The sequence below is a fragment of the Atractosteus spatula genome, chromosome 1 (assembly GCF_055471065.1).
Source record: "Atractosteus spatula isolate fAtrSpa1 chromosome 1, fAtrSpa1.hap1, whole genome shotgun sequence".
Lineage (NCBI taxonomy): Eukaryota > Metazoa > Chordata > Actinopteri > Semionotiformes > Lepisosteidae > Atractosteus > Atractosteus spatula.
This window is the reverse complement of record NC_142706.1, coordinates 61,256,471-61,399,191: the sequence shown is the minus strand read 5'-3', so window position 1 is coordinate 61,399,191 and position 142,721 is coordinate 61,256,471. Positions and strand designations below refer to the sequence as shown.

Here is a 142,721-nt window from a genome sequence, read left to right as displayed (position 1 = left end):
TTTAAGAACCTGAAAAACCTTCAAATGAGATGAAACCTTTTATCCCACTTATTCATTTGGTTGTTAGTTCTTTAATGACTCACCTAGCCTAGGCTCTCACACAGCTTCTGGTTTTCATTGCAGCTGAGCTTTTTACTTCAATGAACCCTTCACAGTATGCCATGCTGTGCGATCAGATGCAAGGCTTTCCCAAATGTCGACAGAGATTCCTAGGCTTTTCATGGAGTTTTTTAGACTGTCCTTAAAGCGCATTTTGGGTCTCCCAACTGGGCGCTTTCCCTCTGCCAGGTCACTGTACAAGAGCTTCTTGGGAAGACGCTCGTCGTCCATGGGTAGAACATGTCTGGCCAACTGGCCTGATTCTTCTGCAGCAGGGTGTGAATGCTGTGCAGACCTGTGCGGGCGAGAACCTCTGTGTCAGGGATCTTATCACGCCACCATGTGGAAGTGATTCAATTGTCTGGCATGTCTGCTGTAGATGGTCTACATTTTGCATGCATAAAGCAACGCTGGAATTACTATAGCCTGGTAGACTTTCAGCTTTGTGATGAGACTAATACCTCTATGCTCAAAGACGTTGGCTTGCAACCTCCCAAACACACTGCTGGCCTTAAAAGTTCTGCAGTTTATTTCTCCATCTACTGTATGTTCACATGCCTGGATAGATTACTGCCCAGATAGGTGAAACTATCTACGATGTTGAGTGTCAATCCCTTCACTGTGATGCAGGGTTTCTGATAGGGGTTGGCTGGTACATCACTTCTGTCTTTTTTCTACTGACTGTGAGACTGACATTTTCGCATGCTGCAGAGAACCTGTCCATGCTGGCTTGCATGTCCTGCTTGCTGGCAGCATTGAGTGTGCAGTCATCGGCAAAGAGGAAGTCCCTGATGACTGTCTCCTTCACCTTGGTGACTGCCTGCAGGCGGCATTGGTTATACAGCTTCCCATCTGTCCTGTATCTGATGTGGATGCCTTCCTCATTGTTGCGAAAAGTGTCAGACAGCATGGCTGAGAACATCATGCTGAACAGTGTCGAGGCAAGCACACACCCCTGCTTTACTCCGTTTATCACAGAGAAGGCTTCTGAGATCTCACTATTATCCAGCACATGAGCCATCATGCCATCGTGAAACTGATGTGTAATGGTGATGAACTGGTCAGGACATCCGAACTTGGCCATTATCTTCCAGAGTCCGTCCCTACTGACGGTGTCGAAAGCCTTAGTCAGGCCCACGAAGATGGTGTACAAATCCCTGTTCTGTTCTTGACACTTTTCCTGAAGGTGTCTGCCCGCAAAGATCATGTCCACTGTATCACGCCCTGCGCGGAAGCCGCATTGACTCTCGGGGAGAAGATCTTTCTCGAGATGGTGGATGATTGCTGTTGCACCTTCCCACTCCTTGAGTGCCAATAGCTCCGTTCCAGGTCAGGTGGTCTGTGCCCACTCTCGCATTGAAGTCACCTAAGAGGATGAGTTTCTCAGACTTCGGGACCGCTGTGATGAGAGTGTACAATTCTTCATAGAACTTGTCTTTCACCGCTTCTGGGTTGGTCATAGTGGGGGTCATAGGCAGTGATAATTGTTGCACACTTGTTTTTACCAGAGGGAGTTGAAGTGTCATCAGTCGGGCACTGATACCCTTTGGAAGATTAGCGAGTTTTGGAACAATGTGGGACTTGACCGCAAAGCGAACACCTGCCTCCCAACGTTCCTCACTGCTGCATCCACTTCAGAAGAAGGTGTATCTACCGCTAAGTTCTGATAGTTGTCCCTCACCTGGTAGGCTTGTTTCACTTAGAGCTGCTATGTCTACATTGTACCAGGCAAGTTCTCTAGCGACCAGTGCTGCTCTTCTTTCTGGTATATCAGCCACTGCATTGTCACTGAGGGATAGGACTTTCCACGTACCGAGGGTGAGCGCCGTCACCTTTTGTTTCTTCGTCTTTGTAATTCAACCGCAATGAAGGGATTCCCTCCAGCTGCGGTAAGCTGGTCAGGTGAAGATGAAGCAAGCTATGTTTAGGGCACCTTTTCTAGCCCCTTCCCCAGGCTACGGAGGTGAACAGAGTGACCCTTAATAAGGCTGCTCAGGGGGCTGCCGAACTCTGCTGCTGCTTCGGTCCAATGAAAGAATACTCTATACCCTGAGCCGCCTGTGTGTGGGTTTGTGGCTGTAGCTTGAGCGTAATCCGCACATGCTGTTTCGTCACTCACCCATCGCCACAGGACTTTCTGGGTGACAATGCGTTGAAGTCGTGACTTGCGCTTGACTTTGATTATTGTGAGGAAGAGTTGCACAAAGTCTGCTTCACTCTCTCATCCCGGCCCATCTGGATCCAGTGGCAAGATGATGTCAAGACGGCTAGAGATGAACTAGGATGCAGGAGCTGCCGGAGGGTGACAAATATGCCAGCCGACCGCCTTTGGGGCCCCACTCTAGATTTTATGTAGGGGTTTATTCCCTTAGCCTTCAAGGCAGGGGTACTATCTCACCCGTAGCTGGGGGCTTGGTTTGTGAGCACCAGGGCGTGACCACACGTAGGTGGGCCTGCATGCCGCATGTCTGGGAGCCAAACCTCCTCCGAGTCTCTTGTAGTTCAGCCTGAGGCTGCAAAGTGCTCAGTTTCCAGGTGCTGCCACTAGAAGGCACTACACAGGGCTTGCTAGTGGAGAGGCTATGTACTGGCAGGGAAAGACTTACGCACTCTGCTTTCCTTTTTGCATTGTTGCTAGCCAGCAGTGAAAGCTGAAAACAAGAGATGACAAGCAACTACTCACTACGCAGTCACACTAGACGTGTAACACTAGCCATTGAAACACCCAATTGTGTGCTCTAGTGAAACAAAAACTACCCAGTGTGTGGGTTGCCAGAACTATGACTGGGAACCCCTGACTTATAGGAGTCAGCTTCAAGCATGTGACTAGGGACCTGTTTCCAGACTCTCAGTCTCAGTCCTGGTCTCCCTTCAGACACTCTACACCCTTGAACAGTCCCCTGAAACTCCTGTGGACACTATACCCCCTTGAACAGTCTCCTGAAACACTCTTGGTCATTGTACCCCCCTGAACAGTCACCTGAGTCTCCCTTGGTCACTCTACCCTCTTGAACTTTACCCCAGGTATTCCTTGGCCACTGTATCCCCCTTGAACAGTCCTCTGAATCCTTCTTGGTCACTGTATCCCCCTTGAACAGTCCTCTGAATCCTTCTTGGCCACTGTATCCCCCTTGAACAGTCCTCTGAATCCTTCTTGGTTACTGTATCCCCCTTGAACAGTCCCCTAAATCCTTCTTGGTCACTATTCCCCCTTGAATAGTCCCCTGAATCTCCCTTGGTCACTGTACCCCCTTGAACAGTCCCCTGAATCCTTGTTGGTCACTGTTCCCCCTTGAACAGTCCACTGAATCCTTCTTGGTTACTGTATCCCCCTTGAACAGTCCCCTAAATCCTTCTTGGTCACTGTACCCCCTTGAACAGTCCCCTAAATCCTTCTTGGTCACTATTCCCCCTTGAATAGTCCCCTGAATCTCCCTTGGTCACTGTACCCCCTTGAACAGTCCCCTGAATCCTTCTTGGTCACTGTACCCCCTTGAACTGTACTCCAAGTCTGCCTTGGTCACTGTATCCCCCTTGAACAGTCCCCTGAATCTCCCTTGGTCACTGTATCCCCCTTGAGCAGTCCCCTGAATCTCCTTTGGTCACTGTTCCCCCTTGAACAGTCCCCTGAATCTCCTTTGGTCACTGTTTCCCCTTGAGCAGTCCCCTGAATCTCCCTTGGTCACTGTTCCCCCTTGAATAGTCCCCTGAATCCTTCTTGGTCACTGTATCCCCCTTGAACAGTCCCCTGAGACACCTTTGGTCACTGTATCCCCCTTGAACAGTCCCCTGAATCTCCCTTGGTCACTGTATCACCCTTGAACAGTCCCCTGAGACACCTTTGGTCACTGTATTCCCTTGAACAATTGCCCAAGTCTTCCTTGGTCACTGTACCCTCTTGAACTGTACTCCAAGTCTTCCTTGGGTAACTCTACCCCCTTGATCAAGTCAGGTTCTCTGAGTCAACTCTATCAATGCCTGAAATATAGTTAATATTTTAACTGTATAAGCATGGGATTGTGGCTTTACAGAACCCCACTGTTATAATCAGGGATCCTTAATGGTGTGTATTTTCAACTGCCAAAGATGAATCAGGTGGGAGTAAACCTTTAAATGATGATGGTAAACTATGATGGCTCTCATTGTTCATTCATTCATGTGCAAAAAATATAATAAAACAAACAAAAACTACAGCTATAAATACAGTGGGAAAATACAAAGAAATACAATCTGAATAATTTTAAGAAATGGCAAACCTTTTCCGTACTTAAGAAATGCGCCACCTGCCGGTGAGTGCTCTGAGTTAAAACTACCCACTGACACTTCCAATTAATCTGCAACGGGGAATATCGTTGTAGCTTTGGGTTGAACGTTTATAGGACTGTAGCGCCACACATGCAAGTTTTGTACCCTCATTAATGATTTTTTTATATTGATTTAAACTTTTTTAAAATGACATTTTTCATTTTTGAATCTTTTAATATGCCTCATCAGTAGACATTGTCTACATTCAAATTGAATAGTGGAATGTTTTTTTACTGTCCACCCCAATTTTGGAAGCTGTGATTTGTTCATTCTTAGCTGTATGGCTATACTGTACAAGTAGAATAAGGAAGTGCAGACGGCTGCTCCGACATGCCCACCTGTGAGCTTCACAGTGCCCACCCCCCCAACATCACAACCAACCCGCAAGACAGCCCTGACCAGACAGCCCTGGCCAGCTTATACCTGCCTCTGCCACTGGAGGAATCCCAGTTACAACTAGCTGGTGAGACACGACTCGTGTTTGAGGCGGCAACATCTAAGTCACAGCCATAAACAGCACTTTTAAAGGCAAAAAAAAATCGGAAGTGCAAAACAGGTCATGGGTCACTATACTGAGATGGTTCAGAGCATGCTCAGAGATGACTGCTGATGACCTGTAAGATGCTATAGGGCTCCTGCAAATACATGCAATGAATCCTTCTAAAAATGTTTCTTTCTAGGGAGATGACCAAGTAGCAAACATTTCTTCAAAATATAATACGGACATTGAAACACAGGCTACCCCCTTGTTTCAGTATGGGACAGGGACAGAGAAAGTGTTCTGTTGATGCAAATACTGTGTCCTGGATGTGACATTTCAGGAACCTTTCTTTTGCTTCAGGCAGAAGACAGCACATCAAAACTACAGCCCATCAGACTGACCACACACACAGGTACTAAGGACCAAGCCAACTGGAAGACCACAGGGCCTTCTGGAGCAGCCCAGCTTACAGGTTCAGCACAAGGCACAGGTAAGCAAAAGCAATTCAGAGCCATAAAAAACACAAAGCAAGCTGCCCTTATGGTGGTACCCACATAGAGAGGAAAAACAGGATAATTCAATGAAAAGTGAAAAAAAGTAAAAGCATTATATTATACACACAACCAGTCCAGGAAAATACCCACTCCAGTGGGATCCAAGAGTCCTCAAACCAGGCAAGCTTCTTCTCTGAAGAGACTTCTCTGAACTCAGAAACCACAGCTGTGCTGATGCTCAGCCATGCAAGGCTGAAGGCAGACACAGACGAGAACCAGGAAGTGCCGACTGTAAGAGGCTCTTCACTGCACACAGGTGCTACTTCATGAAGCAAATCAACAAATCCCAGGACACAACTTCAGATCTTTCAAGAGGTCCTCCATCTGTAAGATACGGATGACAAAATCGCGAACTGGCCCAGGAGACACTTTTTTTGTAGCGCCTTTTGATTTGTGTTTGATTAACAATATCATTGGGAGTCCCTTTGAAGCACTCATTTGTAAACTTTATTATTGTTGTTCGTGGGCAAAGAGGCATTCACAGCCATGAAAAGACGACGCGAGCGCTGTTGCTTCTCTGCCCGAACACTGCTCCCTCACTGGCTACCTGTTCAGTTTGGAGCCACTGGCATATGCCAGTGACCTGTTAGACAAGGAACACACAATAGGAGCATGTGTTGATAACCTAGTGACAAATCTCACTCACAGCTGGAATGGCACCTTACCCACTAGGAATCTGGTCAGGCCGACTGATGATCACGGTCTGATGAAGGGCACAAGATTGTATTCAACCTGGGGGGTCATAGTGTGAAACGCAATTAAAAATGCCTAATTGGTAGGTTCACTGCAAGGTGCAATTGATGTCCCCTTGATGTAATGCCGAGGGATATATAAGGAAACTGGGTCTGGCCTAATGAGATTAACCAGGAGATTTGCCAGTTAATGGAAGCGAAGGTCTGGCCTGAACGAGTTTGTGTGTGTTTAACATGTGTTTTGTGGGGGCGCAAAGGGTAGGATTAAGCCTTGACAAGACGCACAGTACAGGGCGATTGTAATCATAGACTGCTTATCCGTTACGTTATGGCACTGCTTCTGAGGAGAGAAAACAACTGAAACAAAGGTGCTTTCCGCACTCCTCCCAGTCAGTCATTCCAGGCAACACAGAGACGCGCAGCTCTGTTCACAGGGCAGAGAGACACTGGCCGGACACTGACTTATATCCCCATGACTTCTGAAATGGATCCTATTTCTCAGTTTGCTAACCTCTGTCCTTTGCACCTCAGCAATAATGTGGATGTTATTAATGCACACAATGAGAGGGGTCCAGTAAAGAACTTCCAATTACAGGCTAGGGTTTTATTCTCTTATCTAGGTCACGTCCTTTTCTCTGATCCCACTGAACTGCAAAAAACGTTGCCAGAAACAAACCCCATGGAAAACATCCACACAGAGTAAAGAGATAGTCTTCATCAAATAAGTATATTTTATGTGATTCATGAGAAATGCAGAGTTCTAATTAGACTCATTTACTAGCTTTATCTGTTATACAAAGTATATGTATACATATACATATATACAAAGCATATATACATACAAAGTCCTGACATTGACTGTATAGTTTATATTTTAGAAATGTTATTTTCATGAATTACAAATTCTGTTTGAAATAATTTGCACATTTGGGGACAAAATGAAAACTAAGTTAAATTCAACCAATCTTTGGTGTTTGAACTCAACAGCTTTTCCTCAGCTTAAGGGTGAAAGGTGAAAGGTCCTTACACTTCAGCAGCCCCAGGTCAGGCGGCAGTTACGAGTATAATCAAAGCAAATATATCTGATAGAGTGTGAAATCCAATTTTGTAAATGAGTCCCTCCCGTTGATGACCTTAATTTCCTTGACCCTGCCGATCTCACAGCCAATGGAATTCTAAATACAGTTTAACCCAGAAAAGCTGAACAGAAACACCTGGGCAAGTTTTACTGTGCTTACAGATGGCAAAATCAGGGTCTTTATTTGATTGTAATGGATTATGAGCAAGTAAAGAGGTATAATCGTAATGAGACACACTATCTTTATTTTGGAGCACAACATTATGTTTGGACAGAGCTACAACTGATTTGCTGTTAACCCCTTTCTTAAAAAATGAGACTTTCCTTCTCCTACCTAATGTCCAGCCCTGTACACTACAATGAAGAAATCCTTTGATTTCTTTTGATAAATATTTGTACACATCAAAACCAGGAGCAAAGAGTGGTGTTTTTTAGGTTTGCCACAGTTGTGATGCATATTGTTGTGATTGTGCATCAGGAACATTCACTAGTGGCTTAACCCTAAGGGGATTTGGGGGCTGTGCTTGGCTAGCAAGGAGTTAGGAGGATTACCGTTTTAGTGGTGCTGAGCTCTCAGTGTGTCTCTAGGTCAGTGTGTCAGTATATCACTGAGTCACTGGGACTCACAAGGATCAAATCACTTTACCATCAGCAGCGTAAGTCCTAATTGTGCTTGAAAAAGTCACAAACCAGTGTAGCACCAGGAGAGACAGGGGAGGTGTGGTCTTGAGTAAGGAGTCTGCAAACAGCCAGGTTATTGTTTTCTGAAGGAAGTGCACAATTATCAGATTGTTTTAAAGATTCTTATTATGGGAAATCTGATCCTTTTTTCTATTCTCTCACAGAGATTCTGTACTTTTTATGGAAATAGGGCAGCTTTGCTGTACCATCAATATCAGTGTTTTTGTACCAATGCATGGCACAGATTCTGTCATATGGAATTTGGATGCATTGTGTCCCTTTAACATAGGTTCATGCTGTCCCTGTGATGTCATCCAAGACCCTACAGAAAGCTGCCTATAGCCCATAAACCAACTAGACACAGGTTTAGGGATGAAGGATGAGCGAATTCTGAAAAGTGCTTAAACTTCATTGTTTATTAGTTGAGACTGAAATTAAGAGTAAAGACAAAAAGGAGCAGTACATGTACTACTTGAAAGAGAAAATTTCTTTGAACCCATTGTTCAGAGCACTGACTCACTGCTGATAATAAGTCATAACAGTTACTGTAAAATAACTACAATTCAGGGTTTTGACCAAATGCTCTAACACAGAGCAAAATATTACAGCAATCACATTGTAATTCTGTGTATAAAATTATATATTGAACATGGAAGTTGAATGTAGCAATTGCATTATTACTGTTTCTGTTTAACATGCTTCTGGCCGGAAATCATTCATGACACAGGGGTAATGTCAATCTCTGTTGGCCACCATTAAATAAACCAATCGATACTCTCAGAAGCTCCTAGCCAAAACTTGATATACATTTCCCCAAGCTGTGTGGTGTTAAACACACAAACAAGCAAACCCTTATCTATCACAAGGGATTCTATGGGGTTATGTTTTGGAAAGAAAGACATCAAATTCTGGACAGCACTTCGGCACAAGCTTATGAACCGAAATCCAAGGGAATTAATGGAAAAAGTTTTTTTTTTCATCACTGCGGTGTATTTGCGTTGCAGTAAAAGGCGATAATTTTGCTGTCTCTATGTCGCTGTGACAGAGTTTTCTGTGAATCTGATAAGTTTATAAGAAAACGAGACCGAGGGACAGCTGACGTTGCACTTCAGAATGTAATTCAGCACACTGTGCAAGGGGCAGAATTGTACAAACAGCTGTGCTCTGGCAGGGCCTGTGTGCGACAGACCTCTCCAGATGTGATGCCGTGATGATCAGGTATCTTGGTGACACAGATAGTAATCGTGGTAGAGTATGCAACTTAATATCCTTACAAAAACAGCATGAAACAGTTCATCATCAATGGCAGACACTAAACGATGAAAGCACAACATTCCAAATGCTAAATGAAGAACTGCTCATTCTAAGGTCTAACATGAGCAGTTCCAAAATAAATCCAGGTAACACAGGAAAGTCATAGACAGTATGTGACATTGCATGTGTAGAGAAAAACTCACAAAAAGAATATTAGTAATAGAGATATGGGACTGGAAACAAGTGCTGTATTCAGAATCCCAAAATGTACAAGCAAAGTGAACCCAGTGGATGATATCATGCTCATCAGTGAATGAAAGCCTCAAAGTGGAAATTAAGAGCACTTACTTTCAGGCTGTGGATATGGGAGACACTTCTTTACACAGGGAGACTGGTGTCTGGGACAAATCACTCCTAGCTGTGTCGTTGAAGCTGATACCCTGGCATCTCTCAAGGAACACCTGGCAGAGATCCTTGGACCAAAGTTAAAACAAGCAAAGGTTGAGTCGGCTGACCCTCAGTTATTTGTGGTCCTTCTTTATGCTCACATGTTTTTAAAAAGAACCTTGAACAAGTCCAGAGTAAATACTGAAACCATATCTACAATGGTTCTGGGCAGTAAACTGCAACGCAAAAATGAAAGAGTGATGTAAGAACGGTCTGCGTGTCTCAAATGTACATGTAAAGTGTTCAAATCTATATTACCGTTAACAGGTGAGACAGGCCTAGTAAACTTCTACCCAAGTGAGGCAGGCCTGGTTAAATACTACCCAAGTGAGGCAGGCCTGGTTAAATACTGCAAAGGAACAAGTGAAGGTGGTGTGAAGTCGAGAGAGGTGAAGAGAGGTGTGAAGTCAAAACCTGCAAATAAAATCAGGGGATTAGAAGGAAACGAGTCTGTCGTTAAAGAAGTGGGAAGGTGTGATCCTCCTTTCAGGGTAATTTTGGTTTTGGACGTCTTTCTGCGGTAGGAGTCCCGAAACCCCTCTGTGAGAACGCAGACAGAGAGATCAGTGTGATCATGGCCGTTAGAGGTGAAATGAGAAACTACGGGCTTGGAGAGATCTTTAATCTTCACAGCCCTGACAGGTTCTCTGAAGCAGTCTCCCAGTCCCCTTCCTGTTTCCCCAATGTAGATGGCTGGGCATTGTCTGCAAGAGATGCAGTAACTAAGGTTGCTGGAGGTACAAGATGTCATCTGAGTGATAAGGAATTGTCCAGAGGGGCCTTGAATGAGCATGGTATTGGATATTATGTATATATAATTGGATATTATATATACATATAATGGCCAGTGGGCATATCCCCCTGCAACTTATAACTGGCAACCCACTGAAGCTCAGCAGGTGTGAGCCTGGCCAGTAACTAGATGAGTGACCTCCTGGGAAAACCTAAGGTTGCTGTTGGGGCCAGCAGAGGGTGCTCACCCTGTGGTCTCTGTGGGTCCTAATGCCCAGTTGCTGTTGTTGTTGTTGTTATTAGTAGGTCCTGGGGATAGAAAGGGTGTAAGGGTGGTAAGGAAGATCCAATGGGATGTGGTTGTGAGGCCAGGAGTTCCTAATTGAGCTGATGATCCGAGGGCTGTTTTTGGCTCGGAAGTGGGCCCTGTCAATAACATGGGTGGGGTGTCCTCTGTTGATGAAAAAAGAGTGCATTTTGAGGGCTTGGGGATTTGGGAATCTATGTTGTCACTGCAAAGTCGCCAGAGCCTGAAGAACTGTAAAAAAGGGAGAGACTTTTTATATGCGTGGAGTGAAATGAGCTGTACAGCAGATAGCTGAGTGAATCTCAGGGTTTGTAATAGACAGAAGCAGAGGGTTGCGGATGGTTAATGGATAGGGCTGTGTCTAGAAATGGAAGAGTAGTGGAAAGATAAGTTAAATACCTAGTTAAATACCGCCCAACTGAGGCACGCCTAGTTAAACACTATCCAAGTTAAATATTACTTGATTATGGCAGGCCAAGTTCAACACTACCCAAGTGAGATGGGCCTGCTTACATACTGCCCAAGTGAGGCAGGCCTAGTTAAAGTAGTTCAGGTGGGTAGCTGCGTCTGCATGCATAGGCTGCAAAGGAACAAGTAAAGGTTTATTCCATACTGAAAAGAGAAGAAAGGAAACGCAACGTTTCGGCTGTGGAGCCTTCTTTGGGTGTCACTCCCAAAGAAGGCTCCACAGCCAAAATGTTGTGTTTCCTTCAGGCCTAGTTAAATACTACTCAGGTTAAATCCTAGTCTTTCAGGTGGCTTTCCTTGTTAAGCTCGGGGTAACAATTATAGCAGGTGCTTTAGTGTCGAGGCTGTGCTCGTGAGTATCTGGAGGGCGAGACAGGAGTGGTGCCCAGCTATAAAGACTGCAGTTCTTCGTCTAACCAGAGCCATACATCCCTTCATGAATTTGAGATTATCCTTATCAAGAAATATCAGGGCAGCTTCTTGTGCCACCTGCCATGAGCTAATGCCAGGCAGCATTACCTAAATCAGCAGACTGCTGCTGTCTGGAACACCATGACTCACATGGACAAACACAGAGGACAGGCCAGCGCCTGAGGTCTAGAAAAGTACTAAACTGGGGGGTGCGAGGCGGGGGGGTCAATGAATGTTCAAGCACAAATGCTTGAACAAATGCAAAATATAACATGAAAAAACAGACGATAACAGCAGATAATAAAATCCCAAGTAAATTAAAAAAAGGTTTAAATAACTGTTGAACGAATCAATGAGTGCAATCCTTTTTAAATGATTGAATGATCCTGTTGGAAAGAACGGTGTAAGGAAAAACCTTAATAAACGAGTCCTTGTAAAAATAAACTAGCCTTTGGGAATATGTTGTACACCGTAATGACCTCTAAATGGGATATTTTAACAAAATTGTAACATTTGGCTAATCTTGTTAGCTGTTTTTTGTCTTTTAAATGCTTTAATTTCTTCTCTCTTCTAAAGCATGCTGCAAAAAGCATGCAATTTATTCAAAGAATACTAATTAATTTGGGTTCGGCAAAAAATCTTTTCTTAGCCATCAGTATAAACTACATATGCACAAATCGGTTTTTAAAACATTGGCACTTATACAGTTCCAGCTGTCATTAGCTCAAAAACACGAAAAAATCCATCAAGGCTTCTACCAGCCTTTTACTTACGGTAGTTAGAAAACATTGCATAAGTTTGCGCTGAGTGAAAAGTCCTAGAAGTTTTAAGGACTTTTGTTTGCAAACTCTGCTTATAAAAATAGTGGTAAGACGTGTCATTGTTTTACAACTGTCTTGATTCGGAGAGTTATTTTGCATTTCATATTCTGTTCCCTTTTTGCAATTTGATAGTGAAATCCTGTTTAAAACGAATGAAACCAACCTTCTCAGTATTTTTCCGACTTTATACGACCTTAAATATTGGAATTGTAGCTCTCAACATCGTATCCCGTTTCGCTGTTTAATGTTAAAGCGTTGAATTTTGGGGGGAAAAGCAATATTTTATTTTTTATATATAAAATAATTACAATTTCACGTATTAATGGTTGAGTTCAGTAAATAAACCGGTCGACAAGTAAACAAGGTGGGAAAATAAAAGCGCGGCTCATTCCTTTTTCAAAACACGAAGCAAAAAAGACCATATTCAGTAAATCTTTTTTTTTTAAAAGAAAACATGCGTAAAAGAAGACACGACACTCAAAACCAGGCAATATCAGTCTCAATAAAACCTGCGCCATTCGTTCAAGTAAACCAAAATATTATGGGATGCATACATTTAGTTCTGGCGTGTTGAGCTTTTCTATGTCATTAGACTAATTTATTAAAAACTCTTTTCCTGACCTTGTCTAAGTATCTTGTCACTCTCAGTGAGGAATAATAAAATACAATTAAACAATTACAGTATAGTGTTAATAATAATACTGACATTTGATATGATTTAAACTAATACTAAAAAACAGAAATGGACCACAACAAAGCACGATCGGTTTTGAGGAAGTGTCGATTCTGCACGCTGCTGAGTTGGGGGTTAACAGTTTTCCTTCGGTTTTGGGGAGTCCCTGAAAAGTTTCACGGGACCCACTCGTTTTTACCTCGTCAAAGAAAACTTCCGCCTGCTTCCTGCCCCGTACTCTCTTCTCCCTGAATATGTCTTTAAAACTAAATGACAGTCGTTTTTCTGTCGGTGGTAATTGTTGTCTTCCAGAGTAGCAGAACTACAACCGAACAGTTTTGGTTAAAAAAAACCAAACACATTTGATAACTGAATGTTGTCCAAATCGTCGCCCTAATGTATTAACAGGTGTGAATAGCGGAACAACGCCAACCTTAACGTTTTAAGACGTCCACATATAAACAGGATTTGGAAACGTAAAAAACAGGTAATTCATAAATAATATTAACCTAAGTGTTTCCTTATAAACATAAAAATCCTTTCCCTTTGTAAAACATTTAAGGAGACTGCCTTATCGTGTAATTTTTTTAAAATGACAAATCGAAAAGCATGTGCCTGTTCTTCTAATTAATAATTGTAATAACCTCATTCATCACCAGAATCCAGTTTTTCCCTCATTCAGCCGTTCAGTTTTATGCTGGATTAGGTGCCCCTTATTCCCTTTTGCCACAGATCAAGGCATTTGCATTAACAGTTGAATTAGACAGTAGATGCTGTTTGCTCACCAAACACAGACAGTCCATAAAGAGCACTTAAACTATTTGTTCAAGTAAACATGCCCTTTGTCTTTCAGACACTATCGATTTTGTTTCATGAAGAGAATAGCCCCTGCCTGACTGTTTCGGTCTAACAGCTGGCAAGGTAGCTGTTGTGTATCTTAATAGAGAGCCGTTTTTATATTATTTTAACTATTTTATTAACTACACAGATCACACCCTTACACCATATATTCCCGCCTTCTACTCTCTCGTTCTGTTGTCTCGCGATGTCTACTCACTATACTACATCCCTTCCTTTGTTATTTTTAAAGTCCATAACTATACCGTACAATTGTAACAATTCTATATCAACACACAGAAAACGGTTATTAACTATTACAACAAAATGTATGTAAAACCGTCCATTTCTATTCAACACCTTCAACTTTTTTTTCTTTTTTTTTACAACTATTTCTATGCGTACCAACTCAAATTTTAGTTCAATTTCTACTTAAGTCACTTCTAAATATCACCTCATTTCTAGCAGTCTAAGCAACATCTACATAGATAACACAAACAAAATAGGGCAATTTAACATTTGGAGAGCTATGCAACTCTTATATTTGTAAATATCTCTGTAACGAGCCGGTTTCCTGATAACCCTGCCACTTCTGGTTGTTACTTCACTTCTGGGCAAAGTTACTGGCTCTCCTACGGATGTACTCTCCACTGTCTGAGGACTCGGCACTTCCTGCACGTCAGAAAGTCCAGTATTCTCAGCATTTTCTGTTTCTGCAGATTCAAAATCAAGATCCAATGGAGGAGCGTGTCGAAGATGTTTTACATTTCTCATTATTTTTGAGCCATCTTCCACATTCACTAACTCAAAAGAGTTACAAGAGGTGTTTCTCAATAACACATAGCGAGTGTCTTTGAACTTGGCATCCAATTTACCGGTGTCTAGGCCAGCCACAAACACTACATCACCGACCTTGAAGTTGTGATCCCTTGCTCGATGTGTCTGGTCTGCACATAATTTCATTTTGTGTGCGTACTCCTCATGATGTCTATGGATATCTTTTGTCTTTTGAATGTCCCTCGGCTCTTCTTCTTTCTTTTCCACGTTTGGTAGTTTAGTCCGGATATCACATCCAAAGATATGATTAGCTGGGGTTTCTCCAGATGCCCTGTGAGGTGTTGATCTATAAGCCAGCAGAATCTTAGGGAGTTCCTCTCTCCATTTTTTTCCTTCTGTCACAGCTGCTCTCAAGGCCTTTTTCAGGTATCTGTGAAATCTTTCAATTTTGCCATTACTTCTCGGATAGTAAGGTGATGCACGGATGTGTTTAATTCCACAGTTAGTCAGAAATGATTCAAACAACTATCCTATGAATTGCCTGCCATTATCTGTTACTTCCTCTAGTGGATAACCAAATCGTGCAAAGATGTTCATCAGCTCTCTAATAACTGTGGCTGAAGATATGTCTGATACAACAACCGCCTCAGGGTAAGAGGTATAATAGTCTATGACAGTCAATATGTATTCATTCTGAATAGGACCTACCAGGTCAATGCCCAGTTTTGTCCAAGGCCTTGGTGGTAATTCAAGTGGTTGGAGAGGCTGATCCTCCTGCAATGGCTGATTCAACACACAAGTGGAACAATTCCTGACCAGTCTTTCAACATCACTGTCCATGTTGGGCCAGTAAAATTTGCTTCTCAGATACTGTTTTGTACGAACCACACCCTGATGTGTCTCATGTGCTATTTTCAATGCTTGTCTGATTTTTGTTTTCGGTAACACAATCCTCTGTCCTCTTAAAAGCAGTCCATCATATGTAGATAACTCCAACCTACACCTGTGGTATGGCTGCAGTTCTTCTGGAATTGGATTAGGCCACTGTCCTTTTTCCACTGTGGACATCAACAATTTCAATGTGTCATCTTCGTTTGTTGCTTGTTTAAGTTCCTCAAGTGTCAGTGCATGCAGTTCATAAGTGCTGATTGAAAGCACTCTATCAACATAGGTGTCTACATAACCAGTGTCTTCTGTGTCTGGTAAAGGGAGACGTGACAATGAGTCTGCGACATTGGTTTTCCCTACTATGTGTTCAATTTTGTAATCATATGGCGGTAATCTCAATCCAAGTCTTTGTATCCTGGGTGGTAACAATGTTGCCCTTTTGGGATTGAACATGTAAATGAGGGGTTTATGATCTGTTTGAAGTGTGAACTTGCCTCCCCATAAATATGTCCTAAAATGTTCCACTGCCCAAACACAACCCAAGGCTTCACGCTCTATTTGCGAGTAATGCCTTTCTGTTGGGGTAAGTGAGCGACTTGCATATGCCACTGGCTTGTTCTGTCCATCTTCTTGTCTTTGTAGCAATACTGCTCCAAGTCGTACAGGACTCGCGTCACTGATCACTACTGCTGGCGCATCTAGTTTGAAGTATGCCAGACACGGTTCAGTTACAAGTGCTCTTTTCAACTCGGCAAAGGCTTTCTCAGTTTCTGATGTCCATTCCCACTTCTGTCCTTTCCTCATTAGTTTTCTAAGGGGTTCTGATATATCTGCATAATTAGGAATGAATTTCATCAAAAATCCACAAGTGCCTAAGAACGAGTGCAAAAGTGCAACATTCTCAGGTCTCGGTGCACTGCAAACAGCTGCACCTTTTTCGGGTCTGGTTTTATTCCTTCTGCAGTGACCAAATGTCCCAGTATCTCGATCTCTTTCAGGCCAAAGATACACTTATCTTTATTTAAAGTTAAGCCTCTGTCTTGGAATCTTTGGAATACTTGCCTGAGCCTCTGTTCTAGTTGTTCTTCATTTTCCGCATGTACTACAACATCATCCATATACCATACAACACCTGGCATTGCACACAACATCTAATCCATAGCCTTCTGATAGGCCTCTGGGGCACTAGACAAGCCAAAAGGAACTCTTCTGAAACGGTAACAACCCCTGTGTGTGATGAAGGTAGTCAGGTGTCTTGATTCCGGGGCCAACTCAACTTGCCAGAACCCTTTTCGAGCATCTAACTTTGCAAAAACTTTGGCTCCTTGCACTGCTTGCAATATGCTGTCAACCGTTGGTCCTGGATGTCTCTCTCTGATAACTGCTTTATTCACTTCTCGCAGATCCACACACAGTCTCACTTCCTTGGTGTCTTTTTTAGGTATTATCAGAATATTTGAGATCCATTCTGCACCTTCATTCACGTCTTCAATAATTCCATCATCCAACATTTTATCTAACTCCTGTTTAACAGCTTCTATCATTGGATAGGGTACTCGTCTCAGACTTTGAGCTACTGGCGAAACTTTCTCATCTACTGTAACCTTGTGACTGTAACCCTTGATCTGTCCTAAACCTTTAAATAGAGACTCATATTCCTGTGCTAACCGCTTAAACCTCTCTGAAGACTGGTCAACCGCATTGACAGTGTATCCTACATTCAGAATCTGCAGATCAAAACATGCTTTTCTTCCCAACAACACTTCTACATTTCCTTCAATTACATAGACTTTGTCCTTTATTACATTTTTCTGCCATTTCAGCTGTGCCTCGAAGTAGCCAACACACTGAAGTGGACTAATTTGTGCATAGGCATAAAATTTCTTCTTAGTCTGCTGAAGTTTAGTTCTGTGTGCAAACACTTTCTTGAAAAGTTCTACTCCAATGAAGTTTCTTTGATTCCTGTATCAATCACCATTTTTATGTCTTGGCCATTTATTCGAACAGTTTCTTTACCTTCAGGGTCAATGGAATTAACACATTCATCTGAGTCTGGTTCTTGAACTGCTCGCAGTTTTGTCCCTTCCTTATTTGTATTAAGTTTCTTTTCCTGATGGGAACCGTCTTTCTTTCTACACACTCGTGCATAATGTCCTTTTTTCTTACAGTGTAGACATTTTGCTGTTCGCGCTCCGCATTCATCTGCTTTGTGCGTTGTTAGTCCGCACCTGTAACATTTAATGTCAGCCGTCCCCTGTTCTTCTATATCTCTAGCTTGACTGCGTCCGGCTGCTCGGCTTTTGTTTGTGAAGTTTGAGCGAGCGCCCCGTTCAGTGTTCCTTGTGAAGTAAACATGACTCTCTCTAGCTTTGTCACTGTGGTCAGAAAGCATTTTTGACTCGGCTTGAGCTGCTTCATGAATTCTAGCGACTGTAAGAGCTCTTTCTAAAGTCAGCCCTTCCTCCTGCAACAATGTATCACGCAGTCTCTTATGTGCACATTTTTCCACAAGTTGATCTCTTAACATGTCAGCTTCCAATACTCCAAAGTCACACGATTTAGCCAGTCCTCTTAGTGCATTCACAAAAGCATCAACAGATTCGTCCTGAGACTGAGTTCTCTGGCTAAATTTATGCCGTTCCAAAACCACATTTCTCCGCGGTGTAAAGTAAGCGTCTAAGGCAGCTACAGTCTGTTCATATGTAGCTTTTTCTCCAGGGAGGTTGGTGAAAATCCGCTGCACGGGCGCCCCGATACAGGGCAGTAATGTAGCCCGTCTCACGGCATCCGGAGCTTCTGTAGATCCACTGGCTATTTCAAAAAATCTGTACGACTCCATCCATATCTTGTATTCCGTATACAAATCCGGAGCTCCGAGGTTCAGTGGAAGTGGTGGAGAAAGCTGGGCATAAGCAAAACGTCTCGGCGCGGCGGCCATATCTTCCATGGCGTAAGCTAAACGAACAGTCCGAATATTCAAGAGTTCGTTTCAACCAGCAAGAGAACTAAAATCTGCAGTGTTCTGCTCGCTTTGAGTTCGTCAAACACTCATCTCTCGTCGCCATAAATGTTGTGTTTCTTATTAAACAGCCGTTCTTATATTATTTTAACTATTTTATTAACTACACAGATCACGCCCTTACACCATATATTCCCGCCTTCTACTCTCTCGTTCTGCTCTGTCTACTCACTATACTACAGTAGCAAAAGGCAATAGGGTAGACTGTATTTTCAACATCTTTTGGATGCAGAATTCATACAGTACAATGCTAAAGCAAATGGATTATTGAAAATGGCAGCAGTTTTTAATGACTTACTATATTTACCACACTTACCAAGTTTTAAAGCCAACGTTTGAAAAACATTTTGGCTACATGAATGTGGTGTTGGGCGACATGGTTGGACAGTGGTTTGTATTGTAAGGGGTGGGGACCCAGGTTCAGTTCCTGGAGTGATGTCTCTCCAAAAACATGCTCTCTCTGTGTTCACATGGGTTTCCTCTGGGTGCTCCAGTTTCCTCCCATAGACCAAAGACAGATTAATTGGCTTCTGGTAGAGCTGGCCCTGGTGTGAGTGTGTGTCTGTGTGTATCTGCCCTGTGATGGACTGGCATCCCATCCAAGGTGTACCCTGCCTTGCGCCTGTTGCCTGCTGGGATATGCTCCAGCTCCGCCGCGACCCTGTACTGGGTAAAGCGCTTAGAAAATGGATGGACGGAATGGGGTCCGCTATGCCTTCTTATCGTACCATATCTGACTTCACTAGATAGCAGGAAATAACCAAAGCCTTCAATCTGGAGAAAGTAAACTAAACCGCTCTGCTTTAAGTACTGTAAGTTTAGTAAGTTTACCAAAGACACAGTCCCCTTTCCAAGATATCGTTCTCAGTTGCTCATGTGCTGGGGATGGGCTTACAAGTGTGCCCAGACCACCTGATCTCTTTTATTTTCTAAATGAAATCCTGGGGCCCTGGTTCAGCTCCAGACTGGGGTGCCCTCCGTGTGGAGTCTGCACAGTGTGTGCCCACAGTGGGCACAGTGATAAGGCACTCCAAAAACAGGCCGGCCTACGTGAATCGATGTCTCTAGGTTGTCCTTGTGAGTGAGTGTGTGAGTGTGTTTGAGTTTGTGTCTGGGTGTGTGTGAGTGAGAGTCTGTGCACGCCCTGCAGTGGAGTGGCATCCCATCCAAGGTAGAGACCTGCCTCGCACCTGGAACCTCTGCAGTAGGCATTTGGGTTGCCGTGACCCTTGTCAGAAGTAAGTGGCTTTGTGATAATGGGCAGATGGGCTTTTAAAAGTGCAGGGTTGAGTTTATATTCAGCAATGTGTTCATGCTGTTGTTAAGCTATGATGCCACATTGTTTTTGTTTAATTCTCACTTTTAGTAAGGAGGCCTATTTACAGGTGTGGGGAACACACAACTGCTGGATTTGTAACTGGACACCTATTTGAAACTCCATTGGCGTTCTGTGGCTCAGTGTTAATGTACAGCTTTCAGCCAGGACTCCCAACACCTTATGCGACGTGAAAGAAGTCTTTATTTATTGGACAACCAAAACCATAGCACACTTTTGTTTTTGTGCAAAGGATGATCCTGGCAAGTAAAGTGCAGTGTGGCACAGAAGTGTTCGTCTTTAAGAGCGGTGTCGAAGCTGCCCGGCTGCTGTTTGACGTTCTCCTGCTGGGCCTGGCTTACTGCCAACTCATTAGAGCAGGAGGTCAAGGCGGATTATTTGTCTGTATGAACAGCGCGAGAGGGGATACAGACGTGCTACATTGCTGTAATGAAAGTACGTGCTTACGTGGAGTAAGTGCACTGTCACCCATGCCTGCATGACTAAGTACTTTCACTGTTTGATCAATAAAGAGAGCTCAGTGTTTGACCCACGGTGATAACCATATAGATTTACCCCTAGAGTTCAGGTGAGGGTCAGGGGTTTTCCCAGTGTCACTGCTGCAACAGACGAATATTTTTGCCGACTTTGATATTGGTCACATATGCTTTCAGAACCTGAGGCATGTCAAGGAAAAAGAAAAGCTATACCACACCACCGTCTAGGAAATTCAGAAGCCCAAGAGCTGAGCTAAACATCTTGAATTCATTATGTTCTGGAAGAAATATATATCTGAATACATGGATTAAATACTATGTTGCCCATCCTGTTAGACGCATTACAAATCATTCTTGTGCGTGGGCTGCTGTAAACACACTTCTGTTTTTCGTAATTTGTCTTGGTGTCTCTAAATCTTTACTGTGGGAAAATCCAGATGAATTTTGTTAATTTTTTTCCCTTATAAAAGAGAACAAATACATTACAGTCAAAAATATTTATTTGTTAAAAATAAAATTTTACAATATAATTATGATGTACAGTACGTAAGTCTTTTGCAGTTATAAAATTCAAAGCAGGTCAGAAAGAACCAAGGGTTGCAAATTCTTCATAAAAATACGAGAATATGGTCTTCCATCAAATTATTAGATCTCTTTGTTTTGAAGAAGAAAATAGCCATAAATTACTGAAACCTCTTGAGAATACACAAAAAATACATACTTGACCAAAAGGATAGTGGCATTCTTAAATTTTTTTAGTAAATAAAAATGTTTCCCCCTCATACTAACACAAAAACACAGTAAAATACTGCTATTGTAAAGCATATCTGAAAAAGTCCTATGTCCCCTGTGGACAAACCACCCACTGTGGATTGGTAGATGTGTTGGACTGGAAGCTTGCCCACAGTTTACGCAGAGGGCAAACTGAATTGTAAATCTACAAACAATTCAGGTTCCCACAACGAGTATTGCAAAAATCTCCTGCACATTTTTTTGTATTTATAGCTCTTGCTCTGAGACAGCCCCTTAAGAAGCACGGTTGGCAGATTTTTTCATTGTACTTCAATTGGAAAACATCCAGTTTGTACTTTAGCATGAATGAATTCATGTCCAAGTCTGGCTATACCAGTACTGCCTGCCTTCTTTGTTAGGAACACAAAGAGAACTTTACAACAGCAGAGGTGAGAACTGCTCCGAAGACGAGGTCTCCACGCTACACTTTGTGGTGGAGGTCCAGAAGTTTGGTCCTTCTGCGCAGTTAGAGCCCTCTGCATACTCCTATTCCAGGAAGATGCACATTCTAAACAGTTCTTTTCAGAATAGAAATATTTGATAGCAGATTGATGAACACTACTAACAATTTTTAATCGGCTGTACCTGGTTGCGGTATGGCACGACTCGGGGTGGCTGTTTCTCTTTATTGACAAAAACAATACTGATAAATAAAGTGCGCTTGCATTCATTTTTGGCTTGTCCTTGAAAACCCTGGCTGTTAAAAAACTATTCATGAATTTCTAGCAAGCTGTGTGAGAGAGTAATAGGCAGTACGTGAAAAAGAACTGCTTATTTCACACTTAAGCATGGACTCAATGGGCAAAAATTGTCGATTCAGCACTGTTCTGAAAGGAAATGAAATGTGTCCTCTCTACGTCAGTAACAAGTTTTACTGTCTTAGACTGGGTCGATACATTGTGAGGAAAGAACACTTGACCCTTCAAATCTTAATTTCCTGCCTGTCTTTGTAAGCTTGTGAGCTGGCCAGATGGGGGATAATCATTTATTATGGCTACATTCTGACTATGAGACCTAAACTAGCAGATTCAGATTGCCAGCAGGGCAAACAGTTTTTGGCAAAGGTCAGCCTGGCTCTGAAATGGAGACTGAAAGACTTTCAACGGACAAAACCCCAATGGACTGCCTCTCTTGCTTCTCTACACCTAGGTCAGGAAGTGCTTAAAAAACAAACCGAAACACACAGAAAAAAACACAGAACATGCAAAAAGGTGCAAGTTAACAGGAAGTGCTTGCTATTTTTTAAAGAGGCACTCCAGTAGGAGGTGCCGTTGGAGCCTTTCAGTCTCTAAAGCTTTGATTCTTGGTAACTTCACAGTCCCGCTAACACACATACACAACATTCCCCTTTGTTACTCCGTCACCAAGATTTATACACATCAAAGAGGGCAGCGGTGTGTTATTCTATCCACTGACCTTGTCCTGGGGTTAAAACCCAATTTTCCATGTCACTTATCTTTTGAAAGTTAAAATAAATAAGATTGCTTGTTGAAATCTGTTTATATGAGGCAATGGCTCCATGCTTCTTTAGGTGCAGACATTTCCCTAAGTCTGTCTTTATTATTTTGAATCACAAACATCCCGCACATCACTAGTCCCTCACTTCAATGTAGGACTTTTGCAATGTACCTGTTTTGTTTCTGAAAACCCTGTTGCTGCAGATGCACAGGAGAATTCACCGCACAACACCGCACGGCTTGGAAACGTTTCGCTTTTTCTCATTCCAGCAGCAAAATATCGACTTTTGGCTTTTATGCAGCATGAGGTGCCCTGGAGAAATCACTCAAGTTTACAGATGGCTCTCCCATAGTCAGTTGCCCTGTTTTGCTTTCAAGGTTTAGAGCAGCATTTTAAAAACCATCACCCGCTTTTAAAATGTTGCTTTATGTCTTCAGATCAAAAGGATTTCCAGCAGAACAGATCAAGAAAACTGTGAAAGAGGTAAAAAAAACACAGCATCTCTTTTAAATAGGCTTTCAGCATGTGATAATGAGGTCTCCTTACTGCTGTACGGCGGTGCTGAAATGGAACCTGCCTAAATGAGATGTGTGCTCCCCATCTGCCGTAGAAGACCACAATGGCTGATATTACCCCAAAAGTTCCCCTCATGGCAGATACAGACGTGCTTCTACCAAGCACCTATTGACTGTCATCCTCCAGGACCTTCACATTTCCTGAGGCTGTGGCAATAGCCAAATGTTTACACACGCTGTTGAGTAATACCACTGAGTTCATACCGGTGAGCCCTGTTGCCTAACTAAGGAGATGTGTAAATACAGTGCAGTGAGTATTAGAATAATTTTTCAAAAATCTATACTGGCCTTGGGGATTGTTTGTACACCCTGATGCTTAATTTCTAATCTTGCACTGTTGGTTGTGCCAAAACACTACAGAACAAAACACAAAAAAACATGGAGGCTGATGCACTAGTGATCCATCACTACTTGCTGGGATTACTAACCTCCTCCGACCAGCTTTGCCATTGAAGCGGCTCTCTGTCACTTGTGACCTCACTCAGATCCCTTGTTTTGGCTTACTGGCAGTCATCGAGGAACAAAAAGACTTTCTCACTGGATGACCAATTGGGAGACGCTTTGAATGTGTTCGATGAGGGACAGTCTTTTGGAAATGGTCTAGTCCTTTACTGCCATTTGGGACTCCCTTCCACCACCACCAATGTGTAGCCCCACCTAGATGATGTGATGGCAGCCAGAGTGCACCAGTCCGCTCACCATGCACCACACATCAAGAGGACCCACACACACAGCAGGGGGAGTGCTCCCTATTCGTCCCGCTAACACCTCCGAAGGAAGGAGAAAAGAAACTTAGAAGGAAAAACTGGAAGATACCTGAACTACTTTCAGGATGGCTTCTTTTTGTCACTGCAAGAGGGCTCTCGGTAAATGAAAGCTTCTGCCTATCTCTGTCCTACAGGAGCCAGCCTGACGTGATCTTGAGAGATTACTTATGAAAGTCTCTTCATGATCTTATCCCCCTCACCCCACCTGGGAGGGTGGGGACATGTTTGGCACGTGACAGAAGTGCACCCTTGCTCTGTGGAGAGGAAAGGTGTCTGATTAAATGTTGCACAAATCTGGCACCACTCTCCTCATTATTTTGCCCTCAAACTAGAGTATATGTCATCAAGAGTAACATTCACCCACGTTTTGACTAAAGAATCAATAATGGCTTTTCATGCATTTAAATTGCATGAGAAAGTCTTTTTCATTAGACCATGCAAAGCTGTTTTTTCGGTGCTGAAATACTGACTGAAAGGAGTTATCCCAGACTAGGAGCAAACATCTCAGAATTTTCCTCCAGGTCTTTCTTTCTTTTTGGATAGAGCACATAACGTGAGACGATATTGGAACCTGTTGAAGTTGGTCAATCCTGTCCTGTTTCAATACAGTCTCAGGCTACCTGGATATCTGGCTTTCACGCCTGCATGACCTATTACTCAAAATGGGGAAGAAGGCACATTGGGCTTTGGTTCGGTCTGGACCCATTGCCACCTTCCCACTCTCCTAGCTCCTACCTCGCTGTACGCCTGGTTTCAGGTTCGTTTCTCCATTGGCACGTCATGACTTTTGACTTCTGGTAAGGCCAAGCTTCACAAGGACAGCACATCAGCTGTGTCACCGGCGCGACACAGAGAGCTCCTGATATGTGAACACGTAAGCACCTTCCTAGATAAAGCTACCAGTCACTGGCTCACCTTGGAGAGCATGTGGGACAAGCAGGGCAATAGAGCATGTAGATAAGACCCCTTTGCTACCAATGTGGCAAAGGTTTGAAATGCTCACTTGTCCCTTTCAAAAACTGCGTCTCCATAGCTGAGAGACTTGCAACATCCCTCATTGAAAGGTCCGTTTGATTCCAGTATCCCCCCCCCCCCCCACTTTCGAATTGTAAATTTTCAAAGCTTTGTAATTTTCTGAATCACAGTTTCTTTCTTTCTGACCCTAGTTCTCTCGGAACTCAAAGCTACCCTTTTTCCTTGCTTCTGACATGTAACACGATTGCTCTGTAAAATAAGCCATGCCTGCTTTCAGTCTTCCCTCTCACATCTACAAAACATGTATGCTCATGTATGCTGTATGATGTACGGAGCTGAAAGACACAGGGAGAAAGCAACAGCTTGCCTCTGTGAGCCCGGTCTTGTCACCACAGCCCTCTGCAGTGCCTGCACTGGCTTTATTCTCTCTGTGGGAACCTGCCTTTATGTTTCCAGCCAATAATGTTTTAATGAGCAACCAAGTCCCAAAGTCTTGCGTACCTCCAAATCTGGGTGCCCCTGAATGAGCCCCACCACCTTTACACCCCCGGGGTACGATTTACTGTCTCTCTTCCTTTCCGTGAGCTGAAAACCGCACCTCGGCCACAGAGAAATATAAAAGTTCTAGATGTAACGAGCCCTTAAGCAAGACGTTGCAAAGACATGATGAAAGAACATCAGTCTTTGCATGGCTTTTTACCATGCATGTCGTTTTTTTAAAAAAAGAAGAAAGACAAAGTTTCAAAGCCTCTGCAAAGAGCCCCGCCTGGAATTCCCTCTGGCTTGTCCAGCGTCCCACAGGCATCCGGGCTGGAGGTGCCTGAAGATGAAGGGGACACAGCGCTGGACGCTCGGCTAGCTGTGGGAATGGGGGAGGCTGAAGGTTCGAGGGGGAGGGTGGAGCCCCACGGTTGCGTTTGCCCGCTCTCTGGCCTCGTCCGCCTGCTGGATGAGACGGGGCCACTATGTGCAGCCGCAGGACTCCACGATCATGTCGGGGATGTCCGTCTTGACGATGCTGTGCGTGGAGTCGAAGTAGACGATGGAGAGCGGGCGGCGCTGGATGGGCACGCAGCAGGAGTTGATGGCCGTGTGGATCCCGTTGGCCTTGAGCTGGTTGAACACGGTGGCGTGGAACGAGGAGGCGATGCCCGGCGCCCCCGCCAGGTGCTGCGGGCACTGCCCCATGCAGTAGTTCATGTGGTAGCCCTCGGGCGCGATGATCCAGTCCTGCCACTGGATGTCGCGGAACTTGATGTAGAAGTCCTTCTTGCAGCACAGGCTGACGTTGCTGCCGCAGCTCAGGGAGCGCCTGCGGATGGCGTGGCTCTCGTCCCGGAGCCTCACCTGCGCCACCAGGAAGGGCTGGTGGGAGGAGTTGCCCGGGCTGCCCAGCACCGCCAGCTCCTGGCACCCCTGGCACACCAGCTCCAGCCTCAGCCGCTTGTCGCCGCTGTCGAAGAAGGCCTGCGCGCCGCGCGTGACGGTGAAGGTGTGCCAGCTGCCCCACTTCACCTCGAACTGCTTCTGGCTCAGCAGCGTGCGGTTGGCGCCGGCGGGCCCCGCCGCGTAGACCTGCGCCGTCACCTTCCCCCGCGGCGCCTCCGCCGAGCGCACGTACAGCCACAGCGTGGACTGCAGGACCTGCAGGCTCTGGCCGCGCTCCTTGGAGAACTGGAAGGCCAGCCCGCCGCGCCCGGCCGCGCTGTCCGCGTGGTCTAAGGTCAGAGGGGAGGGAGAGAAGAGCCGTCAGGCGGGTTATTGACCTCGATTTCTCGAAAGCACGCCGGCCTCGCATCCCTCCATCCGTTTTCCAACCGCTTCACCCCGGCCGGGGCCCGGGGCCCATCCCGGCGATCAGTGGGTACAGTGGGCACAAAGCGGGGTACACCCTGGACAGCACGCCAGCCAATTGCAGGGCACACACAGGCACGAACACAGACGCGGTCGCGCCAGGGGCCGCATTCCCAGATGCCAGTCAACCTACCAGAAACCAGAGCACCTGGAGGAGACCCGGGTGAATGTTAGAAGAACATACAGACTCCACACAGACAGCACCCCAGGAACTGCTGCCAGGCGGCAATGCTCACTGCTCCGCCCCCAGCAGTACGACATCTGTGTTGTGTTGCAGTTTTCACACGATTACAATGTCAGCCGTGTGGTCCCTCACAAAGGGACACACACTCTTAAAAGCTTAAAGAACAGAAAGTCCTCAGTAGTGCCAAAACTGACCCCTTAAAGTTTCTTTCAAAATAAAAATCTGCAACTTCGTTGAGATAAAAAACGGTGAGGAACTTGCAGCTGGTAATGGCTTTTACACATAAGCCTTGTGATTCGGATGGCGGTGTATGAGTTTCCCCGACCGTCGCTTTTCACGGCATTGAGAAAACAATATGTATCGGTAGTAGGAGATTAGAAGAAGTAGTTTGAAATAATACAAAGCGAAAGAGAACACAACCGGTCGTATCAAGAAAGAGCCTGATAACGGTTTTTGAATGTTTTTTGTCGGTAGATCGTCACTGACGAAGCCGACTCTTCGGTCGGACTGACTGCTTCGATCTGCGCGCAAGCACACCGTCCAGTGTGTAAAAGGTCATCGCGTTTATGCGCTTCCGCATGTTTATGTGTTTATCATTTATTACAGTACGGTACAGTAAGCAGACCTTCCGGAACCCAGGCCGGCTGCAGCCTGGAAAAAAAACTGCTATACATCAAGGCTTAACCTAGTAACGACAGGGGACGGTTAATTAAACCATTAATAACACCAGGTCGACATGATCGCATTAAAAGAAATACAATTTCTGTTGAAACCGTGCACTTTTATTACCGTACGAGAGATATACTCGTCAGCTGACAGCCTTAAATTTAAGCTTTTCCTGGCAGAACCTTTCCTGGCTCTGAAGACTTTAATGAGCGTCTGTATTAAATTCGCCAATAAAAGGGACAGCGACAAGGAACTCGGAAAACCATAACGACTCACGGCTGTTCGGTAGGTGGCTAATGTTTCCGAACAGCTGTTAAAGTTGAGGCAATTCAAGAAAGGTACTGGACTCATTCGTTTAGTTTTTTTTAAATTAATTCCACTGCTTCGAACCGTGTCGTGGGGCTCCACATCCTGCAGGAGCCGTGGAGCAACAAAGCGCGCAGAAAACCCGCAGTACTGCCGTGTGGGATTCCTCCTGACGAAACTTTTGTGTGTGGGTGTGTCCTGACATCCGAGACGCATTAAAGACTTTTCTGCCACCGGTATCCACTCGCTTACAGGAAGGTGTCCTGTCGTGAACAGGGTCGCGCTGCCCAAGAGGCTTAGGGTGCGAGGAAGGACCGAGAGCCCAAGACTGCTCTCGACCCAGCAGGGACGTCCGATTACCGAAGGGCCACGGAGAATGACCAATCCTGGCACTCAAAGTCAAGCATGAAATTAACAGAAGTTAAGTGTCGGTTCCAAAAAAACGTACGTTGTAGTTAATTGCAGCCTTGTCCTGAGACTCGGTGATCCCAGTCACCGGGATACTTTTTCAAATTAATTATCCCTGTTCCTGGGCTTAATTGCCCCCCAAATCATCATTTGTTTCACGCTTTACGATTGATGGCTTGTCACTAATGTTATCTTAGCAAACAAAATGATCTATTAACATTATCGGCCTGACAGAGGACAACGGTATTAGACACAAATGTGACATTTCGAAAATTGTGCACGCTGTAGAATATTACACACCGTTAAGACTGCATTTAAGTCAATACTTACTAATAATCCACCCTATAAAAGATACGGCTCCGTAAACTGCAATTATGTGATATAATGAAGTTAAAGTTTGCTATAAACATTGGCGCCCTTGTTTAATTTACTCTAAGAAAGATTTTAAACACACTGCGCTGCTGACATTCATTAACATTCGGGGAAAAACATTCATAAACGATCTCATAGAAATATATTTCATTTTTTAGTCTCACAAATCGGAGATGATGTCCGTCGAAACGTCTCCGACAATGGAGGGTCACTGAACTTACGGTTCAGTGAATTGAGTTGAATCGTTGAATTTAGAATGCAGGTATTCTAGTGAAGGGGAGAGTGTTTAGCGACGTTTAGCGGGCAGGCCTCAAAATATAGTTTCCCTTCACTGCGATGGATTGTAAAACGCGGTGTCGACGGTTACTTTATTTTGTCTGCCTGCGATTCGAATCTCATGTGACAACCGAGGGTTGCGGGTTCAAACCCGGCATGGGGAGCCGCTGTTACACGCCCTTCAACAAGAAGGGCTTTTATCTCAGAGTGCGCCTCTGTATGAATGGGTTTCCAGGCTTGTAAATAACGAACGCTTTTTTCTCGCTCGACTTAACATGGTAAAATAAAGGAATAAAAAACGGATCTGTTTGCCTTTCCTGGCTCTGAAGACTTCGGATGCGTCGACCGGAAAAGGCTTGGTCAGACGTTTCCTTAACGTAATGGAATACATGCTAAAGTCTTGCTTGTTTGATTGTCTGGTCAAATATGTATATACCGTACATTCAACTCATAACAAACAGTCCCCGTTGTAGAAGTCTCGTATCAGAACGACTAAATGACTAATGCTTTTTTTTTCAAGTATTGCAATAAACTCTGTAACTCACCCGTGTCTGCAAAACTAACGATCTCGTACGCCGGGTCTCTCGTCTGCGCGCTCTCCGGAGTGTTGCCCAGCTCCAGCGTGCCATCCTGCCTCACTCTGCCCGCGTGCAGCTTCCGGAGCGCCGTGACCAGCGCCGCGCGGGGCACCGCGTGAGTGATGTTGGGTCGCTCCTTCAGGTGCAGCTTGCTGAGGATCTGCTGCTTGGCGATCTCTGTCAGCAGCTGCTCCTCGGAGCCCTTGTCCAGGGCTGGCATGCCGCAGGACGGGCAGCGGGGCTCGTCGGCGCCGTGCTGCCCGGGGGACGAGGCGGCGGCCAGCCCCTCCAGCACCGCCAGCGCCAGCAGGAGGAGAGCGGACAGGCACCAGGACTGCATTTTGCTGTTGCCGACCTTGTAAGCGTGGAGCTCTGCGCGGGGTGGTAGCAGCATCACTAGGGACAACTTGGGCAGCATGGATTCGAGCCGACGGCGTGGTTCCGTTTTCATTCACGGCCCCAGCGGTGCGACCGAAAGCGGACTGAGACCAAGCCGAGACCACGGAGTCAAAACCGAACTCGAGCTGAGAGCCGACGCGAGTCTCTGGGTCCAGGGCGCTTGTCCGACCAGCTGAGTTCCTCCACACCTGCAGTCGCGTCTTGTGTGCCCGGGGCGTGAAGGATCTGGGGTAATCCACACCAAAGGTTGTGACACGTTCGAGGAGCGCACCAATGACCATCTCAGAGCAGCCGCCACTTGACTTATATATATAAGTAAGAGCGGAGGCGAGGTCATAAGACTGTCTACTGTACCCTCCTGTGAGGGAAGATGCGATCCCCCCGGCTCTGGCACGGGGATGATTCAGACTGGCCCGTCAATCAGACCTGGGTTACATGTTGGAATTCAAAGTACAAAAGTACTTCTGTTTGCATCGCTTGCCCTTCGCTTTTTTTTCCACTTTCTTTCCAAAGAGTTGGTTTTGGAAAGAGAGGGCAGGCAGGCAGCACGTGTGTCGCAAACATGATGCAATGCGTACCTGTGACTCTGGGAAAAGTGACAATTCCCCCAGGGGTAATGAGCACAAAGGTCGCCCGCCGAGAGCGGCGGCGTGCAGCCCGGCGCAGCGAGTGACTGCAGGGAGGAGGAATCGGAGATAAGTGAGATGAAATCACCGATCCATAAACCACGTCGCCTAGAGTTCCTGGCCGGCGTCGCCCGTGCGGCTGACGTGACTTGCGGCAGAGCCTCGCTGGCCCGCTGCCCTCTCTGCATGCCGGGCTGTGAAGGGATGGGGTTCAGGAAGGGTAGACGGGTTAGACTCAGCCTGGGTGATGTCCACCTGACAGAGCTGTTGCATCTGCCTTAAGCAGTGTAAGACCGTGGATCCACTCTCCTGTATTTTCTTGGGGTTTTTTTTGTGCTGGGTGTCTCAGGCCCGAGATGATAAAGCCTGTGGAGAGAGGCAGGGACAGCGGGACAGGAGGGTGATGAGCTGACACCCAGGGGTGCGGATGACACTGGTTCACCAAGAGCTGTGAGATTGTAGCAGGTCACGCCAGCCCCACGTCTTCACACTACACCCACCTCTCATGCGGTGAAGTGGGCAGGACGGTCGGAGCAGAGACACTCCTGCTGGAAACGATCCTACAGCCGTGCCACAGCCCCCCGGCCATGACGCTGTGCCACCCTCTGCCACAGCGCCGCTGCTACCAGCATTTCCTTTGCTGCCATTTACCACCCCGACCCGCGGCGCTCAGGTGCTCAAGACTGGGATTGCGGCTGTCGTCCCTGCAGGGCCCGGGCGAGGGGGCACCCGCAGGACCCGACAGTGAGGGAGAAAGAGCTGGCGGAGGGGGGGTCACCGATGACATCACCGCTCCTGGATGCCATCACTTGATGATGTCACCGCGAGCTCGTTGGCACCTGGCAAGTCACAGGCTTTGGGAAACCATCTTGCTAGGAAGCCCAGAAGATCCCTGCCAACCAATGCCCACCCCTCCTTGGTAGTGCTCTGCCATGCTCTGTGGGTCCTGAGTCTGAACCAGGGTTGTCCTGGAGTGTGGTTCCAGCACCCATAGTATTGAGCCATTTAGAACATAGTAACCATCCATAAGAACAGCCTATTAACTGCAGGCCAACGAGCCTGTTTTCTCTGGGTACACATCACTAGAGGAACAAGTTCAGGTGGGTAGCTGCGTCAGCATGCATAGGCTGCAATGGAACAAGTAATAGGTTTATTCCATGCTGAAAAGAGAAGAAAGAAAACACAACGTTTCAGCATGGACTAAATCTATTACTTGTTCCACTAGAGGAACAATTTTTAGAAGTAAGCTAGAGAGTCATGGACTTTTAAGGGTCTTTAACATCTACTCGCTCATTTGAAACATGAGTATCTTTGTCTCTGAATTTTTAGCTCTCACAGAATGAGACCCCATCATTTAGCTAATCCTGAGCCTGTTGCCACTGAGGTGCAGCACCTGGAAGAGTTGAGACAGGTCTGATTTGGAATACACCCCAGTGTCCAGCTGAGTGTGTGTGTGTGTGCGTGCTTGTGTCACAGGGCAGGTGTGGGTGACTGCTATGGTCTTGGATGAGTGTTCTCTGCATGAATGACAGCTTGAAGGGAGGGACAGGGCACACAGTAGAGAAACACAACATACGCTACAACCTGAAATCAGATATCCAAATTTCCACACAGTGTAAAATCAACTGCCTTACTGTCTAGAAATAAAAAAAAAACAATCATAAAATTTAAAAGCAGTCAAAAACATAAGAGGCACAGTATACAGTAAGAGGCACATTGCAACCAGCTGGGCTTTGGGTAAATATACTGTAAATATTTGTATTATGTTGCGCGGCTGTTGCAATTGTTTGCTCAACAACGTTTTTGGCGCCGCCTTGTGGTTAAAAAATAAACCTTTTTCGCAATGCAGTCAACAATTCTTCTGTCAAAGGAGTTTCTACAGCGCCTCAGTCAGAAAGATTCACTCCTTTAGTCTACCTCCACCTAGTGGAGAAAAACTAGGTTCTAAATTAATTTGAAGGGGGGAAAACCTACTACTACTACGGGGCTTTTCATTGAAAGGCTAACTTCTGACGGAAACGTCTCGTCATTGCTTTCAAACGTTCATCACCACGCGCTTCAGGTGTAGCTGAAGGTCAGCTCTTTGAGAAGATATCGCCATTTTTCTTCATGCAGAGACATCCATCTGATCCATTCCAACATCATGGGGGAGCCAGAGCCTATCCCGGCAAGTATAAAGTGAAAGGTGGGACCTGGACAGGACACCAGTCCACCACAGGGGCACACACACATACAAAGACAGACACACCCACAGCCAACTTTCCCAGAAGCCAATTAAGTTACCGGCACGGTTCTGGACTGTGGGAGGAAACCAGAGCACCTGGAGGACACCCAAGGAGAACGTGCAAACTCCACACGGATAACACCACAGTTCTGCACTTGAACCTATTGCATGCAGTGTATCCAGTGTATTTCCCAGAGGGACACGTTGCTTTCAGGCAGTCACTGCTTTCTGAACTTGATCCGAGCTCTCCCTTGCTGCAGCATCTAACCAACCGACCTCGTTTATCTGAACCCTGTCACCGGCGTTTGGGGTCGGACTGGGAGGACAGAATAATGAGGTGGGCTGCCATCTACAAGGAAAGGAAACTGGACCACCCGGAACCAACATGCATGCTCCACACAAAAAGGCACCCCAATCTGGAATCACACGCTGGAGCTGAGAGGCAGCAGTGTGATAAGATAAGATCAGATTTTATTGTCCCCTGAGGGAAAATGTTGTATGGATACACAGCACTCCTGTACAAGAATGCAAACAAAAAAAAAAGAAGAAAAGAAAAACACTGCACATTATTCTATTACAAAAAATAAGAAAAACATTGCAGATCACTCTATTGCACAGGTATAACACATACCCACATGTAACATTTTTAACACATCAGAAAACATATTGCACTCAAGTGGGTTGTGATGCGTCATGCCGTCATGCAACAACTAGTCTATTTATCTGATTGTTGGGACAAAGTCTGATTTTTTTCCAGTTCCCTTCAAAATACCCCTTGATGCATTTATTTTAAGAAGAGAGCTGCCAAAGATCGTGATGACTGTGTCTAATTGAGAAAATGAGTAGTTCTGTGCTGTCCTTGGGAACTGTGGGAATTGATAAGTGAAATCTCTGTCTCTACAGTAGCAGGCTGACACCTAGTTTGTTTGCAGAGCCTTTAAGAGGCTAAGCCTACATCTGGTGGGACATTTGGTGGAAAAGGTCAATTCGGGACCTTTCTGCAGTGGCCTCACTGCATCTCTGTCCCTGCTCCACCCAGTGTGGAAGAGGGTGGAAGGCAGCTTTTTGTGACAGATTCTTGCATTAGGTTTTCAGGGATAGACCACTATGGAGGAGTCCAGTCATTAGGAATTTGTCTTTTCCCATACCCCTGCTTGCTCTCCATGAGACACACAGACAGGGAGAGAAGCTTGGGGTCAGAGCACAGGGTCAGCCATTTATACAGCACCCCTGGAGCAGTTGGGCTTAAGGGCCTCACTCAGGGGCCTAACAGAGTAGGATTCCTCAGCCAGCAGCGGGATTTGAACCAGCAACCTCCCAGCCACAGGCACAGAGCCTTAGCCACAGAGTCACCCCACCGCCCCATTTAAGCTTGTTAAGGAAAATATCTATGTAAAGTGTGGGAGTGTTTCACTGCTGCCCACCCGCTCTGCTCCACCCTGTGACCTACAGCGCCCCATGCAAAGCGTGAGAAGGTGGGAGACTCAGGGCACTATAACGCTGCTGTGGTCTAGCCGGCTCATGGGTTTATGGGTTGGAGTAATCCAAGGGTCCCCAAAATGCAGATTCTGGAGAGACAGATGGTAAATGGCAGCACCACCACCACCACACTCGACCCGCCCAGAAGGTGGATCCCAAATGGGGCAACTAACATCACGAGAAAGGTTACAACAAGAGGAGGCCACTCTGATCATTGAGCCCATCGGATAGTTAGTAGCTCATTGCTCTGAGGATCTCACCGAGCCATATCCTGAAAGAAGCCAGTATGTCGGCTTCAACAACTTGGCTGGGTAGCTTGTTCCACGCCCCCACCACCCTTTGGGTAAAGAAGCACCCTCCCCTCGGTTGTAAATGATCTTCCCTGTAGTTTCCACTTGCGCTTCAATGTTGATTCTAGTCCCTTCTGTACAGATGAATAGGTTTTACCAGGCAGTTTCGAGGCATTTTAAAAGCCCATGTCAAGGTGTTTATTTGGTTATGAAGAGGCAGGGACTTTGATTGGCAAAGCGTCTGCCCAAAATTGCAGCCGAAGATGTACAGCACAAGGCATCACCAGGCCTGTCTCTGCAGTGGTAACCTTGACTACAGATAATAAAACACAAACCGGGGACACCAGACAGCTCACGACACAGCAGGAATTTTCCTGCCTGAGGTCTTCCGGTTCCAGATAACTGGGTCACAGGCATTAAGTCTTAATTAAACCCCTGTTGGCCAGAAAGTGTAATCCAGACTTATTCCTGATCCTGCAGTTACAGCACTTGGTGTGATGTTCTTCTGTCGCCTTGGGAATTATCCCTGATCTGAAAAGATCAGATATTTCTAGAATGTTTGAAAGTGTGTTAGTGACATCAGAACTAGAAACGAAAGGCTTTTACTTCATTAGTGTCTGTGTTAACAGGTTTTCTAATGACCATATGTCTTCTGCTGCATTTCTGTTTGTCTTTCTCATTTGCACTTATATTTCCTTATAACTGTTTTCCTCTAACTTCTTTTACACCTGGTGTAAAGCGCTTTGAGAAGCAACTTTTATAGGCACTGTACACAATGAAGTTGTTTATTATAACCAGAAGCCAGATGTAGGCTCTTGCTTTAAATCCAATTTGATTACAAAGGGCGCAGAGGCGCAAAGTTTAGTTGCGGGTCACGAGTGCCATACTGCGCCAAAAGCCAGACATCTCGCGGAAAATCCCAATTTCGACTTTTCCTGTTCCACGCGACTGGCTGATCACCCCGGGGTTTTAGTCAATGAAACGCTCTGTGGATCTTAATGAACCGATGCCCAATAAATATTGTATAACCAATAAAATTAAGGAGGTTTCATATAAAATAATTCATCGAATTTACCCAGTTAAAACTCTTGTTACCCAACGATTTAAAATTAATATAGATGACAAATGTGTTTTTTGTGACAATAGCCCGGAAACTATTCAACATTTGTTTTGGTTATGTCCCAGGGTAAAAATGTTCTGGACTAAGTTGCTGAATTATATAAAAGAAGAGACGAATATTGATATTTGTTTTGTTGAAAAAGATATTATGTTAAGTTTCAGCCCCAGTGAAAACAATATAAAAATTTCTTTTGTAATAAATTTAATTATTATATTGGCTCGTTATCACATTCATAAAATGAAGTGGTCTGGGAGGTACCCTGTGTTTGAGCATTTTGAAATGGAAGTAAAGGGGTATTTGCAGACTATTTCGAAATGCAAAAATATGAAAGCGGTGCGGACATTATTTTTATTTAATTTGTTTAATCTTTTTTCATAACTTGAATTGATGTAGTAGTATGTACCCTGACGATATTTTTGTTTGGAATTGTTATATGTACTCTTGTTTGTATTGTAATGTTTGTTCTTTTGTTAAGCATAAATAAAAATTTTAAAAAAAAAATCTTAATGAACCTTCCCGTGAGCATTCCATACAATTACAACGGATCAAGCTCGCTAAAACGCGTTTGATCCTACCAAAAACATCATTCAGTCACGAAAATATAATTAGTGGTACGTAGTATTATTAGCAGCATGATTGTAAAGCAGGGGGGGATTATTCATGAAATTGTTTGCATCTCAAATATGTCAAAATAATGAATATAATTAAAGACCCCGATTAGTTTGAAGTTACGTTTTCAATGCAAATATATTTTCAGATCCATTTCATATATGTAAAACACATGCATCGATGCGCTGCTGTTGCAAACCGCAGGGGAATATGACGTAACGGGAGACTTAAAAAAACCAATGAGCCGCCGAGACGAAGTACACAGGACGTAGCTGACGTAGTTCACCTGCACAGGAAGCGGTGACGCGCTGCGCAGAGAAGCCGGAGCCGAGGGGAATGGTGTTTTCTTTCTTTTCTCTTTTAGTTTAAACCCGGGGCTTTATTCTTTAGTGTTTTTTTAAAGAAACATTTCATTTTATATATGTATGGTTTCTCCCTTTTCCTCGTTTTACCTTGCTTCCCACGGGCGATTTAGTTGTGTCGATTTGGAGACGGGGGGAATAATATTAGGCTTTTTTTCATTTTTCCTGGAGACAGGCTAGCTGTATTTTTGTAATCAACTTGCTCCCCCCCAGCTCCGTACAAGTCGGCGTGATTGTTCGATTTATTTAGCTTTTTTCCGCAACCGAGTGGCCACGGACTTGAGAAGTCGAGGACCCGAATGAGACCGACAATTTCTTAAAAGTTCTTCAGAGAGGAAAAAAAAAACGCCGAGGGGTTCGGGTCGTGTTTCTGTGAATGAGGACGCTTTTCCACGGTGAGTCGACGTGTCTTCCTCTTCTCCCAAGCCGTCTCGGGTGGGAAGCGATGTGGGGTTTCACCTTGGTCTTCTCGACGGGGGTCGGAGGGCGTCTTTCTCCGCGGACAGAACCTGCGCGACCACCTGTGTGTGTTTTCTAGTCATTTTCATACCACTTGTGGAGGCACACAGCTCGGCGCTCTCGCCGAGCCCAGATCCTTGTGAGCAAAACGGAGAGAGACCAGATCTGATTTTCTGTTTGCTTTTTAAACGTATAAAAATGTCATCCCGCCTCAAAACGCAGATGATGGGCATTTAAAAAATGTGAGGATAGGTGGCCCGTCTGCTTAGGCCCCGTGTGCTGTGGGCGTACTGAGCTCCAACTTCACGCTTTACGGTGTAAAGCTTGTGTTTGTACAGTAACTGGTTGGCTGGGTGGGGGGAATTCGTGTTTTTAAGTGGAACTCTTTTCTGTGTCCGCTTTTGTAGTGTGCTCACAGAAATGTGTATATACGTATGCAGTGTGTATTGTGGTGTAGGTTACACTTTGAAGACGTTTTCGAAGGACTGGTCTCGGGCAGGGCGTGCAATTAAATTAAGGCGATATCTACATGTAATTTGCTTGGTTATAGTGCAATACTGGGGCTAAGGATCGTGGGGAGCAGCCGTGCCATCGAAGACACAGAGCCTAATACGGCCAGGGAGTCGGTACTGTGTTGTGGGTGTGCACTTTCAGTGCTGAAGAGAAATCCTCAAACCGGCATCATTCCTAATCCCACTAATATTCCGCTTTGGTGGTCGTGTTCCTGTACCGACGACGTGTTCTGCCTTACTGTAAGGACAGCGTCCTGCTCAATACCACCTCGTCCCGTTAAGGGTAGATCTAGCGTCTGAACCTTTTTTTTCCCCTCGATATTAACCCCCCTCCCTCTATCAGGATGGTGGCAGCAGTATTGCAGAAGCCGCTTGTGCACTCTTCCACTCTGCGAAAATAAACGAGTTGCAGGCTTGCCTTTTCATGCCTTTTTTGTGTGTGTGTGTGTGTGGGGGGGGGTCGTCACGGTTTTTGTCTGAATTATTTGGAAGCTGTGCGAATGCGACGCTCGGATTAGGCCGCAGCCGTGCCGCGGTGATGTGAGCGAGGAGAGCTCTCTTCGGACAGTCTAACCCCCCGTTTTTCAGCCGAGTATCACGAAGTGATGAATTACAGTTTTCGGGGGGTCGCGTTTTCACCTCCCATCCCCCCTCTCCCCCCCCAGTTTAAAGCCCAGCGGTGCCCAGCCAGACCCCTTTAAACAAACAACAAACTACCCGCGTCCTCCTCCTCCGCCGCCAGCCGGCCACGCAAGCGCAGTGCGGGCTGCAAACCCGCTGAACCGGTCACTATGCCGTCTCCGCGCTCCCAGTTCCCCTGGTTCACTGCTACAACACACCGATCACTTCGTACGTGATCGTCTTCCCCAACCCCCGCAACCCCCCACACACACACTAAGTAATCATAATTACTTACACTTATACAGTCCTTTTCTGGACACTCCACTCAAAGCGCTTTACAGGTAATAGCACCCCCCTCCACCACCACCAGTGTGCACCAGTACTCTTGCCGCACACCAGCTATCAGTGGGGAGAAGAACAGAATGGTGAAGCCAGTTCACCATGTTTTTTGGCCAGGACACTGGATTCCTAATAACCACCTCGGTCTCTCATCTCATCCGAAGGACGGTGCCCTTTTACAATATTGTCACTGTACTGGGGCATTAGGGCCCATACAGACTGCAGGGTGAGAGCCCCCTACTGGTCCCACTGATACTTCCAGCAGCAACCTTAGCTTTCCCAGGAGGTCTCCCATCCAGCTACTGACCAGGCTCACACCTGCTGAGCCTCAGTGGGCTGCTAGTGGTGAGTTGCAGGGTGATATGGCTGCTGGCTAATGTGAACCGTGCTGGTGCCCAAGCCTACCTGATCACTCTGCCACGGTAGTGTAGTTTCTTCAGCCTTCAGGTATGACCACAATTTAAAACGTCTCCCTACCTGCGGTCCCTACCTGCCCCAGTATAGTGACGGGGGACACTATGCTGTAAAAGGCGCCGTCCTTCGGATGAGATGTAAAAGCGAGGTCCTAACTCTCTGTGGTCATTAAAAGTCCCAGGACATTTCTCGAAAAGAGTAGGGGTGTAACCCTGGCGTCCTGGCCACATTTCCCATTGGCCCTTATCAATCATGGCCTCCTAATAATCCCCATCCATGAGTTGGCTTCATTACTCTGCTCTCCTCCTCACTGATGGCTGATGTGTGGTGAGCGTTCTGGTGCACTATGGCTGCCGTCGCATCATCCAGGTGGGGCTGCACACTGGTGGTGGTGGAGGGGATCCCCATTACCTGTACAGCGCTTTGAGTGGAGCGTCCAGAAAAGTCCTCCCCCCGTTTGACCACCGTATCGGCCGAGACCCTCTCGTCCATCCCCTCCCCGAGCAGAAACATCCGCTTGCTTGCAGGTTCCCCGTGTTCCAGTTTACTGCAGGTTAGAGATAGCCGCTGAGGGCGCTTGGCACCTTCCCCGCGGGCACGCCGGCCTGGCCCTCACGGTTCGTGGGTGCCTGCCGTCGGGTTCAAACCAAGGACATCACTACGCCGGGGAGCGAAGGCGGGGGGTTGCACTGTTTGGCGTGAGTGAGTGGGGGCACATGGGAACTGGGCAGCGCCGCTGAGAGGCCTTGCAGTCAGAGATTTGGGGGGGGGGGGGAGAGGGGTGTCATCCCCGGCAGGAGTGGATGTAACTCGGCTTATCTTTTGCGCTGTCCCTGGGGGCTGGGTGGGGCCGTGCCCTCTCCAGGTTGGACTCCCTGCCCGCCTCCATGTCCAAGCTGCTCGTTTGTGGGCGTTGTGTCAAGGGGGGGGGGGGCTGGGTTAACTGGTCTTGTGTTTCTGGAGCGGGGCCTCGGGTCCCGCCGTGTACTGAGCCGAGAGGTCGCTGGAGTCCCGGGGGCGGCAGGCAGCCAGCCTGGACTGGGGCAGATGCCGCTGAAATGCCCCCGGGTAGCTGGCACGCTGGTTGTGAAGAGCGGAGTGGCTCAATGGAGAGCTCGCCTCCCCCCTCCTGTGCGCGTCTGTGTGAAGGATGTGCTGGTTGCATTGTTGGGAGCGGGTGACTCACACACTGCGAACGCGCAGGGCCGCTGACAGATGAGAGCAGGAGGGAGGTGGGCTCTTGTACCTCATCGCCGATTCTTAATGGGGAATGAGCTCCATCTTATATGCAGCTGACCCCCCCCGCTCCCTGGACTCCTGTATGGAAGTAAGTATGTGTATAAAGGGTTGATTTCAGGGCAGAAAAAATACTGAAGCGCCAGACTGAAATGCTGTCTGCTTGGAATGGCTTTGAGAAAGGAGGCCTGGTTTCGTTTGTGGGGCTGAGAGGTTGAGAAGGCCAGGGTATTTTGTTGTATCTTTCTACTTTCCAGGGAGTGAGAGAGGGGAGAGTTGTGAACCATAACTACAGAAGTTCCCTCTGGTATTCACCATGGCAGCTGGCACAAGCAGCGTGGCTTCAGTGTGCCAGAAGAACAAGCAGAAGTTAATACTGCGCTTGGAGAGTCGGTCCATCCATTTCTGAATGCTTTATCCGGTACCGGGGTACCCAGGCAGGGTACGCTGTGGACGGGACACGAGTCCATCACAGGGCACACAGACCGACCACAGACATGCACATACTCGCATGAGAGCTAATTTTCCCAGAAGACAGTTAACCTAGCTGCATGTCTTTGGACTGAAGGAGAAAACCCATGTGAATACGCAGAGAACATGCAAACTCCCCGCAGACTGTCTCCCTGGGAATTGACCCAGGGCCCCTTCCACTGCGCCACCGTCGCTCCTAACTGATTAACGCATTGGAGCTTGCTAAACCTGTACTGCATCAGAGCTGAAGGACCTTGTAGGAATGCAGTGAGTTTGGGAGGCTATCATACGTTTCTATCATATGGTACGGAGGGGATGAGCTGTAAAAATGGAACATAATCCCACGGTCTCTCTCTAACTCTTGCTTTTCAACCCCGGCCATCGCCCAACCTCAGCCCCCTTTAGTTGAATTCTTTTATCTTCACCCCCGATGAAGCTGATTTCTGGTAAACTCGAAACCTCCTGCTCGGTTTTAAAGAACCTAGCAAAGCTCCGCAGACCTAGCCTTAGGCGTTCATGTAAGGGTTCGAGTAGTTACTGTACCTCATTATTCTCCGAAACCTCACCTCCCGAACACACTATAAGAAACGCGCTGGGCCCCTCTCCTCCCTTCCTTCTTTCGTCTTGCTGGGTCCCTCCTGCAGCTGCCCCTCGGATACTCCTGACCTCCTCCCCCCCTCAGCCAGGTACTGACCCCCAGCCCAGCAGCTGCAGCCTCAGCCTCTTGCACTCCTGACCGCTTCTGCCTGCTGGCTGGTGTCATTTCTCACGAAGGGATTTTAAGGTGTTTATGGGGATTTCTTGGACTTGAGCTTTAAATTGTTCTTTAAATAACGATTGTATTTTAAGCTGTTCTTTATTAGTAAGGTGGTTGTTGGCTTCTGCATTGCAAACGGCCTGGTCTGTCAGGTGTGAGCGATTTGCTCGAGGTGAAGGGTGAATAGTGATGGGCTCTGCATTCAGTCTGCAGCAAAATTTCGCAATTGTTAAAATAAATTTCATAACAGTTCAAATTGGAGACTGAATTTATGAGATGAACAGAGGATAAAACCCAAAGGAATGATTTAATGCTTGATGAGTGTTTTAAGCCAAATAAGTGTGAAAAGTCTCACAGGGTAAATATGTATGGATGTCTGTTAATAAATCTTTTTGATCTCTACCAGCAGGATTCTTCTCACAGTTATGGGCATTTTTTCGGTTTTGTTTGTATTCTGGGATGACTACCAAATAAATCATTGGGACTTTTGGGTTTGGTGTGCCGGGCAGGACAAGTGAAATATAGTTGACAAATGGCTTTCACCGAACCTCAGCTTCATCAAGCCTCGCAGAAGCCACATCTGTGATGAATGGCTCCCCTTTCTTCAAAAAGCCCCATCAGCATTTTTTCCCCCCACTGCTTGCAAATAGTTAAAAATCAGCTTTTGGTAATCTCGGTTTTTCATCCTTGTGAATAATTCAGTTTCATAGTCAGTGAACAGAATTAGTGTAATTTTTTTTGGCAACCCCATTACCAGTGATGGATATTGCGGAGTTCTGTGTGTTACAGCCCTGGCTTAATGATTTATATGAAATCAAAGCCTATGGATTTAAATAGACCTTTCTGGCCCTTCTTCCACTAGTTGTTTAATTGCGGTGATCGTGAGGGGTAGGGGAGAGGTGTATTTCCATATTCTTTTATTCCATGTGGTAGTTTTTCCTTTGCAGGTTGCAGGGGGTGGAAATAAGGCTCTCATTCCAAAGCAGTCTGGGCCCTGTCAAGTTGTGCCCGCTGTCACGTAATTTAAAAGCGGTGCCTTATTTTGAGGAATTATGCACGGCCCAGGCTCAAGCACAAAACCAGGGTATGTAACTCCAGTCCTAGAGGGCTAGTAGGTCTTATGATTTTCTTTTCACCTGAGCTAGTTGGACTCATTGTTTATTAGATAAGTTGAAGCCTTTCCTTCTTCTTAATGTCCTGGAGATTTTAGAGAGGGAGTAATCTTCTGGACAGTGACCTTTGAGGAGCTGTGCTCCCCTGGGTTAAAGTTGTGTGACATTTACTGGCTTTTTTGCTTCATTAATATACCTTGCTTTAGAACCTGCAGCTCTTAAGATCTGAATGGATCGAGCTGCTGTACAGTAGAAGTCTTATTGCATTCCCCAGGTGAAGGGTTCCCTTGGAGTTACAAAACCACGCACAGGTTTCGTCTGTTCATTTCTCCAGGTCTCCAAAGAGATGATGATAGGTGTTAGTGAGTGTACAAGTGCCTTGTTTCACCAGAGATCAGGATTGTCACAGTAACATTTTACATTGCAAAAGGTTAAATTAATGTCATGTATGATTGTTAAAACGAGGACATTCTTTTGCTTGACCATCGTCCAGGTGCAGCAGGCTGCTCAGGCTTGCCCTCAGTGCGGAGGAAGGCCTCCAGGACTCCTGGTGTTACTCAGCTGGTTTGTGATAGCCTCGGATCAGTGGGATTTTCTTCAGTGTCACTGGGGCATGCTGGCTGCGATCAGTCATCAGCACAATGTGGATTAGCCCTCAGTATCTCTCGGGGGTTGAAGCGTTGATCTGAATTAGGGTCAGATAATGAGTCCTCTGGTGTGTGATCAGTGTGGGTAGGGTCTGCAGCGTGGACCTTTTCGACCCGAGGATACGCATCGCGTTATATCCCCTGTGAAGCTCTGCCCTTTGAAGCTGACTTTTCCATCAGTCTATAGGGCTGATCATGAACACTTTAAACAAGCCCATTCGCTCCAGTGTCCAAGGGAAAGGAACGATGTTGTGCTCGGTTGTGTTTTTGCGCCTCTGAATAGATCCCGAGATTGTGAGCGCAGTAAGCCGAGGGAGGAGTTCTGTCCGATCGGTAGAAACGAGCGACTGTGAACGAGGTTCCTCAGTGATCTCGTCTTGGTGGTTTGAAGTTGTTGAGCTTTCTTCCCCATGTGGGGAGGAGAGAGGGAGGGTGGCTGATGAAGGGGGACAATAAGGAAAGTTTCGAGATCAGCCCCCCCAAGTTGAGCCTGCGCATGCATTATGAAATACCTGTCTTGCGCTGGCCTTGATTCATGAGGCGGATGTGCGGGGTGAGGAATGAGCGTTCCTTCGATGCTGAATAATTAAAACAGCTGTGTAATGGCACCATTAATTAGGCGATGGAAAGGTTGAATGTTTTATTTCATAAACGCTCTTTCTTCTAGTACAGAGCCTTGCTTTGCCACTTCGAACATGTGATCTTCTGGGATTGTGAAGGGGGATTATTTTTTAGATGTTTAGGTAACTGAAGCAAATTAAAGGAATTCAGAGATGATATGGTAGTTTTAGTCAGCTGACCATTAAGAGATGATGACTTAGGTTGGCACTGTGCAAGATGGTTTCAGTGTTTTATTTTTGTGAGTTAGGTAAAGATGTTAATAACAGAACTGGCAAGACTTGTACTGCAAAGTTGGATCCCGTTCAGGTATTATGAGCTGGGTTGTCAAAGCCATTGCCAGGTTCTGTATACCATTGTGAGTGAATTAGATTTGGAAAGTCAAAGCAATTCAGTAGCTTTTCTGATCATTAGTACTCATTTGTAGAAGAGCGTGCAGCTTGTAAAATCTGGAATGGATGAGACCACTATGTAATTGGAGCCCTGTGTTTTTCCATGTGGTACTATTTAAAATAACCCTGGTGCTTTACGCTTGCCTGTCAAACGGGTCTAAGTGAGGACCATGCGCATCTGCTGTGTCGTCAGTGCTGCAGAAAAGCGTTTGTGGGGGTATCCCCTTTCTGGCACGCAGGTTGTGGCAGAGTGCTTGGCTGAATGGCTTTTTAAAGATCCGGGTCTTTTTAGAAATGTTTGAAAGCTAGTGCCCTGGAAATCCACCCGGACAGGTTAAAAAAAAACTTGGATGAATACATTTCGACTGAGCCTCCAAAGACCCATTATAGACAGCGGATGGGTCTGTGCTTTGCCACAGTTAATGTCGAGAGCGTTGCTGCTCTCAGTATACGCTTCTGCGGCCAATCTCCAGTCTCTTCCTCCCTTTAGCTCCATCTGCAGTAGCGGGATGTGTTCCCCCCCCCCCCATTTGCAGAAGGATTCCAGGTTTGCCAGTTCTATTTATAAACGCCGCGCTGGCGGAGCGGCGTGCTGGCGTGTCTGCGGCAAGCTTCTCGGCCTGAATTATTGATCGGCGCTGGAGGTGAGCGGAGCCGGCTGGCCCTGGTACTGGGCAGAGCAAGGGCACATTCCTCGAGGCGGTCGAGAGTGCCAGTTCCGAATTTAACCCTCTCCGGGCCATCGGTGTCGCCGCGAATCCCGAAAGAGGGGAGGGGCTGCCTGCAGCTGACTTGAGTGATCAATAGTCCTGTGTCATGGAGGTAATTGATCTGTTTGGTCCTGTGGATGTCCCCCTAAACATCGGCTTTTCCTTTATGTCTCTCTTTGGGATCTTTCTGAGAAACAATTGGAATGAGATCCTTTCATTTTTAACAGCCAGGCCAGCACAACAGCCCCAGGCAGCCTCTCGTCCCTCTTCTGAATGTTTTGCATCACAGGACCGTCCACTCCTGGTCCTGGAAGGCCGGGGTGTCTCCAGGTCTTCTCGACCTCTTTAAAACTGCTGAGCACCTTCACCTGGACCAGTTAAGCCAGAGCTGGTATGGATTGTGGAGAGTCAGGCTGGAATGAAAACCCAGTGCAGTGATTCCCCCAGGACTGGATTAGCCTGGTTCCCCTGCTGTTCCTCTCATGTTCTCCTGGAGTGCCCTTAATGGAGAGCCACAAAGCCTGTGCTGGATCAAACGGGTCGATCAGCTGGGTGATCAGCTCGGTGACCAGCTGGGCTGCGCGGGGGTTCCCCTGGAAAGGTCACTTCCTGGTGTCGGCTGGCATTGCCGGGGGGGGAGGGGGGTCATGTGGCAGCATGTGATACCGTGCAGGGAGCCTCCGCTGCGCCCGTCACACTCGGATGTGTGAGCAGTGAACAACACATTGTCCTTTATGAGTAGAAATTATTCTGAGTTTCTGTTGCCCCCAGCCTGCTTTTTTGTCTTTCTTCTCCTGTCCTGCTCTCTGAGCTTTCTTCCCCTTTTCCCACTTCTCAGTCTCTGTCTCCCACTGTGGCGGTGGGGGTCTTCACCCTGAGCGCTGGAGCAGTGTGAGGCTCGATGTCTTTCCTGCTGTCTGTTTGTTGATCCTGTGGATCCTTTATGCACGATACAGATAGTGCAGGATTGTGCCCGGAGCACAAGGAGTAGATACCGATATTGCATTCAGTATTATAGCCCCATAAACTCTTAACAACATAACGGTGTATGCAAATGTGTGAATTTGTTTGTGTAGCACAATTGTACTCAAAATGTTACCTCAAATTCATTATGCAAGCTACTGCAAACAGAACTCTGCCAGCTCTGTTGCATGGTGAAGTTTAGATTGCTGTGGTTTAAAAACTGTTGTGGATATTTGCTTTTAATTAATGTGTTCCTTCAGTAGATCTATTGCATCCATTAGTTGGGAGGATCTGATAGCCAGGGCAGGCTGGGTGAGGCCTATATGTAGCAGTAACTTTCCTTTATAGTCTATTCGTTGGTTAGAGACAGCAGATCACAGCCCGAGATTCTTTTTCATCAAGTTGATCAAACATTGCTTTTTGATGCTTGTCCTGACTACGTTGTGATGGGAAATGTAATTACACAGTAGGACTGAGAACACAAACAAATGCACACATATACAACTCATCATTTTTTTCCCCCACGCCCGTCTGTGTTGCTTGCATCCTTTGACAAGACTTGTCACCTTAGTCAGCCTGTGAACCTCTGTGCAGAGAAGTCTTTAGCTGCAGGAAGGGTTAGTCAATTTAAAGCAGCTCAATTTTACTCATTTGATCTTATTTTTCCTCTGAGTTAAGGATTTAAAGGTATGATTCAAGAGCCGTCATGGACCGGCATCTTAAACTTTTGTTGTGACACTGTTTTTGCTGGATTAAGGCTTTGAGAAGGAGGGTGAGTTCGGAGAGAGAACTACAGCGTAGTGTGTTGTGCCACCAGAGTAACACTCCCCTGCTCTATTCTAGAGTAAAACCTGTCTTTTTAAATAAGATCACTGACCCTGGTAGCCAGAGAGCCTTAAAGCATCACAGGGTTTCTCTGCGCTGAAGCCACACAGGGTCCTGTTTATTCATCCGATTCCCCAGTTCCTTCATTACGAAGGATCTTTCAAGAAGCTAATGATGCACTAGAATCAATTAACCGCTAATCAGCTGTTAGAGCCAACTGGGTCAAGATGTAACCCTTCAAGAGTTCTAGCCATCAGTGGGGTTAACAGTGTTTCTTTAAGCGAACCATCCAGCGTGACCCTCCTTTGAAACCCCAACGGAATGTGCTGGCTGTCAGATTTTTTTTTATTTGCGTTCCTTATGCGCATTTTAAAGTGAAAAGGCAAAAGAAGCGTTTCGGCTTCAGTCTCAAGAGGGGTCATCCCGAGTCGGTTTCCGTCTTGAGTGGACCTTGCTGTGCTGAATGGACCTGTCTTCTGAACCGTGGTTGCACTGATGAGATGTTACACCAGTTTCCTGGTCATTAATGGTCCGAAGATGCTGTTTGTAAGAGTAGCGGTGTCCAGGCTAAATTCCACTCTGTCCCTGTGCTTCCTGGGCTCCCGGAAGGTCACTCCTGGCTGAGCCGGTGGGTATTACAAGGTGGCCTGCTGCTGTGATTTTTTTTTGTCCGAGGAAGAATTCTCATTTCCTCGAGTGGAGTAACGACTCATCAGGCTTTCCCCCCGTGAAGTTTTTAATTGACTAATGCCCTAGTTGTTATGATGCCAACGGAGTTGTGGCGAACTAGATTGTGTACTTCGTTTGAGGTTGAGGATGTTGCTGCATATGTGCTTCTAAATACGACCCCCCCAAAAAACTTAGACTATACATTTCCTTTCGTCTGAGCCAAGAAGGGAAATTAAGACCCGTAAATTAAACCAGAGCCTTGTAATTTAAAATAAAACAATCGTGGGTTTGTCATAGGGGCCTGTAGAGGCCTCAGTGGTGGGGATCAAGGTGCTGTTGAAATCAGTTTGGGACACGGTTCCAATTTAGTCGTGATGTTTCAGGAGCTGCCCACGAAGGCTGGCGGGCACCTTGTGAGCCTCATTAAAGAGGGGGAATGGGAGGAGCTTTGTGGGAAAGGGAGGGTTCAGATGGGCCTGCGTTGTCTCCACAGTGATCCTGGCCCTGGGAATCCGAGATTGAGTAAACTACATCAGCCTACGTTTTATTCACTTTGCTTATTATTAGTAATTGTCCCAGCAGGCAGCCTTGTCCAGGTCTTGTCTTTGCCTTTCTCTTGTCTTGACTTTCTGTAATTCCCTGCTAGTCTTGTCTGCCCGTTGCACCATCAATCTGTTCGACTATCTAGGTCAGGGACAGGCATCTGTGCATCTTCCAGACAGTCCCTTGACTTTGTTCCTACGGCATCGCTAGTCACTCCAGGTAGCGGCACAGCTTCATATTGAGTGGCTTTAATTAGGCATGACTCCATTCTCAGATGGTGGGACAATCTGTAAAGGAGTTGGTCATTGGCGTGTGGTGGCTGACATCACCAGGGTTAACCAAAACTTCTGTTCCTTACCCTCTTGCCATGTGTGTCTCGGGAGCATACCTTGCTTAATTGATGTTTGAAGAATATTCTGTGGCTCCAGTTAAATGCTTGTAAGGTGTTGTGTACAGTACCACTTTTATGGAATACTGTTGAGTGCGAGAGGGGATGTTTTGACACAAATCCAACCGGGACCGGAATCACAAGGTGGGCAGTTTCAGATTCCAAGTGGGAGAATGGTAATCGTCTTGTTTTCCAATGTGTAAGAGCTGTTCGAACGTTGATTACGGAAGAATATTGGGCAGAGGAAGCCGTGGGCTCAGATTGTATGAAGAGTGTGGTGGAGCCAGAGGGTCATGGGTGCACATGGTGCAATTTTACTTTCTGCTCTCGTGTGTCTGAGGTGAGATGGAGTCCGGGAGCTGTGCTTGGGATAGATATCTATCTATACTGGAGTCCAGAACTCAGTGCCTTTGCATGCATGTTCTGGTGAGCGCTTTGTACGTTCGATCTGATAAATCCAAGCACTTGTCATGCCCAATCTTCGGGATTCTGGCAATGGGCGGCCGTTTGTCGATGCTCTGGATTAGGTCCTTTTTCTTGACTACATGACCAGTGGGGCTCCTAACCTGTAGTTCACTTGTTCTTCGGGTGTCCCTGCAGGCATTCTGCGCTCCGCAATCGTTGGCTAAGCGGAATCAGAAACGAAATATGAGAGCTCATTGGTGCAAATTAATAAGTGATGGAATGAAAAGGTGAAAAGAACATTCAAAACAGATGTCCAGTTACCCCCCAAAACCATTGCACTGAGTGCCATAGCACGGCAGTCTCCACCTGCAGTACTGTACTGTAATGGATGTACCTTGGCAAAACTTGTGATTTATCGTTGGACTGTGATCAAGAGCGATCAGTGGATATTTAAACTTGTAAAAACGCACAAAATGGAAGGGTGATATTGATGCTGATGAGAAGGGAGACCTCTGTTAAATGCAAGAGAAAAATCATAATGAATTTCAACAAGCGTGTTTCTCAACAAGCATGGAATAACAATGGGGCCGTTCCTACCCCGGGTCGACAGAGCGGGGGTATCAGATGGTGACTGCCCGGGTAGTGATCAAAACATCTGGCAGGGTCTGTTACTTTGGGCTTTGTTTAGAAGGCTTTGTAAAACGTACAGGAGTGACCCCAAGCTCTGCTTCTAAGCCTTTAAATAAAATTATTGTGGTGTCTTTTTCAGAAGAAGAAGAATAATTAATAATTTAATAATTGCTTACGCTTATATAGCGCTTTTCTGGACACTTACTCAAAGCGCTTTACAGGTAATGGGGACTCCCCTCCACCACCACCACCAATGTGCAGCCCCACCTGGATGATGCGACGGCAGCCATAGTGCGCCAGAATGCACAGAATGTAGTGTCCTGATCCGTTACTCCTTTTGCTGCGCAGATTGTGAATCTCATATTGCTCTCCAGTGGTCAGATACCTGGCGCTCCGGCTTGGCTTTGGTGTTGAAACTGCGGAGTAACTGTGACAGCGTGAACAGGGAAGAAAAATGGTTTAGCTCCTGGTTGTGTACCAGCTCTGCTAATAGAGCCATCTACAGCAACCCACCACACTTAAAAAAAAATAAAATAAATAGTGCAGTGTCAGGCATTGCACTCAACATTGTGTGACGAAACCAGGGACGTTGGGAAGGATTCTCCTGATTCACCAATTACACCGAGAGAGCTGAGTCCTGATGCAGTCATTGCCTGAGTGGAGGCGGGCTGCAGTTTCTAAAAGTATTAATGAAGAATTTGATGATCTGGCGGACTGTGTGTGTGCGTGCGTCCCTTGGCACATCTCCTGCCTGGGGACCAGGGCTAGACCGCGCGGCCCGTCACCCTGGCTGGCGCTTGTACTGCCACCCTGTCCGGGGAGGGAGAGCGTGAACGAGAGTGCGCGCACGACAGAGCGGGGAGAGGGGAGGGGGTAGTGGTGGTGGGGAGAGTGCGCGCGCGGGGGATCTCTGACACTCGTACTCCATTCAGAAAAAAGAAAAAGAGGGGGCCGGAGAACGAGCTGTCCTCGTTCACAAAATCCAGATCCACAACGCAGGAGAGAGAGAGAGAGAGAGAGAGGGAGGAGGAGGAGGAGATGTGGGGGGGCTGGGGTTGAGGCAGGCAGAGAGCGAGCGTGTGCAGTTACCCAGACTCGCACTGGCAGCCGTGCAGCGGGGAGATGGAATCCGTTCCGGCTTTCCTTGAGATCAAAGTGTCGTCAGCTTCTTCGTCGGGAGCCTTGTGGTGCCGATTGATCTGAAGGGCGACGGGAGCTGAACTTGTCGGGAACCCCTGTGCGGCTGAAAATACAGACGCAAGTAAGGCATCTGTCCTGTTTTGAATGCGATTTCAAAGAGAGGAGTCCAGCAGGTTCCTGCCGGGCTGGCTGTTTGTGCCGCTTGTGTCAGTGGTTGGCAGAGCCTTGCTCAGAGATCACCGGTTTCATTCTGCTTTTTTTCTGGGGGCTGAGGGGAGAATTTGCCTGGTGGAAGACTGCTGTAGCCTAGTCCTCTGACGGTCTGTGCTTCTGCCTTGGTCTGAAAAGCGTGCGGGCTGCCTTGAGCGGCACCGGCGTGCGGATCTGGACCGCGCCGAGAGTTGCAGAAGGAGCTAATTGAGTGTGATTGCAATTATCCCTCTGGAAGTGCCTGCTTTTAGAGGGGGGGTAGCCCAGGGAGAGGGCAGGAAGGGTTGGGGGGCGTTGGTTTTGCTTAGGTAGACTCTTTTGGGCTAAATCGTTTGCAACTGCCGTGCCGTTTAAAAAAAATCAGCTTAAATACACTGCTTTGCAGAAGGCGTGTGTTCTCCTGTCCTCTCCTCATTCTCCTCTGTGCACGGGCTTGCCAGCTGGAGGAGGGGGCAGGAGGTGTGTGGGGGGCTGCTTGTGTGGTGATCAATAGTGTGTCGTGACTTGGCCAGTGAAGGAGGGGGGGGTGTCTTCAGTACAGAGGAGGAGGGGGGGGGGCTGCTCGATGTTAGAGAAGATGGATGAAGTGCTGCTGGTCATGTGTTTTTTTTTTTTCCTTTCCTGCGGGGATAGCAATGACGTAATCAGGAATCCCCTCTAAGTGCGTTTTCGATGAGCCAAGCGGGAGCGCGCGCAGGGAGAGGGAGAGCTGTGTCCTCGAAGGCAGTTTTGGATGGGCGCATTTTTTTTCCTTTTCTTGGACACAAGTGGCCTTTGCCTTGAAAATTTTTGCTTTTTAAAATTTGAAATCCCCCCCCCCCCCCCAGCACTGATGTGCACAGATCCCTCCCGAAGGAAGGATTCAAACCCATTCAGAAATGCGTGCGGCTCCCCCGCTGCGCTCGGCGGCTCTTTGTGAGCAGAACGTGCTGGAGCCGTCCCACATCCATCCTCGCGCAAAGAAGAAAGAAGCTGCTTCTAAAAATAGCTCCTCCGCTCTAGTGGCCGTGCAGTGCTTTTTGTTGTTGTTGTTGTTGTTGCTTCCCTGGTGTCCATGATCTATTTTCTGAGGCCTGTTTCGTTACCCTCTTGGCCGGGGGCTGTGGGTCTGGGCTGGAGCGGTACCGGTGCGTTCAGGCTGAGTGCAGGGGGTCGTGTGTTTCCGCAGAAGCAGTGACGGGGGGCAAATTCGTCGCCCGTGTCTCAGCGCTAGCGCGTATAGAAACGTTTGCCCTTTCTGCTGCTGACGGTACATGGCTCCTCTCCACTGACAGTAAAGCTGCCCTCTTGGGGATCTCTTCTTTACCAAGCAACCTCTGTAGCATCAGTTGAACTCCCCCCCCCCCCCCCCCCGTGTCCTCCACCGTGCTCCTGACGACAGGTGGAACTGTTGCAAGGTTTCTGAAAATTCACAGCAGGCACAACACCTCTCAGGTTGCGTCCCAGAACCTTTCAATTTCAGATTGGCTTGATTGTCACGGGAGCTCCATCAATCAGTCTTTTTCTGTAGGGCTCTTTACAACATTTTGCTGAACAATTCTGTACAGCGCTGTGTATCAGCTAGAGTAACAGTTTCCGAGTGGGCAGGGCTGAGGAAACCTCCGGGGATCCCAGGCTTGGTGGCTGCTGTCCCTTCCCGACAAAGAGTTTCTGACTTTTTTCTTAAGTGTGAATTGTGGTTTTGCATGTAAGGTTCCCACCTGTTTCCCTACTGTCTAGAATATGCAGTGGGCTTCAGTCAGGGAGACCTCCTGCAGCACAGGGGTGTTTTTCCCTGCTGTAGTCACCTTGCTAATCCCATTAGTGGAGGAGTGCCCCCTCTTGGCAACTGGGGGGGGGTTGTGTTCAATTGATCCAGCTCGGCTGTCAGTTACTCAGCTGTTTATTAAGCTGGTCCTGTGTAGCGTTTGCTCTCCCTAATTTTGAGCAGTAACCAGTTACTGGAAGCCTATAAATCCATTTTTTTTAAATTCTTGTTTTCCCTGCCCTGCATGACACTATATGGGGGCTGGTGCAAGCAGGAAATGTCGGGGTTCTGCTGTCTGTTTCCCTTTAGCTATTGTGCATTTAAGTGGAAGTGCACCGCCAACCCCCCCAATGTGCATGCACACATTGTAAATTAGGGCAATGGATGGTTCTGCAGTTTGCGTCGCAATTCAGGCTTCAAGCCCAGCCCCTGCAGGCTTTCTGGTGGGGTGGGTGATGCAGGGGTCCCGGTTGGAGTGGCTCTGTGGTGCTGAAGCAGGGACTTTGTATTATTGCTGTGGGCCGTTCAATCACAGATGTCGTCGTCTCTGCTCTCTAGTCCTGTGAAGGGAACTCTCATGGAACTAAACCAGATCCCTCTTTTCTCAAAGCGTTAAAAGAGCTGTCCAGGACATCAGCAGGGGATTGTTTATACAAAAGTTTGTTAAACGTGGAAGGGAGATGATCAGATTCCTTCTGCAGAGCAGCTTCATCTGTTCCAGGTATTCTCAGCTGCTGGCCTCTGGTGCAACAGTGGAGCCCAAAAGCAGACGATTTTAAAATTAGCCCTCAATGCCAAGTGCCTCAGCCACTTTGCGCAAAAGAAGGTAACAAACTTAAAAACCTCAAAGGGGGGGAAAAACTCGTCTGGCTTGCCTGCATGAGATTGGACATCGGAACAACGCTTCCTTGACTGCGTGACTCCTGTATTAATCTCGATGTATGAATAGTCCAGAGCCATGTTTCTCGGGGCCAATCCCACTGTCCACTCATGTCCTCATACCTCTAGAACTCCATCTTTTCACTTCCACCTGGGCGACTTCATGTGTTAGCAGCTGTGTAATCGCAGGATCTGCTGATGGAACATAAGAGCTGCGACCTCCTTCAGACCCTTCCTCCGCCATGCACACAGATAAGATATTAATTGTTTCTTCCTGGAGAGCATCACCCAGGTGGCCAAGGGCTGCTGGTCTCCCTTTGAATTCCAATCAGCCAGCTGTGTGCGGAGGGGGGGGGGGGGAGGAATGTAGGCGAAGAAAAATCGATGGGGAGACTGTTGGCGTAGCCTGATTGTTTAACTCGGGCGATGTGCTGCTCTCTCACTCCAGCCTCCGCACATACACTGGACACCTCGCCGCTCTGCCCCCCTGTCCCCTGCTTTCTGGGCTGAACTTGTGGTGCTTGAGTTTCTCAGGGGCTGGCCTGGGGGGGTCCAGTTAATTCTGTAATTCAGTTCTGCTCTGAGCAATGCATCTGGGGTGAACCAGGGGACAAGTTACATGATGGCTGTTTTACTGCATTAATATATGAGAACTGGGATAGATTTGCAGAGTTCTTGGCAGAGGGAAGAATGCAGGTACAGATTATACTCCCATTGCATAGCTGCTGGATCCATTTCGGGTTTTACCAGGCTGCAGTGTACGCGCTGTACTCCTGAGCCGCAATCTGTTCTGTTTAACGTTAGTCTTAGGAGTTTTACAAAGCTACAAGCTTGACTGCAGCACCTCATGAACAAGGGCCTGCATCTGAAAAAACATGGAGTGGATCGAAATCTTTTGGGTTAGCTGGAGTCATGTATTCCTGCCAGTTCAGGCAGGAGTGGGATTCAGAAATAGTTCAGCACTGTTATTCATTCATGGTGTGGAGAGGCAGAACCGATCAAGGTGCTCGGTGAAGATGTTAGATTATATTGCTTTATTTTGCCCTAGTGAGGGAGGGGGATTGCAGCTTTACTAACAGGTTTACTCGTGTAATTACCGAAGTAAGAAGCCGGTCGTCCTTTGCACCAGCAAGAGTTCCAGTAAAGTGGTTTGATCTGGTTTTATTTTTAAACGCATTCTTAGCCGGTGATGGCAAGCTCAGGAGGCGACAGGTGTTGGTCTTGCTGTCGGTGCGCTGCACGATTCCTGCACTGTTGTGACATTTAACACGGGCTTTGATCTTGCGCCGTGTGTTGGGTGCTGTTGGGGAAGCATCCTTTACATTCAAACCCCCTGTGTGTTCTCAGCGGTGTGTAAACTGTGTGCTCTTGTAACTGCACGTCTGGATCAGACAATGCGGGCGATCCCTCCGTGATGCAGTGCTTGGAGCAGCAAACATGGCTTTCGAGTTCCTCTGGGTCTGTGACTGCCAGCTTGTGCTGGAATCGATCGGCTGTTGTTTTGGCTTTGTGGTGTTTTTGGGGTTGTGCACTCTGCGCTCCTGTCCCTCTCTGTCCCTGCCTCCCTGACAGCCAGCAGCTCTCGGCTAGCCTTTATCTTCCTCTGCCTTGGCCTGCACATTCAGGTTACAGCCCTGTAAGGCCACACCTGCCCTCAGCCTAGACTCCCGGGGACATTTGCCAAGAGACGGATGGGAAATCGAACAGATCAAGGTCTCAGCGTCTCAGGTGCCTTGTGAAACAGTCCATGGTTTGCTGGATGCCCTGCCTTCTCCTTGCCAGTGTAGCATTAAAGGCAGTGAGCAGTTTTCATGCCTCCTGTGGGCTGTTGTGGACATGAACTGTTGCTTAATGTAACATCGGTGCCCACCGTGGAGGACCGCTGGCCCTTTGTTACTCTGGAGTGTTTTTTCTGCGGGGGTGAGCCTGTGCAATCAACCATGTCAGCCCTTAGTCTTGAGGCAGAGACAACTACTGTTTCTAAAATTCTGATGCTATATGGTCTGAATAAAATAAAGCAAGAACGTGGAATAGGGGAGAGAGGGGCAGCAAAAATCTATATTTGTTGTGGTGAAGTACAGCCTGGAGACCAGATGGTGCAGAGCCTGGCGGCGTCGCCCAAGTCGAGCCCTCGTGATGCGCAGAAAGACGGAGAGAAGAAGGAGCTTGATTTAGTGTTTAATTAACAGGAATAGCAATTACTCCAGATGTCTGTTGTCACCTAGCAGAGAGAGAGAGAGCCTCTCCGCAGAGATTGCGCTGACCTTCCCTTTGCTGTGCGGTGCTTCTGTGTGCTGTCGGTGTGGTTTGGGGACAGCACGTTAGGAGCCCTTTTCAAAGCAAAGGTCTCCCTGCTCCTTTCCCGTCATTCATCCGGGTCTCGGGCAGAGATATAGGTATTCCTAAGGGTTAGGGGAAATAAAACAGCATATGACCAGTATACAAGAGCAGGGACTGAAGGAACAGTAATGGTTTTCGTGCCCATAAAGGACAGAATGGCTCCTTGGAGTGGGGTTGGAGTTCTGGTACAGCCTTGACAAATCATTGAGTTTGATAACGCGCCCCCCTGGGTTTACAGACAGGCCTCGCTATGCTCCCCTGACTCCTCGTGTGTACTGAGCTGCATCGGACCCAAGAGAGGCCGACAAGTGCAGTTATCTGACATCCTGGCCAGAGGGCATCTTACTCTCTTATGATGTGGCACCAGCAGTCGGGTACCATTACCTAGCTGAAGGGGCTTGTGATGCTGCTTCCTGGCAGTAATTGCGCCTGGCTCTGCCTGGTCGATGGTTCCCACTGGCTGCTTCTCATCAAATCTGTTTGCTGTTGTGAGCTGCAGCATGCCGGTGGGGCCACGTGTGGTAGAGTAGCTGACAGCTCATTTAGACAGCTCTCCTGTCTGGTTTTTCTTTTGCCGTTTCCTTATAACACTGATGGTCTCAGTGGGGTTTCACGTCGTCGTTGCATCGGAGGCTCGCACGCACCCCCATGCAAAAGAAAAACCTCCTGACTCTTGTGCATAGACTGCTCCTCATCTAAGGCTGACCTCTCAAGGACGGCACAACATGTTTGCAAGCGTCCAGGGGGCACTGTGGGCGCTCGATCCCACCCTGCCTGGCTCTTGGCCAGTCGTGCAGAGTCTCGGTCGCAGTCGGCAGGCAACACGATCTTGGCTCGAACCCGCGATCCTACAGCTCCGCCCACGCTTGAGTGAGCACCTTCACCAGCTCACTCCCTTAGGCAGCCCTGTCATTTCTTGTTTTGACTGTTGTTCACACCGTTTCCTTCTGGATTCGCACCCTTTCAGAATGCGAGCGCCAAAATAAGCTGTCCCAGAAAACAGTGCTAAGAAAAATCAAGTCTAGTGTGGGAGCACCTGACCTGCAGCTCTGAGTAAGTGGGCTTGTTTCCGGGACTCTGATTTAATTGTGCCCCTTCTCAACACAGTATGAGTCACAGTCACACCCGCTAACACTCTGATTGGTCAGTTTTCAGCGCATCTGCGTCGGTCCTCTGCAGGCTTGTGGGAGAGCCCCACATGGGCCCGCTGCTCGTCTGGGAGGGGCTGTCTGCCTGCCCGGATTGATCCGTCCTTGTCGCTGTGTGCCAGGAAAGCCCTGTGGTGGATGTCCCTCATTAATTCTTGCCTGGTGATGCTCGGGGAGTGTCCCTCCAGACCCCTCTCCCTGCTTCTCCAGGCTCCGTGCTGGGAGAGCAGTGCGCTGTGTCCGGAGAGTGAGTGCCTATTTGACCTGGTTTTTTGTTGGATTGGGGACTTCTGTGACGCGTTGTGAATCAGAACACGCCTGTCATAGACCAGGTTGGGCTGTGCATGTTAAGCAAACTACGTGGAAATTTACCACTTCTTTCAGGTCCCACAGGCCTGTGTGTTTGGATAGGTGTCTATGTGTGAGTTCGCCTGACTCCAGATGAGATGGCTTCCACTTTTAAAAAGTAGTCTGCTTCTCTGTTGGCCTATACTCTTGTGCACTAAAAGAGTTATTCATCCAATTTGGGAATTTAAAATGTCGTCTCTGGGTTATGTATAAAAGAAACGGCCCTTCTGTAAATCGTTAGTACAGTTTGCAAGCAGTCGGTTGTGACTGGAAATGAATGTTAGCTGAGACGGTGTGCAGCATGTTTAAAACAAACTTTTCCGTGATCTCAGGTCCACATTCCTTAACCCCCAGCTCTCACTGCGGTGTCCCCTGTTTATTGCTGTGAATCCTAGAATCCTCCTCTCCTCTTACCTGTGCAGCTCAGATGGCGTTGATCGGTTAAGCCAATTTAAGTGTTTTTGCACTGGAAATATTCAGCTCCTCGTTACAGACCCAGTCCAGATCGGAAATGGATAGTGAGGCACTTGGAGTGTTAGGTGTATGTGTGTGAGTGGGAGGTACATTCTGAGATCTAACAGCAGTTTTTTTTTTACATTTAACCCTTCCTCTTCTGTAATTATCTTGTGCCCGAGATGCCCAAATGAACCATGTGTCGCTTCTAACATTACCTTCATCTGTTTTTGTTAGAAATAGGGGGAGGGGCCTAATTTGAGATCGAAAAGACGCGGGGGTTATGTGGAGGTCACTGAAAGCTTCATCCGGTCACAATAGCTTTGTTTTCAGTGCAAATCCAGCCCCTCTGCTCAGCCTGGTTTTGGTGCGCTGGTAGGCACTACAGCAACCGTCTTGTTCGAAATGCATTGAAGGGGGGAGGAGGGGGAGGGATGGGTTGTGAAGATCTCCTGTTTTTCTCTTGGTGACAGAGCCTGTTGCCATGGAGCTTGCGCTCCTGTTGGCTGAGAGCATGTCCTATAGGAAAGCAGCGTGGAGTATTTCATCATTGAGATTTTTTTTTTGCCCTCTTCACACCTGAAGCATGGAACATGTAAGGCTACAGAAACTGCAGAATGACTTACAGCTGGAAGAGTGTGAGGGTGACACACTTACCACATGGCACTTTGGTATGTCTTTGCTGCATGGATTTTACTTTGAAAGGCCACTGCAGTTAGGAGCTCGAACTTGGACGCCCTGTAGCCTTATTCAAGGTGCACTTGTCAGTAGTGAATCGCAGAGCAGCAGTAATCAATGTAGGATGTCAGACAGCAACAGGTTGTCTGTACACCTCTGCTGTGCATCTTGGGTACGGGGCTGCTTTCTGAATCTGCAGAATGTGCAGCTTCCATGCTTGTACTGACGCAGAACTAGACATGGAATACACCAGCTCTCGGTTTTACCATATGCCTGACCTCTGCCATACTCTGCCAAAAAGGAATAAATAGAAGAATGCATCCTTAAAAGTCCAAGTCCGGCCACGGCAGTGCAGGGCTTCAGCGTGTCGCTGGGACACCCTGGGGTGCAAACCTCTTATGTACCTCATGGTTTGTTCTGTAGCAAGTTTTTATTTTGCCCTGATTGCTCTCTGTCAGTTGCCCCGCACAGTTTGCAGGCTGGCACTGTTGGACTGTGCTGTGGGGTCATGCAGCGGATTTCCGTGGAGAAGCTGGGATGCCAGGGGAGAAGTCTGGAGCGAGGGCAGCGGGCATGCACGTTGTGTGTGTGGTGACACGAGGGCACCAAACCCGTCGAGTCACTTGCTTTTTTTTTTGTTGTTGTTGTTCTGCTTGTTTCTTAATTCATTCAAGTCCCCCGCTTCTTCTAGTGCTCGGCATCCATAATTCATCAAGATCAGGATCCCCCCCCCCCTTTTGGAGCATTAATTATTCATGGGGGTCACGCCAGCGTTGGTTTTCCTCCGCAGCATGGGGAAATACAGGGGTCCGTCCCGGGCCCGTCCGCTGATGGCTGACGTGCCAGCGAGGGCGTTCCCATGGCCCCTGGCCTGTCTCGTACCTCAGCTGTTGTTGTGCAGGTTCTCCTTGCCTCCCCCCCCGCCACCAGAATGTAAAGCATTTCTTTTTTTAATGCCTCTTAAATTGTCAAGGCTGCTGACGCCATCCTCCCCCTCTCAGCCCACACTCAGTCCTGGGGGACGAGGGCTGACTCATTCCTCTCTCTCTCTCTCTCTCTCTCTCTCTCTCGCGCACTCATTTACAGTTCTCCCTCAACCTTTCCATCTCCCTGCCTCTCCTTCTCTTGAATTCCCATCCTGTCTTCGCTCCCCCTTCACACTTCACACTCTTCCTCTTTACCTCTACCCCTCTTCACTTTGGAAAATCCATTTTCTTTTCCTTCCTGTTCTCTTGTCTCATTCGGTCACCTCCCCTCTCCCTCTTTCTCTCCTTCACTCCCTGCGGAGGCTGCTGTCCGCTCCGTGCGGAGCCCCCTGCGCTCCTCGGCTCCGGGGACAGGGGCAGGGAACTCGGGCTCCCCGGGGACCGGAGAGCAACGAGCAGCTGGAAAGAAGACCGCTTCAGTTCAGCGCCGAACTCGGAGATGACGTCTCTGGTCGCGGGAATCCCAGCAGGCTCTGGGGCGAAGGGGGTCGCTGCTGTGCGTGTGCCGCCTTCAGCCGAGCTGTAGCCTCTCCTTCACCCTTTCACCTGCGCTTATTTTACCCAAGGTGCAGTAGAGTTGATACCAGTCTGCAAACAATAACAGACTCTGCAGTGTTTCAAAAAAATATTTTAGTCTCTTAAAACTGAGGAATCAGCTGTTCCGATGAATGTTCTAATAGGTGGCATTAGATGTTTTTTTAGGACTGGGGCAGCTGAAGACTCAAGCAACCAAAAACATAAGCACCCTGTTTTCCGTTCAGATTCCAAGTACCTAGGAAACTGGCCTGTTGTTCAATGAATATTGTTTGTAGTTTACTCTTATTTGCAACCTCGTTAGTCCTGTTTAACGAGAGTTGTGCTGGCTAGAGGTTTGACATGTTGCAGTTCTTTACTGTGTATGTAATGTCTGGCCAAACATACCAGGAAATTCCAGTCAGGAAGTATTCTCTTGGTGGCGGACTGTTCCTGACTGGGCTTCAGGAGCATGGAACAGATGCAGAAAACTGGTAGAACCAGTGAGAGGCGTAGATCAGTTTCACACACACACTTACAGCTGAGACAACCTGAACTGGTTGTCCTCTTGCACTGAATGGGATGGGGTGCCAAATATTTCGTACTCTTGTGGGATACATGCCCATTCCTGGTGGTTACCTGTCCTGGCTGCTTGGCAGGGGACCTGCCTATTGGTAGATGAGCCTGCTCCCAGAGAGCATCTGGTTAAAACATGAAGTGGCTTTGTGGCCCAGAGTCAGTAGAGAGCTCTGAATCACCTGAGGAATCGGCCTCGCCAGGGTCATGCTGGGACAGCCCTAAAGGCTGATGGGTTATTTTCTTACCTTGATTTGAGCACATTTCCATAGACTAACCTGTGGACTTACTCATTAAAGCATTTGCTATTCTGCTTTTTAAATACCATCATAAAAATCTGACTTGGATCACTTTCATCCTTTATTTGGTCCAGAGCGACTTGCATTTGTAGTCATACCTGCGACTTGAACCCTCAACCTCCCCGTTAGGTTGCCCAGAACCCTGAGCACAGCTCCGCACTGCTGCCCAGTCACGATGGGAATAGCCTGGCTTTTCCCGAAGGTGCACTTTTAAAACCTTTCTGAGCCTTGTTGGGATACGCACTCATTCCTGGTTCAGCCTGTCCTTGCTGCTTGCAGAGGACTGCCACATTGTACAGCGCTCATGTCGAGGGGTCCTAGTATTTTGGCCAGTGGGCTTACGAACAACAGAGAGGGGTTCCGGAGCCTGAGGACGGGGGCGGCTCGTCTGTGCACTGCACCGGTGATGGAGGACACGCGTCTCATTGCGGCGCTCTGACGGCTCTGCTCAGCCTTGCAGTGCAGCCTGGGAAACACCCCGTGCTCTAATAAAGACGCTGAAGCGTGCAGCGGAGATGTGCAGCTCCCAGCACTGTCAGATCCTTCTATTATTTCAGGAGAATAATCTTAATGGCTGCCTCGTTCTAAAGGAGGCGAAGGAAAGCCTTAGTCGCGCAGGGGAGCGCAGCGAGGCCAGCGCTGAATGAGCTGTGAATTAAGCTGTCATGAATGAGCCGGCCCGCCTTTGTTCTCTTCCCCCTCTTTTTTTTTTCTTTAAAAAATTGAGGGACGCTGGGTTGCCATGGAGACGGCAACGTCATTCACAGCTGCCGCTGCTCAGTTGGGGTGGTGGGGGGGAGAGATGGGTATATTATAAAATATAAGTCCGGGAGCTTTGGAGGACTGAGCAAGGGAGAGATTCGGAGGAAGAGAGCGCTGCATTAAATCTCTCAACCCCTCCTTTCAGACCTGTGTACTGCAGCTCGGAGGGCTCCGTTTTGAGACGGGAGAAGGGGCCTCAGTCGTTGAGGTACAGGTGTCAAGGACATGTGGCCACACGCTCAGGATGGCACCAGGTTCCAAACCAGCCCTGAAGGCTTCTGACTGTCTCCAGCCCATCCTGATGTGATCGAATCCCACTCAGTCTATTTTACTGCCAGAGTATTCCAGTTCAGTAAACCCTCCGTTATGTAACGGGTCGACGCCGGTGCCCATGAAGTGGTTACGGATGTGGAAAACCCCTGGTCCTGCTTCCCTGGATCTCCCCCTGTTCCGGAGCTCTGTTGTTGGTCCGCTGGCAATCCGAGATTGCCTCTGATGAGCGGACATTTTTTGTTGATTTTTTTTTTCTTTATATTACACTTGCAGCCGCTGAGCTGACGCAGTTCAAATATAGTGACTCTCTGCACTGCTCCCCCTTCTGGACATACAGAGGAGTAACGTCCACTGTGTCTCTTGAGAAGTACCAGGGGGAAGGCCATGAAATAGCTCAACCTGAAAATAAGAATTGCTTTTATTCCAAGAGGACTTGCGGCTACAGAACCCCACTGTACGGGCACTGTTCAAGACCTCTAGCTGTATCAACTTCAAACCCCCTCTCCTCCCCTCTGCAGCACCAGTACTGCACCCCCAACTGAACAAATAAGACGCGTACCCTCAGAACGTAAGAATATTATGTCATGGACAAGAGGAGCCCATTCTGTCAGCCCGTTTGGTCGTTACTAATTGTTCCAAGGATCTCATCCATCTGCCTCTTGAAGCAAGCCGTGGTATGGGCTTCAACCACATGGCTGGGTAGCTTGTTCTAGACTCCCCCCAAAAATAAAGTAAGGTAAAGTGCCTCCTATTCTCAGTTTTAAAAGCTCTTGCCACTTGTGTCCTCTGGTTCGTTTCACTGCTGATTCTGAATTCCAGCGGGTTGACTTTGTCAGAGCCTTTGAGAATTTTGAACACGGGTCCCCTCATAGTTACCTCTGTTCAAGACTAAAAAGGTTCAGTTCCTTCAGCCTGTCAGTGTAGAACCTGTGGAATAGAAATGATTTTAAAGTTCTCCCAGGCAGCTGCCCCCCAGTTATATTTTGACAAGTTTCTCTATTCATTATGCTTATGCAGGGTGTGTATTAACCCCCTTGTCTGAATCAAGGTGGATGTGCTGGTTTATTAACTGTCGCATGCCGTTGTGATGGTCGGTGACATGTCTTCTGATTTCACTGCGTGCTCGTCCAGTCTGGCGCGCAACAGCAAGGATTCGTCGGTGAAGCAGCTCATTCAGTAGCAGCCGAGGAAGCCTTGAAATAGCTCAAGCTGAAATACGAATTGCTCCAGTGGAGGAGGAGGAGACTGGGACTCGAGTGATTTCACAGAGGAGGAATTTTTTATTTTTGAGAAAATGTGCTCTGCATGGAACGGATTGCATACGAGTTAAATAAAGACATGGGGCGCCTCCCTGCGGGTGCGAGTGTGTGCGGGCACATCACCCCCCCCTTGCCCCCTGAGCTGTGAGTTTCTGGTCCTGCGCGTCCGCGTGTGGCTGCAGGGCTCAGCTGCGGCTTCCTTCGAGGAGTTTCTCCGGGCACGAGCGAGAGGGCGTGGCAGCGTGGGACATTTCCCAGCGTTCACCGAGTCCTGTCCTCGTTTTTCTTCCACCCAGCGCCTGTCCTGATCCTTTTTAGCAATCCTCCGATTACTAAAATGAGTGGATTTCAGTCCCAGTCTTGACCTGAAAACTCTTGCTCTCCTGGTGTTTTAGCTCTGGTGAATAGGTATGGATGGACTTGCTATCCGAATGCAACTTAGATGATTTTTTATATTTATACATTCGGGTTTGCTGAAACAGTTTGGTTAAGGTACAGCAGCGGGGTCCCCCAGCTGGAATTCGGACCCATGAACCCTCTGGCCACTCCAGAAACCACGTGATGGTGGGTCACCTGATGGATATCCTAACCGAAGTGATAACGTTTCCAGCTGAGCGTTTATCGAGCGACCGTGCCAGGTGGGCACATTGCAGGGAGGAGGCAGGAGTCACGGGTCTTCAGGCTCTTTGCTGCTCTTAAACTGACAGTCCAAGGGACTGGTCTCCGCACCAGCTGACCCTCCCATGGGTCCCTTCTGACTGCGGTGTCATCCTGTCTGCAGCCAGATCCAGTCCCTGCTGCCGCAGGAGCCATCTTTTCTGATGTTGTACCGACGTTGTAAGGTGCCAGTTTTTTTTTTGCATTGCTTGGAAAAAAAGGGATTAAGCCACCACCATGCACTGGATCTTTTCAGTTTTGTGGAGGAAAAACTATTCTTGCTTGGAACTTTATCAGTGCAGGTTGTCCAGGGTCCTGCAGCACAGTTACAGTGAAATGGCTCCAGGTGTTATCTGGTGTTCTCTCCCTTGAGAGGCGGAACAGGGCAGCCTTGTGTGCACTTTACCCAAGGGCAAGCGGGGGTATGGAACACACAATCCAGCCATGTTGTTGAAGCCAATATTCGGCCTCCTTTTAGGAAACAGCCAGATGTCTTTGGATCATGAAGCTTTTAACTACACTGACTTCCAAACAAGCTAGATAGTGCTGAATGGCCTCTCATTTGTCTTTGACCTTACGATTAATTAGGGTTGAAACTGTACTAGGCAGTATACGTTTCGAAATCGCGCAGTAATAGCTCAGCATGCTCCGAGAAGAGAAATTCAAATAAAGAAGCAATATAATTGTAGCCATTTATAAAAAATATTTAAAGAATTATTTCTTTGCTGTCTGAATTGCAGGTGTTGTTCGAGCGATTATTTCTGTTAATCGTTTTTCGTTGAAAGCTGGATATCTGTTTAGTACTGACCTTGTGGGGGTTTGGCATTGGGAGTTGCTGTATTTATTACTTTTGATGAGTTCCTGACAGACACTTGAATTGGAATTTTGCTCATCTTGCCCAGAGAGAATTTTTCACAGTGTTTGGTTTCACCCTCTAACACACGGGTATTATTTGCTTCCATTGGGGATATACTTCAGAGGGAAACCTGAAAACACTTCCTTGTCCGGCAGCAAGTGTAGCACGGGTTGCTCTGCTGATCACCACAAGTTTGTAACACAAGTAAAGTTCAGCTCTTGAATGGGCTGTGTATAGTGTAGAATTCTGCACCAGCATGTGTCGCTATGCTGCTGCAGCTGGGTGTGATCTGTCTGGTGGCTGGTAGTCGGAGAATATTTTGTCTGGCCTTTTCACAGTCTGTGTCTCTTACAGCTCCCGATCTCATTGGTATTCTCCAGACTGGCGCATCATCTTCACAGAGATTTAGAGTGTCTCACTGTTGCTGTATAGAGACTAGACTACTGCTGGCAAAGAGGTGTTTAATCCATTCACTGCACAGTCAATTGAATTTGCATTCATGCTTATCTGATGGGAAACCTACAGGAATACTCGATACTGGAACATTAATGCAATGAAAAGGGAATCTCAGTCGAGACATGTTTTAAAATGCATCAAAGCATTTGCTTCTCATGCACTTTGATTCACCTGAAAAGTTATCTCCGAAAAAGCTTTCGAGCCACTTGGCAAAATAGAAAAGTTTTGTTTTTGTTTTGAAGTTTTAATAGAATGCACTGGCTTTTTTTTTCTAAATCTTAAAATTACAAGATATTTTGGCCGTACCCACCTGATCTGGAATAGCCAGTTGTGTGTGTTTTTCATGTCGGCTCAAGGCTATTGACCCCGTGACCGCACACGGGGGAGAATGAGGAAGCGCAGGCGGATTCCTCTGTCCCACCCTCCTTCCCGCCAGTTGTGTTCTAATTCACATCACAGGGGCAGTGTCGATGGGGGGAGAGGCACATCGCTCACCAACGGCACTGCAAGCACTCAGAAGGTGCGCCATGCCACCAAAAGCCATAAAACCCGTTTGTCCATCCCCGCTGTCCTACAGCATGCAAAGCCAATTATAATCCAGTCAACGCCAGTGAGGCTCCCATTGCACCGCAGCTCAGTCTGCTCCAGGTGTTATGGGCTGTGTGGGATGTTGAGTACTTAATGACCGAGTGGATATGAAGGGCAAATTCAGAAAAACACTTGTTTGTGAACTTCCCATTTATGATTGCAGTTCTTTGGGTTTAGAACTACGGTATCCAAAAAGTGTATGCCTGTGGCATAGGGTAGGTGTAGCTCCATCTTCTTTGCTGAGAGAGCACCTTAAAGCCTGATAAAAGTCTATATAAAAACGGTCTCTCCCATTCCTCCAACTGATGCAAACTCTCCTGAAAGGTGCTGGGCAGCCCGCAGTGCTCCAGGAGGTGAATGGGGCGGACAGGAGGGCATGGAGGAGACTCCTGTGTGTGGCACGGGAGTCTTAAACGGCTCGTTTTGCTTCCCGGCGAAAAATAAACGCTGGCTCCAGATGTTTTTTTAAAAAACGAACCGTTTTAACCCTAGAGAAGGAAGCCCAAAGACCCCGGCCAAAAAGATTTTACAGCCTCTGTTGTTGTTGCTGCAGGCAACTATCAAGCACCTTGGTACAATTGTTGTGTATGAATATGTTGCAAAACCTGAAAAGGACTTAATTGCTATGCAGTTGGTGTCCAATCGTATCGCACAGCGCGACAGCGTAAGGGGGTTGTTGACACGTGGGTGGTTGCTGACATTCCCAGCATAGTGGAAGGCGGGTGCCAGCATTGCACTGGCTGATCTTTGGGATTAATTGCTCTCTCTGGCTCTCCAGCAGGCCTGCTCTGACGCCGCTCGCCATGCCCGAGGAGTGACCAGGTGTTCGGCACAGCGCGGCTACACCGGTGGTTTTCATGATATGGAATGCAAGTTAACCACGGCCCAGCCGAAGAGTCTGCTGTAGACGGTTCCACCGATTCTTGCAGAGCGTGGGCTCTGTCGCATTAGAGTCGATTAGAGCTACAGGTGATGATCCTTTGCTCCCCCCCCCGCCCCCCCCCACCCACTCTAAACTTCACCCTCGGGCTTTTGAAGTTGACACCCTCTCATGTCGGCTTCACAATCCTCTGGCTCACCTATAAGGCTCTGCATAGCTTGGCACCTCAGTACCTGTCTGACCTACTATCATCATACTCCTCACCTTGCAACCTTCATTTGTCTGTTTCTGGTCTCCTGTCTTTCCCCCAAGCCTGTCTACACTCTGTGAGTGACAGGGTCTTTTCCTGCTGTGCCCCAGAGCTCTGGGACTCTATCCCTGAGGATATCAGGGTGTCATCTTTCATAAGCTCTTTCAAATCTACCCAAAGCTTTCCTTTTTAGAAGGGCCTTTACTTAACTGGTTCTGTTATATACCCCTTTGCTTCTGCCATTTTCAGTACACCCATCTACTGTCTCCTCTCATTGTGTATATCTTGTGTATTTTTTCTTTTTCTGTCATTCTTTAAATCGCTTCGAGATTTATATCGCTGCTATATAAATTAAAGTTTATTATAGTCAGAGATTATAATTACGTGCAAGTTATCCTGGTTTAAGCTAATTGATTTCATACTCGGCGATACAGGCTCCAGATCCACCATCCTGATTTAACGTGCTCAGTTAAATAAAGTAAGGAACTGGTTAAAAACGCCTAGTGTTAATACCCCAGCTCTGTTCTGGTCAAAGACTAACTGCTTCGTCTTCAGAAAGCTGAAGGGCTGTAAGATTTCAAAAGGCTCCCCTATCTCCCTCCTGTATAGTAAGAAGTAAACAACCTTCTTTTTGTTGATGTTGGTGCAAAGGGTCATGATCCTGAAGGTGAAGCTTGTTATAGTTAAAGGTCTTCAGGCAAGCTGGTGAAAGCAGGGGCCTCTGCAGCAGTCGAGTATCGGAAAGGGGGAGCCAGGCAGGAGCTTGGGGGTTCAGATGCCAGGTGATGCAGGGCGCCAAGCCCATTGTGTGAGAGTGTAAGGCGACAGGCGGCGGGTGCTCTTGGTGAGAAGCACGACAACCCGCTCTGCACCAGTGGCGTTCAGCCGGGTTCCGAGTAACGCCGCCGCGTTTCTATGCCGGACAGCTTTGGCAGCGGGACCCAGGGAGCTCTGGCCCCCCGGTGCGGCAAACATGTCCAGCAGCGGCAGCCCCCACGAGAGCCTGGACATCATGAAGGAGAGCGAGCGGAAGCTGGTGGAGGAGGCGCTGGGCAAGAACAAGCTGGCGGTGCGGGCGGCCGCCAAGGAGGGGTGCGACAAGGAGGGCGAGGAGTCGGGCACGCCGCAGGACACCCAGGTGGGCACGCAGTCGACGGGGGTGGGCAGCAGAAAGGAATTATGTAATCGTAGAATTTTACTATTTTAATTAATTTATAAGGATCCGTAGAATTATTCTCTTTGACAGTATAGTGTTTTCTGTCAAAAACTCCTGGTTAAATACCAAGGTGGGTGAATAGTTTTGATAGTCCCTGTATTTGCCCTCTCCCACATCGTCCTCGCCAGCAGTTGCTTGTGCTGGAAATAGAAAGGAACTCTGAAGGCACATGCAAAACGGGGAGTAGCACGCATAGACTTGTAAAAAAAGTCATTCTGATTAAAATATCAGAAAGCTTTATCATCTCATGAAGCAGTCTCAAGTGTCTGGTTATTCTTTACATTAGGCGGTGGAATTTAGGATGGTCTTTGGTTTGGCCCAGGGAAAGTCCAATGCCAAATTTTCTCCATCACAAGGAATTGCCAACGTTTTGCACTTTTTATATTGTGTATATATATATCTCTTGTTTTGTTCTATAATGAGGGAGCTGTTTTCTTTTAGCTGACAGTTCAGGGGACTGTATTGAAGTTGAATGTGTCGGAGCCTGTGTGTCGTCTCACATTGATTAACGCGTCTCCCCTCTGCAGCGGAGAAACCAGAACCACGGGCACGGCAGGAAAAGGGCCAAGGTAAGATGCTCTGTTCCTCGACCCCGCTGATGCTGCACGGCAGCTAGTCAGCAGCACTGGTGACTGTACAGTGCCTGGTGCCTCCTGTACATTCCTGTCAGAGCCGAGGATCAGCAGACCAGCTCTCCCGAACTACGGAGGAATGGAAGACGTCGGCACGTTCTCCAGATCGTGCACGGCCAGAATCTGCGCTTCGTTTCCTGCGTTGTTTCGATCCCCAGTATGCCAGGCGTTCCCGGGGGAAGAGCGCGGATCGCGCGTTGCCCATCAGGGAGTCCCAGTGATATTCTGCTGCTTTCGCAGCCCACAATTCCACTTGGCGTGCAGAGCCCTGGATCCAGCTGTTAAACTGGACCCCCCTGGGATACTTTATATTTATTTTGATTATCTGGGCAACAGACATGATGATTTGATATTTTCTCCCATGGAAATCATAAGCGAATGTCGAACTCTGTCCCTAACTAAAAATGATGCCGCTTCCTCCTAAAATAGATTGCCACAGGCTGCCTTGCCAATGTTCATCGCCATTATGTTGCTTTTACATAATCACGACGGATTTAGATGAAGCCATTTATAGGAACTGCACATCCGTGGCCTGAATACCTAACTCCTTTAGCCATGCAACGCTTTCAAAATTAACAGGAGATTACCAATAATGACGAGCCCTCCTTTTAACCATGGGTATCATTCAGTCTGTCACATGCATGATTTTGATTCAGCTGCGGTGATTTGTTAATCCACGCTGTCGGAGGGCGCTGGGGTTCGCCCAGCCTGCAGATCGGCCCGAGGCCGTTCGCGTCTCGTGACGGTGACTGTGGTTACTGTGCATGTAATCGAACGGACTGTTGCTGCAACTGTGCTGTTCTCCTTTCGCACAGCTGACCTTCATATATCCCCACTGCCTTAATCTGGGTTGCTCCTCGTTGGAGAAGGAACACCGCATTTCTGCAGTGACCTCCTGCGCTATATATAAACTTGCGCTACTTGGCTGACATGCCAAGTGTGTCAGCATCGTGGACCAGGAACGCTAGCCAGGCCTTGCCAGTTCGCTTCTGTCTTACTGCCGTGGTACAGTCTGAGGCGTGGCACTGAGTGATGATTAATTAACGATGACTCGCATGCTTCCGGGTCGGGGTACAGTGGGCAGCGTTCCCTCTCCTGGCCTTTCATGTGGATCCTTGGCAAGGTGCAGCTACTGCACGAGGAGAAAAACTTCTGCACTCTAGTTTCTGACGATAGATGTCAGATGAGCTTTCCCTGTAGTTCTGTTACACTTTCACTGTTTGTCCTGCTGTTTGTTTTTATCCATGTTAACTTCCCTTAATGAGACAACAGCTAAGCGTAGTGTCTAATAACCTCTCTGTCTTTAATTTTGTGCCGTAGTCAAATGCCAAATTAAAGCTGGTGAGGAGCCTGGCGGTGTGTGAGGAGTCCTCAGGACCTTTCTCAGGAGACGGCCCTTCAGAATCACAGGTACCCTTTCGGGGCAAAGTGGGGGGGGAGGGTAACCGCTTGAGAGAAGAGCATTGTTATCAAGAGATTACAGCCATTGTGCACAGAGACAGGGAGAGAGGGAGGCTGATATGCTGAGGGAACAGCGCACGGTATTCTTTTTGTAAATGAGCCCAGTGAGAGCAGGCTGGGACAGGGAGAGGAGGTCACAGCCCAGTCTCAGTATCTTAAGATATATTAGAAAATATAAAGAGTTTTATCGGTCCTTCATTGTGGACATGAACGATTTCTAAATGTTTTTTTTAAGTTTAAATGACAAAAGGTTCTTTATAGCTGTAGCCCAGTGTTTCTCAGCCTGTTCCATCGCACAGAGAATTTACTGCCCTTTTAAAGGTCTCTTTGAACGTACTACTAATTTGGGAAGAGGTCCAATTAATAAAATGGAATTAATACTATGGGATAATTAATACTAAGGGAAGAATTTGCAAAATTCCCCGCTTTTTAATTAATGTGCTGGGGCATTACTAACTATGCCAGCAAAAATTTTAACACAAAGTTACCTCATTTAATTTATATTAAAATCAAAATTCTGTCCACCCCCCACTGGGAAGCCTGCAGTGGTACTACCCTCCTCCTGAAAGGATCGCACTGCTTAACACTAAAACTAGTTATTCACTGGAAGACCAGGTTCACCCAGCTACACCCTCTCTGCACACACACGTCACCAGCCTGAGCGTGTTATTGTGAATATCATTAACTATACACGTTTCAGCGTTTAGTTAGTTCGCCTCATCATCTTGGCAGGAATTGGTGATCCTGAAACTCGGAGCTCGTGCTCAGATTCTTTCAGATCTCCTGTTTCGAACTTGGAAAAACGGGGCTGGCGTCACACGAGATTCCCACGTGAATACTCGCGTGTGTAGACCGGACACACTTCGCACACTTTGGTTACACCTCAAAACCAGTGTATCAACTATTATATATTATATATGATATATTATATTATATCATTGATTCATTTTATTTTTCAAGAATTCTGTGGCGTGCCATTTAATTTGTAGAACAACACTGCAGTTCTGCCTGTTGAAAACGCTGCTTTGGCCAGAAATCTGCTTTCCTTTTTGTTAGCCTGACCGAACAGAATTTTTATTTGCTTTCTTGATGTATTGGTTTGAGTTCGTAAAGGATGCTCAGCAAGTTAAGCTTTAAAGCTTTTCTTTAGCAGCAGAATCACCCTGGTCATTTCTGTGGAGGTGTGTGGTGGTTTATTCAAGTCTTTTAGTTTTTACTTTCATCTTGTGATGCCAGTTAAAAAAAATCTAAGAGCTGTGTAAAACGTGCTGTGTTCCCCCATGATTGTGTTATCGTGCCAAAAGGTCTTTTCCTTTCCCATCCGTCTCGGTCTCCTCTCCCCTTCAGGACATCATTCAGCTGCACATTAGCTGCCCTTCCGACAAGGAGGAAGAGAAATCCTCGAAGGATGAGTCGGAGAAGGAGGAGAAGGAAAAGAACAAGGACAAGGCTCCTCGAAAGATGCTGTCTCGTGGTAATAACTCCATAACTCTGCTACTTCAGCACCAGGCTGGTCCGTCTGTGCCACTGCAAGGTCGCAGCACTTTAATTGTGTGATGACCTGTTAATTAACTCCGTTATCCAATTAAGTGCGCTGAAAGCTCTGTAGCTCTGTAGCTCTGCTCTGTAGCGATCAACAGCATTTGTCTCGATTAGGTATTCCTGAAGAAACAGGAATGTGCTTTGTACTGCAGCTCTGCAGGGGGGAGTCGTAGCTGTTCGTGATTAAGTAAAGGTCCCACATCCTCACAAGGCCAGGAGTAGGGAGACATTGAGAACGATTCTACATCCAAGCTGGAGACTTTTTTTATTTAGAACAACTTTTTTTAATGTTGGAGAAGTGGGTTATAGTATCACAGTGGTTGGCATTGCTGACTTGCACCTCTGGGGTTCTCGGCTTAATTCTGGATCTGGGGTGCTGTCTATGTGGAGTTTGCATTTCTTCCCTGTGTTAATGTGGGTTTTCTCCAGGTGCCCCAGTTTCCTTCCACAGTCCAAAGACATGCTGGTAGGTTAAATTGCTGCTGGGAAAACTGACCCTGGTGTGTGTGTGTATGTGTGTGTGCACGTGTGCGCATCTGTGCCTTGTGCCCTCTGCTTGCTGGGCTAGGCTCCACCTCCCCATTGACAAGAAATTGGAAGAAGTGGTTAGAAAATGGATAGATGTTGGCAGAGTCTTTTGATGATTGTTTAAAACCATTCATGATCTCAAGCAGGGTTCTGCAACCCTGGTCTTGGGGATCCCAGTCCAGTAGTTTTGTAGGTAACTGTTAGAAGTTTGTAGAAATTGACTGGTTTAATAATGTAGTTGCAGATAAGCCAGGTAAAAAAGTAAAGAAAACTACAGTTGGGTTAAAAATCTGCATACTCTTCAACCCTCAAAGACCATAGTTTCCTTATTTAAGTGATAGCTTTTGGGTGGTGTGTGTAAATATCTTAGTCTGTGCAGGGCCAAGAGGATGTGAAGAGGGCAGTATTACTTTCAATACATTGTAAAAGGCATCATTAGAAGTTAGAAATAGCCCTTGTCTAATTCCCTGGATTAAGTAAATAATTGTTGGTAATTGGTCAATAGCTTTGTGTTCCCGGTCATTAGAAGTAGGTGATTTTGTGCGATTCGGGAGGTTTACTGGACTGAGATTTCAGTTCTCTGCCAGCTGCCAAAACTGAACCTGCTTTTTGATTCAGTCTAGGCATCAGATACCATTTTTGGAATTTCCTGTTGGCATGCGAGGTGACATTTGGTTTAATCGGGTTTTCTCTTTTTCCACACATTCTTTCCTTAGACTCTAGCCAGGAATACACCGACTCGACGGGCATTGATGTCCACGAGTTCTTGGTCAACACACTGAAAAACAACCCCAGGTAACGCCCCCGCATGGGTCTGTGTCTTAAACTCTCTTTCTGGGTGCAGGTTTTAATACTGTTTTGTCTTGATTCAACTTCCTGGATTGGATCCCAGCAGCTGGGGGTGAGTTCTGGAGAGGAGCTGGCGATGGGCAGGAAGGTGGGTTTTGGTCGGTCCTGGAGAGGTGGTGGTGATTTTCCATATGGCTGAACGGACTTGCGCAGGCTGAGCTTGCAGCTTTCTCCGTGACTGAACTCGTTCTTCTGTAGTAATGAAAAGAGATCGTCTCTGAGGAAGACAAGGAAAGGGAATCCACCCTCTGTTTCCAAGGGGCATTCAGAACAGATGGTTGCCTCTGCCGAGTCTTAGCTCATGCCCCTGTGTTCCTTTTCTGCCCTGACAGGGATAGAATGATGCTGCTAAAACTGGAACAGGATATCCTGGAGTTCATCAATGATAACAGGTGAGTGAAGTGCTTCTACTGGAGGTGAGAAAAGAGCGATTCTAACCACCAGATTCTGCTCAGACCCCAGTTAAATCAGATAAGATCACTTTATTAGCCATATACAATTTCTTGCATTAGGAATTCATCTTTTTGCATACCCCAGCTTGCTCTCCATGAGTCACACAGACAGGGAGAGAAGCTTGGGGTCAGAGCGCAGGGTCAGCCATTTATACGGCGCCCCTGGAGCAGCTGGGGTTAAGGGCCTTTCTCAGGGGCCCAACGGAGTAGGATTCCTCTGCCGGCTGCGGGATTTGAACCGGCAACCTTCCAGCCACAGGCGCAGATCCTTAGCCACAGAGCCACCGCAGCTCTTATTTCCTCTTCTCACTCCCTCCTGCTTTGTTCTCGGCCCTTTCCACCTTTGCAGTAACCAGTACAAAAAGTTTCCTCAGATGACTTCCTACCACCGGATGCTCCTGCACCGGGTGGCTGCGTATTTCGGGATGGACCACAATGTGGATCAGACCGGCAAAGCCGTCATCATCAACAAGACCGGCAACACACGCATGTGAGTCAGGTTTTCCAGATGGTACCAGGGAGCAGTACTGTAGGAGAGGAGGTGGTGGAGGGCAAGATTCCCCAAGGGGTTATGTTGCTCTTAGAAGATCAGACTGACCAGTTTGACAGCACGCTAGCAGGGCTGGAGAACCCTGGACCTGGAGGCCTGTGTCTGTTTCTGTCTTTCATTCCATCGTGATGACTTAACCGGACCAACTGAGTGGAAAAGAAGTCAAACCACCTGCATTTTTTCAGGTCTCAGTTGGGTGCTAATTGAAAGGTGCCTCTGAGACCTGCAGAAACTCACACGTTTTTAGAGCCCATTTGTCAAGGTCCAGGTTACAAAAAATAAATAAACTGCATCTGTCCATCCTGCTGATCTATCAAGTGTGTGTAATATCTTTGTGAGAGTAGCTAGTCTGTTGAATTTCCTTGGGAAATTTTCTAGGTTTCTTCCTGCCTTGTTAATTTGTGATATATAGAGCAGATATGCTTTTACATTCTCAGCAATGTACAGAACCTCAACTTCTTGATCCATCAGAAATGCATGGATTAGGCCAAGATTGGTGTTCTTCACATTCAAAATGGTAAATGGATCCCACATGCCTGTTGTGTGTGTGTGTGCTTCCCTGATTTCCTCTCTCTCCCTGTCCTTGGCAGCCCTGAGCAGAGGTTCTCAGAGCACATCAAAGACGAGCGGAACATGGACTTCCAGAAGAAGTTCATCTTGAAGAGAGATGACACCAGCATGGATAAAGACGACAACCAGGTATGGGAGCAAGTAACTCTCACTTCTGCTCTGACCCCTAAGAGCATGCCTGTAGACGCACCAGCCTTTAAAGTTAGAAATCTGTACCGTTTCGTTCTGTTAAGTGCTTTGAGGGAGATTCACGCTGTTCTTATACAAGTGGGAACTCTGCAGAAGTGCATTTAATACTCAAAACAGCAGGCACTTCTTCACTCAAAGGTTTGAGTAAAGAAGAGAGTGGGGGTGTGGAATGAGATATCCAGCAATGTCGTTGAAGGCGATACCCGGGCCTCTGTCAGGAAACGTCAGGATGAGATGCTGGCATCAGTTAACCAATACCAAATGGCCAGGTGGCCCGAAAGGCCTCACCTCGTTTCTGACCTTTCGTACGTTATGTTGATCTTGGGGCATCCTTCTCGGCTATGTCCGAGTTCGTCGAGAGCACTACCGATTTTCAGTGCCAGAGCCTTTCCCCTCTCCTCCAAATGAAATGTGCAGTCTTGTACACAGATGTTTTAGAAAACGTTCAGTGGTGCAGTGTTCTGTGCTATAAAGCAAATTTTAACCTGCCCTGTGTTCCTGCTGCTCTTCAGGTAGTTGCACTAACGATTCATGCTGTTTTGGGGGAGGGGCTCCGTTCCTTAAAGTCAGATCCCCGGGAGTTTTACAGGCACGTTTCCACTGCTCCCTCACCCCCCCTTCTCTTCCTGCAGATCCGAGTCCCGCTGCAGGACGGGCGCAGGAGCAAGTCTATCGAGGAGCGGGAGGAGGAGTACCAGAGGGCGCGGGAGCGGATATTCGCTAGGGAAGTAAGTAGGAAGCTGGCACGCCCATTTTGCACAATCGTGGGCCAATGACTATTCTTGTTGCTTTTAAATCAGGGCAAATCTGAATGGCTGCGCTTTGTGCTGCCCCTGTAGAGAAGTTCCTGAAACTTTCTGGTACTGATCCATTTAAAAAACAACTACAACTGTGCAATGAGACTAAAGCTCAGTTCTTTAAACTTTTTCAGCCCTGTTCCATGAACTTCTGTAGGTGTCGCAGTCATGAAGCTGATTTAATTCAGTAAGGGGTTTCACTTAAGTAACTGAGACCTTGGCTGGAGCAGAAGACAGAAGCCTGGTTTCGGATGCCAGTCCTAAGAGTGACTGGAGTCATGTTTTCTCTACTTTTCTTTGTGCTGGTTCTGTGGATCAGCGCCAACAGAGACTGCTGGATATACACTTACTTTTGAGGAAAGGTAGAAAAGCTTTTTAATAATTTGTAGGTCTTTTTTTCTTTTCAGTCATCCCAGAATGGATACATCAACGACAACAGGTAAGCACTTCAATAATGCTGCCCTGTCTTCCAGGATTGAGTGATAGATCTCTTGAACCTACATTAATAACACTACTCTATAAATCAAATAATGACTAAACATTGTGTCTCATCACTGTATGTTAAAGCTCTTTACACCAGATTCTCTTGAATCTGGCCTTTCGGAGCAAAATTGTTATGAACATTTGCTGAAAATGAAATATCTACTGCATCTACAGTTCCAAGTGGTTAAACAGGTGTCCAATTTTTTTGGGGGGAAACACTTGTCTTGGTTTTCCTGACTGGTTTAACATGAAGTGGTCTGTCAAGTTCAGAGACAGCAGCGTGGCCAGACAGGTGCTGTAACACAGCAAGACTCCACTGGCAGCGTGTCTGACCACATCTCTCCCATTCACCCTGGCCGACACCGGTCTCTCAGATGGGATCACTTGCAAATCCAAACTGCCTTTGCGTGAATCTTTTTGTTTTCAAAATTCTCAATTTGTGTTGTTTTTGGCCAGCACCTGCCCCCTTTTCATAAATGCCTTTCAGGGAAAATGACCAAAATAGAAAAAAAGGGAAAGATTCTATATGATCAAAAGGGTTTCCACATTTTCCCCTTCAACCAAAGTGCCAGTTGGATGCTGGAGAAGCTTCAGAATTTTGCCTGCGTTGCTCAGTCATGGACCCTGAAACTGCAAACTCAAAACTGCACAGTGTCTTGCTTTATTTCTGAAGGGGGGGGGGCAACACTGTTTCCCCCAGTGGTAATGCCATTTTCTTTAATGTAACCAACAGACTCTCCATTGAAGGCTTTTCCTCTAGCTCTCAAAAAAGGAGACAGATCTTTAGGTACCTGTGTGTTATGGTTTGCCAGTCACGGTTCCATCTGCTTGGACACCTGGTGTCGCTCCATGCATGGCTGATTGTGGGATATCTGGCTCCGTCATTGACGCTCATATGTCGCATTTCCAGTTTTTTTTTTCTTCTCCCGTCTTTCCTCCAATGGTTTCACCTCCACTTCACTTTCAGGCAAATACCGCCCCACCCCGGACACATGCACTCATGCCCCCTGCAAGGAGTAGATCCACAGAAGGGGAGGGAGGGAGGGCAAGTCGATCCAGTGAACTTGACTGTCAGGCAGCCTGTTTTGGACAGAACAGGGAACTGGGGTTCTATATGTCCAGCTCCGACATTCTCTCGGCCATTGCTCATGCACCCCAAGACCATAAAGAGCATCGTGCCCGAAGGCCTGATTAACACGGCTCTTTGCCAACCCAATGGCGAATCAAGAGGCACTGGTGTTTGAGCTGTTCAAGTTTGCAGAGCTCCGTCTTGTCCTCAGCTGGTATTTTCAGCATGCCCATCAGGGGTGGAAATATTTTCTTTACCCATTGTAATCTGACCCATTCCTGTGCCGCAGGGCTCTTGTATGTAAACCCTCGCTAGCACAGGATGCCTCGTGCTTGGTACTGTATTCTCAGTAATTCCATCTAAACACCCAAATATCAAAATCACAGCTGAAACAGCATCAACTTGAGCCTTTTCGCACATCACTATTGCACCCCTGATTTCTCAGGTGCTTGTTTTTCTTCCCCATCTGCTCAACCACACCATTTTGCACAGGTAAAAACAAACTAGCTCTGCCGTCACCAAGTTGTTGAGGAGGTCCATCTCTCGAACCCAAGGCCCCGTGGGCTGCTCGAATTCTCTCAGAAATCATCTTTTGCACCCCTTTTTGTCCATTCTCCAAATGAAGCTTGCTTTGAAGTTCTGATCCTCTACCTTGGAGTGCCATTGGCTTCGAGGACAGTGCTGTGCAGAAGCTTTAGACCATAGAATCCATTGCACCACTTCAGAACACAGCAGCTAAATGGTGAGGATTGAAAGCTTGCACGTATAGAGGATAGACCAGGTTATCAGTGCAACATTTGCTCAGTTTGTTTGCGTACCATTTCTTCTCAGTTGACCAACTCAGTGCGGAGCCCTGGGCTTTCATTTTCTATATGGATGATATTTTTCCGGCAGCCAGTGTGTGTTGGAAAAGGGCCTCCATGGATCATCAGACTTATGGATAGCCGGCCTCTGACTTGTATTAGGCACAGAGGAATGTCATCTCAACCCCCTAGATAGATGCTCTTAAATGCCGTTTGGTCTCACACAGGCACCTGTGAAGGAAACAAGCAGCATTGTGATCGTCATGTGCGTGCATGGGTAATGGATGATCTGTGTTCTGTGTTGTGGAGGTGCAGTATCATGGGGTCTGATTGCAGGGGAACAGTTTAGTGAATGCCCGGGAGAGTGCAGTACGATATTTTAATGATTTCGGATTGTGGATCCATGCCTCTGCTGCAATGTCAAGTGAACACAGTCCTCATAATGTTATCCGGCTGCATGTACAGAGGCAATAAACCCTGTCCTGTTAATTTCAAGAAGGACCTTTAAGATTTTTTTACCGCAATAAAAACTGTGTTTTGGGCACAGCCCAAAGAGAGCCTGTATGCATCTCTCGAGATACCACATCAGTGCCTAGTTTCATGGAGAATCACACTCTTTAAGAAGCAAAAAAACAATAGTGTGAAATAAAGCAGGATCTCATTCTCTGCATCTGAAAGAGGCCATGACTCTTTCTTTAAATAGCGCACCATATAAATAGCACCTGCCGTTAATTACGAGCTCTGTGAAATATTTATTAGGCTGCACTGGTTTCAGAACCTCCAGGCATTCAGGTTCTATTTCCATACAAGGCTAGAATATATTCTTATCAGTTATTAGAAATTCTGTAATGATCTCCATTTCATTCTTGCATCGGAATTGCGAATTCACCTTGATCTTTGTTCATTTTTTCCACTGGAAAAAAAAAGACTTGACTTTCATATGCAAGCACCCTTTTTAAAAGCAGGGTTGCCTTGATTTTTGTGTGGAAGGATCACTCGGCGTTCAGGATGCAGGCAGAGGTGAAATGAGCTTTTAGACCAGAGAACACCCTCTAGACTGGGGTGTCCAGTCCTGGTCTTGGAGAGCTGGTCTCTCTGCAGGCTTTCAAGATCTGTTACGCGGCAGGACCTGAGGTTTTGAAACAAGCTGTTAAACTTGTCCAGTCGAGCCGGGGTTAGCTGGTTTAGCTTGTCATGGGCTGAGTTGGGATGAGAACAAGCTGCAGACACACCAGCCCCCATGACCGGGATTGGACACCCCTGCTGTCGAGTGTTTTTTGCTTTTCTGAATATGGTACATCCTTAGCCGTTTGTCAGTGCTTGTGCCCTGTTTGGACTCCCTTTTATCTGCTTAGATGCTTTAGCTAGCCAGGCTAACTAGCTCTTCTGAAAGGGGAGAGTTCCATTATGACTGATGTCAGTAAATGTTGGGCCCTGATGACAGTGTAGCAGAACCATAAAACAAGATTCCCTGTAATTCTGGGATGAATTAATAAAAAAGGCAATGTATCCTTCACTCATTTTTCAAATAATGATTTGTGATCGTTATTTGTTCCTAGTAAGCCAAAAAGGCAGTACCCATTACTTTATATGTAAAACCTTCAGACTCCTTCCTGAAGTCTAGAAAATCGTTACTTATTTCTGCCCTACCAGAGCACTGAGTAATGAAAGTAAGAACACTATTGCTTGTTGCTTGTTTTATGACAGTTGCTGTAGAAAGTGTGTTGTGGGAGGTCAAACCGAGAATTGAGTGTTTCGTTCGGTTACAGACAAATGCACCTTCACTGTTTTGAAAACCTCTGTGTGAGTGCAAAAACAGCTATGAAAATGTGTGCTTTGTTAGATCAACAATTCGAAAGCCAGCTGTGTGAAAATTAAGGGATGAGTATATTTGCTTAACCCTTAGGCATCGTGCCAAGAAGTTGTCCACTCTGCCACCCCGCCGTCTCCTGATGTTTCATCAGGTAGCTGATGGACAGAGGAGTGTTTTTTTTTACCAGGCCAGCTTGGCTCAAGGGCAGGGGGGGTACTAGGAGGTTGGAGGTCCCAGGGGAGGTTGTGCAGTCTGTTTCGTGTTGTTCTCCAGCCAGGACGCTTGGAGCTGTCAGTCAGTGCAGGAGTGTGTGTGTGTGTGGAAGTGATGTTGCTCTGGCATAGAAAGTGCGCATCGGTTGTTGGTGTGTGTGCGCGTGCGGCTGCTCTCTCTGTATTAAAGCCCAATCCACTCTGCCCGATGACAGCAGTCACGCCGAGTTTTTACTACAGTTCAAGGCAGCACATGATACATTGCAATTCCATCGTAAGGAATCAGACGATTAACTTCTGATACCCACTTGCACATCTTGTTCACATTGGGCAGAGTCTGTTGGCCTTTGTATCAGGTTTGTAAGGTGTGTTTGCCTGCTTGGTCTGCAGTTGTGCACTGTTGTTGTGGAGCCCAGTCTTGTTCAGTAGCTGTAGCCTGTTTGCGTGATGCTCCTACTTACTGTCCGCTGTTTGGTTAAACCCTGTCCCCTTCTGAAGAGTACCTTTATGTAGACACGCGGGGCACAGCTTAAAAATGAAGCAACTGTTCCTGTTGGCAGAGCTCATGTACTGTTCCTTGAGCAGTTCTTCCCACCCGAAGAGCGTCTTGCTTGTTCTTTTCTAGGGTACCTGCTGTGTGTTCTTTCCATGTGTTTGACGCCCTCCTTTGTAACGTCTACCTCTGGCGCTGTTGCTTTTCTGCATGCATGCAAGCCTTCTCCTTGTCTGCGTGTTTCTTGTGTTGTACGCGTGCGGTTTCCTCATAGCTGTCGTGAATGAGATGCTTGTCCCGGTTTGAGGCAGCAGCTGGTCCGATGCGTGCAGTGTCTGGGCTCCACATCTGTCTGTGCGTGCCAGCTTGTTACCTGCGCCTAGGCCCCCTCCACTGCCGCCGCCTGACCTCCTGTGTGCCTGTGCCTCACTCTGCCCCGCAGGGGGAACCGGGAGAGCTCCAGCCGGGCCTCCAGCAGCCGCCAGAGCAGCACGGACAGCGAGCTCAAGTGCCTGGAGCCGCGACCCTGGAGCAGCACTGACTCGGACAGCTCCAACCGCACCCTGCGGCCCCCGGTCACCAAGGCCAGCAGCTTCTCCGGCATCTCCATCCTCACCCGGGGTGACAGCATTGGCAGTGCCAAGGGGGTGCCCGCTGGCTGCAGGATCTCCCGCACAGGTGTGCATGCCACACTCACTTCCCCACCTTTGAAAGAGACTGCTCCTGATACAGGTTGTCTTGAGCCGATGCAAGCAGGGACGTGGTGTTAAAACATATCTGTTATCTAGTCTGGATGCAAGTGTCTGGTTATTGCTGTAATTTCTCCCTTGAAAGCTAGTTTTTGGGTTGAAGCCCATCTCTCGTGTTCTGTATTTTGATTTTGAAATGCCTTCAGGTGGCATTAATGCACCTGACTGATTATTCCCCTCTGCATAGTTTTCTATAGCAGAACCCACAGTTACAGTGCAACAGCTACACAAACAGTGATTCCACTGCCCTGTTTTATATAGCTATACTTTTATATAGCTGCTGGGGGCAGGGTGTAAGGGTTATTTTAACTCTGCATAATAAGGACAATTCTAGGTCCGGATTATCTGTGGAGAGGATATTGATGTTCTTATTTGAAGAAGCTTTAAAAGCCTTGTGGTATTCTACACAATGGCCAAATTAAAACCAAAGAGGACCGTTTGTATGCCTTGGGCAGAACCTGGAATAGTTATACAAAATAAATCTCACCATATCCCAAGTGACTCAACCAGTACTGGGATTTCCCAAGTGGTAGTGCACTCCTGGAGTAGCATTGGAATTAGTCTGCCACGGTCTTTACTGCTGGCATTGGAGCCACGGCTCTGGCTGCTGGCTGTGACATCAGTGAGAGACGCACTAGTCCTCCAATTGGCATTGACTCACCTGGTGCAACAAAAGCAGATGAAGGGCAAGTTCCAGAGGAGCATGTTTCTGTGTTTCCCCCTTTCATTTTAACCTGCAATGTGGTTAAAAAGTTATTTTAGGTGAGATTATTACACAATCTTGGTACCATATCATTAGAAAAACAAAAACCTGAAACATGTAATAGATGTCAGCTTCAAGCATTTTTCAGATGTGTTTGTTTTAAACATGTACTACATAATTCTCATAAGGGATTAATGGATGATGTGTGATCTAATTGTACCTCTTGACTAGAAGAGGATTTGACCAGATTGTCTACCAATGTGTCGTGCAACACTGACCTCTGCAACGTGTGCGTTTGTGTTCTAGGGCTCCCTATTACCACCCCTGATGCAGTCACCCCGTGTTCAGCGCCCCAGCCACCCCGCAGCCTGCTCCCCTGCCCCTCCAGCCAAGCACAACCGCAGGGACAGCAGGCACAGCCCCCCCAGAGCGCCCTGCTGCCCACCCCTCCACAGCCTCCCATGAGCAATCACATGATGGCTCAGGTGAGTCACAATGTCCCTGGGGGGCAGATGGGAGGGGGGGGGGTGTTGCTGGTTTTAGTAGTGTGTAGGCAGCCGAGGCTCCGTCTCCTGCTGCTTTTGCTGAGGGAGAGAGAAGTGAGAGTTTTTCTTTGCAGGATGAGTAATACGCTCAGGTGTGTTTTGTAACCCTTGCAGGATGGAAAAGGTGCAGTGAGTGTTTCTTCTGGTTTGCTTGTCATGACTTAGCAGTCATTTACGTACTGCTCTGCATGGCTAAATAATTATGCTCCTCTGGTCCTGCAAGGTACAAAGGCTGTTTTTTTCTAAATTTAAGCAGTTTCACTGTTCAATTTTGTTTTTTGCATGTGGCGTTGAATTTACAGGGTGAAGTCTGCCGGAATGAAATGATTGCATTATAATTAGTTTAATTTGACTACCCCCCCCCAAATCAATGCTTTTGTAGACAAGTTTTTTTTTCATTGGATTAATTTTTAAGGGTTCTTAATTAGTGCGTTTCCAAGTCAAGATACTGTAATCTGAAATTAATCTCTTAATTTCTGTTCCTTCCTTGTTCTATAAAACTGCCCCCCCGCTCCTCTGTTGCGAATTCCAGTTGTTTCCACGTGCAGGAATCCCGATGGGGCTGTACACTCTGCTCCTAACTGAATTACTTCTGTGTCGTCACACAGTAACAGGATTTCAGGATGCCAGCGGCACAACAGCCCCTAAGTATTTTTGCTGCAGAGAGCAATCTCGCTTCATGCTGCGGGTAGGAAAGGGATGAGCACCCTTATGTGGCAGAGTACATAGAAGCCAAGCAGAGTCACATTCGAAACTCATGTACCTTCACATGTTCTTTATTTCCCCCGTAATGCGGTGACAACACGTTCAGGTTGAAAACAGTCTTGTTGAAATTCAGCAGGCTTATTTGTCCCTATTAAGGACCAGCTGATGCAGATATCCAACCTGGCCGTTCAGAATTGAATTTCTGTCTTCACTTTTCCCCCAAAAAGAGTGATGCAATAGATCAGAATGGTGCAAGGGTTTATTGACTATGGATGGTCTGATTGTAGTCTTTCGAGAGCAGGAATGACTTTTTCAGCAGCTCTTTTAAAAGATCGCTGTAACCGAGCTCTCCCTTTCCCCCCCTTGTCTGCAGCCGGTGGCGTCTCTGCAGCCCGTGGCATCTCTGCAGCCCTCTCCGCAGCCAGTGCAGTATTCCAGCACCTCCTGCCCCCAGGTCATCCTGCCAGTGTCCCCCCCCCAGCAGTACAACATGGTACCCCGTCTGCCTCTCTCTCTTACTCTCTGGTCTCTCGTGCTGTCTCATGACACGCCCCCTCCCTTCCCCACCTCCCATACATTTCCTTCCTTTCCTCTCTCCTCCTCCTCTTTTTTTTCCCCTTTACACCCTCTGCATGGTCACTTCTCAGACTCAGGCAGCGTTTTTTTCTACTTCTCCATTTCAAGCGTCTTTTGAAAGGCTGGCTGAGGCGTTCAGGTTACTCGGCTTTCTGCCAAGGCCTCAGCTTCACTCGCAGGAGCAGTAGTTGAGAATTTTAGGAAACAAGAGAGTGGGATACAGCAGAAGGGCCTGAACAGGTAGTTTGCATTTTTCTTTGGTCTTCTCTGCTCATGGCTGCCTGGGATCGCAAGCCAGAGTAACTAGCCATTAAAACTTGGTTGTAGAAAATAAAGGCGAGTTCTAGTGGTGATCCAAGGTGACAGCATTGATTTTCTCCTAACCACCTAAATAAATACATTACTCATAGGTTGGGAAGCAGCTATTTGCGGGCAGAGTTGAGGTTAAACTAGATTTAACCTGGGCAGCACACGGGTGCTGGCGTGGTGGTTAGTATTGCTGCCTCCCAGCACTGGGGCCCTGGGTTCAGGTAGTTCCTGGGGTGCTACCTGTGTGGAGTCTGCGTGCTCTCCCCGTGTCCCTGCAGGTTCCCTCCGGTTGCCCTGGTTCCCTCCATGGTCCAGAGGCATACTGGTAGGGTAATTGGCTTCTGGGAAAATTGGCCCTGGTGTGAGGGTGTGCGTGTCCCAGCCTTGTGCCTGATGCTTGCTGGGATAGACTCTGGCTCCCCTGCTAGCCCTTAATTGGAAGAAGGAGTTATAAAATAGATGCGTAGATTTAACCTGGGGTAACAGCAGGATGGGGAATTCCACCTGTTCCGCTGTGGGGTTCAGGAGTATGAGTGACCATGGAAGCTGTTACCTGCAACAGTGCAGCCAACTGAAATGTGCAATAAGAACCGACCTATTTGCCGTTGTGAATTATGAACAAACATATGTCTGCAGAATATATTTATGGGTGGAATTTACTTGACAAATGTTGTAAAATTATAAATATTCTTAATGTCATTATGCTGAGCTGCTTGTGTTCCTTTTGCAATGTTAGGTGCCTGAGTGGTTTCCAAAGCCCTAGTTATCAATCCTGTGCTGCCTAATTTAGGCTAACTCATGTGGGGGCTGTCACTAGTCAAGGGGTACAGAAACTAGTCTCGTCAGTTCTTAATCTGCGTGCTTTCATTCCCTCTCTGCCTCTGCTCCCATCTCTTTCAGACTGAGGATTTGGGTCCGCAGTTCAGTCAGATGACCCTGAGCCGGCAGGGCTCCAGCGAGGCCCCGGAGCCCCCATCACTGTTCCAGCCTCCCTCCGTCCTGCCCCAGCACCCTCCGCCCCAGCCCAGCTACATCATGGCCTCGGGGGCCCAGCCGATGCCCGCGTCCGCCTTCCAGCCTGGCTCTGCCCACGCTCACCCCCCACCCCCTCCGCCCCCGCCTTCGCAGCCTGTCCTGCAGCCGCCACCGCCTCCGCCACCCCCCCAGGGGTACATTCAGACCCCACCCCCACCCCCTCAGCAGGTGGGTACCCTGCCGACCTTGAAGTCTGCTTACCTGCTCTTGGAGCCTCCAGTGAGAGTGGGGAAGGAGGAGGAACTGCACTCACCTGTTTCCCTCTTCTGCTGTGGGATGTGTGTTTCAGATTCAGGTGTCCTACTATGCTCCAGGGCAGTACCCCACTTCAGGACAGCAGTACCGCCCGCTCTCCCACCAGGTGTCCTACCCGTCCCAGCGCTCCCAACCACTTGCCCAGCCGGCGCAGCAGTCAGGTGAGCAATCGCGCCATACACACCCCCAGCTTTCTCAACCCCTGACCCAGCTGGCACTACAGCAGTCCAGTGAGCGATCGCCCAATACCCACACCCCCAGCTTTCTCAACCTCTGGCCCGGCTGGCACTACCGCAGTCAGGTGAGGTGAGCGATCGCCCCATAACCACTCTCCTGGCCTTCTTAACCCCTGATCCAGCCATTGGCGCAGCAGTCCGGTGAGCCATGCCCTCAGCTTTCTAATAGTGCGCCACCAAGCAGCAGCACGAGACATCTTTCTGTGCTGCTCTCATGGAGGGGCAGGGGGCAGTCTGGAAGGATGCAATAGTTGACATGATTAACACAAGCAATTAAAAAGATTGAGTTTTGTCCCTGTCTCGTCAAGGAATGCACGAAACCTGAAGCCTTTTCCAATTGGTCGCACATTGATTCGTTTCATAGTTTAATTTCAAGTCCCAATCAAATGTCAAGCTATTTTGTGAATGTTATTCCAGATTAGTAGTAAATAAGTAAAACCATAAGCTCTGATAAAAAGGTTAAGTCCCCCAGGATTTTTTTTTCCCATCAGCTTTACTGGTGAAAAATACTTGTCTGGCAACACTACTTACCCTAACAGTGTCTTCAGCTGATTTTTTCCAGACTCAATTTTCTGAGGGTAGCATGGTGGTGCAATGATGAGTATTGCTGCCTCGCAGCACTGTGGCCCAGGGTTCAATTCCTGAGGTTGTCAGTGTGGAGTTTGTATGTTCTACCCGTGTTCATGTGGATTTATGTTCAAAGATGTGCTGGTAGGGTAATTGGCTTATGAGAAAATTGACCCTGGCTGTTTGTGTTTGTGTTTGTGGAGTTTGTGTGTTTGTCTGTGTGTGCCCTGCAGTGAACTGGCGTCCTGTCCGGGGTGTATCCTGCCTTGTGCCCGTTGCTTGCAGGGATAGGCTTCAGCTCCCCTCTGAATCCGTAATGGGTAAAATTGTTAGAAAACGGATGGATTTTCTGTGTTTGCTGAACTGTAGAACTGCCCAAAGCTTCAGATTATGAAGGGATATTCTGCCATTTATATCACTTATCAAGCACAACAAATGGACGGGTCAGGAGGCTCCCAGAGTTTGAAAAGGACCAAATGCTAAAGAAACCACCTGCAAGTTAAATCTTAACAAAACATGTCCCTTTTTCCTAAAGAGACATTCTTTTTAAACCAAAAAAAAACTGAAACTATTTTTTTTGCACACTATTCAGCAGGACTCCAGACCATGCTGCCCAATCAGCAGCAAGCGTATCAAGGCATGATGGGAGTCCAGCAGCCGCAGAACCCCAGCCTTCTCAACACCCAGCGGGGCAACATGGGAAACCAGATGCAAGGCATGATGGTCCAATATCCACCGCTGCCTTCATACCAGGTACAAAGCAAAAATCCTCTTAAAATCCTCAGTGAACAGTAGTACCTGTCTGCCCCTTTTCCCTGCTTCAGTTTTGGGCAGAGGGTGCTTTTACCCCCATAGACTTCAAGGTTTTCACCCCTGGAGGCTCAGAATTAAGGCACTTAAAGGTGATTTAACTTCATCAGATGCTTTGAAAAAAGAATCATAGGACTTTACACTGCATCGTCTCTGTGCAGCATCAGTAGCTCTTCACCTTCCTAGATGGTCCTGGTTCTGCTAGAAATAAGGGTTTTTTTAACATTTTGTCATCGTGTCTGTTTTTGTAAGCCCAGATGGGGTGACAACTGCTTTTGTCTGTCTCTCTTCACTGCCTGCATCTATCAGCACGTGTTGGTCACCTAAGAGAATTTCAGACAGGGCACATGTCTTAATATTTACTGATTAAAGGTAACTTCAGCTTAAAGGGCATTAGACTGTTCTGTTTGTTTTTGAAGACCGTGGGTACCCGTTGACCACTGTGTGCCTGTCTCTCCTGCGCCAGGTGCCTGTGGGCAACGAATCCCAACAGGTGGTCCAGCAGACATACCAGCAGCCTGTGATGGTGCCCGCCAGCCAGTCTGTGCAGGGGGGGCTGCCAGGGGGCGCAATGCCAGTCTACTACAGCGTCCTCCCCCCAGCACAGCAGACCAGCACGAGGTGAGAGGCCTGGGGGGGCTCGGATTGAAGAGAAAATGGGCAGGTGGTTATTAGATACTGCGGAGAAGTCACGTGCATGCTCCCCCTCCCCTCCATGCTCTGTCACTGAATTCGTTACAGTTGCGACAGCAGTGCAGGGGAAACTTGCTGGGTGTAAGTGGGCAGTGGTTTGGGATAGTAACAGCCTGTACGATTCAGATGTGCTCGGATTGAGACCCAGTAACCCGGCTATCCTTGCCTACCTGCTGAAGTTCCTGGAGCTCAGTTGTGTTGTTGCCCTCTGTCTTTCAGCCCATCGGTGGGCTTTCTGCAACCCCCCAGCTCTGAGCAGTACCAGATTCCACAGTCCCCCTCTCCCTGTAACCCGCCACAGATACAGCAGCAATATTCAGGTGAGGGCGGCTCTCTGCGTGTCTGCGAGCCTCTGAATGTCAGTCTGTGCTTGTAGCCTGCCTGCCTGCGTGGGCCACAGCCTGTCTGCATTTCTCCATGTCTGTCTCCCCTAGCTGTGTTCGTCTGTGCCTTGCTGTGTTTTGAGTTTGTCTGATCACTTTTTAAATGTTTTTTTTCTCCCCAATCTTGTACGCCTTGCTCAGATAGTCTTTGTTCAACCTTATGAGGTTGTGGGAGGGCACAGCTGGGGCTCTGTCTGAGGCTGGAGTGAAGAGCAATGATTCATGGTTCATAAAACTGGGCAGAGTGCACCACCCAGTGCCAAGAAACTGGTACTGCATGCAATCATGCAGTTGACAGACAAACACGTTTTCTGATCAGGTTGAGATGATTGTTTAAACGTATGTTTTAATTATAGCTGTATCCTCCTGTAATGCTGGTTTAAAGTTAAAACATTTGGGATGCTGTCTAGTTACCTTGCCTATCTAGGAGTGTAACGCATTCATATTGCATAATGCACAAGATGGCAATTGAAGTGCAGACGTGTTTTCTCTAAATTTGGAATGCAAGTCTGTAATGCCTCTAAATGTAATGAATTAATGTGAAGACAGCAGTACACAAGGACCTCGCCTTCCCCTGATCCCCTGTTTCTTTGTGGCAGGTTGTAGAATCAGCTTTTTCTTTGATGCACTTGTTATGAATTCTGGTGTATTTGTTTGCATTGTACTCTAACGCTGATGGCACAGTCCATCACTTGTCATGCATCATGTACAGCATATGTCATGATGTAAGAAGAAAGTGGCACGTTCATGAATGTGATTTTGTGCCATTAACTTTCAAGTGGTATGCGTGTGTGGTTCCTGCTTGACCCTTCTGTGTGTGTCTCCAGGTGTGGCCCCTCCAGGTACAGGTGTGGTGGTGATGCAGCTGAGTGTCCCCAATGGGCCCCAGCCCACCCAGAGCCCCTCTATGGTCCAGTGGAACCACTGCAAGTATTACAGCGTGGAGCAGAGAGGACAGAAGCCTGGGGAACTGTACAAGACAGACAGCAGCTCGCAGGTCAGAGCCCACCCTGGGGATGTGCGTGGCTGGTGTCGGCCGGGGCTGTTCCGTCTGCAGTGGTCCTGCCGTTCCGATAACTCTAGGAATTGCCAGAAGCGGGCAGAATTGAATCGATGTGCCTTCTGATGTCATGCAGGGTTTGATGCAGATGATCCATGTGTTGTTCTTCAGAAGTGAAGAAGCATGACCGTTCTTGCACAACACTACGTAGAAACATTGGTTTCTCTAAATTTATGACGATCCGGATTACTTTAATCTAAATCGCTTTCATCACAAGGTGGCATCTACCTTCAAATCTTGTTTTCGATCCGATATTCAGGTGCTTGACTGAAAAGGAACAGCACTCACGCCCCCTGCTGGTAGTTAACTGATAGCGATCAGTAAGTAAAAAAGGGTTAAACAAATGGAAACCCGTACACTACAATGAAAGAACTGTTTTTTAATAGTGTGCATCACACATGCACCATGCTGTCCTGCAAATGGTGCACTGTGCAGGGAGGATGTTTTAGAAGTCAGCTGTCTAAAACTTTAAATATTTCGGAGCACAACGTGCAAAATGTTTTCCACTCAGTGGTCGACCGTGCGGAGAACCCTGAAATGTTCTTTTTTATTGTTTGAGTGTTTAGATTGTGGTCACCATACGTGTCTCTCCCTCTCTGTCCTTGGCAGGCCAGTACGCAGATCAACAGTCCCCTGGCCTCGCCCACACAGTCGCCCACGCCCTCCCCCTCAGGCAGCGTCAGCAGTGTGTGTCCTGGCCTCGGACCCCTCCCCCTCATCACGCAGTTTTCCCGCCCCCTGGGGCCCGCACAAGGTACAGCGGCATGGCCATACGCACGCACGCACGCACGCACACGCTCAGCGCTACACAGGGTAGATAGCTTGGTTCCACATGCGTACTGCATGGGCTTCCAGGTCTGGAGAACCCCAGAGCTTTCACATTTTAGATCTTCAGTCAGTGGCTGAGGGATGAGGTTGACTTCTTTTTTAGACTATTTGCTTCCCGAAGAAACGCCCTGAAAGGAAGTTTTCTGTTTCTCCATAAATTCCCGGAGCGAGAGGGCGGAAGTAGATTCTTTATAACGGATCAGGCACTGGCCTGACCAAATCCAACCACATCAACTGGAGCGTCATAAAATGTACAGCGTGTGCCTGAGTGTACAAGCTGTTAAGCATGCAATGGATGATGGTCATCTCTCTCTTTTTGTCTCCAGGTGATGGTCGATACTCGCTGCTTGGTCAGCCCTTACAGTACAGCCTATGCCCCCCTCAGCTGATCCACAGCCAGTCCTCGTATCCCACACACCAGGTGAGACTTGCCGCCCTGTGCCACACACATCCCGGGTCTGTTGGTGTGGCTGGTCTCTGCCATAGGATTTCTAGAGTGCCCGTGTGCACTGTGCTCTGTGCATCTGCCAAGTCTTTGACCTTAAAGAAGGCAAGAAAAAGAGAAGCTTGTGTTATTATTCTGACTGTACAGTATTGCGACACACACCAGAAAAGGCAGAGTAGACTGCAGAGCCCCCTTCAGGAGGGACTTTCCCTTAGCTCAATCCCAAAGAATGCTGTGGTTTTCCTCAACGCCTGTCTTTCCTGCTAAAGGGACAAACTGGAATGAAGCACGGCACGCGAGGGAAGCGACAGACCCTGAAATCAGCATCCACAGACCTGGGCACCAACGATTTAGGTGAGGCTCTGACCTTTCTCCCAGTGCCCTTGGGTTTTGAAAGGTGCCGTTCCTCGTTCACCTCACCTGTGGTTTCCCATTAGGTCCCTGCTTCCTTTCCCGGCATCCTTATTGTCTTCCTCGCTCGGCTTTTACCAAAATTACCCAGTGTGTAATTCTAATACAGACCAGACCTTGTAAAAAGGGCTGTTCCTCTGCATTATCTGTAAATTGTATTAAGGTAATAAGGGCGTTGAGCAGTCTTGCAAACTCCTTTGTAAAGCCTGTATGGGAAAGATTGGTCAGTGACACCCATGCATCATGGAAATGTTTCTGGCCTTTCCAGGAATCAAGGAGTGCTCAAAGCCAACAGGCTTGACATGATTCAATAAGGACACATCGCAACAAATTTCTCATCTGGAATTATGGGAATTGGCAGTAAAAAAATAAAAAATGCCGCCTTCTCGCTTGTATGACTGAGGGAGGAGGAGGGCAAAGTTTTTCCTGGGGGAGAAGGTTAGGATCACGGGCATGTCCACAGTCAACAGGAGGCTTTCTGCAGGCTCCATCCGTCCAGTCCGACTGGGCTGTTGGCCGCGCACGACTGAAGGATTAGTGGGCCGCGGTGGCAGAGAGGTGAGGTTTCAGCCCGCCTGTGTTCTGTGCCCCCCCCCCCCCTGCAGTGGTCAGCCGCGTGCTGGAGGTGACGGACCTCCCCGAGGGCATCACGCGCACGGAGGCCGAGAAGCTCTTCAACCAGCTGGCCATGTCGGGCGCCAAGATCCAGTGGCTGAAGGACACGCAGGGCCGGGGCGACGGCGGGGGCGGCAAGGGCGACAACGACCCGGCGCACCTCTACACCGTGGTGGCTGTGTTTCCCAGCACCATGGCCGCCCAGAGCGCTTCCTTCAAACTCAATAACTCCACCAGCCGCTTCAAGCTGCGCGCCACCAAAAAGAACTATGACCTGCGGATTCTGGAGCGGGCCAGCTCGCAGTAGGGCAGCGGGGCAGGGTCGCGGCGGGGAAAACGAATCGTCTCGACAAAAGGGAGGAGAAGTTCCAGATTGGCGTACTCCAACTTTCTATTTTTTTTTATTTACCTTTGGTTTTTTTGGGTCTTTTTATTTGTCAGAAGAGCACACAAGACACGCGAGCATGCGTGCGGTTTGATGCGCGTATGTGTGTGGAGCATTTACTGACCGTGTGCGCGTGCCCACCCACCCACACGCACGTACGATGACCCGACGCGCGGCGCACACGAGGACACACTGGACAGTCGACCTCACTTTACCCACAATCCCCCACCCCACCCCCCAAAGTCGTCCTCCATCTTTTATTTTCTGCTCCTCTGCTACCTCCCCCTTGTCCTGTTTTCTCTGCTCAAACTCCCGGTCTCTTGCACCCTCACCCTTCTCACTCATACTCTCACGACTTCTCCCCTCTCCTGGTGCACTCTCGCTCTCTCTCACCGTAGCGCACACCTCTCCCTCTCTCTCTCGTTCTCTCTTGGCTGCCTCCGTTGGCTTCTGTTTGCCTTACTACTGCTGTGGCTTCATGTGCTGCGCTGTTGATCTTTTCTTTATTCTGTTTCTTCGTTCGTTTTCGTTTTTTTGTTTTCTGTTTTTTTTTTGGTTGAATATATTTATATAAGTGATTTAAGGATTTAAAAATATATATATTCAGTGATTTCAGTGGAAGAGTTTATCCCTCCCGTCCTCACCACACACTCTCGCCCTGCTCATTCTCAGCCCCTCGCTCCCCCTTCCCCTGCCTTGCCTCTTCTTCCTCCCTCTATCTTCTTCCTCCTCGATCTTTTCTCTTTCTTGTGTTTGCGTTTTTCGTTGACAGCTGTGCAGAACGTATCAGAAGAAGTATTTAAAAAGTGCACAATTGATTGCATATGTCTACTGTAAATTTTATTTAATCTGTTATTTTTGTTTTTAAAAATATAAAAGTGAAAAAAAAACCCTGCCTGCCCGTCTGGTCTCTCTTTTTCCCCCACTCCTCCTGTTTCTCTTTCGAGCAGTGCTCTGGAGGAATTCAGTGGAAGCCTACATCCAGAAGAGCATTTGTTAAAGGCAGACTTGCAGAAGTGCCAGTTTTTGCCAAAGTTTCCATTTAAAATGGTCTTTTTATTGGAATGGATCAGTTACTGCCCAGTGCTTGAACTGTATTGTTTAGTGTTAGCGACCTAAAACTCACTCGGTTTGTTTTTCAAGCTCATATTCCTAAAAAAGACACACACTTGTAGAAACTGACGACCACAACCCCTAAACGTGAGTAAGCAAGAATAGAATGATGTTTTTTTCAAATAGTTTCCACATTGCTAATGCTTGCTTGCATTTATCTCGGGCTTTCCCCCCCCCCCAAATGGTCCTGTGTGCTTCACACACGGGGGGGGGAGCCACTTCATCTCCCTCTGCAGTGCTGCACCCACCTGGCTGACCTACACCAGTGCAAGTGAGAAATTCCCCCACAGACTGAATTATGAGATGGGCAGGGGGATTTAAGTGGGTTAGGTTGTGTGACATGAGCAAGCATATTTAAGGAGCAGGCAAGTGGGAAAGAGGGTTCCCAAGAGGAGCTGATCTGGACTGAAGCCATAGCAATCCATAGTGTCGTAGAGTTCTGCCAAGAAGAGGCAAAAACCGAGTTTGCCAGAATCGGGGAAATGCTTTCAGTGTGGTCCCAGCCGGTTTGTCTGCAGCGGCTCATTTAGAAAGCCTATGGACCTCTTCTCTGACCTGTTCTGCTCCTCCCACACCCTCCCCTTCAATCCATACGGATCTAGTCATTGCCCAGTCTCTGATTTAGAAACTTATGCTTTGTAGGGAATGTTAATATGTATGTTTGTAAAGATCTGTAGAGAAGTATTCAAATAGTTCAGGTCAAAGGATAACCAGTTTGGTTGCATGATCACTGGCTGGGGTCTAACAAAGACCTGAAAACTCCTGGGAAGTGGAGCCTTACGCTGTTACCAGGCAGTAATGGGGAGTGGAAACTGGTAGACATTGTATTGACAGGTCAGACCAGCCCTGAGATTGATATCCTGTGGTAAAGACACTGGAACGGACTGGAGAAGCCATTGTCCAGGGGTGCCAGTCACACCTGTCTCTCAAAGATTAGTATGCCTGTGATTCGTTGAATTTGTATAGCACTTTCCTCCCCAAATGCCTTCGAAGCCTTTAACATGCAGGAAGGCACACGCTTCCAGACACTAACTGAAGTGCACTCCCTCCAGCAGCCATCCTGCACAAGTGATCAGGTGCGCAGGTGAGAAACCTGAGTCAAGGTGCCATGCTTTCGCAACATCAATAAGGCATTGTTCTGCTGAGGTAAGTGTAATTGGAGGGCATGTGTGTTTTTTAGTTCTATAGCTTTGGTTAGATCTGGAACTTTCGGTTTGGGCCCCGTTTTTCTGCGGGTTCGACAGACATCCAACCCACTGAAGCTCAGCAGGTGTGAGCCTGGCCTGTACCTGGAGGGGAGACCTCCTGGGAAAGCTAAGGTTGCTGCTGGAAGAGGTGTTAGTGGGGCCAGTAGGGGACGCTCACCCTGCAGACTGCGTGGGTCCTAATGTCCCAGTCTAGTGATGGGGACACTATACTGTAAAAAAGGTGTCATCCATTGGATAAGGAGGTCCTGACTCTCTGTGGTCATTAAAAATCACAGGGCATTTCTCAAAAAGAGAAGGGGTGTTACCCCGTTGTCTTGGCTAAATTTTCCCCGGCCTTCACCAATCATAGCCTCCTAATAATCCCCATCTATGAATTGGCTTCACCACTCTGTTCTCCTCCCCACTGAGAGCCTGGTGTATGGTGAGCGTTCTGGCACAATATGGCTGCTGTCTCATCATCCAGGGGGGGCTGCACATTGGTGGTGGTGGTGGAGGGGAGTCTCCATTACCTGTAATATGTGTATTATAATGAGATGTCATCCTATTCATCTGTCCCATCACATACTAGAGTGTTTTAGGTCAGGTGGCTGATCGGCTGTACATTTCCTTTATTGCTGAAAGAATGGTGGTTTTGGACCAGATTAATAAAGTAGCTTTGACCCAACTTGATTGAAATTTAGGGTAGGAGGTAAAAGTGTTGATTCCATAGAAACCTGAACCTGGCCATCAGTGATCAAGATTTTGATTAGGAGGCTTGACTTAACCTGTACTAAGTACGCTTTTTAGAACACATTGCATTATTTCTTGCATTGGTCTCCCTGTTGGTGTTTCTTTGTTTCATGGTCTAAGCTATGAATACAGTAAATGTGCTCTGTCTAGAGAGTCTGAAATAATTCTTGACAACCTGTTGGCAAAGTGTTAGTTCTTTCACAGTAACGACATGATAAAGGTGGGGATTGTCTCCCTCTGACAGACCCCTAGCCTGTCCCGTCAGAGGTGTCTGATTTCCTAGTGTCAGCTCCTCGTTGCTCAATCCGTGTCAGCTGTTCCTGACTCCTCTGCACACGCGCGCGCACCCCCCCCCCCCGCAACACTCTGGTCCTCTGGCTTCAAAAACACCCCTCCTGTTGGAAGGGCCATTGGAGAGTCAACCACAGCAAAACCCAGGGACAAAATTGAGCCGGACTGTGCTGCTGGTGTTAATATCACTGGCAAGTTCGAGCCCCTTTGGAAACTGCGCTGGCAATTCCAATTGGCGATTCCTGTCTGAAGAGACTAGAGCCGCAGAGGGGAAGAGAAATCCCAAGGAGGTGAGAGGATTGTGTTTTTTTTTCCCCTGGTGGGACTCGTGTATTTTGCTTTGGCTTCAGAGCTGGACACCCCCCACGGCTCCTCTTCTTGTAGGAATCGTTCCTGTTGAGTCTCTTCGATTGCTGACTGGGGTTAACAACGAGAGGTGCTTGATTAAAATGCTCCGTGTGTAGTTCTGGTCCAATCTTTAATGCTCCGAGATTAAGCTGTGGAGTCCAGTCGGACACCCCAGTGAGTGTTCTAGAGCGTTACTGTTGTAATTCAATCTGGGGTCCTGGGCCCACGCCGCTCCAGTTTTAGTCATGTGGAGATCAGGTTACCTCCTAACCAGGAATAGACCAGAGCAGTCTGAGCGTGAGTCACACACAGAGAGAGAGCGGGGCAGAGCTCGTTGGTGTACAATCGGGAGAAAGAAGTGTTTGGAAACTTTATTCCTGTTGTTCTCCTTGGGGGTGGCAAGGCTGGGCCGACCTGGAGGAGTGCTGGTCAGTCCTCGGACTGGTCAACCTGAACGACACCCGCCTTCCCTTCGCACCAGCGGCCAGTAACACAGGAGGAGCGCTCCGCATGAGGAATTGTTTTCAGCTTGTCCAAGGCTTCGTTATCCCAGTTCCCAGTTTCTCCGTGTGCTACTATCGGGGCTATCTTTATTCCATGACAGGGGTTCCCAATCCTGACCCTGGGGATCTGCTGGCGTTTGTTGCAGCTGAGCTCTTTACTCAAATGAGCCCTAAACTGAACCAACAAGTCGCTGGGCCAGGACCCCGGCAAGCTTTGCTTGTCTGGTGAAAGGCTGGAGTCCTCGTGTTACTTAAATGCAATGGCTAACAGACAACCTCCTCCATGTTTAGGAACTGCAAACGACGAGTTTAGATCACACCTGTTATCATCAGGTGTGTTAAGGGTTCAATTACTTAACTGAGCGCTCAGGTGGAATATAACCCAGCAGATGTGTGGGTTCCCAGGACCAGGACATCTGCACTTCTGCTACTAGTGCCAACACCACTACTGAAGCTATGTACTTGATATTGCGGCTGCCACAGCAGGTAGTGTTACCCTTCTGCAGCTGCTGTTACTCCTGCCACACCTTCACCTACAGCTAGTGATCTACTGGTACCTGCACTGCTGTTGTGACTGCCGCCATCTCTGCTTCTACTGCCGCGGCTACTACTCTCGCTGTCTGTAATGGATTTGTTCCTAATGTTATGTTAAAAGATGCAAAAGCACCTGTAACAGGTGTTCATATTATGCTAGTGGTAAACGTATTACCTGCATCAGTGCAATGATGTAATATAGAGTGTATCTGTTGGTCTCTCCCCTCTCCTGGCAGGGTGTCCTGCTACCTCAGGAGTGGCCCCGTGCTTGAGAGTGAGGGAGACTTCCCCCAGCAGTGATGGCGCAGTATGACCAGTGAGTCCCAATTCCTCCGTCTTCCCGCCTAGTTTACTCGTTGGGCATTGTGACCGATGAGCACAGTGCCTAGAGCCTCTAGCAGAGGGTGATCTTGCTACACTGTCAAAACCCCACCCTGCCTGAGGTTTAGCAACATTGGAAGGACACGTGAAAACTGGGAGAAGATGGTCCAATTAAGCCAATCATTAACATAACATCACTTTATTAGCTCTATACAATTTCTTGCATTAGGAATTCATCTTTTCGCATACACCAGCTTGCTCTCCATGAGACACAGACAGACAGGGAGAGAGAAGCTTGGGGTCAGAGCATAGGGTCAGCCAGTCTACAGTGCCCCTGGAGCAGTTGGGGTTAAGGGCCTTGCTCAGAAGAGTAGGATTCCTCTGCCAGCTGCGGGATTTGAACCAGCAACCTTCCAGCCACAGGCGCAGATCCTTAGCCACAGAGCCACTGCTCCGCCCGTTAGATTAACTAGGTAGTTAGGAATGAAAACCTACAGTGCAATCCTGGACTAGAATTGTGCAGCCCTTGAGAATCTGAATGCAGGAAGAAGCTCCGTGAAGGATGTGAACTGAGACAGTTCACTTATCCTTGAAAAAGGCCTTGGAATGCTGTCAGCCCATGCTGTCACCACGGTCTTCTATAGGAACAGCAGTTTCCCTGCTGTCTCATTGATTTGCGGTGAATCTTTACTATTATCTCTTACACCAGATCATCACTGGAATTACAGGCTGCATTTTTATCATGCAGGTCCCTGCATTCCTGCACAGCTCTGTGCAGTTTTGCGCAGCTGTATGATGCCAGGCAGGTATTCCAGCACAGATCTGCGCAGGTGCTGGCTGCAAGGAACTCAGGTGACATTCTGACCCAATAGAGTAATACCAAGGTCAAAAGTGGCCCTTACATAGTAATATATAATTATACCCTTTATTATTATATTACCTTTGAATGCTTGCATAATCCTGACCTCTACAATCAGTTGAATCACTCTCAGACAAAAAGTAAGTGCTCGTTAAGAGTTGCAATTATGTTCTCCTCTGCTCAGTATAATTTGGAAAAAGCTGATTCTCTTGAAGCTGAGTATGATGTCTGAGAGCCTGCAGCCTTTGCCAGCAAGCGCAGTCTTCCATGCTCTGTGTGAACACAACCACTTACTTATCTACACCCATCCATTTTCTTACCACTTATTCCAGTTCAGGGTTACAGGGGAGCCGGAGCCTGTCCTGGGAAGCAGTGGGCCAAAGCAGGATACATCCTGGATGAAACGCCAGTAGATTACAGGGCAGATAGACACACACTCGCTCACACCAGGGCCAACACTCCCAGAAGCTAATTAACCTACCAGCATGACTTTGGAGCGTGGGAGGAAACCCACGCGAACACAGAGTATGCAAACTCCACACAGACAGCAACCCAGGTGCAGAATTGATCCCAGAGCCATAGAGCTGCGAGGCAGCAATGCCAACCAGTGTACCAGTGTGTGGTACAATAAGCTACCTCCCATCAGTGAACTTGCTTCCTTTTCCTCAGAAACCCTGTGTCTGTGTTTCAGAATAAGCGATAAAGTGTCTCTGGACCCCCATGACATCCCCCCATCTCCTGGAGAGGACAACGCGGTGAGTGGATCATGGCAGGTCTAAACTCCCCCCACCCCCTTTCATCCTCCCGTCGCCCTCCCAGCCCCCAACTCGTCACACTGACGATAACACAACAAGGGATCTACACAATAACTCCAGCTTGCAGACAGTCCGCCTTTGGATCGTGGCTTAGTGATCCGACTGTCTCGTCCGACTGAGTGTTGTTGAATCCCCAGGGGCGCAGTTTCAACAACGTGACCGGGCAGCTCATTCCAGACCCCCACAACTCTTTGTGTAAACACGTCTCCTGTTTTCAGTTCTTAATGCACTCCTTCTTAGTCTACACTTCTGCCTCCAGCGTCTTGCTTCACAATGTGTCCTGAAGGAACTTTGACTTTTCAACACCTTCTAGCATTCAAAATTTGTGCCAAAATCAAGCTTCCTGGTAAGCAAACAATTTAAAAGATTTTAGGAATGAGTCACACTGTTTCTCGGTTAGCATCCCAGTGTGGTGAGTTCAGTAGATGTCTTTTCTTGCAGAGGAACGTACTGCGTGTGATGAAGGATTTGACTTTGGACTTTGACAGCCTCAGCAGTGCACAGACGAGCTGCGATCAGGACCATTGACTTTATGCCTTCTTTAAAATGGCCTCTCTTGGTCACTTAGGAAAGCAAAAACCAGAGATTTGTCTTCTGTGGGTCCTTGGGTCTGTGATTGCCTTGGGTTCGTCCAAGACGTTGTGCTCATGGCTGAGATTCCAATGCGGAATGTGATCAGGTGTTTATTCACTTCACTGTTCGCTCCACGTTCCTGGAGTGGACTCTAGCTGTCAGCAGCCATGGGGCTCATAGAGTGTCTAAATGAAGGCTGGATCAGGTGCGTGGGCATTGTCAGAGAAGCAGGCCTGTCCTTGTAGAAAGCTAATTGAACTGAAGCACGAACACGAAACAGTTACTGCATAATCCAAACAGGGGAGTGCGTGTATGTTGGGACCGGAGGGGGGGAGAAGTAGGAGGAGATGGTTAATGGAATCAACTTGGGTTTTTTTCTAAATTCATTTAAAAAACAATTCACTCTTCCCCCTTCGGGATATCTTAAGCATAATACATAATTAAGAATGTATTTATCTACATTACACTAAGGCTTTAAAGCCCCATCACCTCTGTAAGACTCATTATTCCACAGCCAGACCTGGATCTGTAACTCCCCGTCCAAGACAGGTGTGAGCTGCCCTGTTCAGGAAGTCCACCTGCCGCAGTGATCTGCATGGGAGATCTGGGATGCTGTGCAGTGCCATAAGGTCTGTACAGGCACGAGCATTTTGTTGCTGGCTCTGTACCTGCAGGCTGACTGGAGGTGTACTGGTGGTGTGGGGTGTTTCAGTCGAAGCTTCCCAAAGGCCACAACGCTTCTCGGTGGGGGTATATTTAGGAACAGTGTCAAACTGTTTCCACTGGGCGAGCTGGGAGTTTCATGATCCCTTTTGTAGGTTATTTTAGGAGCCGCAAAATCCCCAGCAGGCTCCTCGTTCTCGGGCTGGAATCAGAGCCAGAAATGTGGAGGGCTCGGGGGAGAGGGGCGGAATTATTCCGAATGAAGACCGATGGCCTGAGAGAGAGAATCTGGGTGGAGACACGCTGACAGACACGCGGGCCGCCGGACAGGTGATGTGAAAAGGGAGCGTGGGGGGGGGGGGGGAGTAGTGAGGGGGGGTGGGACAGTGGAAGCTAGAGAACAGCCAGGCATTGTCTCAGAGCCAGGCAGACGGATTGTTTGCCCGTTTTCCCCCTTTACTCGTTCCTTTGTCCTTTTTTAAAAAAAAAAACAGTCGGTTTGGATCCAGGGATGAAAAGAGTTCCTCAGGTAAGCAGGTGGTGTTTTCCAGAGTGTGGGATTGAACTCGGCAGGGACTGTTGTAGAAGTGTGCACTAGAGTTATGTGTTTGCAAATGCAGAGCGATGTTACTCAGACAGAGCCAGGTTCCAAACAAAGTGCTGCAACAATCTTCCTGAACGAAGTTGCTCTCTTGAATGTGCTGCGTTCGCGTACCAAGAATAGGGATGGGATTCTGTTGGGCAGTTACATTTATTCCTTAACTTTCTCAGTTGTGATTCCCAAGATTGTTTGTGCTAATCGGAGGAAAATGGTGGTTCTGAACATGAGGTTTGTTTAGCACCAGAATCTGATTTTCCGTATGGCCCTCTTTGACTCGATGTTGATAAGTGCGTCTTTAACTACCAGTCAATAATTTTTATGTTCCTTGACCCACAGCTTTAAGTCAAACGTGGTTAATAAGAAGTGGCCTGAGAGAATTTAGCTGTGTGGGGGATTTTAAAAGAGAACACTCCTGGTATGTTTGTTTGGCATGGTATGCATTTCTGCCTCTGAGTCGTAACAGATCCCAAAAGGCAAATATTCTGCTGAAATAGTCAAATATAAATATAAGATTTATATTTTGGAGGAAACTATCAGGATTTGTCTGCTAATCCACTGTGATGCACTGTGATGATCACTTCTCTAGTAAGATAAAAATTGTGGTAATGAGAGGCTTTTTCTCTATTATGGACCTACATAAATACCATTGCAATATAGAACATTATACTGTACCTCAGCTGTTGGAGTGGACTGCAATTGAGCTGCAACATTTCATATGCGCACTACCTGTGCACACACTTCTTCAGGGAAGAGAGATAGGGTGGGGAATCTGTTTTTGCTACAGAGCTCTGTACCATTTTGTTGGTATTTTGCATTGAGAGTGGCCCTCCTCAGTAGTACTGTTTTCAGTACACTGAAGTCACAAGTAACTTCTTAAGCTCGGAATAAATCACCGATCCTAAGTGCAGTGTCCCCTTCTGCACACAAAGGGTGAGGTGACAGGGGTTGCTCTGAAGGGGAAACTGTGAAAGCCACAGGACTAGCTGTCTTCACTCTGCTGTGCTGTAGCAGGCAGTCTTTGTGCCTTCTTCAGGTCTCTGGCGTGTACACCTGGTGCTTTACATGGGATAGCACAGTCATCTGTACTCATCATACAGGTCCCATCGCATTCCTGCAGCCAAGTCCCCACCTGCCCTGTATGGAGCAAATTAGTTCAATCAGCAGTGGCATCCTGGGATAGATATTATTACCAGACAAAACTGTGCTTTACCTCCTTTTTAGTTGAAGAATTGTAAGAATTCTGAAAGAATTTCAGCTTTGTTTCTAAAAAAAACCCACAATGATCTATTTTTTTCCAATGTTACATGATGTTTAAGCAGTGTCCTGCAATCTGTTAGACCACCACGGACTTATGTGGCATCACAGTTCTTTTTAGTGAGGGTGGGGAGTGTGTTACTGTAGCATGGAAAAGGCCAGGATGAAAGGACTAATGATGTGCGGAAAGCCAGATTTAACCCACCACTAATTAATGCAGGAGCAATTAAAATAGAAGGCCTGCAGTCTAGGAGGAATACTCTGGAATCCAGCACTCTAGGGATGTTTGCATACTGTAACTCCTTGCTCGGTGTGTGCACGTGGCTATGGTGTTAATGCACAAGGCACTGTCTTAAGAGTAAATACTGTAGCCTGGGGGCATCCAATGGTCAAGAAACATGTTTGTTTTTAACTATTTCAGCATTCACGTTTCCTGCCAAACAATTGTTTTTTAAAGGCTGTTCACATGCTTAGGGCACAGTACTAATAGAATACCAGTGAGCACTGGGATGTCCTAGGTACAGAAATGTAATAATCAGAAAGAGGTTTAGGAGTTTCTATTCTATTCTGAAAGCTGTTTCAGCTTCTGAGAGAGGAGATTGAGCTTGCTGGCAGAGCTGGGACCCCGGCGGGCCGGTGTACTGGCAGGCAGGTGGACAGTGTGGTCAGAGGGGCTGACTGACGGTGTTGGCTGTTTGCAGCTGTGGAAGCTGAAGAAGCTGTTTCAGAGGAAGAAGAGGAGTCAGGAGGCCGATGGGGGGGAACAGCCCAACGGGGAGTTAGCCAACACGGGGCCGGTGAGACACGGCGAGGGAGGGGGGAGTGCCCTGGGGAATTCACGCCACACATGCCCACCTGTCTCCAGTCATTCCATTAATCAAGAAGACTCTGATGAAGCGCCTTTCATGTAAACCAAGGCAGCCCACAGTCTGGACCTCAAGATCCATCATAATTTGGGTTTTGTTCTGGCGCTGTTTCTGCCCTCATAGATCATGAAGACCTGCTTGAGGGTCTGAATTTCCCCAGGCCCTCCTTGAACTCTGGGAAAGACATCTTCTACCCTCTAGGCTGGGTTGTGAGATCTCACCTCTGCCAAGTGACCCATACTTATCCCTCTAACCCCCTTCCCCCTTCCTCTCTCTGTCCCTTCTTTAATCTGGAAACACATGTGATGCATCTTTCCATCTAAAACTACCTTTCCCATGTTGCTGCCCTATTCCAGTGCAGTTTTCCCCTTAATCCCGGGATAAGCAGACTGACATCCGATTAAACGTTTAATTTCCTAATTGACTAACTTGACTGCTGGACAGGACTTACCTGGAACCCAGGCAATAACCCATCAGTAATAACTGTTCCTTCCAAAGTGCTGCTCTTAGCCGTCGTGATTTTGATCTGGTAGTTGATGCTGTGCATCCTGTTTTTTTGAAAAAACAGGTTTTGTGTTTGTTTTGTTTCTCTCTTCCTCTCTCTCTCTCTCTCTCTCCACGTTTTCTCAGTCTCCGCTCGGCTAGGCTCCAGCCACCTCTGTCCTGCTTCTGCATGACCTGTTCTCTCCCCGGGTGCAGTCCTTATCGCTGAAGCCCCAAAATGCTGCCCTTCTCAGTCCCTCTTCCCTTCTTCTCTGAGCCTTTTCTGTCTTACAGGCCGCGCTCGGCCTCTCTCTCCCTCCTCTTCTTCTCCTTCCTCCTTTCCTCTCTCTGCTTCCCTTCCTTCCCCTCCCATCCTCAACTCTTCCTCTCCCTCACTCACTCTCCCCCCACCCCCCCCACGCAGGTGTACTTTATCTACGAGGAAGAGGAGGAAGATGACGAAGAACAGAAGGACGAGCCCCCCCCAGAGCCGGTCAAGCCCGTCAATGACAAGCCCCACAAGTTCAAGGATCACTACTGCAAGAAGCCCAAGTTCTGTGATGTCTGTGCTCGGATGATTGTCCGTGAGTTGGTGGGTGGGGGCTCAAGTAGTGGTTTAGAAAGGAATTGCACAGACTAGAGCCCCGCTGGCCACAAACGTCACCAGCCCAATCCTGTATCATGTGACCAGGAAAGGGGTTCTCCCCAGTGGTGACATATAGAGTTCATGGCGAATGGAACTATCCTGATGACTGCAAACCTGCATCTTGTCTGGTGCAGAAAACTCTCCAGAAGCCACTGCAACTTGGCGTTATTGAGGGATTGCCACATGGTAACGGGCAGTGGAATAAAGATCATTTCTGGTCACATGTGATCATTATAAGGGGCGTACATGGACGGCCAAGCACCTCAGCCATGTCCATATAGACTGTTTCCCAAAACATCCCACTGTAGGCCACCCTGATGCACCCCCTGTAAGCACCAGTGCACCCCCCCTGCATCTCAATGTCCTTCCTCTTCCTTTTCTCCTCTGCAGTCAACAACAAGTTTGGCCTGAGGTGTAAGAACTGCAAGACCAACATCCACCATCACTGCCAGTCCTACGTGGAGTTCCAGAAGTGCTTTGGGAAAATTGTGAGTCTTTCTCTCTCAGCTCAGCTCAGGCCTATAATGAACCAACACCAGGCCTTTCATATCCATGGCTACTCTGGATTGTTTGATCTAATTTCTTAGGGGCCGGATTTGGAAAACCGGGGTGAGCAAAGTGAGGCCAGCAGGTAGATAAAGGCTGAGAGCACTGTGATACTGATTGTACATCTCTGTACCTGTCTGCCTGCAGCCTCCAGGATTTCGGCGGGCGTACAGTTCCCCTCTCTACAGCAACCAGCAGAATGCCTGTGTCAAGGAGCTGCTGCCATTCTGTGAGTAGTGTACCCCAGGACAGCAGGGCAGTACTGCCCAGGTCGAGCATGGCATCCTGGGATAGCAGCAAGCCAAAACTCTGCAGCACCTCATTGGCCAATCTGATCAATTAAGGGGTTGTTTGCAGCAGAATTGTATGCCTGGCACGCTGCAGCGGCGATCATTAACTGGAGCTGTATATGTCCCCCCCTCATCCCCCACCCCCCCAGCCCAGTCGAACCGCACGGATCCCGTTTTTGAGACCCTGCGTGAGGGAGTGATCATGGCCAACAAGGAGCGAAAGAAGGGCTCTGATGACAAGAAGAACGTGAGTGTCGCCTAATAAAGACCTAAATGCTATTTGCTGGGGTAGAAATACTGTGAGGTGAAACCTCAGGACACCTGGGACAGTACTGTGTATATTTGCCACTGTGAGCTTTCAGCTGCTTTTCATTTCCATTCTACTGGCGGTCTTCACTCCAGTGACTCCTGAATGTTTTATTTGATCTTAAGTATCAGGATCAATTAAGCAATTAATTGTTTCATCTTCTGTCACATTCTGCTTCTGTAGACCCACTGCAGTGTGGACTGTAATAGTTATGGTTCCCTACCCTGGCCTAATGAGAGAAAACCCAGCAAATGGCTTATCGTCCTCAACAACATTCTCTTCTAGTAAACCACTCTTCTAGTAAAGATGTGTCTCCTGTTCTCTGTTTAAGTGCACTTCCACATAGCTAAAAGCTCCTGCACACAAGCTAGAAACCCTGCAGATTTCCTAAGACTTTTTTACAGGAGAAGTTTTAATGGTTCGGTTTACGGCACTGTGTGATTCACACTGTTTCCAGTAACAGAAGCCCATATCGGAAATGAAGTATGAGCAGTTGACGATTTACAGTAAATCCCATGTCAGTGCAGTGAATCTCCCATTGTCACCCTTGTGTAGATGATGATGATGATGATGGAGGAAGAGGAGTCACAGGCTCCCAAACCGGAAGAGGGGAAAGCTGAAGGCGGTGAGTGCTGTCCAGCATCCCTGAGCTCTCTACATACTTTATTTTTATATATCTGTATTAAACTCTACACTTACTGGCCAGGTTATAAGGATCCCTACAGAGTATTGACTAGCGTGACATGAATGAATGTGAGGGACGTGCTTCTCCTCCAATCAGCGCTGCTCTTTCAGTGTGGGGAGGTGCTACTTTTGAGGAACGCGCCTCTCCTCCAATCGGCACTGACTTTCCGCTACAGGGCTGTACTGCCTGTGAGGGACGCGCCTCTCCTCCAACCAGCACTGACTTTCCGCTACAGGGCGGTGCTGCCTGTGAGGGATGCGCTTCTCCTCCAATCAGCACTGACCCTCCTTTCATGTCATCTACCTCATTAGGCTGGTAGGAGAATGTAATACATATTACATATGTCTGTGCATATAAAGAATAAATTGAAAAGCTTGCAGTTCAGCGAGGTCAGATGTGTTACGTTCCTTTCTTTCCAGAAAACCCAGAGGGAGATAAGAAGGGGGACAAAGCGGCAGCTGATGACAAGGTATCTGTTCTTAATCCGCCTCAGGGTCCTGTGTGATCCAGAGTCCTCAGACAGGAGGAGGTTTTTATAAAGGTCAGTCAATCAGCATCAGAGCGACCATCAGAGAGACCTTACATCCTGTCTCTCTAATTATGTCTCTGATTTATCAGAGCTCTCCCATATTTTAGACATTTTCCCCAGGAACCTCCCTGGACAGTTTTTTTTTCTCTGATATTGTGAAGTGCTGCTGTTGCAAAGGTCATGTTCCTCACAGAGCAGTTGACGGGTACGAGTCTACTACATAACTAAGAGGCTGATGCCTTTGACTTCCTAGCTAGTCAGTGAAACAGTTGAACTCTGTATATACACTACAGTGCTCTGGCACGGGCTGGTTTATAAATGTGTAGAACTGTAGTTACAGTGAACCTGTCTAGTTCATTCACATTGTGGGATGTGCCTTTTGTGTGCATACAGAACAGGATTTACAGACAGATACCAAAAGAAACAGGGAAAAAGAAGAGCTGAGTTGAAAGAATGAGAAGGATTTCAGGGGAGATTTTCAAATTTAACCTTTGGACATCTGAACCCTTCTCCACCAAGCCTCTTTTTCTTTTTCGAAAGCTTGATAAGATCAGATCAGATCACTTTATTGGCCATATACAATTTCTTGTATCAGGAATTTGTCTTTTCGCATACCCCAGCTTGCTCTTCATGAGACACACAGACAGGGAGAGAAGCTTGGGGTCAGAGTGTGGGGTCAGCCACTTATACGCTTGTGTTTGCAAGGAAGAGCTTATCAAGGTTAACAAGGTTCAGTCTTTCCCTTGATTTTTCTCCTCTTCTGCCATCACCTTCAGAAAACTCCGAGCTGGTTTTGTATTGGTGCACGATCCTTGACCTCCCTTTCTGCTTTGGTGTGCAGAACAAGAAGTCCCAGCCTGGGATGCGGACTGGATTCACACAGTCCCACTACTACCTGGCTGTCTATCGCTTCAAGGCCCTGGAGAAAGACGACTTGGACTTCTAGTGAGTTCTCTTGGTCTGTGGATGCAGGATAGGTCTCAAGATCATTTGCATCAGGAATCTAATTCAAGAAAATGTCTTAGTTTTCTTGATTGTCCTTAGTTGTCGTGAATGTTCACTTAATGCACGGTATTGAACATTTTTACCTCTGACAGAAAATCTGTTCATCCATCCAGCATGTCTATAGACATGACCTTTCTTGACCATGGTGTTCATAAAGCATAGCAACCAAACAGTTGCTATGCTTTATGAGAATGTGAATGAGCAATATCTCTCAGTTTTCACTTCTTGTTGTTCTTCTTTACATCTCTAAAGTCAAAATTAGCACCCATGGATGGCTATTCCTTCCTTGTCAGGCCTCAGCAGCATGGCATAGCAAACTCAGACCAGTCAGGAGGGCTTATGCATGACTGTTATGAGGTGCACATTCCAGGGTTATAGCGTTAAGAAAAAGCAGATGTGTAATTATAGTTGTACAGTTAAAGATGCATTTGGATGGAATGTTAAGGTGTCTAAAAACAAAAATCAAATATGAATTATGGCAATCCTAGTTTTATGAGTATCTTCAATCAGTGGCTAAAGATAACATTAATCTTGATATATATAATTGATCCCATAACTGATTCAATTAAACAATTAAGATCTAAGTTGCAAGTTGAAGTAGTTCAGGTGGGTAGCTTCGTCGGCATGCGTAGACTGCAAAGGAACAAGTAATAGGTTTATTCCATGCTGAAAAGAGAAGAAAGAAAACACAACGTTTCAGCTGTGAAGCCTTCTTCAGGTGTGAGCAACACACCTCACACCTGAAGAAGGCCTCACAGCTGAAACATTGTGTTTTCTACTTTCACTGTTAAGTTGCAAGTTGCTTAGTTGAAAAACACAGTGTTGCTCTCCAGGACAAGGGTTTTGGTAAGGACCTGCATGCAGTCCCTAAGCACTGGATAAGCAGCCGCTTATGTTAAATAATATCTGAATGTTGTGGCAAGTGGGGTTAACGACATCTGGGATCACACACATGAATAAACAAATGCAAAAACTCCTCTGTGGGCTGGTCTTTAATGAACTGCATCTCATGTTCCAGCCCTGGAGACAGGATCACTGTGATTGATGACTCCAACGAGGAGTGGTGGAGGGTAAGTCCTGCCTTTATGGGTTTCAACTCCTATGCCATTATGTAGGCCGATAAGTTGTCATTCACAGTAGTGACAATCTGGCTGGGCTGTGTTGGAGATTGACAGGAATTCTGGGCTCTGGTGCAGCATTATAGCTGTGCTGCAGCTGCAGACTGTGGGCTCTGCTCTGACAGCTCTTTATCATCACTGTCCCAGAACCTGAAGAGGTCAGTTCTCAGGCTGCTGGAGCCTTCAGTGCTTGAGCAGAGGTAATTCTCATGTGGCAGAACACCAAGCACAAAACAGAGCAGACTCAAACACGGACACATACCTAAAGGTGTCAGAGTAAGCATAGCAACAACTATCATGTTCTCGGATCCACTGGAGGATAAAACAATTGGAAGTGTTTAGTTTTTTTTTAACAAAATAAACTTTATTCCACAATGTATATCAGTCTTACAATAAGCAAACACTGTAACATAAATTCTGTTATAAACATTTTTAAAAGGATGATTGTCTGTTTTCAATCATTTAACTGTGCAAGTGGTTGTTGTGGCCTTTATTTTGGAATTTGAGGAATTAGCCCTTACCACTTGCTGTAGTCCATGTCTCTTTTCCCTGTCCTGGCTCTGAAACTGCTGTTGCCGTTGTCCAGTCCTCCGCAGGAGCTCAAAGAGACAGGTTTTTCCTCCTCAACCCCTCCACAGGGCCCACAGTCCTTTGCAGCACTCCTTTGCCATAGAGAAATCCCACTTGGCTATGTTGTGCTTCAGGAGTACTGCACTATACCCCACAAGCACTTGCATCCAGTGGTTTTGTGCAGTACATCCCCAGTGATGCTTTAGGTAAACATGTATACCAAGGGCAGGAGTTCATTTCAATGTGCTGGAGCTCTGATCTGATGGGAACAGGGAGGTGATTTCTTTCGGTCCCTCCTCTCTGCAGGGTAAGATCGGTGAGAAGACCGGTTACCTGCCGGCAAACTACATCATCCGCGTGCGTGCCGGAGAACGGGTCTACAAGGTCACCCGGTCTTTCGTAGGAAACAGGGAGATGGGCCAGATCACGCTGAAGAAAGACCAGGTACATCAGCTTGATGTGTCTTGGAAGGGATATTGCATTGCAGCATGTGTGCCAGAGCAGGGCTTTCGAGGCTGAGTGTCAGGGTGCATGTATACAAGCGGGCAGGTGTGGGAAAGGTGGCATGCACAAAAGAAAAAATCCTTTTTTTTTTATTGTGTCAATACCCAGCTTGGAACTGCCAGTGGTTTTAAGACTCAGGTTTCCGGTGATGACTTCCAGTGTGTCTCCTTAGTGAGACGAGGACTGGCCCCTCAGACACGCCCACCTCCAGAGCCGGGTCATGTGACCCGGCGGGGGTCTGAGCTCTGATTGGAGGAGCAGCTCGCCGTGACCTCACTGGAGCCTGGTGAAGTCACACGAGTCGCTCTCTCGGCAGGAGAGCCCAGGCTGAGTAAGAGCAACCCTACTCCTGCGCTCCACCAGTGGGGCACTACTGCCTGGGGGATCCCAGTTGTCTAGCTTGACGCTGGGCCACAGAGCTCAACCTGGACCCGAAATGAGTGCCTTCATTCAGACGTGCACGTCTTCATGCCATTGATTTGAACCCCATACAGTATTTCCATCTGATTTCTTACACTGAATCCTGTGTGCATGTCTAGACAGGGGCTGGAATTGCATACCTGACCAGCTGTGCTGGGCAAATGTATGAGTGCACATGCTTGAGTATGTTGACTTATTAACACTAGAGGAAAACGTGGCAGCAGACACAAGCTGCTCTGGACGTGGTAGCCTGACCTTGTGCATGATGCAGGACCTTTTACCAGCTGGGCATGCTGCTACGGTAGCTGGTGTTTATAACCAGGGCCATGGAGTTTTGCTGGGTAACACTGGGCAATGCCAGTATTCTTGAGAGATTGTGATTTTGCCTTACAAGTGCTTTGCATGTGCCCGGGAGAGGCTTGAATTGGACTTGCAGGCCTCCTGTAATGTGCCAGCAGAGCGAGCCCCCGCTCACACCCCTGTGGTTCCCCCAGATCGTCGTGCAGAAGGGAGAGGAGGTCAATGGCTACCTGAAGGTGAGCACGGGGAGGAAGCTGGGATTCTTCCCCGCCGACCTGCTGCAGGAGATCTGAGCTGAACTGGATCAGAACCATGTGCCCGTCTCCACTCCTTCCCTCCCGCCTGTCCAGCCCAGTCAATCTCATCCAACATGATATGTTGAAAAATTGCCATACAAAAAATGGACAGGTGACTTTGAGTTCCATATTTTTATGAATGGATTTGTAGTTTTATCGCTGTCCTATTACACTGTTCTTAGACTTTGTGTTCCTCGGACCTTCTCCACCTGGAGCCAGTCAGACCGGACAGACATGGTAGCGGACACACAGCTCTTTATTTAGACTCCCCTTTCTTCATATTATAACTCCACCCTCATTGCAAGAACACATTTTTTTTTACTGCAGTCTTTATCAGAACTTAATCCCACTCGTGTTCAGAGGCCAGGTGGCTGCAGCTGAATACTGAAACTCCTCCAAACCCAATTTTTGTGCAGTGCAGCTGTATAAGTGCCTTTCTCTCATCAAGTACTGGGTGTTCTGCCAGGCTGAGGTCTGCTTGTGTGTTCGTGCTGGAGAATGTGTAAGTGTGTTGAGTCTCTCTGAGCCCAAAGGCCAGACTCTTCTGATTTGCGGCTAACAGTAGTCTGTAGTCTAGCAGTGCAGAGCAGTGGTCAGGGTTGTGGACTTGTAGAAGGTTATGGGTACAGATCCTAGATGAGAGTGTGCTGTTGTTTCCTTGTGCAAGGGTTTTCACCTGCATTGCTCTAATATCCACCTGTACAAATGGTTGCAAATATAAGTCTGTTTGGATGAAAACATCAGCTCAATAAATTAGTCATTAATTAGTAATAACTCTGTGTCGTGTTTAGTTTAAATTCTGCTCTGCTTGATCCCATCCTCTAAACACTCACTATGGGTTCCACTACATTGAGATCATTTTTAATGGACAAGTCTAACTATGTGTTTAAAATTGTATGCTGTGCGGAGCGTTTTTCACGTTTGAGAAGGCTTTTTTTTTCGGTTTGGCACGACACTTTGCCCTGGTGATGTTTCTGTTGCAGCAGACAGCAAATATCCGCTTCTGAATTGCCCAGCAGTAGTGATCCGAGTGCTGAGTGTGCACCAGCAAGTCTGGGGAATCTTTACCTTGTGCACAATTCGAACTGCCGACAACTGTGCCCAAGTGGTGTCTTCTGGTGTAAAAAACAATAAATGTCTATTTGCCCCGCTGCATCTCCATCTGGATAAAGTGGCAGGTGAATATCATTTGAAATGTGATTGGGCAGCTTGTTCCATACTCCCGCAACCCTTTGGGCAAAGAATTGTATCCTGTCCTTGGTATTAAATCCACTTCCATGTAATTTCCACTTGTGTCATTACTGGGTATGACCCTGTATAAAACAGTTTGCCCAGATTGTCAGATTTAACAGAAACCCATTTTTAGACAGAAACATGTCAAGATGTTTTTTTAACTCCAATCTTGAATTGACCCAGTATGAGGGAGCATCTTCTCGTGAATATCAATAATTAATTTCAATAACTATCTTCCTGCCTGTCCCCGGACTCCCTCAGCAGTGGGTTACCAAAGAAGCCCACCTATAGGTGAAAAGATGATTTTAGAATTCTTTTTGAGTCATAATGTTTTGTATTTGTATATGTGCCTTGCCTGTTTTTAGTGCAGCTGCTCTAACATCAGACTTAATGTGTGTGTGACTGTTCAAAGTGCCTTCGTATGCTGCGTGAGTTGGGGGCTGTAAATTAGAATCATAGTCTAGTGAATGTTAAACTGCTGTGTGTATCAGTGTCTTCAGTCCATTAAGCGTGTTAGGGCTGTACTGTGCAATAAACTGCAATTTTTATTTAAGTGTTTTTATTCAAGCTGTCTTGAATTGAAAGGATGTCCAGGGCAGTGACCTCAGGCAGTGGAAGTCTTCAGTTACTGCACAGAACATCAGAAGGGCCACAGATAACAGCAGGCCATTCGGACAATTGTGATGATCTGGCCCAATTTCTATACTGAGACCAAAGTGGTGAAGAGTGACCAATCAAATCTGTATGTCTGTATGGAAGTAGGAGCCAAACAGAGCACACAACAAAAATCCCCTCTCACAAGTTGGAATCGAACCCGGGTTCCAGAGCTCTGAAGAAGTAGACCTGCCCTGCACAGCGATCCTCACTGCGCCCGTGGAGACCCATTGAAGATATTACTTACGGTTTGTAAGAACACATTTAAAAGCCATCTGATTTGCATCTGCACCATTTTTAGTCACAAGACGAATACTTAGCAAGCTCTGTTTTCGAAGACCGTCAACTGGGTCACTCTGGAAATTCCGGAGAAATCAGACAGCGTACACAAATTTTCCATATACAGCTCCCTTCCTGTCTGTTTTATTTTCAATAACCGCTGAGTCCAGTACAAGGTCACAGTGAGCCAGCAGACTCAGGACACAGGTTACAGCCTGCACAGGATGTCCAGTCCACCGCAGGACAAACAGTTTTATTCCAGGTATATGCAATTTGATTAAATATCTGTCGGTAGGTACATAATTTATCTAGATGGTCTGTAAATCTGCATATCATAGCCAGCACACAGAAAGCCCAGTATTCAATCTGAAGACAGGTTTACTCTTGTTCTTAATGTAATGTACTTAATAATGTACTGCGCCTCAGTCACTGCTATTGTGTTTTTTATTTCGATGCTCTAAAATCCAGGAATGAAGAGAGATATTTTCGGGCAGTGAAACAGGAGCCTCTGTCGACGCAGAGAGAATGTTCGTGTAAAAAGTTCTGCGTGTCTGGAATGGTGGGAGAGAGTGGGAGGGCCAGGGAGCGCAGGGTGTGGGGCTGGACACTGGCCGTCTCGGGGCAGACGAGACAGACAAGGGCAGCTGTGATATCCTGACCCACGGCCCCTTGTCTCCAGCTCAAAACAACTCTGCCCCCACAGTCTCCTCCTCCCAGACTAGGATAAGACACTTGGACGTTATTTAAACCGCACAGGGATAATCCAGTTCATTCTAGTCCTACCCAGTACATGGCTCTGTTTAATCACATGCCTGTAATTCTGAGTGAGATTTAAAGACCTGAATTCGAAATTGTGTTCAAAATGGGTGGCACAGTGGTTAGCATCACTGCCTTGCAGCGCTGGGGCCCTGGCTTCAATTCCTAGGTTGCTGTCTGTGTAGAGTCTGTATATTCTTCCCTTGTTTGCATGGGTTTCCTACTGGTGCTCTGGCCTCCTCCCACAGTCCAGATTTTTTTTTCTACAAAATATACTTTATTCCGCAAAAAAAACATCTAAAAAAGAAACACCTCACAATTATTAACACTCCACGTAATAAAAACAACGGCGGAACGGCGGTGATTGTCCGTTATCAATCATTGCAAGTGGGGGCGGATTTGCGCAATTAAGAGAGTCCCTCCAAGCCCTACCACTTGCTATTGTCCCTTAATCCCTGTACAGGGCCCAAAGTCCTTTCCAGCGCTCCCTCGCCGTGGGGAAACCCCATTTGGCGACGTTGCGCTTCATCCTCCTCCTGAGGTCCGCCAGGATCCTCTCCTCCAGCCCCCTCGCTCCCCACTTCATGTTGTGCCGGATGAGATTGTCCAGATACTGTACATACTGGTGGATTAATTGGCTTCTGGGAAAACTGGCCCTGGTGTGTGTTTGTGTGTCCTGTGTCGGACTGGTGTCCCATCCAGGGTGTACCCTGCCTTGCGCCTGTTGCTTGCTGGGAAAAGTTCCTGCTCCCTGCCCTGGATGAAGTAGTTAGAACATGGATGGATAGATGACATTGAAAATGTTTAATCTTATTAAAGTACAGTATTAATCTGATGCATATATGCCGGTATGGAGACAGACTGATACAGGAACACACTCAATCCCGGCAGGCTTAAACAGCAGACAGATGAGCAGACAGGAAGTGGGCTCAGGGCAGCTGAGGTCGACAGTGCACCTGATTGGACGGCCCAGTATTTCAGACAGAGACAGCCCAGCTGATTGGAGGAGACAGGAGCCTGTGACCTCTGCCCCTTTCCTGCAGAGTGAGGAGACATCAGGCTCCCTAATTATCCCCCCCTCTCTGTCAACTCAGTGGGGCCTGTTTCTTGGTGACATTTCAATTGGTCAGGAAAGGCTATCCAGTAGTAAATGGCAATATACAGTATGTCTCATATATCGTATTTCTTAACACTTATTTCAGTGCTGCTTTGAGATTGCTGGTAAGCTTCTTTTTATACCTGTTTCATTATTTTATAGAATTTCTTGAACTGTAAATATATATAATATATTGAATATAACATGAATATAAGGTGTTCGTGTTGATGCTTCTGATATTGTTTTTGTGAACTGAAAAAATAATTACACTTATATGGCCCTTTTCTGGACACTCCACTCAAAATGCTTTACAGGTAATGGGGACTCCCCTCCACCACCACCAGTGTACAGCCCCCCACCTGGATGATGTGACAGCAGCCATAGTGCGCCAGAACGCTCACCACACATCAGCTCTCAGTGGGGAGGAGAGCAGAATGATGAAGCCAGTTCATAAATGGAGATTATTAGGAGGCCATGATTTGGAAAAGCCCAGGGAGAATTTGGCAAGGATGCCAAGGTAACACCCCTACTCTTTTCAAAAAATACCCTGGGAATTTTGATGACCACAGAGAGTCAGGACCTTGGTAGTACATCTTATCTGAAGGACAGCACTTTGTCACTATACAGTACTGGGGTATTAGGACCCACACAGACTGCAGGATGAGCGCCCCCTACTGGCCCCACTAACACCTCTTCCAGTAACAACCTTAGCTTTCCCAGGAGGTCTCCTAACCAGCTACTGATCAGGCTCACACCTGCTGAGCTTCAGTGGGATACCAGCTGTGAGTTGCAGGGTGAATTAGCTGCTGGCTATAGCTAAACTGCAATGCTTCAGCACAAAGGTGTACTGAATGTGTGGAAGAAAAATCAATCCTGTGTATGTTTTTCTCGCTCTTTTGGATCGTTATTGGCCTTAGAACTGTGTGTAAAATGACGTTTTGGAAAGAAATTCAATTGCCGAGTTTATTGCCAAACGTACGGCAGCAAGAATCAAGCGTAGATGCAGTACCAGAAAGAGCCACTAGGTGACAGCATTAGCCCTTCAATTGCTCTTGACTAGTTCCTCGGGGGACAAGATTCAGACTTAAGATCTTCGCACTGTGCTCTGTGCTTCGCTCTGTTCGTGAGCGGTAGGAGTGTCCAGCCTAAATTCATCAGCCTCTCTAAAAAGTTCTCCCTTAGTCCTAATTCATCTTCTTTACTGAACCTTCAACCTGTAAAGCGCGATATAAATATGTATTATTCTGTCCACTTTTATGCACTGTTCTGTCCGGTAACAATATTTGCCAGCACTGTTTACTTTGCACAGAGTTTAGTTTGTTTGAATGGGGAGAGCATGTGTGCGAGAGATCTATGCATTAATGCCAAAATATTAGCAAATTTAAAACCGAAGTATAATAAAACAGATAAGATCTGAACAGGAAGCAGTTTTACTTCAATTTTCTAGAAAAAAACATCTGGGCTGTTTTGCATCATTTACTCGAGCGGCAGACGTAAAACCGCGTAGTGTTTGAAGGTGTTGGATCATTTTGATCCATGAATGAAAAAAGTATATCCTTTTGTGTGATTTGTTTTATTGGGCTCTCTTTATCTATTTTTATGACTTACAGTAGATGAAGATCTGATCACATTTTAGGTCACATTAATGCAGAAATTCAGAATATTCTCAAGGGGTCACAAACTTTCTAGCACCACTGTATGACTTCCTCCAGCCGGCTTTGGTGTGGCTGTGTCAGTGAGGGAAATACCTCCGCCGACACACAGCAAAGGGCAAAAACACACAGCACAGGAGCCCTGGGTTCAATTCCCGGGGTTCTATCTGTGTGGAGTTTGCATGTTCTCCCTGTGTTTGCATAGGCTTGCGTATGTTGCTCCGGTTTCCTCCCACAGTCCAAAGACACACTGGTTGGTTAATTGGATTCTGGGTAAATTGGACCTAGTGTCTGTGTGTGTGCTCTGCGATGGACTGGTGTCCCATCCAAGGTGTACTCTGCCTTGTGCTCTTTGCTACTGGAATAGGCTGCGTCTCCCCTGCAATCCTGTACTGGAAACAGCGGTTAGAATGTGGATGGATGGGAAACACAAGCTTCTCCTTGCTTGATTTTCTGGAAGTTAAAAGATCGGAACACTTGGCCCAGATGTGGAATCCATTCAGATGGAGAGCTGGCATTTGAGCGGCCAAGGCAATGTGTCTTAGCAAGTTTTAACACAGAAGTGCTGAATCTGGAGCATAAGTGTTCAAAAGCCAAAGAAATTACAATAATACAAAACAGTAATACGCATTTCTCCATGCCTGGTGGAATAGCTATCGATTCAGTGACTTTTCTTTCCGCAGCTACTCCTAAAGCCTCTCAAGCAACAAAAAGACATTTAAATTTTCTCCACCAAATGGGAATTCAGATGATATGTTTAGCAGTTTAGTGTGTGTGTGTGTGTGAGCACAAAGCTCTAACTATTCATGCAAGAAAGCCGTGGAGCAGAAAATTAAAACCTGAACCTTTCTTTTCATAATTGGAGATGAATAACAGTATAACTTGGTTTTCATTTTCCAATTATTGCTAATGGGCCGTTAGTCCAATTGTTGACAAACAGAAGGAATTGTATCTCAAAATAATGAACTGGATTGTGACAGATCCTCTCCCATTGAGGATAACAGAATTTCCCTAAATCTTAGCAGTTTGGCCGCTGTGTGCAGAGTGGGTCCAAAATAATGGGGGGTAGCCTACAGCCTTTTAAATTAATAGATAATTTTCAGTAAGGCTCAAGGGACTACTGAAAGCATCTTCCCTCTGGTTACTAGTGACAGTGATCAGTGTACATTAAGAAAATGCATTGCAGACAAAACTGTCTTCAATCCGCGATAACACAAGCTGCAAAGATCATTTCTTACTCCTTTCTTGTTTTTACCTCTCCTGCAGAACCGGTCGCGCGTCGGAGCCCACGAGGCTGCTGGACCCCAGGCCTGTACTGAATGTTGCTTGCGGAAGGTTAAAAGGGACGAAGAGTTTGGCAGGAGACCAGTGCACAGGATGGGACACTGAATGGACTTAGGAAGAGGGGCAGTCATGATCCCGTGAAACGTGACTCAAAAGTGCATTAACTTCGCGCTTTGCCAGGTTTTACAGGTCTTCTGATGCTTTTATTTTTGGTGGTAAAGGAGAGTGGCGGATGACACTGCTGCCTCAAAGCTCCAGAGCCACGGGTTTGATTCCAGCCTTGAGCATCTATCTGTGTGGAGCCTGCATGTTCATCTCGAGTGCATGTTTTTTTCTTCCACGCGGGGGCTGTGGGTTCTTCCCACGTCCCAGAGACGTGCAGGTAAGGATGGACGGGCCCTGTCTTGTGTGGGCGAGGGACTTTAAGGGGCAGTATCATGCTTGGCTGTCATTCCCAGCACAACCAGTTCTAGCTATGGGACATTAGAGAAGAGATCTTGAAGAGCCCCATGGCCTCCTCTCCTGTGGGGCCCAAGCCATATCTGAGTGTTCTTACATAGACACAGTGCCTGTAAGCCACCCATGAACACGCCGCAGTCTGTCCAGGAACTCAGCGTCTTCAATCATGATCAGAGGGGGTTAGCAGAGGACTCCTAAAACAAAATGTAAAATCCCAAAGCCTATAGGCTAGGCCGGCTGGATGGTTGGACTTCTGCAGGTTCAAGAAAAGAAAGGAGCCCCCCTGCTGTGTGTCTGGAGCCATCTACTCGACCACCTTCCTGAAACCAGCCCCCCGAGCTCCTTCGGGCGCAGTCGGGCGCAGCTCTGGGATCACTGAGCTCGTTGAAAGACTGTAAGTCAAAGAGGGGCCTGTTGGTCACCTGCTGCTCATCATGTCCCCCACAGCTGTACCGGGGCCTCTCCTTACACCCCTCCAAGCTGTATTTTCTCAAGAACCCACCCAGGGTCTTAAAGAGCCCCTCACATCCCCCTCTCCCTCCCTTCAGTTGCTATGTCCTAACAGAGAGTCTTGATCCAGGAGAAGCCCAGATCCCAGTACCTGATCTTATTGCCCTACTGGGATCCCCAGGGATATGGGAGAGGCACTTGGATACCGAGCCTCTGATCAGATACTGATGTGGCTGAATATCTTTGAATAAGGAAGCAGCACGCTGAGAGTAAAAAAAAAAAAAGGAGGGGTTGCACGCTCTGTATCGGACAGCTCGTTCTGTACAGTCCCGAGCTTCATTACGGTAAAAAAAAAGATTTGAAACTGCTAACACGGCCTGCCAAATTTCTGCTGATCGTGTCAGAGCAGGAATAATAAGAGCCCAATCCCTGTCTCTCCACCTGAAACAAAGTTTCTGAGCATATTCGTTGTGCCAAGACTTTTTCTTCACCTCGCTCAGTATTAACCCCTTCCCACACATCGAAGAAAAAAACAGAACAACTCTCCTTAATAATAATCCTTAATGGCAGAGAGAGAAGTACTGTAACAGTGGTCGGATGTGGTGTGAAAACAGCCTGGGGATGGAGGCTTGCTTATGAATGGGTAGAGCACGACTGAGGACAAGGAAATTATCTGTCCCTGTTGTTGGAAAGCCCTTTTGTCATGGAGCATGTACAGTATCCTTCTTTATTAAAGATTTATTTTAGGATCCTCAAAGAAAAGACATAGATACGACAGCACCCCAGAAAACTGGCCATTTTCTACAGCAATTAATCATCCCTCAGGGATGGATGTTGCTCTTTGTTTCCTGGCGCAGGGCTGAGCACTGGAGTTAGTGGACAACGTCTGTTGGGGTTAGTGGACAACGTCCGCCAGCAGTACAGGGAAATCACTGTGCAACGTGGTTGTACCTGCAGACCTGGAACCGAGATGCTGCTGAATCGCGGTGCAAGGTAACCTTGCTGGGTCCTGGACGGCGTTACGGTTGAGCCACCTGTCAGCAGTAGAGGTGAGATCACAGGCTAGGGAATGACAGAACTCAAGGTGTTTAATCGGTAGAAAGAAATGCCCACAAACGGAGAAGGTTAGTGGGAGACTGTACACAATGAACCAGTGTTTGCTGGTTTGAGCCCATTCCAACCCCTCTTCCAGTGTGGTGTCATATCGGACTGGGCCTGGTGTGGTTCAGAGTGTGATGTTGGACTGGACCCATTATGGCTCGGTATCTCATGTCATACTGGACCCAGTGTCTCATGTGTCAACATTTAACTGCTGGGCTTCCTCAATGTAGACGTGGTTTATTATTCTCAAAAGGAATAACTTAAAATGTGTGGTTACTTACAAACCTCCAACACCTGCCAGTAACAATATACTGCAAAACAACCCCAGCACCATAGGAAAGATATCCAATTATTATTTTTTTAAAAGAATATGGAGACTGGGAGACAGAAGAACAGAATAAAAAATAGAACAAACTAAACCAATCAATCCATGTATCCGTCTACCCCTCTCTGTATTTGTGTGTCTAGGCATCTGTCGATTTATCTTCGGTAGTCACGGTTACAGGACTTCTTTAATTTCCCGGCTCTAGATTATTCCGCCTCGGAATGCTCCTAAAATGTGTGACTCAGACGATGTTATTTTTTTATCCGCGTATTAGGGAAAGAAATGAAATGTATTTCCACAGCCCCACGGATTCGGCTCGGCGGCTGTTAAGCCGAGACGCGAGAATCCCTGCAAGTCCGCGCACAGTCTAGCGCTCGGTGCAGGAGGCGAGCAGTACAGACTAGGGGACACATCGTTACGCGTTGAACTGTCCTCTTGGAGAGGAGGAACCTGACAAGCAGCTCCCCTCTCCTCCCAATAAGAGTACAGTACTGCGGGTTTATTTGTGGGAAAGCGTGAACGCCGTTGATCGGTGTAGAGGTGGCGGGGCGCCCACCCCGCGCACGGTAGAGAGAGGGGACAAGACGTCTAAAATAAAAACAGCGACAAATTGATCACATTGGTTGATTTCAGATGGTTAACCCCGCCCCGTATTCGTCTACTGAGCAAGGATTTCAACCTCTTCATTCGCTCTTTTTTTTTTTGATCGACTCGTTCCTGACAAGGCCTCGAAGTACCGGCTCACGTTTCTGGACTGAGCTCGGGGCGTAAAGGTCGCGCAGTCGTTTAGTTCTCCGACACTCTTCTCACGTAGCCTGCAGCAGAACATTATGCAGAACAAGCACTGTTTCTCTGTCACCTTCTCGTTAGCTCGTTTCCCCCCCAGTGCGCCGGCTCCATTCTGAGCGGTAATTTCCATTCATCTGAGGCTCCAAGCCTCTCAAGTACAGGCGCGGTGTGTACAGTATATTTCTTTCCCTTCAAATTTCGGCCTTTGATCTGCTCCGGCAGTCGAGCAATGTCTCCGCTTCCCGGGTCTGTGATCTGATGGATAAACCTGCGGCCCCCCGAAAAAAATCCCACCAGGTGACAAGTTTTCCTCGGGAACGGCGGAGCAGGTGCCAGGGAATTAGACACCCGCGATCACACTGCTGCCTAATTAGGGGGGATAAGGCTTGTCAGCGTTATTTCGGCGCCGAGGAAGGTGTGCAGGAGGGAGTTATCTTAGTCAGCAGAAGCTGGCTGGTTCCACGCTCAGATCTCGGCGGCACGAAGCGCAGCTCTCCGCAGCCACAACCGCGGGCTTAGAGCAATTAGAGAAGGCTAACGGGCAGAGGGAGAGAGACTGGACAGACCTCGGGGGATCCATCGAGGAGACGAGCCTGAAATAAACAGGAGGTTCCTGGGCTGGCTTTGGGAACATCTTCTCAGGAAGACGCCCGGAACGAGCGTACCCGCCTCGACCGCAGGATCGGCCCCTACCGGACCGTCCCGTCGTCGTCGTCTTCCCCGGGCTCGGAGGCGCCCTTTGCGGCCGGACCGGGCGGGCCTGTCCTCTTTCAGAGGGGATCCGAACCTCCTACTTGCGTCCCCGTAACCCGACCGCCTGCCTTGGGTACGCAAAGAGACCCGTAAATAAACCACACGGCGGAACAGGTGACGAGATTCGCCGCTCCGTAAATTAAAAGCCCCTCTGTTTACTGTAACTTGCCTTTCGCCCAGAAGACGCTGTACCAGTTTTTTTTTCCATGTTCGTTCCAGGAAGTCAGACTGGGTCTGGGAGGGAAAACGAGTTTTTGTACGGGATTGAGAGAGGCTGGTACTGTACTGTGTTTCAACACAGCACGAATAGGGCCTCCGATGGGATAGACCGTTGAATCATAGAATTTAAATCTATAGATAGAAGGTACAAGTAAGCAGTCATTTAGAATATTGTGAGTAGTTGAAAAGATATGGCATCAAATTACATACTTCAAATTCCACACATTAGGGAATGCAAAGTTAAACTGTACAAGACCAGAATTCAAACAGTCCATTAGACAATTACCAGCCTTGGACATTGGAGCTCATTTTTAGGGCAAGACACCGTAAAAGGTAGGTTTTTAACCTAGATTTGACTGAAATCACAATCTCTGCTACAATGCAACCAGCAGAGGTCACATGACCTTTCAAAGGCAACACTGCAGGCCAACCTGTCCCAGCAAGCAGTAGGCACAAGGGAGGACACACACACTCACACCAGGGCCCAGATTCCACCAGCATCTCTTTCGACTGTGAGAGGAAACCCCCACAAACATGAGGAGAGCATGCAAACTCCACACAGACAACACACCAGGTCTGGAATTGAACCCTGCACCCCAGCCCTGCGAGGCAGCAATGCTCACCACTCACCACTGCACCACCATGCTGCCCACCGGGAGCACAATCACCGTGAGTTACAGGTTTTGACTCCACAATCACGAGGAGGTCAGAGTTGGCAGATTTAAAATCCCGGCTGGGGATTACAAAAGCTCAGGGCTCTTTCCCATCTCCTCCCAGCAGTTCCGCACAAGAGTCTTTCAATGGCTCATCAGGCCTGTCTGCTCTACAGCTCCCGGCTGGAGTTAAGAGCAAATCTCTCTGTCTCTGCAGCTGAAGTCTGTCAGCAGTCCAGTCTTTTCTCACCACAGCACACTCTTCCAGAGTCTGCTGCCGGCAGGAGCCAAGCCACACCTGGCCACTGTGGTTCAGTCGCCCCCAACACAAGCTCAGTGCTGTTGTGTGAGTGATGGATACAGCTCTCGCCCAGCCCTCCTCTCCCGGAGGAGCCCGGCTCCTCGGGCCCCAGACGTTCCAGGCCAAGATGGATCGTGACTTCAGGGGGAGAGATGTGATGGGGGGAGGGGGAGGGCTTGTAAGGGAAGAGACGCGTTAGGAATTTGGTGATCACGGCAGCTCGTCTCGGGAGGAGGAGATCAGACATAATTCCTGCCTCCGAGTATCCCCCCCCCAAAGAAGAGTCACTGATATTGATCAAACTGTTAATTTCAAATAGGATGGGTAAAAACCTTGGTTAGCAAACAGGGACGACGCTTCGCTTTATCAGGGACCAAAGAGGCACCTCGGGGTGGTCAAGCACAATGATGCTCTCTTAGGGAGCGTGTGTGTGGGGGGGGGGTCTGACTGTTGTTTCGGTATTGGATGGGGGTGCGTTATGAAGTGGAAGTGGGAACAACGCAGGCGAGAGCTGTTCTGGTCATGACAGTTTGCAGGCTCACTTCCAGGTGTGAGGCAGTACAGCGGTTGGGTGGGAAACCCTAGGGGTAGTCTTCTTCATTCCCAAAACATGCGTTTCCCCCACAGGCTGCAGTGTGGGCGTATCAGGGTCTTTACCTTCTTCGTAAAAATAAAGATTCTCAAATCAATATTCCACAGTAAAGAAACAGACACAGGAGATAAGATTTTGTACAGGGCTATGAAAAGAACTGAGACCTTAAAGCTACACCACAAGGTTTTCCCAGGAAGACAAGATCACTTTATTGACCGTATACAATTTCTCGTATTGGGAATTTGTCTTTTCGCATACCCCAGCTTGCTCTCCATGAGACACACAGACAGGGAGAGAAGCTTGGGGTCAGAACGCAGGGTCAGCAATTTATACAGCACCCCTGGAGCAGTTGGGGTTAAGGGTCTTGCTCAGGGGCCCAACGGAGTAGGATTCCTCTGTCAGCTGCAGGATTTAAACCGGCAACCTTCCAGCCACAGGCGCAGATCCTTAGCCACAGAGCCACCGCTCCACCCCGAAGCAGCCGTTCAGAGTACAGCTTGAGCTCCAAAATCCAATGCTTACCTCAACCCTGAGCTGCTCTGTTACGCGAATGACCAAGCGGTGGCGCATGATGGTTCAGTGCCAACAGGACTGGGCATGTTCGGCCATGCACCAGCGTTTCCCTGTGATTTCCCAGGGTGCCCCAGTGTGTGTGAGCACACTGCGAAACTCCTCCCTCCCCTGCTGGACTGGCGGACAAGAGGATTAAAGTGCGATTCTGAATTTCATAAGGAAGAACACAAAAAAGCAGATTCCAGATCAGGAATCATGCCTCCCCCCCCCAACACACACACAGACAAACATACACGCACACTCTTTTCCCTCTGCCACCAGTAGTAACTGATGGGCTACGGATCACATCTGCTCTCAAATGACAGATTAATGTGACAAGCAGATGGTTTTGCTGTCATCTCTTTAATCACAGAAATTCATCCGGGCGAGAAACAGAGCTTTGTCTTGTCAAATGAACATAAATATGTGACAAATTAATCTGGAGGTGCAGAAATAATAAATGCCGCGATGGGGAGGGTGGAGGTTTGGTGGAAGAGATGCAGATGAAGGGATACAAAGAGATGCTCAGGGAAATGATGATTTTGTTTTGTGTTTTGTTTCAGCTAGCTTTTGATACTCTGGCCTCCATTTGGCATCAGTCAGTGATTTCCAATTAAACATGCACAAAAATATAGTGACTAAAAAAAAAAAACAGACCTTGCATCCGAGTGCAAAATGCTAAGAACACAAAGGAAACAGCACCCCAGAGCTGGTATTCACAGCAGGAATAGTAATAATTTACAAAGACAATGGAAAAAAAATCTCAAAGCACTAATAATAAGGCTCAGGCTCACAACGCTTTGTGGTAATATGAATGGCAAAGATATCAGCCTACTTTCTGATCATCTTTGTCAGGCCTCTGCACGGTGCATACGGCTGAACTGCTATTCACCGAGGTGTTTGTGTCTCCTCTGTTTGGTGCTTCATGTTGTGCTGTTGGCAGGGTTCTGTACCGGGCGTATTGCAGGCAGGTGGATTTTGCTACATACACAAATGCCAGAGAATATCTTCTGCTAGAAGAAAACCTGCAAGCCGCCCCGCCGCTCTGAGGCAGCTGCTGTGAAACCGTGCCTTTGATAAGTGACAGCTAAGTGAACAGCTCAGTGCTAATAGCAGCAGGCGTTAGGCCCGCTCCTCTGCTGCGCGGGAGTGGAGGGGAGAACGGGGAGGGAGCCTCGCTAACCCCCGTATCCCCCCGGGGTGCAGCTCCTGCTGGCTTTCACAGCTGGTGCCGACAGGGTGAGAAAAACTTTGTTTAAAACCTAACGTTGTGAGATACCTTGACTCTCACCAAGAAACAGTGCCGCAGTGCCTGCCTGTTTGCTTCTGTCTACCTGCCTGCCTATTTGCTTCAGTCTCTCTGCATGCTTGTCTACCTGTCTACATGTCTGCCTGCTTGTCTGTCTGTCTGTTTCCCTCTGTCTGCCTTCCTGTTTGCCTGCCTGTGTGCCTCTGTCAGTCTGCCTGCCTGTCTTTGTTGTCTTCCCTCTCTTTCTCCCCCTTTCTTGCCTGAATCTAGTGACAATGAAACACCCCACTGCCACCTCCTCCCTGATCGCTTTGCCAGAGGCTAACCTGTCTCGTCACTGTCTGTTTCTCCCTGCTGCTCAACGCCAAGGTCCCGGCAAGGTTAAACTGACTTTACATTAATTAACAGTCAATTAGGGGAAATTGTTGAATAATGCCAGCTCCCCCAGCCCAGCCTCCCCTCCTCTCCCAGGTACTGTCAGGGTTCATTAGCGAGCGGCACGCACAGGGGGCACGTGACAGGCGCCAGCCACCCCCCCCTCCTCTCCGTGCTGGGTGGTGCGGTGTTTCGGCAAGGCTGTGTCTCTCTCTCTCGCTGTTCGACTGCAGGAGTGCTGGGAGCTCTTCCGTCTGTCTGATGCAGGACAGGCTCGCTCACACTGAAGAAAGGGGAACTCAGGTCAGGGGAAGAGGGAGGTTACTGGACGACTTTCCTGGACAATCTTACAGCTCTGCCATTAACAGTGCTACCTCACTTTCAATGTTGTTTCTTCTAGGGGTACTGTGCTTTAATACCCTTGACTACGACTAGGATAAGACCAGAATTACTTAGAATCCTTACATTTTTCACCCCAAAGGATCCCAGAGCACTATATATAGGAGGGGACCCACATCACTTACCACTGAGGAACTGCACGATACCCAGGAGCCCCACTACACAGCAGTTCAGGAGGAGAAGCTATTTAGCCAGGATAGCACAGGGGATCTTTAATGACCAAACGGTCAGGACCTCAGCTGAACGTCTCATTGACAGGACAACACATCCTACAGCACGGTTTTCCCTGCCACCATACTGGGACATTGGAAACTATGGATCAGAGGGAAGTGTGCCTCCTGCTGGCCCACAACATGCCTTACAGGTCTCCCTTCCTAGAACAGACCAGGCTCAGCTCTGAGAAATCTTCTGGGAAATGTGGCCCTGGTGTGCCTGTGTCTGTCTACCATGGGATGGACTGATGCTAAGTCCAGGGTGTTCCCTGCGTTGTGCCCATTGCTAGCCGGGATAGGCTCTAGCTCCCCGAGTTGGAAGAAGAGGTGGGAAAAAGGCTGCATGGGTGTATCCACTGATTTTCAATTACTCCGTTGTTTTATAATGGTTGGCATTGGTTTTCCTTGCTTGATTTATTTGTTATTTCTTGATTATGTTCATAGGTGCCTCTGGTCTCTCACTTGTGGGCATAATTGAGCCTGCACCCCCATCCTGTGTAGCGTTAGTTTCCAATTCATCGGTTTGTCCCAGGACACTCCCCGGCCTCAAGTCAAGTGTTCCCCTTCCGAGTTGTTCCAGTCCAGCTACCCGCAGTGGCATGCTGGAACGGCAGAGCGCCAGTCGTGTGTGACAGGTCAGCCAGATGAGATCGCAGGACCAGCCTCTTCCAAGCTCTTCGTGGAAAGACCGGAAGGGAGAGAGTGAGCGCAGGAAGGGTGAAGGGAGTGATGGAGCAAGAGGCAGACAGATAGTGGACAGTGGCTAAATGGTGATTGCTTCTGCTGTTAATAGTTTCCCACAGGGGGTTCTGCAATGGATAGTGTCTGTTGTGAATCTCCTCTTCCCATTAGTTCTGGCAATTCTTTTCCTCTCTCTCTCTCTTTCTCTCGGGAAGCCGCAATTTGTCAGGAGACCCTGTTCCGCCCCCCCTTAACCCCCCCAGCTCCCCATGCAGGCATGTCAGAGGTGCATCCTGGGAAATCAAGACAGCCGCTCTGTATGTTTCCACTGTTGTATCCGTCTGCACAAATCTACTTACAGTCTTACAGTTGCTGATTTGGGAATTGAAGGTGACCTCCCACCCCCTCCTCCAAAATAAAAGAAATAGGTATTGATTAAAACCTGTGTGGAAATCACAATGTCTGTGCGATTCAGGATGGCCACATGACTCCACGTCCTCCGAGAAGCTCCAGACCCACTTTTAAAAATTTTCTTTAAACAGACTATCCTAAACTTTTATAAGTATGATGCCTTTGCTAATTTCAAGTACAGTACAGTTATCTAAGTAGCTCACAGAGAAACCGTATTACCAAAACAAGTTCATATGGTGTATTTGGGTTAATAATATTTGCCTGCAGGAATTTTGTGATGTTGTCTTCTGTCATTACTTGTGTGATAAACTGACTATTTAGCGTTTGTTAATTAGAAATTGTATATATAGACTAATTCACAATGGCTCCCCAGGCAAATCAGTAGCATCGATCAGCTGTTCAGCAAGCCTGACTGAAGGCAGGAACAGCAAACAGATGATTATGCTGGTATTATGTGTTTACAGTGCACGGTCATTAAGCACCAATGGTCATCTAATTAATTTAATTTGTATGTTAATTTATTTTGACCTAAAGGCAATTTTAAAATCCAGTCCATGTCCCTGCAGACACAGAGTCATAAGGTCACACTATCGAAGGACCCTAAAAACAGACCCTCAGTTGTTTTGCAGACTCTTCATACAGCGAAGGGGGTGGGGGCTGTTTAAATGGAGAACCAGAAGGCAGATCTAAAGGTACAGGGATGTGGCCAGACGAGCCCGCGAAGAAACGAAGGTGCAGGTATTGTTCATGCTGTTCCCTGACTCATGCTGGCTTCTGCACCAGCCACAGGGCTCAGCTGCTGGCCCTAAATTAGACCACGTGGCTGCAGATGAGTAATCGATACAGGGTTAAAATGACACAGCGCTGTGGTCTGTTTCACCTTCACCTTACACCTCCGAAGGCGCTAACTTCCCCTTCCCACACATCCATCCATTTTCTAACCTCTTCTTCCAATCCAGGGTCATGGGGGACCCGGAGCCTATCCCAGCAGGCAACGGGCACAAGGCAGGGAACATCCATCACAGGGCACACACACATACTGTACTCATACCCCGGGCCAATTTTCCCAGAAGCCAATTATCCTACCAGCATGTGTTTGGACTGTGGGAGGAAACCTATACGAACGAGGGGAAAACATACAAACTCCACATAGACAGCACCAGTGTCACAGAGCCGGGTCAGACTCCCGTGAAATGCGTTGTTAAAGACCCTATGCGTGACGGTATAATCCAGAAGTGTCTGGAGAATGTCTCTGGGAAGGCACAGCGAGGTAAGTTCGGGATGACAGACAGGGGGCAGTGACTGAGGCATGGGGGGAGCGCAGGCGAACAAGTCCAAAGGAAGTCCAAAATCCAGAAACTGGGAGATCCATATCAGAGACAAAGACGGTTAAAAAACAGGAACAGGGAACTGGGACCAGGAACACGAAAAGTTAAAAGCATAACGGGGCAAGGTGCTCCGAGCCCCGGACTCAGAGGTCAGGACGCCGTGATGAAGCCTGTGCCCTCGGGCCACTCCTGAGCGTCCGTCTTCCAAAGCTGAGCCCGGAACTACGGAGACACCGGGCTTCAATAAGGGAAAGGGAATGAAACACAGCTGACACTAATAAAACTAAGAACAGTACGGGAAAGCTAGGAGCGCCCTCTAGAGGAGGGATGACGACCGTGAAAACCAGGTCCCGAGCTGAGCTCAGGGGGCCCCAGCACCATCAGGCGGCAATGCTAACCACTGCGCCACCTTGACACCCCCTTTCCCTCTCCTCTCGATGCCCAATTGGCTCACCCATCAAACTGAGGCGCCTTTTTTTCTTCAGGGTGGGTAGGGAGCTGGAAGGTTGCAGGTTCAAATCCAGGATGGAGCACTGCTGCTGTACCGATCAGCAACTTACCTCAATGCCCATCTGTATAGATGGGTACAAATGTAAATTGGCTGGGATTAAAGTGTGAGCTGAATAAATGAAGACAAATAATCTATGTATTCACTGAATTTAATTGTTCAGAGACTCCCATGGGGATCCTGCAACAAAGTACCCATCACTGTCACGATTGCTACTCCTCCTCTTAAGGGCGCTCCAGCCCTTCCTTGTTCTACCTCATTCCCCACACCTGTTCCTTATTCCAGCCCCTCTTTAGTTCCACCTTAAAAGCCAGACGTAGACGTTACTCGACGTTCCTCATTGAATCCCGTTTCGTGAGAGCCCGGGTCCTGCTGCGTCTGGCTCCGTTATGATTTTAACCTTCTGTTCCTGAACCCCTCCCGCCGGTTCCGACCCGGTTCATGGTTTTAATCCCCTGGATGGATCTCCTGGCCTTGGACTTTAGCTTCTGTCTTGGATTCCCTGTTTGGATTTCTACATGGATTGTTCGCCTCGAAATCACTTCCCCTGGACACCTGCACCCCTTGGACACGCCCCCTGTCTCCATACCCTCTCCTGCATGACTTTTTCCCCAGTGTTTCCTCACTAATCCGGATCGTGTCGTCTGCATAGGGCCCGGAAAGAACTGTTCTTGACAGTCACCCCTCAATCCCCTCGGTCACTGTCCGAGACTCGAAGCGTGTGGCATGAGTTTGTATGCTGAACCAGGCGCCACACAGAGCACCCGACTGACTTTGAGCAAATGCAATGCTCGGAGGATGTTTTGGGGAGAGGAGAGATACCGTATTAAAAATAGACAAAAACAAACTCGCGTCTCCGCTGTATCTGCTCAGCGATAGCTTGTATGTCGCTCGGCGGCAGAAGAGATACTGCAGCCCTCTCACTTGTATTAACAAATTGGCTCATAACCTTGGGACCTGGGCTTTATCGCTGCAATTTCTTTGAGACTTTCTTTGCAATTTTCTGTTTATTTCCTTTCTGGGTCTCCTCTTGTCTCTGATTGCTTTTTCCCCTTCTGGACTCATTTCAGTTACCCACACTGTTAACATATGGTCGCGACAACAGAATAGATTCCTGTGGTTAGAAGGCAGGCCTTAGTGGAGTCTTTATTGTGACACATACTGAATGTACCCGTGGTGACCCGAGTGCTTACAAGAGCCAGTTTAGTATTATAGTTCTACTTGTACTATCCATTACATTGAAAAAAAACAATGTGTGTATGTGTGTCCAGTAGGGACGTTTTTAACTGCTGCACAGAATTGCTCAGTTCTTCACAAAAGGGCTTCAGAGCAGCTGTGCAACACCAATTGCCTTCCCCCCCCCCCCCCTCCATGCCTGCAGAATGAGGTAATGAGGTAAGAGCAGCAAACCGCTAGACATACTATGAGATATTACAATCAGAGGACTTTAAAATATTAAGTTCATATGGGGAAGCAAAGTGGAGCCCTGCAAAGCTTGGGGCTTGATAGAACATTTCACTCACTCAAGCAGGGAGCGTAGGCTGCAAAGGAACAAGTAAGGGTCTATTCCCTGCTGAAAAGAGAAGAAAGGAAACAATATTTTGGCTGTGGAGCCTTCTTCAGGTGTGAGGATGAAGGCTGATGAAGGCTCCACTGCCGAAACGTTGTGTTTCCTTTCTTCTCTTTTCAGCAGGGAATCAACCTCTACTTGTTCCCATTTCACTAACTCTCCTTCTGCAGTCGAGTGGAATTTGCTTTGTTGGAATGAAAAACAATCAACCTAAATCATTTATCTATAAAAGGGAAGAGAGAAACTTCCAGTGCTGATGAGACAAGTTCAATTGATTGCAACAGCTCAGCAACAAGTCCTGTAATGACCTTTCAGTCAATAGCGCAATGCAGTTCAGGTGCCGGGGAACTAATTTCTATAAAAGTAATCTATTTCAATTAAAAGTTAGATCTGAGTACTCGCAATGACTAATTACTGTGGTAATTAACAGCAGGGGCTGGGGCTGAGCTGTCTTTACGTGCTGATGGGATGTTCGTCCCCCCTCGCTTGTGGTTTTTAATAAATTTTGGGCCAGGTTCCACATAAAGGTAAGCTTTCGATTTCTCTAGAGGAGGGAATAACCTTAGATGTCACTACTATAATGGCAGTAAGGGTTCATGAGAAACTTGCATGTTAGCTGTAGACCTCTGTCATCTGTTCCCTGTACATCTACTTTGCATTTCCAGGAACATTGCTTTCATATGTTCTGCCTTACATGACTGAATTCCCTGTGCTTGACTATACTGTACTACCATGGGTTACTACAATAATGTTGTATAAGAAATACACTAAAAGCGTCAACATTATGAATTAATATGGTCAGCGATTTAGATACCCGTCTGTCGGCCGGGCTCCCCTTCTGGGAGTGAGGGGGAAAAATTATACGTCGATGATGATGAAAAAGTTTTAAAGAATTCAAAGAGAAACTTTTGCTTGGGCTCAAAAAGCGATATAAAAAAACTCGCTTACCAATTCGGCAACCTCATCCATCGTCATCTCAGTCCTGGAAATTTCAATTCATAAGCGGAGCAGCGGAGCTGAAAGAAGTTCTTTAGCTGCCTTGATTTCTTCCATCATCTCTCGCTCCGAGCAGCAGCAGCGATTTAAATTAAAACCCAGGCGGAGGTCTTCCTTGGCCGGACGAGGCTCGTCCGCTCGGTCCGTAACCGGAACCGCGCGGCCGCCTCCGTCACGCGGCGGGGGGTCTCCCGTAACCTAGAAACACGACTCGCAGAGCCGAGGCCTGCCGGCTCCCGGGTTCCCGATCCCTCTAGCGTTCCCCTAGACCTGAACAGGTTCTTATAGGAAAAGGGCTTAGGATGATGAATTTGAATGATCTTGCCGGTTGACCGGCACGACCGAAGAGCAGCTTCACTCGGTCAGGGGTGCACTGACGCGGAAGAAATGGCGTGGGGGGGGGGGTGAAATTCAGATTTGGGGGTTTTATCAATTGGCCGTAATCGAGTGCAAAAGCGATATTGATTAAGACGGCACTACCCACCTGATTGATCGTGTAATTGGAGGGACGGTACAACCCAACGCAAGCCGATAATCATTCGGTGGTGTTGATCTCTGCTCGGTAAAAGGAAGTTTTGTTCAAATGGCAGCGAACGGGGCGGTTCAAGTCGAAGTCACTGCAGCAAGAGCCCACTGAATAAAACAAAACACGAACCCCATTTATCCTGCCCAAAAAATCGTCCTGTGCAGTACATGCGGAGTTTTGTTAAAATTGAAACACTTGTTAGTATATGATCAAATAAACAGGTTAGTTGTTCAATCAAGTTACTACTAACTGTAGTAGTCCTGGAGAGCTGAGGGGTGCTTGGATCTTTGTTGCAAGTGATCTGTAAATCGCTGGCTTAAAAAAATTGACCACGAAACAAAGTTCTTCCAAGTCTTTCATGGTTTATTTTTCACAGTAAACTAAAAACTACTGGATTAGCCTGAGAATATTTTGAAAGCCCTATGAACATAGCCTATACCCGTGGGTCACAGTAGTTGTGTTGGTGCTCTCTGGGTAGCACTGTTATAGTCTCTGAGAATGTTCCATTCACACTACCTTCAAATTCGATTACTCCGCAGTGCACAACGTTCACAACACAGATGTCGCAATACTCTGACCACCTTTATAGGCAAACTGCAGGTAGCTGCGTCATCACCTAGCCTCATCTGGTCAGATCTCAGAAACTCAGCAAGGCTGGAGAGGTGGTCAGTACTGGGGTGGGAGACCTCTCAGGAAAACCCGGTCATAACTTGTGCTGGTGGACCAGTAGGTGGCGATCTTCCCAGTGGGCCAGAGATTCCAAACCAAGGGTCCAGTAAGGTGACTGGGGACGCCGTACTGCATGATTCCACCCCATATTTGTGATTTTGAGTAAGTTCCACTCTGGGATTGCACTCGTTCCCTCATAATTTAGTGTGGTGATTTCTCAGTTCACCTAACCGGGCCGGATTTTGGTGTTCGTAGGCCCTAGGCACTTTCACTCCGAAATGTGCAAGAAGAGGGGTAAACACCAATTGAATGACATCAATTGACATGATGCACTTTAAGCTGTTCTAATGCAGAACCACGTGATTGATGGAGCGAGTCGAGCGACCATCACTGCGATACTTCTAGTGTCTAGAACAGCCGCCAGACAGCACATGATTATTGATTTGGAGCACCTCGAGTCGGTCGCAAGCATGTTGTTTCAGCTCGTTTTTTATTAGTCACTAGTGTTTCCCTCCTTCGTAGGCCTAAATATTTCGTAGGCCCCAGGCAATGTGCCTACAGAGCCTAATGGGAAATCCTGCACTGCACAGGTGGCCTGCTGGTACAGAATGACCATCACAGTCACCCAGGTACATAAATGAGAGGAATTACAGTACCATTAGCAGCAGCTGTGGTATCGGTAAGGCCTGCACTGTGTGTGGCGGGTTGGTTGTTGCTGTCAGGTTGCACGAGTGGGTTTGACAGTGTAGGAAACGTGCTTCGTGTGCAGCTTAGCGGCCTGTCAGCTGTCTGTAGGCCGGGACCTGTCGAGCTGCAGACACTGAGGGCGGCCCGGCGATACTGACTCTGACTGCCCTGTCACTGCGCTGTCTGCTCGCCCTGCGCTGTGCTCTCTCCGCTGTGAGCACACGCCAGCTCCACTTAGCACTGCCACGCAGCTGCATGGCTCTGGCTTCTTAAATACTCCGTGGGGGTGTTAAAGCACAATACCTTTACACGCTTATAACGCAGGCAGTGACAGTTTAGAGATGCACTGTCCTGTTCAGGCAAGGTGCCCTTACACACAGTGACAGTGGTTGATTTAACACTGAGTTTTCTGTCCGACGGTCTGTCTAACCTTTTCGTTTATAAGACCGGAGATGTCCTTTTGTCATTAGTCTAAAGTTTTGAATTGTAGTGCTGTGATGCTGTTATGGAATGGGATTTGTGGCTCTTTTTCACTTTTCTAAAAAAAAAAAAACCTCTGACAAATGCAAAATGTGAAGTTCAATGTATTATATCAGAGGTTGCCAATTCTGATATGGGGACCCCCTCCACTGCTTGGTTTTGCTTCAGCTGAGCTTGCAGTTACATAATTGACCCTATTTAATTGGCCCTAATGAGATCAATTCAAAGCCTTCAACTGTTTCCAGTGCCTAGACGTGTTAGAAATGGCCTTAGCTCCTGAACGTCAGAAGATCGTTGGCATCCACAACGCACAGTGTGAGCGAAAAGAAACTTGCAAAGGCTCCCTTTAAAATTGCAGTGTTGGTTCACACAGAAGAGAGCGGAACCCGCGAATGTGTTTTCCGGAGCGCGGCGTGCAGAGAAACAGCCACACTTTAACATTCCGCCTGTATACCAGAGGAGCTTGTGATGAAGCATGATCATCACTTTCCTGTCTCTCTCCCGGGCTCCGGGTAGAGGAGACGAGCTTCACTCGTTTCATGTTGCTTAAGGAGCCATCAATCTACTCTTTGGCGCAGTGACTGACATTGCCTGGTAACAGGCTCGGTACCGTTTGCCCGGTTTACCACAGTTGATGGGCGGGAGGGATGCCATCTGTGGGCAGTAGCCCTTCCAGTTCCACGATTAACCTTTCAGACGGAACGGTCCCAGACGTTCGCATTCAGCCGCTCTCGGTATCATGGCAATGAGGGAAATATTACAAAACCACTATTTAACCTTTTATTTCAGGTGTATTGATCTTCCCCCCCCCCCCCGCGGAATAATACTGAGACCTGGATATATCTGGAGGAGGAGGAAAAAAAAAGGCAAAAGAATGCAGAGAAAACTGAGGAGTCTGCAGAATAGAAAACAAAGTAATATAAAGAAAATCGATGTGGAGTAAACGTTTTTTTTTTTACCATATAAAAATATAAGCCAGCACTATTGTTTTTTTTTAATTTTGTGAAAAGTGCTGCGCTCCTTCACAGCACTGGGGGGGGTCTCTCAAACCTCCATCCAGACCCAGTCCCTAGCAGCCACACCTCAGAAATGATTTCTTTATGGTTTATTCAGGCGCCCGAGGTCTCTCTCGGAGATCGCCGGCGAGGCAGACGCCTGCGCGGGGTCCCCGGTGCAGCCCGAGAGGGGGCGCTCGGAGGCGGGGCGGAGGGAAACTGCGGCGCACTTCTCCTCCCAGCCTCCCTGCCCGTGTTTTTACTCCGCATACAAATGAGGGCCGTGGTTTCTGCCTCCACGTAGGGGCATCGTTGCCATGTGAGATCCGCATTTCAAGCAGCCCAGCTCCCCACAACCCCGCAGGCTTCTTAATAGGCTCGGCTTATTAATTTATGGGCAAGACCTTCTTCCTCTTCTGGCAGCAAGAGACGTCTGGTTTCCAGGAGGGGCCCACAGAGTGGGGGAGGTGGAATAGGACACAGAGGCTGTAGAAAGGAGGAATGGCTCCATAGTGTTGAGGAGAGCAGGTCAACTGACACGGCTGGATCAGTGGAGAAGGGCTTCGGACCTGTTATGAGAGAGAGCTGTGGTGGGCTCAGGCTATCACGGCACGCAACATTGTTGTATCTTTGAGCAAGGCACAGAACTGCAATTGCTCTGCAATTGCTCAGCTGTCGAACTGGGTACCATGAATTATAACACCTACTGCAGAAAGGCCTACCGCATCCCCTCCAGAGGCAACCCTGTGAGCTGAAGTCTTGTACAACACCAACGAAAGCTGGGAAAAACTCCTGTCCTGAGATCCACCAGCTTAGGTCCTTGAAAGACACTGACTGTAAGCGAGAGGTCGGGCGTGCTTCTCAGCTCAGAAAAGGGCTGTGTGCCGTTGACCAGCTCTCAGTGCTAAAAGATATAAATCACAGGCACAAAGGGGTAAGCATGTTCAGCACCATCAACCTGTTTTCCTGTCAATCAGTCAATCAATTAATTAAAAAACAAGAAACGGCAGACAACTGGCAGATCCGCTTCCGAAGTCAAACAGCCTTTGAGCTTTAGGTTACAATAACCTACAACAACCACAGTATAACACATCCCATCCCATTCCATTATTCCAGTGAGGATGGATCTCATGAAGGGAACAGTGTTTCTACAGGTTTTCTACAGGACTGAGCTATGGGGATGGCTCTGTAGAGGCCGTGTGCTCTGCAGGTTTTCTACAGGACTGAGCTATGGGGATGGCTCTGTAGAGGCCGTGTGCTCTGCAGGTTTTCCACAGGACTGAGCTATGGGGATGGATCTGGTCAGGAGCAGAGAAAGTGTGAAACTGAACGATGTGAAGTTTGCCTCTGGCTTCCTGAGCCCGAAACCTGCCTGTTCATTTGGCAGCTGGCTGGAGTAATTAGAGTACAGCAGCTTGCCGTACTTGCTTGAATACAAATGCATTGTCCGCACTGGAGACATTAAGCCACAGCCCTGTGATTCTGACTCCTGAACCTTAACCATCACACATGCATAATGAAAATGCTGTTTCTTATTATTCATTTCATGAATAATGAGCACAGTTATTATACTGTTCACATCGATGCAAGACATTTTGTCGAATATGACTTGATTGCAGATCTGCCTAGAATAGCATTGTGTGCACTGTGTAGTGATTCACAGATGACGGAGACATTTGTTACAGCCTGTTCTCTCCTGCAATCCTCACTCAGAGCTCCAGCTGATATCTCTCCTCCCTGACACGCAGGCTGCCCGTCCTGTTCAAACGGCACTCATCTTTTTATCTAATTGATTTGTTTTCGGACAGGTATTTAATTTGGGCTGCCAGCAGCGGGGATCAGAGGTGCCTGTCTTCATGACACAGAGTGTACGCTTTCCTGGACTTGGTGTGACAGAAAGAATTAGAATCCCGGTCAAGGGGATGGAGCCCGCTCTGCCTGGGAAGAGAGGAGGTGGTGGGTGTTTGCTTTAATGTGTTTGAGGTTTGAGTATAGTGAAGGATGGACGGCAGGTGCTTGACATATCTGTCTGTGAACTGATAGAACAGAGCTATCAGGGTCACCTTTCACAAGTCAGGGAAAATGGGTCCTGCTCCCTTCCTCCTAGGGACCATAACTCTGGGAGAGACCATTGAAAGCCGCCAATCACTCCCATCCTGTATGTTTATTATGAGACAGGAGGGAACTGGTGAGAGTACTCTGTGAAAACCCATGTGAACACAAGGAGAACATGCAAACTCCATACAGACAGACACAGAAGGCTGATATCAAACCCAGGATCATGGAGCTGTAAAACAGCAGTGTTAGCCCCTATATGCCATTCCAGGTGTTTGAAAATGTCATTCTGGAATATAGCCAATCAGGTTCTCTGTTACATTACAAAACATTACAATGTGGATGAAATAAACTGCAGTACAAAGCAAAGCGACATTCTTTATGATCATTCACCACTATGAATTGATACCAGGGAACCACACAATATCACAAGATGTTTATGCCTGAAAAAATGTGGATTCTTGTTCATTGAGCCATGATTTATAACGTAAATTATTAAATCAATCATACTGTATGTATACAACTGTTCACACATCACACAACTTCAAAAGAGATTATCAGACCTCTTTAAAATAGTCTGCTCATGGACTTTTAAGTTTACTAGCAAAATTAACTCAATCTCATACATGATCCTGAGAATAATCTGCATGTATTCTGCAAAATAAGATTAAATATTCACCAACATTTAACTGAACTAGCAAACAATACTGATGCATGCATGTGGTGGCTGTATGAGAGACCCGAAGTAGAATACTTTGTCTGGTCAGGTAACTGAGGATAATGGAGAAGTGATCTATACCCAGATCGTTATTGCAGCCATTGCATCTTGTGAAACCTGAAGTGGATGTGACCTCACAAAACAGGGATCTTTTTCTTTTTCATTTTGCAGTATCTGCAACCCGTTCTTCCTCACAACAAGGAAGGGTCATGACAGACCCCCCCCCAAGTGTTTCAGCTCTCGCCTTTGCTGACCCATAAGAGGGGCCCATTCGGGAGACGTGACGCAGAAAAGGAACACCTGGCAGTCTTCGTTCTCCGCCAGCCCCCGGAAGACAGCCACCAATGGATGAATACATCCATTCATTCTTACATTCATCCATTTTCTAGCCATTTTATCCAGTAGAGGGTCGAAGGGGAGCCGGTACCTATCCCGGCAAGGAACAGGCACAAGGCAGGGTACACCCTGGATAGGACATCAGTTGATTGCAGGGCAGACACAAACACACACAAGGGTCAATTTTCCCAGAAGCCAATGAACCTGCCAGTGTGTCTTTGAACTGTGGGAGGAAACTGGAGCACCTAGGGGAAACCCACACAAACGTGGAGAACATGCAAACTCCACACATATAGCACCCCAGGTCAGGAACTAAACCCAGAACTCCAACACTGCCAGGCAGCAATGCTAAACACTGCGCCACCATGCACGTGTTTGGGATAACCTAGATCTTTCTATCAAAATCTAGGGGAGAACAAAGAATAAACAATCATGAAAAAGCAGGGAAAAGGAGGAAAGACAAAGATAAACAACTCTTTAACACGCCAGCTATCACGCTCAAGACATTTGCATTGCTTGTCAAACCCCCGGAGGGACAGCTGACAGCCTCATGATCGTGTCTTATTTAAAGAGGAGAGAGGCAGAGCAGCTGCTCTTGGTGTACAGTACAGAGAATCACCAGGGGACAGCTGTTCTGAAGTAATGTCACCTAGAGAAGAAGAGAAAAATCCACCTGCTTCATCCCAGATACATCCGGACACACAGCACACGGACTCGGAGGCCCAGATTCTCCCGGCACACATTTCTCGGGAAATCACTGTTGCTCGAACGTGGACGTTCAGCTGTCGCCCAGATTTATTTTTCCAAAAATAAATAACGACAACAACAGCGACGAGGGACTTCTGGATGCCTTCGGCCCTTAGCACAGGACAGCTCGATTCTAAAACACTTTGAAAGGCAGTAAATGAGGTCGACTCCAGCCGTCAGTCTAAAATTAGTTCAGTTTAATGAACACTGCAGGGGGACACGGAGGAGAAGGAACTGAATGGGGAAAGTGGCGCAGGGATTGTGTTAAAGAGGCCCAGGACTCCTGGGCTTTGACCCTGGAGGGCTGTTGGAGAGGTTTAAAGACTGTATATCAGTCCAGGTCCTGCAGTGGCCTAACGCATTAGGTTTTACAGGTCAACCTACAGTAGATCACCTATTCTTAATGACTGGGAACACAGATAAGTTATTACATTGGTTGGCCGACGCTATTTATCCAAAATGACATAAATTGCAACGCATTTAAGCAGCAGGGTGTTTTACTGATGTCATGTGTGTGAAGTACCCTGCTCAAGAGGACAACAGCAGCGGTCCCATTAGATCAGTTAAGGGAATCCAGCTCCTGAAGGCTGAGGGGTTTCCAGAATGTGTTCCAAGAACGATCTCTAAATGACTGACTTCCACAGTACGCCTGGTCAGAAATAAGCTGTTTCAGGCCTTTAGAACTGGGCGATTTCTCAGCCCTACTGGATTGAGCCCTGCTAGGGGTGGAGACTCCTGTAATAGTATAAATATTCAACACAAGAGAGTAAACAAGGGGTAGTGGTAGCAGATGAAAAAAAACATTTTGGAACATTTATTTTCAGGAAGAAAAAGAGGCCAAAGAAATCTGCACACGTGTAAAAAAAGATATACCTCACATGGAGAAGCAAAGAAACGCAGAACTAAAACACTAATTAAACCCATGTGACGGTTTAACTGAAGCGATGTTACTGTTAACTTTAAAAACATTAGGTTGCTTAGGATTAACTCCACAATGTTTCCTCTGACTGCCAGAGCCTGACCTGCAACCGCACAATCCTCTCTGGATGAGTTCTCCCCCAGGTATACAAGACCCAGCTGGAACAATACATAAACATTATATCTGCCGTACAACTGAAAGACCAGCTCTCTTCGAAAACTATTTTCGTGATGACTGTAGAAATAAGCAAAATACTCCGCAATATGATTGTATTGACTCATATACCAAAACTGAGACATTTGTTGCCCTTGTCTTTATGAAAACAACCCCCCCCCCCCCCCCACAGACAGGAACAGTGAGCAAACTCTGCCCTGAAGAAGCTCTTAGATCCTGGCTGCCCAGTTCTTCAAAATGGCCTTTTCTCTCCTAAGTTTAAATAAAATAAGGTATGTGTTCATATTTTTTATTATGACCAGTCCTGTTTGTTCATGAGCATTCAGTATTTTGAATGACAGGCTTTTGCTATTCAAAAACAGATCATTTTGAAGTGAAACAAGGAAAAACAAATCTTTCTTTTTTATGGGAGATTCACACTGATCCAGAAACTCAGATTCAATTCACAGGTATGTAAATTGCATTTTTTATTTTATATATGTTATTCCATCACTGTTATTCCTTTGGAAAAAGACCCATGCCATTGCTAGTGTTTAGGGTTGACCAATCAAACTGTAGGGTTCTCTTGTTAAATGAAAATCTGTCTTTTCCATTTCTGAAAGAGGCCTTGCAGCAACACTCTTTTTTCAGTAGAAAACACTTTTTTTCCCTACACAAAAGAATTCTACAGAAAAGAATTGTTAATGCCTGGAATAAATCGTCAAAGCAACTGTGGAGGATAGCAAGCTAGGAGCATTCAAAAAACCCAGGCTGACGTTGTCAGACATTTCCTCAGCACAGGGGAGAATGATGATCTCTGATGTGATGATGAATGTTCTCGTTGCTCAGCTCTGTGTTCCGCTGCACTGACTCACAAAAGGTTGAATGCAAGACAGGGGTGTCAAGCTCACTTCCTGGGGAGCCTAGTGCCTGCTGTTTTTTTCTTCCAACCCGAATAGTCAATTAATCAATTAGCTTAGATTTCATGGGACACATACAACATGTGACCTAAGTTCTTTTGCAGTCGTTGACCCATAACATTCTTGACCAGTTTGTCTTTTGTGGGCCCAGCACTTTTCCATTTAGTGTTGTGCTTGTGTGTGTCCCAGTGAAGTGAGGTACTGTAGTGTTATTTGACTCATGCTGTGATTTGGGTCTCTCTGATTTCTGTTGTTTTAGTGGTGCTGTCCTGAGATTGGTTAGTGTCCAGCTGTCTGAGGGGGGCTCTTCTCTGGACTTAGCAAGGGGCATTGGTAGTTTGAGTTCTGGTCACTGTTGTTTAGATGTAGCCAATATTTGATTTCTCTCTTCTGTGTATTATATTTGTATCTTTCCCTGTCTCAGCTTCTATTTAATTAAGTGGGATAGATTGGCTAGTAACACGCTAAGAAGCAAGCCAAGCACATTGGAAAATTAAGAGACAGAACAAAGCGAAAGATGCTATCTGCCTCTGCCTATTAAAAGCTGTAGGAGGGTGCCAATGGGATTCAAAGAAACAATTCCGTATCCGAGAGCACAGGAATGACACCACTAACAGATTTGCAGTATACCAAGATGACAAAATAACAGTTGTCAAAATAGTTAAATATTTTCTGAACCTTCTGAAAATTTAAGACGGCCTCAATCAAAACTAGCCACATCTGCCATAAGAAAAGGACACCCCAGCACTAACAACAGAAAAAATAACAGGAACACATCCAGCACTCTTCAGAGAAATCTGTTTATTGCAATTCAGTGCTAATTGATTGTCTGAGATTTTTTAAGAGCTCTCCAGCTGCAAAATATTTGTTTTGCTGGCTTTAATATTTGTCGTTTTTTTTTAATATTAAGTGCTGCAGGAAGTGATATATACAGTATATAATTCACTTCGCTTTATAAATAAGCTGAGCAAATACTGTATCTAAAATTTCAAGGCTGGCGGAGGGCGCGCTTTAATGCGTCTGTGTTTTCAACTCAGGTAACCTAGGGCTTTCTTGAGGGAGGCTGGGATAATGGTGTGCTGACCTGGGGTGGGGTGGGAGGGGAGAGGGCTGTAGTAGCGGCAGACCCAGCAGTGGCTCGTGCTTCGCAGCAGAACAGAAACCGACCTGAGAAGCTGTCAGTCTGCAGGATCGCAGAGGGCCTCCACCACCAGCGAAGGTAAGAGCATGAATATGTATCTGCTGTCTGGAGTGACACGTTCCAATTTGAATTTTAAAGATGTGCTGCGCTTTCGTTTCTGTCTGCCTCCCTCCCACACACACACACACACACACACACACACACACACACACACACACACACACACACACACACACACACACACACACACACACACACACACACACACACACGTTCCCTCGTTTCCTTTCGTTCTTAATTGTGGACTCTTTCTCTCTCCTGCTCCCCTTTCTTTTCTGCACACAAGGCGACACGGCGTGGAGTTAACACGCTGTCCGCAGGGCGCCTAGACCGGGAGCGCGAGCGCCAGTAATAAGTCTCCCAGTCTGAACAATGCACTTCTTCCATTTGTATCATTATCACTTATTAAAGTGCTGAAATTGGGTTGCTGGTTGGTAGATTGGTAGACTGAACCCCATAGGGAATTAGTCATATTGCTATTTCTAACCCAGGCTTTAAAACGTAAAGGCTTACTTGCATGAAACTTAAAATGAGAACGGATGACTCCTTTTGCTGTTTAACACCATTCCTCCTTTTCAAAAAATCGCACACATTTCAGAAGGGCTTCCTGCTTCAAATTTCAAACTGCAAGGTTTCTGCAGCAGTTCTTTAGGGGGAAAAAAAAAAGCTACAGAAAAACAAGGGAACAGCTCCAGCATTCCCTTTGAAAAACCATCAGGACATTAAGCAATAAATACGCTGATAATGCAACAGATCCTAAGTGAGTCCAGGGTGTTGATTACAGAGAGCCAATTAAAAGGCTTGAGGGAATGAATCAGATTAGCCATCTCCTAATGAGAAAGTGAATAATACCAGGCGCCTGGGCACTGTAAATCTGCCTTGTTAGATTGGTGCTGCAGCCAGACAGCTTACGATAAGAAATGCCATTAATTGCCTGTTTAAATCTTACTGCACATGAGCCTTCACTACAGCTATACCTGTCTGGACTTGGTGCCACATCACACTTGTATAGAAAAGATGGTCTGTCTGTCTAGTGTACAGGGCCTCGCCAAAGTACCCAGACCTTACAGAATTTACAAAAGTGATGCATGCACATATTTTTTAAACTTAATATTTTATTGAAAACCTGAATGCTCATGCTGAAGAATCCTAAGGGTAAGATAAGCTGCAGTCAATGTCAGCAAAACTAAACGGAAACAAAAATGAAACGTGTTGATTTTTCAGTCTTTGTAAATTCAATATCTGGGGCAGGCACCTTTGGCAGCAATTACAGCCGCCAGACTGTGCCAACTTTGCACACCGCCTTACTTCTTGGTAGATTTGCTCAAGCCCTCTCATGTTGCTTGGGGGGTTGCTCAAGGACAGCAGTATTCAGGTCTTTCCACAGATTCTCAATGGTATTCAAGTCGGGACTTGACTGGGCCACT

General features: G+C 47.4%; 3 protein-coding genes across 24 annotated transcripts; 2 read left to right on the top strand and 1 right to left on the bottom strand.

Moving 5' to 3' along the window:
* Nucleotides 1-25,767: 25,767 nt before the first annotated feature.
* LOC148841456 (inhibin beta B chain) lies at nucleotides 25,768-30,170 on the bottom strand. Its single transcript, XM_088921855.1, has 2 exons — nucleotides 29,515-30,170; nucleotides 25,768-26,621 (listed from the first exon to the last, which is right to left on the bottom strand). The coding sequence occupies exons 1-2, from the start codon at nucleotides 29,996-29,998 to the stop codon at nucleotides 25,867-25,869; spliced, it is 1,239 nt and encodes a 412-aa protein (XP_088777981.1). The 5' UTR covers nucleotides 29,999-30,170; the 3' UTR covers nucleotides 25,768-25,866.
* Nucleotides 30,171-36,519: 6,349 nt separating this feature from the next.
* r3hdm2 (R3H domain containing 2) lies at nucleotides 36,520-92,529 on the top strand. Of its 22 annotated transcripts, none has more exons than XM_088914347.1 (26): nucleotides 36,595-37,051; nucleotides 66,314-66,504; nucleotides 67,592-67,803; nucleotides 68,409-68,450; nucleotides 69,834-69,923; nucleotides 71,322-71,448; nucleotides 72,761-72,839; nucleotides 73,226-73,285; nucleotides 73,695-73,835; nucleotides 74,486-74,594; nucleotides 75,287-75,382; nucleotides 75,841-75,890; nucleotides 76,668-76,721; nucleotides 80,767-81,002; nucleotides 82,083-82,261; nucleotides 83,400-83,519; nucleotides 84,812-85,114; nucleotides 85,236-85,362; nucleotides 86,600-86,757; nucleotides 87,281-87,435; nucleotides 87,727-87,827; nucleotides 88,718-88,887; nucleotides 89,560-89,704; nucleotides 90,105-90,199; nucleotides 90,493-90,577; nucleotides 91,240-92,529. In XM_088914347.1, exons 3-26 carry the CDS (start codon nucleotides 67,639-67,641, stop codon nucleotides 91,554-91,556), a joined length of 3,204 nt encoding a protein of 1,067 aa, XP_088770473.1. In that variant the 5' UTR covers nucleotides 36,595-37,051; nucleotides 66,314-66,504; nucleotides 67,592-67,638; the 3' UTR covers nucleotides 91,557-92,529. The 22 variants fall into 22 exon arrangements, with proteins under 22 accessions (XP_088770564.1, XP_088770523.1, XP_088770473.1 ...); XM_088914330.1 differs by having other exon boundaries at nucleotides 86,597-86,757; XM_088914370.1 differs by having other exon boundaries at nucleotides 36,605-37,051; nucleotides 75,859-75,890.
* A 2,534-nt stretch (nucleotides 92,530-95,063) lies between these two features.
* stac3 (SH3 and cysteine rich domain 3) lies at nucleotides 95,064-111,797 on the top strand. The gene is made up of 13 exons (XM_088924294.1): nucleotides 95,064-95,265; nucleotides 96,597-96,676; nucleotides 98,232-98,295; nucleotides 103,220-103,379; nucleotides 103,832-103,929; nucleotides 104,135-104,216; nucleotides 104,427-104,524; nucleotides 105,140-105,209; nucleotides 105,689-105,738; nucleotides 106,640-106,743; nucleotides 107,822-107,873; nucleotides 108,798-108,935; nucleotides 109,910-111,797. Exons 2-13 carry the CDS (start codon nucleotides 96,660-96,662, stop codon nucleotides 110,006-110,008), a joined length of 1,032 nt encoding a protein of 343 aa, XP_088780420.1. The 5' UTR covers nucleotides 95,064-95,265; nucleotides 96,597-96,659; the 3' UTR covers nucleotides 110,009-111,797.
* The last annotated feature ends 30,924 nt before the right edge of the window (nucleotides 111,798-142,721 follow it).

What these genes read in the sequence shown, in the direction of transcription:
- stac3 (XM_088924294.1), top strand. An exon ending in CTCCTGGAGAGGACAACGCG is followed by an intron (nt 98,296 to 103,219) that starts GTGAGTGGATCA and finishes CCCCCCACGCAG; the next exon opens with GTGTACTTTATCTACGAGGA. An exon ending in CTGTGCTCGGATGATTGTCC is followed by an intron (nt 103,380 to 103,831) that starts GTGAGTTGGTGG and finishes TCTCCTCTGCAG; the next exon opens with TCAACAACAAGTTTGGCCTG.
- r3hdm2 (XM_088914280.1), top strand. An exon ending in CCCCCCAGCAGTACAACATG is followed by an intron (nt 83,520 to 84,811) that starts GTACCCCGTCTG and finishes CATCTCTTTCAG; the next exon opens with ACTGAGGATTTGGGTCCGCA. An exon ending in AGACAGACAGCAGCTCGCAG is followed by an intron (nt 88,888 to 89,559) that starts GTCAGAGCCCAC and finishes TGTCCTTGGCAG; the next exon opens with GCCAGTACGCAGATCAACAG.
- LOC148841456 (XM_088921855.1), bottom strand. Translation starts at nt 29,998, where the DNA reads ATGAAAACGGAACCACGCCGTCGGCTCGAATCCATGCTGCCCAAGTTG. An exon ending in CGTTAGTTTTGCAGACACGG is followed by an intron (nt 26,622 to 29,514) that starts GTGAGTTACAGA and finishes CTCTGACCTTAG; the next exon opens with ACCACGCGGACAGCGCGGCC.